The 144179-nt window shown below is 43.3% G+C and overlaps 1 protein-coding gene across 2 annotated transcripts; it reads left to right on the plus strand.

The window, feature by feature from the left end:
• The first annotated feature begins 26707 nt into the window (after positions 1–26707).
• LOC146811726 (perforin-1-like) lies at positions 26708–112131 on the plus strand. 2 transcript variants are annotated; one of them, XM_085618724.1, is made up of 3 exons: positions 26708–26834; positions 96433–96989; positions 109792–112131. In XM_085618724.1, the coding sequence occupies exons 2-3, from the start codon at positions 96442–96444 to the stop codon at positions 110876–110878; spliced, it is 1635 nt and encodes a 544-aa protein (XP_085474850.1). In that variant the 5' UTR covers positions 26708–26834; positions 96433–96441; the 3' UTR covers positions 110879–112131. The 2 variants fall into 2 exon arrangements, with proteins under 2 accessions (XP_085474850.1, XP_085474851.1); XM_085618725.1 differs by lacking the exon at positions 26708–26834 and adding an exon at positions 34994–35070.
• The last annotated feature ends 32048 nt before the right edge of the window (positions 112132–144179 follow it).

A 144179-nucleotide genomic window follows, 5' to 3' on the forward strand; every position in this document is an offset into this window, starting at 1 on the left:
ATTGCGTCTTGCTCTGGTGATTTCACAGTTGCAGTAGATGGAAAAGAGGAGCGAATTTTTGGGGGAAGAAGCAGAGGTTTAGCACACACCCATGTGCTTGCCATGTATAGTCATGCACAGTAATTAGAAGCGAGTGGGGTTTTCAGGTTTAAGTCTGTAATGCAAATACATTCAGCATCACTAAGGCTGGTTGCCCCTGCTGGAGTGTAGGCAGTCACAGAGAATACACACGGTGGTGGTCTGAAAAAAAAACAGCTTGGACATGTGCATTTAAATAAATTTAAAAAAAAGGTTTCAGAATGTGTCAGTCTGTAAAAGTGATTTCAAAGTGTAAAAAGAGATTTTCACTTGGCCCGAAAAAAAAAGAGCAGTAAGTGTGCTTTCAAATTGGCAAAGAAATTTCGTTTTGGCACTAATGTGAAAACATGACTCTGTGTGCATAGAAGAATTATAGGCAGAAATGTATTGCGTCTTGCTCTGGTGATTTCACAGTTGCAGTAGATGGAAAAGAGGAGCGAATTTTTGGGGGAAGAAGCAGAGGTTTAGCACACACCCATGTGCTTGCCATGTATAGTCATGCACAGTAATTAGAAGCGAGTGGGGTTTTCAGGTTTAAGTCTGTAATGCAAATACATTCAGCATCACTAAGGCTGGTTGCCCCTGCTGGAGTGTAGGCAGTCACAGAGAATACACACGGTGGTGGTCTGAAAAAAAAACAGCTTGGACATGTGCATTTAAATAAATTTAAAAAAAAAGGTTTCAGAATGTGTCAGTCTGTAAAAGTGATTTCAAATTGAAAAAAGAGATATACACTTGCCCCCGAAAAAAAAAGAGCAGTAAGTGTGCTTTCAAATTGGCAAAGAAATTTCGTTTTGGGACTAATGTGAAAACATGACTCTGTGTGCATAGAAGAATTATAGGCAGAAATGTATTGCGTCTTGCTCTGGTGATTTCACAGTTGCAGTAGATGGAAAAGAGGAGCGAATTTTTGGGGGAAGAAGCAGAGGTTTAGCACACACCCATGTGCTTGCCATGTATAGTCATGCACAGTAATTAGAAGCGAGTGGGGTTTTCAGGTTTAAGTCTGTAATGCAAATACATTCAGCATCACTAAGGCTGTTTGCCCCTGCTGGAGTGTAGGCAGTCACAGAGAATGCACACGGTGGTGGTCTGAAAAAAAAACTGCTTGGACATGTGCATTTAAATAAATTAAAAAAAAAGGTTTCAGAATGTGTCAGTCTGTAAAAGTGATTTCAAAGTGTAAAAAGAGATTTTCACTTGGCCCCGAAAAAAAAAGAGCAGTAAGTGTGCTTTCAAATTGGCAAAGAAATTTCGTTTTGGCACTAATGTGAAAACATGACTCTGTGTGCATAGAAGAATTATAGGCAGAAATGTATTGCGTCTTGCTCTGGTGATTTCACAGTTGCAGTAGATGGAAAAGAGGAGCGAATTTTTGGGGGAAGAAGCAGAGGTTTAGCACACACCCATGTGCTTGCCATGTATAGTCATGCACAGTAATTAGAAGCGAGTGGGGTTTTCAGGTTTAAGTCTGTAATGCAAATACATTCAGCATCACTAAGGCTGGTTGCCCCTGCTGGAGTGTAGGCAGTCACAGAGAATGCACACGGTGGTGGTCTGAAAAAAAAACTGCTTGGACATGTGCATTTAAATAAATTAAAAAAAAAGGTTTCAGAATGTGTCAGTCTGTAAAAGTGATTTCAAATTGAAAAAAGAGATATACACTTGCCCCCGAAAAAAAAAGAGCAGTAAGTGTGCTTTCAAATTGGCAAAGAAATTTCGTTTTGGCACTAATGTGAAAACATGACTCTGTGTGCATAGAAGAATTATAGGCAGAAATGTATTGCGTCTTGCTCTGGTGATTTCACAGTTGCAGTAGATGGAAAAGAGGAGCGAATTTTTGGGGGAAGAAGCAGAGGTTTAGCACACACCCATGTGCTTGCCATGTATAGTCATGCACAGTAATTAGAAGCGAGTGGGGTTTTCAGGTTTAAGTCTGTAATGCAAATACATTCAGCATCACTAAGGCTGGTTGCCCCTGCTGGAGTGTAGGCAGTCACAGAGAATACACACGGTGGTGGTCTGAAAAAAAAACAGCTTGGACATGTGCATTTAAATAAATTTAAAAAAAAAGGTTTCAGAATGTGTCAGTCTGTAAAAGTGATTTCAAAGTGTAAAAAGAGATTTTCACTTGGCCCGAAAAAAAAAGAGCAGTAAGTGTGCTTTCAAATTGGCAAAGAAATTTCGTTTTGGCACTAATGTGAAAACATGACTCTGTGTGCATAGAAGAATTATAGGCAGAAATGTATTGCGTCTTGCTCTGGTGATTTCACAGTTGCAGTAGATGGAAAAGAGGAGCGAATTTTTGGGGGAAGAAGCAGAGGTTTAGCACACACCCATGTGCTTGCCATGTATAGTCATGCACAGTAATTAGAAGCGAGTGGGGTTTTCAGGTTTAAGTCTGTAATGCAAATACATTCAGCATCACTAAGGCTGGTTGCCCCTGCTGGAGTGTAGGCAGTCACAGAGAATACACACGGTGGTGGTCTGAAAAAAAAACAGCTTGGTTTCATAATGTGACAGTTTGTTATACAGATTTTCACTTGCCCAAAAAAAAAGAGGAGTTTGTGTGCATTCAAATTGGCAAAGAAATTTCGTTTTGTGACTATTGTGAAAAGAAATGTAGTAATATATTTAAATTCAATAAAGAATTTTTTTTTTAGTTTTTTTGCAGGTATTGCTGAAGAACAGTGAACAAAATTTAAGATGCCTACAAAATCTCGAGTTCAAAAAACGCTAAAAAAAAAACTATATTTGAGGACAACTGGAGGACCAAAGTTAGTAGAAGATGCTGATGTTGGGAAAAAGAAAAAATCTTCTGGTAAGCAAAAAAGACAATTCCTAAACAAAATATTGAAAACAAACAAAAATGTACAAAATGTCTGTTCTCGGAAAAATGTAACAAAACCTACAGAACAGCAAAAAATTGAGGATTTAGTTAATGCAAATATACCTTCTGCAATTGAAAAGTTTAACATAAACAGAAAAACAGCATTTAAAGAGATACGTAGAAAAATGTTTCAGAGAAGAGTTATGTCCAATTTGATAAAGGATATAAAGAAATATAAGCAAAAGGCTAAATATTATAAGAGAAAAAAAGAAATTGAAGCCATTGCAGCAAAGGCATTAGAATTAAAAAGGAAACTATTCATATTAATTTTGAATAGGATGCGTACATTAGATAAAATGGTTAATGTACTGAAATCACAAAGCAAAAGCAAAAGAGTAGTGAACAGAACAAATTTTTGTAAAGTGTTTTTAGGAAAGTGGATGCATAGCTCAAGTAGTGAACCTTTTTTTAATGAAGAGAGCTATTTTCAAAGTAATAGTTTGCTGCATGCAGTTGACACCAGAGGTCGTTCATACGAAGTAAAAAATGGTTGCATAATGGAGAAGGAGATAATGGTTCCAAGAGATGAGGTACAAGTGATGGCAGATGAGGCAATGGGGAGACGTCCTAAAGCCCCAGTGTACACTTGGAATTGTAGTAGTATTTGCACTGTGCGTCAGGAATCTATTGACAGATTTCGAGAGTTTCTAAGAGAATATAGTAAAAAAAGTGTAAAACAAAAGATTAAGGTGCTTCAAAGTCTGGATCCATGCAGAGTGAGAGAGAATACTGGTTTGCAGGGTCATTCTCTTGCTTGTCTATCTAGAAAAGTGTGCAATAGTGTTTTCCATCATTTTAGGATGCTGGCTGTTCATCATACTGAAATGAGAAAGTTTGTGAGACGGTTGTATTTTGCCAAAAGTCCAGCAATAAAGTTAAATGAATTGAATAGGGCTCTGTTCCGAGGAACGGTATCAGATGTAGAGAAGGTTGTTGATGAAATTCAGTTTTGTTACTTTGGTCCTGAACAAAACAGTGCAGAGAAGGACACAGTAAATGAGGCAGAAGTGGAAGAGAATGTAGAACCTTGTGTAAGTAAGACATTTAATGATCACATAACAAAATTTGCAATAGTCTCTAATGAAAGACCAAATGTTACTTGTATTTGTTGCCGCAGAACTCATTATAGAAAACAAACTAGGAATGTTGATCTCTACAGAAAGAGTGAAAATGAAGATAATTATAAGTGGATGGATTTTGCAACATATATATTTCTTGAAAATTGTTTTGAATTGGGTGAAGATCAGCGTATTTGTAAATACTGCTACAACAAGTTAGAGGAAAATAGAATGCCGACCAGAGCTGTACATAATAATTTAGAATTGGATGCTATTCCTGCTGAACTTTCTGAATTAAATACATATGAGTCTATACTCATTCAATGTGTTCATCCGTTCCAGACCATAGTACGTATGGAGCCCAAAACTGGTAAATTACCTCCTTCAGATTTAGTGAGAGGTTTAAAAGGTAGAGTGGTGTATTTGCCCTTGGATTTGAAAAAAAATATGGAAACTATTGATGCGGATACTTTGGAAACTGAACCATTAATTATTCTGGTTAATGGTGTACCTACAAAGAATAAGAAGATTTGGCAGGAGCTGGTAGATGTGCGGAAAGTACAAAGAGCAAATTTGTATTTGAAAAAAAATAACAAATGGTATGAATCAATTTATATAGTAGAAGAAGAAGAAGAAGAAGATTTACAAGGAGATACAGAAACACCAAGTGGACAAATTGAAAAAGTGGACAAGTCAAAGGAAGAAGAAATTTATGAACATTTTAGCATACATCCTCTCCATTCGAAAGAAGTTATGGGAGACAATATTGATCTCTTTCAGATGAAGAAAGCAAAAGGAAATCCCGTGAGTGTATGGGAGGAGAGCTTGGAAGCTCGATGTTTTCCCCAGCTGTTTCCTAAAGGAAAAGGAGGACGATACGATGAACGTCCGGAACAGATTCCAGCTTCTGAGTATCGGACTACAAGACTATATGCTGAAGATCCCAGATTTCGACAAAGTATCCCTTATTTGTTCCATCTTTTATTTGAAAGCGACTTGTCTGCACTGTCTTATGCAGTAAATCACATTTTAAAAAGTGGAGTACATTTACAAAATGTGTCTGCTAAGGATTTTATGGAGAAAGTGCAGCACCGAGATGATCATTTGGAAACACAACTGATCAATCTGATGGCTTGTCAGCGTGGGACAAATGAATATTGGTACCGACGCCATGGTGAACTAAAATGCATGTTACGCAATTTAGGAACACCAACATGGTTCCTTACCCTAAGCTGCGCCGAGTACGCTTGGGATGATTTACTGGATTTTCTACGAGAGGCCAATTCAAACATTGAAAACATCGAATACAAGACAGCAGGAGAACTGTGCTCATTGGATCCGGTTAATGTTTGCAGATATTTCAATCATAGATTTGAGGCTATGATGTCCTTCATCTGCAATAAAAAAAATCCACCCCTTGGAGAAGTAGTGGATTTCTTTTGGAGAAAAGAGTACCAGGCAAGAGGTGCTCCTCATATTCATATGCTGCTGTGGATCAAGGATGCCCCAAAGTTTGGAACAGATACTGATGAAGCAGTGTTATCTTACATTGAAGAATATGCAACATGTGCTATACCTAAAAGCACAGAAGAGTACAAGTTAAAGGAGCAAGTTCTACGTTTCCAAAGTCATCGGTGTGGAAAATACTGTCGACGGAAATACAAGAGCAAAGAAAAATACTACACTAAATGTCGATTTGGATTTCCTAGACCTGTTCTTACAAATGGAAGAGTCAACAGTTTTATGTCAGCTGTGAGACATACTATCACAAGAAAATCACCTAAGAATACCTACAACCTTAAAAGAAAAGAAGAATCAAAAAATATAAATGACTACAACCCAGTCATTTTATCCATGTGGAACGCTAACATGGATATACAGTATGTTGCTGACAATTCCATTGCTGTTGCTCGATATGTAACGTCTTACATTACGAAATCAGAAAAAACAGAATTGAAGGAAATGTGGGAAGAGATTTCTCACGAGAAGACTGTCAGTAAGAAGCTGTACAGTTTCAGTTTGAAGATGTTATCGCATCGAGAAATTGGATCCTACGAATGTTCAGATAGATTATCTTCTGCAAGTCTCTACTCGAAGTCAAGAAGAATAATTTGGGCAAGTTTAGGCCTTGCAGCAATGAGAAATCGGGTACTGAAATCTGTTGGAGAAATTGAATATTTGGCACAGTTCGAACCTGAAAGTACAGATATATTGAAAACAAACATGTTGGACACATATTATCCCAAGAGAAGTCATCATCTGGAGAACATGTGTCTCTATGAAGTGCTGCAGAACTACATTTATTCACGGAAAGCTGCAGAAGACATCAATAATGGAAAATATAAAGTCGTTGGTGAAGAAGGATGTTTGGTGAAGCAAACCAAAGGAAGTTTGATAAATCACCGGAAGCTGAGTTGCGACACTACCGACAAGAAAGAATTTTACTACTTGGCTCTTTTACAGTTGTTTAAACCATGGCGTTCAGAGGATGAACTACTGGGAGAATTCCAGAGCTATGAAGATTCTTTTAATGCTTGCAAAGACAGCATACAATGCAGTACATTCTCAACTTATCTGCAAATGTTAAATGAAGAAATTGAACAGGAAACTACAATTGCAGCAGAAATTGCTAGAGACAGTTCTCAGGACAGCCAAAGTTCAGGAACATACAGTCAAGATCCCCTAGGACAACCAATCGTTGAAAATGAAGCATCAATAGCCATGAATGAAGTGGAAACGGCTATGAATCAAGCTCAAGAAGAATTTATAGACTTAGAAAATTTGGAAAGACAACTGAATCAAGAGCAGCAACAAATTTATGAAGAGATCAAAAACAAAATTGAACACGGATTTCTACATGAAAAAAAAGAGTGCTCATGCACATCATTTCATCCAATCAGGATGTATGTAAGCGGACAAGCTGGCACTGGAAAAAGTTTCCTAATTAAAGTCATCAGAAGCTACCTAAAGCAAAAAACAGATTCTACTTTGTCTTGTGTGGTTACTGCTCCAACTGGGTTAGCAGCATATAACATAAAAGGAATCACCTTACATCGTTTGCTAATGTTACCAGTGGAGCATGAGAACAAAATACAATTCAACAAGCTAACTGGAGAAGCATGCTTGGAAGTTTCAAGAGTATTGAAGAAGATGCAAGTTCTCATTATTGATGAGGTGAGCATGGTATCAAACTTAATGCTTGCCTTTGTGCATTTAAGAATGCAGCAAATTTTGAAGACAGACTATGACGTGTTATTTGGTGGAAAACACGTCATCGTTTTTGGGGATCTTTTGCAACTTACTCCGGTTAAAGGACAACCAGTGTTTAATACTGTGACACATGAAGACACGAAGAAGTCATTGGGAAGCATCGGTAATACAAATATTTGGTCCTTCTTTGAGTACAAGGAACTTACAACTAATATGAGGCAAGCAAACGATGAAGAATATGGAAGTATTCTGAAAGATATCAGGATTGGACTACTCACAGAAGCTGGCAAAAAAGCATTACAGACTCGGCTGCTACATAATTTATTTCCAAAGGAAGAAATAGTTGCAGAGAAGATATACAAGAACATTGCAGAAAACAAAAGTGTCATCTGCTTAATGCCAACTCTACGTGAATGCTCAATATTCAATGAGGAGCTTTTGAAATTGGAAAAGGAAGAGATCATGAAATTGGAAGCAGTGGACAAAATTGAGGATGGAAGAATTACTGTCACAGTAACAGGCAAACTGAAAAATAAATTGGACTCACTAGAGAAGAACATCTCCAAAACAGCAGGATTAGAAAAAAATCTATATGTTTGCATGAACTGTAGAGTGTTTTTAAGGAGAAATTTGGATGTTGAAAAAGGCTTAGTAAATGGAGCGATGGGAAGAGTTGTGGGTTTTATTAATTATCAGAAAAAAGATGGAATTGAATGGTTAAAAATAAAATTTGATCAGATAGAGGAAGTTAAAGACATTTGTCGTTGTTCAGTTCGTTTCATGCTTGTGAAAGACTTATATGTACGTAGGAAGCAGTTTCCGTTTTCTCTAGCATATGCTGTAACTATTCACAAGTCTCAAGGATTGACTGTAGATTGTGCATTTGTGAACATTGGATCTAGTGTGTTCAAAGAAGGTATGGCATATGTTGCTTTGTCACGAGTCAAAACATTATCAGGTTTATTCATGATAGACTTCGATGACTCAAAAGTTAGTGCTGATACAAACTGTGTAAAGGAGTATAATAGATTAAGAAGAAGCTATGCTCCTCATTTAGGTCAGTATCCTGTGTTGGAGAAACGTGTAGTTTCTCGTAAAAGGAGAAATGAGAATATCTGTAATGAAGATGTAGAGAAGAGGAAAAAAAAGAGGAGTGATGTAATTGCAAGCAAAAAGAATAAGGAAAATGAAGAACAGGTTGTAGGATGTCATTTTGAAAATAGCTCTGGTGTCAACTGCTACGCAAATGTAGTGCTGAATGTTGCTTTTTATCTGGAAAGTTTGCAAGAGCAGATAATAATAAATCAGGGAAAAAGATTCTGTTCAGAGCTCAGTCTCCTTTTTCAAAAGCTGAGTAAAGATAAAACTCAAATAGAAAGTGCTACTGATATTAGAAAACTTTTAGATGTATGTTCAGGACGAACACAGTTTTCTCAAAATGAACAGCAAGATGCTCACGAATTTTTGATGTATTTTCTTCAGGTAGTGGAAGAAGAAGGAGTTCCCATTGACATTTTTTTTGGTCTCTCTTATAAATGGGAACATAGTTGTGATAATTGTTATAATATAAGTGGTTCTATTGTTGATAATGAAAGGTTTATTTATTTGACATTGCCAGAGAGTAAAACAGTCACTTTTGCAAACTTAGTTAAAGATGCTAATCATAGCATGAAATGTGGTGAGTGTAATTCTGACATGTTATCAACATTAATTTTAAGGGAATACGGACAGTATGTAATTTTAATGATGCAACGATGTAGAGCTGATGGATCAAAATTGGATACTTTAATAAAGAAGTTTACAGGACAGCAATTATCAATTTCAGGAAAAACTTTTGTAACTGTTGCAATAATTTTCCATGATGGACCTACTGTTACTTCTGGACATTACACAGTTTATCTAAAATGTGAAAAAGGATGGACACTGTGTAATGATTCCCAATTGATTTTCAAACAACGTTTGCCTTTTGATTTAGCAAATTCCTATCTAATCTTCCTGAAACCTAAATTTTAGAGAGACTTGGCAAGATCTGGACAAAATAATTTTACCATTTTACAGGATTACCATTGCAATTTTGTAGAAAAAAGATTTTTAAAATTATCATTTGGCCTAAAGGAAAGATAACCAATTGTAATGTGGACTTTTTAAATTTTTAATGCAATTTTGAAAAACCAATAATTTAGAGATTATCGGTAACTTCTGCACATTTTAAATTTTGGAATGTTATTGGACTGCCACTGGAAATTTTTTCAAAAATAATTTCAAAAATTACTATTTGGCCATGTGGAAAAGTAAGCAATTCTATTGTGGACTAAATAAATTATTCAAAAAATTTTCGTGAACCAAAATGTTACAGAGAATCGGTGAGATCTGGACAGATTAAACTTTAGAATTTTAATGGTTTTCCCTTGGAAATTTATTCCAGGGAAAGAATAAAAAATACTATTTGGCCTAAAGGAAATAAAATCAGATGTATTTTGGAGTTATTTGAGATATATTATTGTGAATGTACTTCTGAAACAAAAATATCAGACGGTATTTTAAAGAAAAAAGTATTGTTTTTAGATGACATTTTTTAAGAATAATATGCATTTCTGTAATGATAAGTTTAAGTGAGAAGAGATTCTGGGCTTTTTTAATACAATCTTTGAGATTGTTATTTTTTTTTGCCCGCTGTAAAATGATGAATGCAATTGCTTTCACAATTTATAGTGAAATGCAATATATTCTGAAAACAGCAAAAATAAGGCAAAAATATTTTTTGGGAAAAAATGTAAATATGTGTACTGTATTATAAAATGTTTTAAAAATATTAATACTTTTTTCTTTTTTTTCAGATCGATATAGAAAATTTTCGTAAACTACAACCATTTTAAAAACTATTTTTTAAAAAAACAAATGAATAAATATTTTTTTCAGTGAGTATGGTAAGTCAATAGTAATAATTGTAGTCTTTCAAGGACCTTGTAATGTGAAAAATGATTTTTAGTGTTTTTTTTAAAAAATAAAAAAAAAGGTACGCTTACCGTACGCGTACGGTAAAAAAAAAAAGTTTTTTAAAAAAAATGTAAAAAAAAGATGAAAGATAAGGTTGGCTCTTAAAAGAACCGTTGTGTTCATGCAGGGACAGAGGAAAGGAACCATGGGAAAATCATTCAAAGCTACAAATGTGCTGATCTATTTTGTTATTCACTAGGGAAACACTGGTCTCCCTATAACAAATTAGAGCTTTACAAAATGTGCAATGAATATCAACCTTCCGAAATCGAGGGTTCATTTCCAGAGGGCCAGCAAAAGGAGATTCTCCCCCCACAGATGAAGGGCTCACCTGAGCTGCAGAAGAAGGAGTAAGCTCTGCAGGTGATGGTCCAGGCTGAGCTGCTGTGGATGTACTGGCTCGTCTTTCTGAAGAGTTACCTCCAAAAAGTTGAGCATGTGTCCTTTTGTGTACATCCTTGAGGTGCCTCATCATGGTGTGATTCCCAAAGGAATACTTCCTGTCAGGATTACCTCTAGAAAGTACACGCTGACACAGCTTGCAAGTAACTAAGGGTGCATTCACCTTTTGCTGGCCTTCTGGAAAAGTAAAATAATCCCAAACATAAGAAGGTTTTACTTTCCTCGCTCTCTGCCTCAAGACAGTGCTGCTGGTGCTAGCCTCACTCTCAGAAGAGCTCTGCTGTTCTGCCATCGTATCCCAAAGACAAACCAGCTCCTTCTCCCAAGGGATCACAAGCAGAAATGAGGGGAATGGGTGTGGTGTAGGAGAGTTCTAGAACTGAAAGTAGTTTCAACCAATCAAAAGTTGTGTTTCAAGATCACATGACCTACCGTACGCTTACGGTACGCTTACGGTGCGCTTACGGCAAAAAGTACGCGTGCGCGTAAAAAAGACACGCGCTTGCGCACATGCGCATAACAGTCATTTCCCGGCACTTCCGCGTAACGTGCGCGTGTTGCGTAAGCGCGCACGCGTCCCACGCGCAGTACGCGCGGCTACGCAAAGTGCGTAACTATACGCAAGCAGCGTAGATAGATTACGGACGTTGCGTAAACCGTACGCTTACCGTGAGCTTACGGTACGCGTACTATAAAAAAAAAAAAAAAAAAATCTGGAAATAAATTTTACATGTTTATTTTAAAAAATATATATAAAAAAAATATTTAAGGATTTTAAAAATTAAAGCATAGTCTTTATAAAAGATAAGAAAATTAAAATAAAAATATGTTTGAAAAAAATGAAGAATATAAAAAAAAAATAGCATTTAAAAAACCTTGCAAATTCACTGAAAAAACCATGGGTTTCACACACGTTATAGTTAGGAATTAGCATTTAAAAAACCTTGCAAATTCAATGAAAAAACCATGGGTTTCACACACGTTATAGTTAGGAATTAGCATTTAAAAAACCTTAGAAATTCACTGAAAAAACCATAGGTTTCACACACGTTATAGTTAGGAATTAGCATTTAAAAAACCTTAGAAATTCAGTGAAAAAACCATAGGTTTCACACATGTTATAGTTAGCTGGACATTTTACTCGTAAAAAACCAATGAAATTGCCCCGTTATAGTTAGTTCAGCTAACTATAACTCGCGCGCCCGCAATGCACTGCTGATGACGTCACATATTACATCACTCATGACATGGTCAGTGACATCACTCATGACATCACTGATGACATCTCAAATGACATCACTGATGACATCACTGATGACATCATCTAGTGAATGTGTGTTATTCTGAAAATTAAATATGTTTTATATATGTATATCTCATGGTCGATGGAAGAATAAATGGGTATATAAGTGTCTAAATGGATGATTTGTTTTTGAAAAATTGATTGTGTAACTGACTGATTAAGTGTATCATAGTGAATACATGGCTTAGTGAATAATGTTTAAATATGTAAATATCTGTATCAGTCTCTCACTTTGTGTATAAGTGGCTGCATGGGTTGGTGAGTAGCTACATGGGTGCCTATTTAGGTTATTAGTTGTTTTTTTGAGTATCAGTCTGAGTGTCTGCATGGTTCGGTGGGGGGTATTACGTAGTGCATCGGTGCATGAATGAGTGACTCACTGTTTGTATGTGTTGAACACAGCATGTGTGCAGGACTGTATGGGTGGATGAGTGTGTGTATGGGTGTGTTAGTGAGTGAATGACTGTCTCAATAGTGTCTTCAGGAGTAACTACATACGTTTTAAACTAGTATATGTGACTATTGGTGTATATATGTGAGTATATGTGAAAGTGAGAGATTGAAAGAGTTCCTGTATGAATAAGTATGTGTTTCTATAAGTGATTGTTTAAAAGACTAAGTATGTGTAAGTTTCCGTAGAAGTAAGTGTGGTGGTGTGTGTATAACTGTATATGCAAGTAAATGTATGTTTGATTCTTTATTAGCATGAGTGACTATGTGTGTGAGTAACTCTATGGATGAGTGGCATTGTGTAACAGGATGTATAGATGTATGAGTACATATGATGAGTGAGTACATGTATGAGTGACTGTATAGGACTGTTGGTGAATGAGTGGATGTGTATGTGGATCTTAGAATTACTGAAGAGGTTGTTGTAACTGGTATTGGTATGTCCATTGTTTTGAAATTTTTAGTCTCTATTTTTGAATGTGTGTATCAAAGCTTATATTAAGGTGAGAGGAGGTCTGCCACTCTATCACAAGGATGATGTCATCAGTGATGTCATCAGTGATGTCATTTGAGATGTCATCAGTGATGTCATGAGTGATGTCACTGACCATGTCATGAGTGATGTAATATGTGACGTCATCAGCAGTGCATTGCGGGCGCGCGAGTTATAGTTAGCTGAACTAACTATAACGGGGCAATTTCATTGGTTTTTTACGAGTAAAATGTCCAGCTAACTATAACATGTGTGAAACCTATGGTTTTTTCACTGAATATATAGATAGATATATATATATATACATATATATATATATATATATATATATATATATATATATATATATATATATATATATGTTTCCAAGGAATCGTTGCGAGATCACCGCTCTCCCTCCTCTCGACGCCGGTGCCAGCAGCGGTCGCAACTCCGCTAAAAACGTTTTCTATTGGGATGAAATCCGAGAATTCCCAGACAATAATCCAGCGGCACACCAAAGGACGACACAATAAAGATTTTATAGTGTCGTCCTTTGGTGTGCCGCTGGATTATTGTCTGGGAATTCTCGGATTTCATCCCAATAGAAAACATATATATATATATATATATTACCTACTGGTGATTGCCCGTAGATAGTAATAGTTAGGATACAGTTCCGAGAGGAAAAGCATATTCTGACTGGCCTATAACTTCGCCGTCGTTTGACCAATCTTCATGAAATTTTCCCAAGAAAGTAGGTTCTGTGTGCCATGGAATGTTTGGGGGTGATCTGTGCAGTGGGGACCGAGAACTGGGGGCACAAAATAAGGGTGCATTTTTAATGTTAATTCCCATAGGAGCCCGTTGTCGAACCTTTCAGCCCGAACTGCTGGACAGAATGACACCAAATTTGGCAGAAAGTTAGATATTGTTACACTGATTGTGCTTTTTGTTATTTGGTGCAAATCCGTTCAGTAGTTTTAGAGAATCTTAAGTCGAACATTATAGTGATGTCTCTGGCCATGGATATTTCATGATGATTTTGAGACTACTGCGAATATTTTGTGACCATTTTGCAGCAAGTTGTGAATGCACGCACCAACGGGAATGCTGTGATTGGCTGGGCTCAACCGGAACAGAAAGTTGCGGGTGCCATTTTATCAATTGAGAACATTTCTGTGAAAGCTAACACAAGTGGTCAGGGAGGCACTCTGATCCCATGTTTGAGAAATGGGGGTGCTAGTGACACGAGTTATGTGTTCAATTTTTTTTTTCTTCATCATGCTTGATATTTCCGATGATGCCATGGCTGCCAGTGTTGCCCCTTGTATACCGTCACGGGGATGTCATGACTATTGTGATGTCTTTGCGAAAACATGAATTTACACAATATAGTAATAAATCCCTTGTGTGTAAAATACTGTAATATGTGTGGATATATGTGTTTTTTCACTTTATGAAAAAGGCGCGATCGTGGTGGGTACTGATGGCATCGGGACTTCCGGCATCATCGTGAAACCAGAAAATAGGTTTTAACGATGGTTTTTATAGAATCTCACCAGAAAAACATGACTTTAGAAAATCCGGTGTGTACAATACTGTAATATGTGTGTATATATTTGTTTTGCACTTTATGAAAAAGGCTTGGTCGCGAAATTTTCAAAACTAATGGGCGCACCGCTCAGCTCCTACCCTGAAAGTCTCGGGGGGATTCGTCAAGCAGGGGCCGAGAAAAAAGGGGGGTCCCAAAACGCGTTTTCCCCATGCATTTTCCCATAGGACCTTTAGTCGAAGGTACAGCCCGAACGGCTGAACAGAATTACTTGAAATTTGGCAAAGAGGTAGTCCTCAGGTCAGGGATGTGCCTTTTGCATATTTGGAGTCAATCTGTTCAGTAGTTCCTGAGAAAATTGCAGTTAAAGTACATAAATATCTATAGCCGCGCACCGTGCGCGAGCTTAATTCTGATTGGTGGTTACATGTCAGTCAACGTTCGAATCGGTCGAAATCAGGAAGTGTCGGCCGCCATTTTGTTTGTTTTGAGTGCGATAGTGAAAAAGGAAGGTGGCGAACGTGAAAAGGGGGCAGGGTAGAGAGTTCCTGACCCCCTAGCCTTTTTTAGGGGGTCCCTGAAGGACCCCGAAGGCAGAAAAAAACATTTTAATTTTTTTTTAAAAAACGCGGGGTGCGCGCTCCGTGTGTGCACCGTGCGCGCACTGTGAAAAACCATTAAAAGAAAAAAAAAAAATTTAATACGTAGTTTATTGTAAAATAAATATATAAAAAATATAATAATAAATACATAACTTAGCATTTAAAAAACCGTACAAATTCACTGAAAAAACCATAGGTTTCACACACGTTATAGTTAGGAATTAGCATTTAAAAAACCTTGCAAATTCACTCAAAAAACCATAGGTTTCACACATGTTATAGTTAGATGGACATTTCACTCGCAAAAAACCAATGAAATTCCCCCGTTATAGTTAGTTCAGATAAATATAACTCGCGCGACCGCCACTCTATCAAAAGGATGATGACATCAGTGATGTCATGAGTGATGCCACTGACCATGTCATGAGTGATGTAATATGTGACGTCATGAGCAGTGGATTGCGGGCGCGCGAGTTTTAGTTATCTGAACTAACTATAACGGGGGAATTTCATTGTTTTTTTACGAGTGAAATGTCCACCTAACTTTAACATGTGTGAAACCTATGGTATTTTAAGTGAATATATATATATATATATATATATATATAAAGCTTTATACTTACATGCAAAATACTTACAATTTCGTTGTAAATGCATGCAGGGTAAAGGCATATGTGTGGTAAAATTACACAAGCTAAAGGTATGCGTGGTAAAGGTATATGCTTTGTAATTAAGATGTTGTAAAGGCATGCGTGATAATGGTATGCATGGTTCCGTCATATATCCCCCTGAAGACCCCACCATTAACTCCTTGCTCCAGAATAACCGGAACATGAGTTACGTGCTCTACACCGGGGCACCTAGAAAGAGCCCATAGATGACAAATTCTCTAAAGTTTCCCTATTGCTTTATCATTACTGTTGTTCCTTCACCTCTGTGTCTCGCTTCTTTGGGCTTGCAATCAAAGAAGGGAGTGGCAGTGTGAGGAGTGTCAAAATGGAGATATAAGGCTTTTGTCGACTCAAAGTGTGGAAAGAACTGGAAGGCATGGATCTTGGAACTTGAAAAGTTGCCGCAAGTTACTGATCTGATGGTTCAGAGTGTCTCTCTTCTGTCCTTGGACTACAGAAGATTACATCAATTATTGAAAGGATTTATTCCTCATGATGCAGTGGCTTAATGATAAGGAAGTTATAAAAGCAGTGGCCAGCCTCCTCGCTTTTAAAGTGCCTAATCAAGGCCAGTTCTGACATAAGGGGGAGAGGATGTGGCCTTACGTCCAGAGCTGATGACTTTGGAGCTAGGAAACCAGGTTCGAGCCTCGCCAACTGCTCAGCATCCTGTGATTCTGGGCAAATTGCTTATTCTTCCCTTAGCTACCAAAAAACTGAATGTGGCTTTGTGTAACGTAACTGGTGTTCATGTAAAGCCCTCCAATACCTTTGGATTGAGATCGAGCTATATAAATCATCAAAAAACGTACCCCTATACAGCACAGTATATGGGTGGACCCCTAAAGAGCAGTTTCCTGTTTTGACGGGAGACAACCAATGGCGCCAAATGAAAGAGATGGGGAGCATGTAACAATGAGAGGAAAGCAAGCAATTAAATGGAAGAGTAAGAGAAGAAGGGAAAGAGAGCGATAGAGGGAGAGGTAGGAAGCAAGGTCAGAATCCAGTTTAGGGAAGAGAAAGATGACAAAGGTAACAGAGGTTTGGAGTGAGAAATTCTCCTAGACCTTAAAGCCAGTGTATTGCTTGTGAAGTTGTGGGCTTCCCTTTGAGAAAGCCAATGAGGCCAAGTTAGTGCAGGATCATGACACAAAGGACCAGCATTTACAGGAACCACTAGACGTCTTGTCAAAGGAGAGGTGAGCGTTAATTACCGGTATAGTTTGGGAATTTGTCTGAAAGGTTGGTAGGTCTGTGAAAGTCAGTTTCATGTCAGAAATGCCCCTCAAGGGACTGTGTCTGCCTTTACATTGGTGTGTGTGTTCATATGTGTGTACATGTCTGTGGGAGCGACACGTTTGGTGGCATTGAGACCCCTAAGTTCGTCCAAATGGATTACAGTTCACAACACTGAAGAAAGCGTCCTGTCCTAATAAATTTATGCCACCCCATGATTGACAGTGTAGGTTGATGGTCATATTGTTATTTTTTAAATCTGAAGGCTTTGGGTTAGGAACTGTGAAGTTGGTTGCTGTGTTGAGTTGTCTGGGAGTTGGTCTTGTGGTATTTTGGGCCTTTTGAGCAAAGTATGCCATAGTTTTGGTGATTTATGTAGTTGAAGTACCTGTATTTGTTATTCTCGGTTGATGAACCTGTCATCGGCACAGTACTACAGTTAAGTTCAGAAGTTTATGAATGATGCTGTATATGCGCCACACCACTTGTTGACTGTGTCCATTGTTGCTAGTGGCAGTGACTTGTCAGGAAGTGCTCCAGTGTTTAATTAGTGATGAAACTGCAGAGGCCCAATGGCTTTCTCAGGAGCCTGATGTCAGTGCTACAAATGCTGTGGCTGCCCAATAGCAAGGCTGCTTAGTCTTGATTCTACCTCGTGCCTCTTTCTACTACACCCCTAAACTTCCTGTTTCTTTAATTCCCGCATGTGGTTTTTTTTTTACATTCCTGCTTTCTCTCTTTGTCTCTCTTTTCCTATATTTCGTTTCCTCCATTTTTTCACTTTGTTTGGCTTCCTGGCTCTTAGTCTGAGCTAATGTCTGATGATGAAAAATAAGCGCTGGTACTGGAAAAAAATAAGCAATGATGGTAACGTTTTTGGAATGTTCAGAAACTGCTCTTCCTAAGATTTTCTAACTGGGTTATTGTGCTAGGGAACAGCGGAGAGCCCAGCGGTGGATAAGGTCCAATTTGGTGCCTTATTTTGATCAGTTCGCTAAGTTATAACATGGAATTAAGGAGCCCTGGTGTTGTTATGGGGTTCGTATCTTGGAGTCTAGCATGGTGGTGATTAAAGGTTCTATTGTCAGCATCTGTGTCCTCCCAGGTCAGCAATGAAGGGATGCTGTGCCAGGGCACAGTATCGTAGGATCCTGTTGCTTTTGAGGTCGTTGTCGCACAAATTCATGGGATGTCAACAGCGACCTGCGATCGATAACTAGCTCTTGTGCGAAACATTTTTCATTATTTCTGCATAAGTGAACATTATATCAACACTGCCCTTTATATCTCTCAGAGAAAATATAGTGTATGTAAAACTTACGCACATTTAAGCAAATAGTGTGATCTTTTACTCTGCAATTTCAAATTATATTAACCACATTCTCATCATTTTTAAGTTCACTCTGTGCTCACACTATAGGGCATATAAGTGCAACTCTTATCATCAACAAACAGCTTCACAGAACAAATTACCAGGCAGATCTACTATATACAGTGCAACACAGCACAGCAACCAAAGTTGCTGTATTGCGCAAGAAAAAGAGAGAAGCGCAGAGCCATAGTTACTAACTGCCGCTGCTTTCTTCTTAGCACTGCCACACAAACAAGCTGCCTAGCTCCATGCACTTATTTGCATTATAGCCCAAGGGTGTGAATGTCGGGCTGGGCCTGGCGGCGCAGTGGACTAATGCATCCACTGTAGGGGCCTTCGTTCGACCTCATGGTCACAGATTCAAATCCCGGCGGGTCCACTCAGCCTTTCATCCATCTGAGGTCAATAAAATGAGTACCATTGAGTTGGGTAACAATATACATCTGTTATTCAGCGCCTTGAGACCCTTGGGTGATACGTGCGCTTTACAAATACACGTTATGTGATGTTTAGGTTAGGCTTGGTACTGGACACATTTCTATGTCTAGGCAAACTTTAAAACATTTCACATATTTGATGTGTGCTGTACAGTACAGCACACAGGCACTGTGTGAAATGTTATTAGAAATACAAAGATTTCTCCAACTTTGCACCTGCCTTAAGGAGGTGTTAAGTTACAATATATCATTATACTGTTCAGAAGTATGGCAGCCGCAGATAATTTATCCCTAGCTGGGTGTGGATGCCCAAAGAAGCATAAGCTTGTAGGAACAGTTGCCCTCACTCACCCGAAGGTGACATTCTTCATCATCAGGCAGTGCTACTCGTCAGGCCGGTGCTGCAATGCCTGGCGGGCCTCGTAAGAGGGCACTTTATCGGAGATCTTTTAATTGAAGCCATAGGAGTACCATGAGGTCAAAGGTGGACAACCCAACAAAAAAGTGAAAAGATTGGTGAATGATGTGGAATAAAATCAGCTACCACCCAGTTGTCACCAAACTATTTAATGAAAAATCACTGTGTGGTGTTGAATTAAAAAGGATGGCAGGGAAACATAGGATACAGCGGCGGCTTCTCCACAATGGTGGAGGAGCATGCCCTACTAACTGGCTCGGAGACAACAAATGTAAAATAAAAAGATGTTCTTGCATCGTTTTGTTTTGCATTTGCCAGCTGATAGCCAGCGCTGTAGGGAGGGGCGGGGCCTAGGCATGGGAGGGGGAGGAGGAGTGCTATGTGCAGTCCACTCCCTTAGTGCTCATGTATGTTTGGCTGGCCATCTCAAGCCGACCAAAACACACATGCGCACTTAGGTTTTCTCCAGCCCAGCTGCAGTGAGCTGCCGGGCTGGAGAAACCCCCACAGACTCCTTGGTCTGAGCAAAACGTATTTTCAGCCCGCTCAGACCAATCCGTGTGCTGCTCTGCAGCATGGGGATTGGATTGGAGTCTGTCCCAGGGGCTGCTGAGACCTAGAGAAGAGGAGAGGCATAGGACGCAATGCTGTAGGTGGCCGACGGCTAAAGGTAAGTTTAAAAAAATCTATATATATATATATTATTTCAACCTACCGCCCGTGCAAACCCCCTCTCCAGTGCGACCCTTCCTGAGCTCCCCCTCCCGCGCTCCTCCTCCCACCCTACCACCCTTTATTTGTGGCTGCCGCCACTGACAGCAGTGGATTCTGCATGAGGGCGTAGCGGCTCTGCCCCCCTTAGTTTCTCCCTTGGGTCAGCCATTGTAAAAGTCTAAATATACTGTCATCTGTTTAAAAATATATGTACATTTACCTCTTGCTTGGGGCAATGCTGTTGGGATCATGACTGATGACGACGAGTGTCATGTGACACTGGCAGTGAAGCGAATGCATTCTATTTTTTGTGGGCTGTCCCTCAGTCTACAGTATTTGCCGGGCTGATGAACTCACAGCTCTGAGGTGTGTGCCGTTATCAGCTCGGCAAACATATAGGGCCCGATTCACAGAACTAACTTAAGACAAAATCCTAAACTTACTACTTTTGGTTTTCACAGAAGGCATTTAGTAGTAGTAAAGTTAGGATGCTGTCTTTAGTCTATCGCAAGTCTGTCTTAAGTCTGTCCTAAGTTTGTCTTAAGTTTGTCTTAAGTCTGTCTTAAGTCTGTCCTAAGTTTGTCTTAAGTCTGTCTTAAGTCTGCCTTAAGTCTGTCCTACTACTTTTGGTATTCACAGAAGACATTTAGTAGTAGTAAAGTTAGGATTTTGTCTTAAGACATACTTAAGACAGACTTAAGACAGACTTGAGACAGTCTTAAGACAATCTTAAGACAAACTTAAGACAAACTTAGGACAGACTTAAGACAGACTTAAAACAGACTTAAGACAGACTTAAGACAGACTTAAGAGAAACTTAGGACAGACTTAAGACAAATCCCTAACTTTACTGCTACTAAATGCATTCTGTGAATACCAAAAGTAGTAAGTTTAGGATTTTGTTTTAAGTTAGTTCTGTGAATTGGGCCCATAGCCTTGAGCCCCTAGTCTCCACCCCTTTGTGACGTGGGTGTAAGGTTAGCCCCTAGGCGCTTCAGGCTGAAGCCCTGTAGCACCAAGGGCTTCAGTCAGTCAGGGAGTGGAGCCGATGGTCCCCCACCCATTCCCAACTCATCACAGGGAGGTGGGTCACGCCCTTTGACGAGTTGGGAAAGGGTGGGGTGGAGGCTGCAGGCCGGCAGGAAGCTGACAAAGTGAGTCTGCGCAGGACTTATGAAAATATGCTGGGCAGACTCAAGGTGTCTGCTTCCCACTACTGCTGTTAATTGCAGGATCATGTGGACCTTGGATGCCGTCATCCATTTTCAGCTCCAGCATCGCTCCATTGTCGCAGGTGCCTGTCGACATTACCTACATGCTTCCCTTCCCGGACCTGAAGATGACCCCTGCACAGTGCACAAAGTAATCAGTTATCTACATCAACTCTCCGTGGGTCCCCAGAACCGTGGCCAGTGGCATCAGGCCTGTGTACGTTTATTCTTCTCTTGTTTTAGCAGTGCAGCACTGTCCTTACTTTGATCTCTCTTAACCTTCTCTCTTTAAAGCTTTAGAGAATGTACAATTAAGAGGGGCCCGCACCTGTTTCTGGAAGACAGCAGTGAAATGTTTTGTGCTGACTTGTACACATTCTTATGCAAATGTATGTACACATTCATGATTATATTGAATTACCAGACTGATTTTAAATGATTAATCGAATGCACTATATTTACATGAATATGTTGTGTGTATACCCTTAATAAGGGCTGGGTACAGTGGGCATATGTATGTAATATTTTGCTGCTATGCATTATTATTTTTATTCGAAACTAAATGAAACAATTGCAGAGGAGCATGCACGATAATGATCTATGTAGTGACCTTTTAGTCATGACTGTTGAGCGGGAGAAACATTCACAACTAAAGCGCTGGGTTAAATGAAAGCACACCAGAGAGTCCGACTTAAAGACAGAGTTGAATTGTCTAGATTGTTCCTTGATTGCCACCTGCTGGGAAAATGCACATTTGACGCACACAGTATTTTATATTAAATAAATACAACTCCAGAGGTGTGGCGCAGCGGCCAGGGTGTCTGACTCTGGACCACAGGGTTCACGGTTTGATCCCCGGCGCCAGCACCATGTGACTCTGGTCTATAGCTCGCTTAATTTTCCTGTTGGCCCCCAGCGCCAGGACACCTCTCCGAAGGTAGCTGTGCACTTTACAAATGCTGGTATGTCTAATTATTTCTATATTTCACAACGTATAAGGGGCTACCAAGGTGTACATATTATTACTGCAAGGCATTTTTTGCATATATTGTAGTTCTGACATAATAATATCACATTAGTTGAGTCCTGTAGAGCTCATAAAATAAACACTCAATTTATTGTTTGATTATCCCAACGGCGCTCTCGATGCTGCATTGTGTGCAGAATTTTTCAAACTTGTGTCTCCCCTTGCTGGTTGTAGGGCATTAGCACCAATTTCACCATTGAATAGCTGATGTCACTGGTCGGATGGAAACAGGGACTCACGAGTAGGGGTGGGCGGAATTTGCGAAATTCACTTTCGCAAATTATCGCGAAAATGTTAAAATTCTTCGCAAACACGCGGAAATATCGCGAAGATGTGGAAGTTTTTTTCACGCCCATTCGCGGTATTTTCTGCGTGGTCGCGGCTCACCAACTTACCCATGCGGTTGCTCGCGGGCGCGGCCATCTTGTTTTCACTTGTCTCGCGGAGCATGATCGCGAGAAGAAAGACGTGATCGCGCGATGCATGACGTTACTGCGGGCGCGAACTGTCGCGAGACAGCGCAAATGGCTACCAACAATCCAACATCTCGTGGAGAACGCGACCGGATCGGGAAAACTTGTCGGTGAACGCGGGAATTCAGGTAAGGCGATCGCGCGCACGTGTGAATGTATTATTTTACAGCGCGAGCAAGAAACAAATTATCGCTAAGCTGCGGAATGCGGAAATTTTGACATTTTCGCGCTTTCCGCGGAACGCGAAAATGCCAAATTATCGCAATTTCCGCGAACGGAACGGAATGTTGGCCCAGGCCTACTCACGAGTGCCTGAAGCGTGCAGTCTAGTGTGTATATGAAAGTGAGACTCAATGTGTGAAACACAGCTCACAGAGCTGGGTTTTAATATCTCACACATCCAAGCACACAAAGCCAGACAATCGTTTTTAGCCCCTCTTTGTGCTGCAATTCATCTAGATGCTCAGGGTCAGTTTTGCATCCCTTCTGGTCATTATACAAGTCTAAACATAAGGGACGCCATCTTGATTGAGGTGTGTGCATTATCGTGCTGTGGTAGGGGTGCTGCAGGTGTTTCTTTTATTATTTTTTTCATATTGTTATTTAACAAGGATAACTTGTTTGCAAATATGTGCCTTCTGTTGTTTTATTTATGATGAATGCATGTTTTAGTTTGCATATGTTTCATTCTTAACATTTTTATTTAGTATTCACTGCGTGGGTGTTTATTGCTTATTGGAAATGTCATGAAATTGACTTTTAGGACAATTTTGGATCCTTTCATTTTTGGAGCCTATTTACGGGAATGTGATTTAAGTGGCAATCCACTGGTGTGAGTTAGGCTGGTGATGATTGTCCTTGCTTTATGCCTGGAGTAGTTAGTAGTAGTACTTTTTAGGTAGTCTAGGTGTGTGTGTGGATTTATGAGGAGAGTCTTTGTATATGAGAGCTGTGGCATTGTAGCAGTCTCTAAAGTGAAAATAAAAAAGCGCCCTTGAACATTGTGCGTTTCCCTCTATATCAACATGCGAGTCAAATAATTGCAGGCCGAAGAAGCGGTTGAAATAAATACTACTTAACAAATGCAAATGTTTAAGACAGAGCAATTGAATCATTTCCTTTTAGTACCCTTCTCGGGGTTTGAGCTCCACGTATGGGACATGGAAGTGAATAAAGTCCCATCGTTATCCGGTCAAAAGGCCATAACGGGATGTCCCCAGAGTGTGCTGCAGGCAGAGCTGGACATTCGACTCATGGCAAAGGCCCATGATGGCGCACATAACAAAAGGTGATCTTCAGGATTGGAGGGTTTTGGAGACAGACGATTTGGTGTTCGCACTACAGCTCAGGATGGACATTACGCAAACCTTTTCTTTATCCCTGTTTTCCTATCAGCCACCTCAGTCCTGCGTTCTGCCGCCCGCACACCTATAGGGTTCCAGTAGGGTTCTTCATTAGCTGTTCCCTAAGCTCCCTGCCACAAGAACAGCTTGGGCACATCCTTCTAACGACCAATGGTGTCTATTATAAATGTCTACATGTTTTTCATTCTCCATAACCCTCAAGTGCTCTCAGGTGGTTTACAGTACCATGTAGGCACTACAACAGACCATAAATAAATATGAATGAACAGACTGGTCATTTGATTAAACTCTGAGCAAAGCTAGTCTTTCTGAAATGACCGCGTTATACAAAGCAGAGACACGCACATACACACTTTTCTTTTTAAACTGAATAAAGAGCTACCTACGTCATTATCCTATAAAATCTCAGCATTGATGTAATACCTACAATTTCACAATTGCTTTATTAACCTTTTTGCTTTCTGAAATGTGCTGGAAAATGCACAATTTTTCCACTTTAAAAAAAAGATTACCGGGGGAGAAACCCCCCTGAACCCCCTTGTGACAGTCGGGCTCACTTGCTCGTCACAGCCACTCATCCCAACATTTTACGCCTCACCACTATCAAATGCCACCAGCTGCCACTGCTCTACCAGACATGGTGGGAGATCCACTGCCTGATGCAAAATGGCTGATTTGCCACCATGTCTAGTAGATGTACCACTGTGAAGGACCGCCACTTAAAGGTAGCGGTTTTTCACAATAAGCTGTGTATGGTGTTCTGAACATGCTTGGAACACCTCCACTCTGCATGTTTGTGAGAGTAAATATGTGGATATTGACAATGTATCTTCACTTTGGGGAGGGGGTGGTATATTTCCAGTTGCAATTTGTGCTAGTGGCACTTTCACTTGCAAAGAAGGCCCCGGCCTATTTTCCACAGGATTGTATTCCCTCAATGGGCCTCTTCAATGGCAAATCCATTCCTTTTTGAGGAGTATCATCCACGCACCTGGCAGCTGATTTTCCTCTGCTGTGGAGAAGAAAGTAAATCTGCTGAAATAGCAAAGTAAAATTACACAGCCAAACTCTAAATCGGGCTCCATGCCTTTTCTCATAGTACGCGCACAACGTGCCACTCGTGCCTCCATGAACACCCCTCTCTTTGCTGCAATGCTCAAGAAAAAGATTAGATCCATGTTATTGTTGTACAAGGTGTAGCCTTTTATGTACATCACACAAGGTTATTCATAAGAAAAGATGAGAAAGAGAAGTAATCTTAGTATCCTTGTATTCATTTACAAAACAATAATTCATAGGCATTTAAGGCAATAAGAAAGGAAGATGAGCACATCATTAAAATATCACCTGGCCCTACCTCATCTCCAGATGCATCAAATACCCTACTCGCAGTTGCCCAGGGGACTTACCCGCCCCCGGGATCACTTCCATTTTCCCACTCACCACACCACCCGATTGTCCACTATGTGGCCTTGGTGCCGTAGTGCATGTTTACGTGCTGCAATCCCCCGGGAGACTCCCCTATTCCCAGGTGAATTCATCTTGCAACATGCTGAGAGCAAACCTCTGCCACATGCAGCATATCAAAAACATGCACGAGACTGCCCGGGAGACTCACCCTATCCCGGGCTTACCTTAAACACAAATTTGCACCAAAAACACCACAACATGCTAATCATGCATCACGCCGTGGGACTCACCAGCCTCTGTTGAATTTAAACAGGCTATCCATCATGCAACAAACCCCACACTGGCTACACAATGCTGCCACTTCCTCCCACCTGAAAGCTAGATCCCCGCCACGCAATACCCCCCTGACTCCAATTCCAGCACTGTTACCCGTGTACTTGATGAGGCGTGGCTGTTCAGGCTCTGCTTCCAGGCAGGATCAGAAGGGACAAAGAGGCCGAAGACCCTGGTGCACTGCCTTAAATGACCCCCAAGGTCCTAGCTGCGCCTCCAGATGACGTCACTGCCGCTCCCTAACACCGGCACTTTCTGTGCAAGACAGGGCTCCAGTTCGTGGCATGACGAAGGGCGCCCCACCTCTAGGCAAGGGGGAGCCTGCTCAATCTAAACAAAAACATTGATAGGAGTTGTAGACCACTGGGCCCAACCAGTCTTCATCTTTCACTACCCACTTTTGATATATAGGTCTAGATTATGAATGTCTTCATAATTTTGATGTGGTCAGTAACAGGAGTGACAATGCCAATCGGAATTACGAGGACTGTAAACACCGCAGGCCTAGTATATTTCACCCACAGCCATCAGCAACTGAAATCTGACTCAGTCTTCTTGTGAAAATCAAGTATTCAATAAGGAATAACCAGAACAATTGAGGTCCCCTAGTTTTTCTTCATTTCAAAGAAGCCCACAGGGTGCCACCATTAATTCTGCTCCCCAGAATAAACGGTACAGGAGTAATGTGCACTACACTGGGGTACTCAGGAAGAGACCCACAGATGGCAAATTCTCTAAACTCTGCAATTGCTTTTTCAGTGTTGTTGTTACTCCACCTCTGTGTCGCACTTGTATGGACTTCCAATCACAGGAGTGACAGTGTGAGGATGATCAAAATGGGGTTTACAATATAAGGCTTTTTTCGACTGATCTGCTACTTGAACCTATAAGTTGCACACATTCTTGCTGGTTAGTTCCTGGAACAACAGTGGTAAGAAGTGGAGTATATGGATCTTGGAATTTGAAAAGTTGACACAATTTATTGCTCTGAAGGTTCAGAGTTTCCCTCTACTGTCCTTGGATCACAGAAGATTGCATTAATCATTGAAAGGATTTATTTCTCAGGAAGCTGTGGTTTTATGATAAGTAAGGTATAAAGGCGGTGGTCTGTCACCTCGCTTTTAGAGCACCTAATCAAGATCAGTTCTGAGGTAAGTGTCATCTGTCGTTGATTGTTGCTCATGTACAGCGCTGGTGGTGGACTCCTAAAGAACAGAATTTTGTTTTAATGGGAGACAACCAATGGGGCCCATGAAACATAAAACAGATGAGTAGCCTGCAACAGGGAGAGTAAAGGAAGCAATGAAAAGTAAAAATAGGAGAGGAAGAGAAAAAGAGCAAGCATAAAAGAGAGCACTAGAGAGAGAGAGAGAGACATAGGGAAAGTGGAGGAAGAGAGAGACAGGTCAGAGAACAGTTGAGGGAAGAAAAAGATAACAAAGAAAAAGGAGGCTTGGAGTGGGAAATTGTCCTAGACCTTAAAGCCACTGTAGTGGTCGTGAAGTTGTGGGCTTCCCTTTGAAAGATCCAACGAGGCAAGGTTAGTGCAGGAGCATGACAAAAAGAGACACGCCGACACAAGTCACCAGACGTCTTAGCAAAAAGCAGATACACCTCAATCAGGGGAATATTTTGGGAAATTTTCTGAAAGGTTGATAGGGCTAATACAGTCAGTTTCTTGTCAGAAATGCCCCACATGTGACTGTCTCTACCTCAACCTTCGTGTGTGCATGCAATATGCAGGTTCATGTCTGTAGGAGTGGCACGTTTGGTGGCATTGAGACCCTTGTCACGTCCAAACACTGAAGAAAATGTCCTGTCCTATTCAGTTGTGTGACTGAAGGTGTGGGTGTTTGACTGTCAATTTGCTCTATTGAATCTGGAGGCCTTGGGTTGGAGGCTGTGAAGCCATTTGTTGTGGCGGGTTGCCTGGTTGTCAGTCTTGCAGTATTCTGGGCCTTTTGGGGAAACTATGTCATAATCTTGGTGATATAAATAGTAGAGGTGTGTGTGTATGTGCTATTCTCAGTCGATGAAACTGTCAGTGGCACAGTACTACAGTTAACGTGAGGTGCATATGAGTTAAGGTGGTATGTGCACCACACCTCTCTTTGACTGTGTCCATGGATGCTAGCTGCAGTGAGTTCTTCCCAGGAAGAGGTCTGCTGCTTAATTTGTAAAGATATAACTGCAGAGGTCCAAAGCTTTTCTCATGACCCTTCAACTGCTGGGGCTGCTGAATGCCAATGCTGCCTAGTGTTGATTCTGTGTCGTCTCCTACTACCACCACTCTCCACTTCCTGTCTCTCTATTTCACATTTGCTGATTTAAAAAAAAAATGTTGCTTTCTCTCTTTGTCTCTGTTTCCTATATTTCTCTTCCTCATTTTTTGTTACTCCTTTGCCTATCTTGTTCTTAATCTGAGCCAACATCTGATGATGAAAAATAGGTGCATCCACTGGCACACCTTAAGCCCTGGTGGTAACTTATTTGGAATATTCAAAAGCTGCTGCTCCTCAGATTTACCAATGGGATTTATGTGAAAGGGGTGCAGAGGAGCACACATGAAGTGAATAAGGTCCAATTTGCTGCATACATTTATTTGTTCAGAAAGTTGTGGTCAGAAAGTTGTGGTATGAAATTAAGGTGCCCTTGAGTTGTTGTGGGGTTGGTATAGTGATGTCTGCCATGGTGGCGATGAAGGCTGCCATTGTCTACAGCGGTGTCCTCCTAGGTCAACCATGAAGTGGTCCTCTGTCAGGTAGGGCGTAGAGGGGTTCTCTGTCAAGGCACAGTGGTGTAGGATCCTCTTACTTTTGAAGAAATAGTGTCAGCACCACACACACTCCTACACCATAATACCTAGGTGTGTGCTTGATGTCTACCATAGGTTTTGTATTGAAAACATATTGTTCCTGTACAAAACCCTATACCTAGAGAAACATTAAAACATTTCACTCATGGATGTGCGCTGTACGGTACAGCAGATTTGCAATGTGTGAAATGTTGAATGAAATAAAATGATTTCTCCAATTTTGCACCTGCCTGAAGGTGGTGTTAAGGAAATCCCTATATAATATTTTTTGTTGATTGAGCTATGCATAAAAAACATTATTCCTGCACTTGAAAGTAAATACCCTATCAAGTCTTTGTGCCACTTTGTGTCAGTTTGCCTGACTTTGCGATAGCGCATCATTTTAATAAATTTGTTCCCAACAAATTTAGCCATAGATTTACTAAGATTTTACATCAGCGTTGCGTCACATTTTTGGCACAACCTGATGCAAAATCCATTTTGGTATTTACAAAGCCACACAAAGCATAAGTTGCTTGACTTTGTAAAAACATGTAAAGCAAGGCAGTGCATAGCTCTCTCTTCTGTTACCTTGCGTCGGGAAGGCGTTACATGGGTGGTGCATGCAGAGACGTTTTAATGCATGGGCAAAGTGGGCTCTGGCCCAGGGCCCCAGCCTTTCAGGGGGCCCCCTGACAGAGTCAGCTCTGTTCTCCAGAGTTTTGCCCCAATGGCCTTGAATATTTCTTAAACAAATTGTTTTAAATACTATTTTCCTTTAATTTATTTTTATGTACCTGATGTGTGAGAGTCTAGTACAGCCATTTTGCAGAGAAATGTTGTGTTTATGTTTCATGCAATATACATAAAATAATTTTCTTTAAGATCAAAACAAGGGCGTCACAGAGATTATTTGCAGTAATATTGGTGAGCTGCTGCTGTGTTACAATATTGAAAACACACATAACTATCCCCAGTATTAAATGTAAACACATTTAGGGCCTTATTTATGAGAAGTGATGCATCGCTGTGTGAAAACAGGGATGTGTCACTTCTTAGCGTGTCCTCCTTGCGACATGATGGATGCGTCATATTTACTGCATGACGCATCATGTCGCAAGGAGCTACAGATACAGCAGTATTTCTGACGTATTTGTAGGCGCACAAGTGATGCATTGCTGGGGTGTGTCTGAAAATAGACGCAGCTCCAGTAATGTGTCCTTTCACATGGGGCAAGCCCCATGTGAAAGGCCCTGCATCAGTCTTACACCTGCTGTGAGGCAGGTGTAAGATATTGACACAATGGCGTCCTAGAAGTGGCGCACTGAGTTCTCATAGATTTCAATGCGCCACTTCTACGAGGCTTTTTGCGGGGCAATACCCACCCTGCATACATTATACCTGGCGCAGGTATAATGTGGTGCAGGGGTTTACAAAGTGACGCATCTGCCTAGATGCGTTACTTTGTAAATAGGGCGCAACATGGCACATTTTTTTACGCTGCCGGTGCGTCACAAAACATGACGCACCGGCGGCATAAAAGGCCCTTAGAATTTGAACGAGTGTTCCTTTGCACTGTCAGGGACCTAATGAAATGAAATAGTGTATTTATCAAAGAGCGCAGCTACTCAGACTAGAGTGTCCTGGCACGTGACAGCGGGAGGAAAACGTGTGTAAATGTTCTTCCTAAAAGAGAGTAGGTCTGTGGTTAGTCTCAGAGAGGCTATTCCACAATTTTGCGCCTAGAAAGCAGAGGGATCTGCCTCAAGTGTGGGCAGGGCATATTTTAGGCATGATGGCCAGGTTGGCATTGGAAGATCTTAGGGGTCTAGATGTTGTGTAGCGATTAACTTGCTTATTTAGGTAGCCGGCTTCTAAGCCGTGGAAAGCTTTAAAAAAGATGGTCATCGCTTTGAAGTCGATCCGTTCTTTTATGCGGAGCCAGTGTAGTGACTTACGAATAGGTGTCATACTAGATCTGGGTTTAGGTCTCAGGATGGGTCTGGCCGCCGCGTTTTGTACTACTTGTAGGCGCTGGATAAGGGATTTGGGAAGACCTAAGTACAAGCTGTTGACATAGTCAAGCTTTGATGTCACCAGAGCCTGCACCGCGATCTTTCTGCTCTCAAGCGGTAACAGGGGCTTGAATTTTTTTAGCATCCAGAGTATGCCAAAGCAAGCGCCAGTTAGATTTTGGATTTGAAAGCGTATGCAGAGTGTCTTGTCCATGACAATTCGAACGTTTTTTACTTTCTCCTTTTCCGCGGGTGGGGGCAGAAGATCTTTTGGCCACCAAGTGCTCCTGTCAGGTGTTTCTGGATTACCAAAGAAAACAACTTCAGTTTTGTCCGGATTGCACTTCAGCTGATATATCTTAAGCCAGTTAAAAACCTTTGTGAGGCAAGACCTAATCATTGCCCCGCCAAAGTCGGTTCCCTTTTCACACGTAAAAATCAGCTGAGTGTCATCAGCATAGGAAACAATTTTGGTACCCTCTTCCTCTACCAGAAATGCAAGGGGGATAGATATATAATAAAATGGGTAGGACTGAGAATGGAGCCCTGAGGGACACCTACATTCATGGCCGGAACTGGGGATGAGAAAGGGGGGAGCCAGATGTCCTGAGATCTATTTGCCAAGAAGGATGACATCCATGTTCAGGCAGTCCCCCCATGCCGATGTTAGCAAGTCTCTCCAGGAGCCTCTCATGTGGGACTGTATCGAAGGCAGCCGACAGATCGAGCAGTATCAATACGTCCTTGCCTCCCTGGTCCAGCTTACCCTTGAGAAATTCAGTCACTTCCAGCAGAGATGATTCCGTACTGTAGTTAGCCCTAAAACCGGATTGGGACTCATGAAGGAGCTTCCCATTTTCAATGTGTTTTTGGAGGACCTTGTTTACATGCTTCTCTAATACTTTGGAGAGGGCAGGAAAAAGAGAGATTGGCCTGTAGTTGGCAGGGTCCTTCGGTTTGGCGTTTGCTTTTTTTTATCAGTGGAAGAATCTTAGCATTCTTCCATAATTTCAGCATGTTGCCTGAGGAGAGGGAAACATTAAAGAGCTTGTTTACCATGGGGTTTATGGTGGAAGCTAATAGGTTCAGGATATTCGCTGGAGATGGGACGGTAGGAGAGCCAGACTTAATGCTTTGGAGAAGGATCAGTGACTCTTCAAGCTGAAACTCAGTGAAAGCTAGTAAAGATGGAGGATCCAAGAGGTGAAATTTGCTATTAGAACTAAGGTAGAAGGTCAGTTTTTCCTCTGAGATGTTAGTGAAGGCTTGTTGGATCACGGACATCCTTTTGTGGAAGATTTGTGCTATTTGCTTAGACCATTCTTCCTTGCATGGCCCTTCCTTTGTGCCGACTTTCGGGACATTAAAGGATTTGACTATGCTAAAGATTTCCTTACTCTTATTTTGGGCATTTTTTATCTTGGTTTGAAAGAAGTTTTTCTTGGCTGCCTTCACGAGAATGTAATTAGCTTTTAAGTTATCTTTATACACCTTCCTGTCCTCGGGTAGATAGGATTTACGCCATTTCCATTCCATTTTTCTACAATTTCTTTTTCTGGATCTGAGGGAATCGTTAAATCATGGAGCTGGTGGGGCCAAACTCTTTGAGGAGCGCGAAACAATCAGTATCGCTGCATCAATCTTGGTTCGGAGCCATGAATCTATTGAGATGGCGTCCGAGTCGGGGCAGCCAGGCAGCTCCGGTGAGGAATGACTGAGGGCGTCTGCGAACATCGGGATGGATATTTTATGGAACGCCCTGTAATTAGGGACCCTCTGCCCTGCGTTAGCCCGAGGGGCTGTGGCAGAGTTGGGAATGACGAATTTTAATAGGAGGTGGTCAGAACAGATAATGGGAAGAGGTAGGCTTACTGATATGTCAAAGTTGTGAAAGATTTGATCTAGGGTTTGGCCCTTCTCATGGGTGGCCGAAGAAATAGATGGAAACATGTTGCAGGCCTGCAGAGTTTTCAACAAGCAAATTGTTTGAGGGTCTTTTCCATTGTCCATATGTATATTGAAATCTCCCAGAATAAGGCAGTTGTTGTATTTTAAGGCTAGGAAGGTGGTGGCTGTATTAAGCGTACTAATAAAATGTCCAATGGCACTGGGAGTTCTGTAAATCAGAAAACCAGCTAAGCTATGATGGGGGGATAAAGTACAGCGGAAGCCTAAGGACTCTGCACCCTCGATGTTTTCCATCAGGATGGGAGAGCAGTCTAGTTTTTGATTGTATATTATGGTGACACCACACCCTTCCCACTCGGCCGATTCCCTCCTAAGAATTTTATAACCCATAGGGATGGCCGAGGTGATAGTAGGGTTGGAGGCTTCAGACAGCCAGGTCTCAGTGAGAAATAAAAGATCAGGCTGTTCGTCTAAAAGTAGGCAATAAATGTGTGGTTCATGCTTTTTCATAGAGCAACAATTTAAAGGGTGGCCTTTAAGTCCTCTGTTTTCATATTGTTTTTACACTTATTGTTGCGTGGGAGGATCTTGGGTGTGAGTTTCCTGGACTGGAGGAGAGACAAGTTGCACTTATTGCATCAAAAGTCTACCTTCAAGCGCGGATCAGCTGCTGTACACTGACATAATGGTAGCCGCCTAAGGCTAAGCAGTTTTTCCCTATTGTAATATAGTGGAAGAAACTCACCGGAGGGGAACTGGGCAGCATGGCCGGCGCTGGACGCCTCTGGAACGCCTCCAGGCGCAGACGGGTTTGCCTTTGGTGCACATTCGGCACGCCCGCTGCGCGCGTCCGTTTGCATTGGGAATATATAGGCTAATACCAATGATGCAAACTGGATCGCTAACGCAGCTGAGGAAGTGGAAACTGAGTGGGCAGTAGTGTGGAGCCTGATAGTAGCACCAGCCCTCCGCACAATCGGCGTATCAGCCGCGGGGGACCAGGACTGGAGGAAAAGCAAGATGTGAATCGAAACAGCTAAGGAGGTGTAGGCAAGCAGAATCAAGTAAAGTGCGCGTAGGTAGAAGAAATTGTTAAAAAGCACAGAGTAATTAAGCCACACATATACAATTTAAAAAGTATTAAAAACATCTTAGCATGGCAGGAAACACTAAATCCTACCACTGTCAGCTGCGCGCGTCTGTTTGCATCGGGAATATATAGGCTAATGCCTATGATGAAAACTGGATTACTAACACAGCTGAGGAAGTGGAAACTGCGTGGGAAACAGGGGCTCAAATTGGAACATAAATTCAAAGTTGTTCTGAACAGGGGCCCCCAAAATATGTTTGGCCCAGGGCCCCCAAAATCCTTAAGATGTCCCTGGGTGCATGGGCGTTTCTGTGCATCCACCCATGTATTTTGACACAAACCCATATTCACTAAAGTCAGTTAACTTGGGTTTGCACCAAAATGGTGTGCCAACCCGAGGCTAGGGCAAGGAGGAGAAATATCTCGATAATATCTCTTGGTTAATATGCCCTATTGTACATGGATTTTCCCTGTTAGGTCCTTTAAAAATCAACACAACAGATCTCAAAAGAGATATTTATTTATTTATTTATTTATTTTATGCGTTTTTTTATAGCGTGGACTTTACCCGAAGGTGTTAGAGCGCTTCATAATAGGAACAGTACTGATACATGAGGAGAAAATTACAAGTGAGCATGTTACAAAAGCAAACATTACGTTACATGAGGCAATAGTGACAATTGTGCAAGTATCAAGAGCAAACAAAATACAAGAGGTAGCAAACGATACGTTACAAAAGGAAAAAGGGACATGTGTGCATGTTACAAAAGCGCACAAAGTACAAGTAGAGGTATAATACTGCAATAAATGGCAAACACTCAAAACACATAAACAAACGTTACTTTACATGAGGCAATGGTGGCAGTTGTGCATGTATCAAAATGTATAGAAGGGATTGAGGGGGATGCGGCTCCCGGTTACGGGGGAGGGGGGCTAGTAATGATGATGAAGAGGGGAGGGGGTATTATTATCAAAATTGCTGAATGCAAAATTTTTATTTTATCTATTTAGTGCATTTTTATAAAGTGTGGACTTAACCCGAAGGTGTCAGAGCGCTGTACAATAGAGCTAGTTACGTTACAAGGGAAAAGTGGTACAAAATAGAACATTACAAAGACTAAAAATGAAGGGTACACAAACTTAAAATCCAACACAGCACACAGGGGTGAGGAATGTACTGGAAAAAATACAAATTTACAACGAAGAGCGAACTTCCAAGAGGGGCCTGAGAATGAAGGGTACGCAAACACAAAATCCAACACAGCACGCAGGGGTGAGAAATGTACAGGAAAAAATACAAATTTACAATGAATGAGCGAACTTCCAAGAGGGGCCTGAGTATGAAAGTATTCGTTCTGAAAGTGTCTTTGGAAGAGAAGAGATTTGAGTTCGGCTTTGAAGATCCGGGTAGAGGAGGCGGCACGGAGCAATGGGGGAAGTGAGTTCCAGATTCTCACCGCATTGCCTGAGAAGGATTGCGCCATCAATCTTTCCCTTTTGAAGACGGGGGGCTCAAGCAAAAGCTTTTCCGCATTGCGAGAGGGTTGAGAGCCTCTGGACAATTTCAATTTATTTGCCAGGTAACGAGGGGAGGATGTGTGCAAGGCTTTGTGTGTGATGCAGGCAGTTTTGTAAATAGATCTTGCCTCGATCGGAAGCCATCGAAGAGAGGACAAAGTATTTAACTTTGTCGTTATAACAACTGTTGCTTTGAGATGAGTACTTATCAATTAAACATGAATGTGGATCAATAGTGAAACAAAAACATTTTCGTAGAAAAAGGTTTTCTTCTGTCTACCCTGTATGAAATACATTTGCGGTTTGTGTTTTCTGCTAGAAAGAACAGCTCATTCCTCTTTCCATTAACTGTGCAGTTTAACACCACAGAGGTTCAATCATCACCTCTGTAATGTGTGAATTCTGCGAGCAACAGCTGCAAACTGACCAGTTAAATCATCCACAGTGACTGGGTTGTTGTTGCTTCCAGAATGCATTATTTGAAATAACTTTCAATACCTTTGAGCTAGAAATATTCACTAGCTAAATAATCTACCAAATTCCTCAAAATGTCAAAGTGCAGATGTTTTTGCCCACCAATTTTCTTTCTTATTTTCCCTGTGATTGCTTAAAACGTTTTTCACAAATTTCATTTTTTTTTTTATTGTTTTCCCCGAATTTCAAAAGATGTGCACATACAAAGTCCCACAATTTAACATATTCTCTTTAGGAAGAATGCATACATTAACTATCTGTCATAGACTAATTTTCTTTTTGGAAGCTGGGTCAATATTAATATGCTACGGTTTGTTGCATTGAAGAAGGAATATTTTCCTAAAGTCATCACTGTGTCACTTTATTAAATATAAATATGTCACATTGCAATGCTATATACATAGCATGTCTGCAGATGTGCAGACTAGTATATGCTGTATTACCACTATTAAGTGAGGGGAGAGATCACAACGAAAGACATGGGCCATAGATTCAGGGGAGGGTGTTTGGGCTGTGAACCCTTCAAATAAATACATTCTTGTCTTGGTAGTTGGGTCTAAGGACAGTGAATTGGGTCTGATATGTCTGTGTCGGTTTTCTCGACCGGGGCCAAAGATAAAAGACAAAACAGTGAATTTGGAAGTACGTAAAACAGGAGAGATAGGGCCAAATGGAGGAGAGGGGTGGACTGGTGCGCTGCACAGGAACGGACTCTGTACGCTGCCCGGTGTTGCCCTAAAAAGTTTCGCAAAATATGGGGAAAATGGCTTGGGGGCTTAGTTTAGGAGAGGGATTACTTTGGGTGGGAACGGAGGGGGGGTGGGGGGGAGATCAAGCGACTGATTATCAATGATTATGCGACAGGTCTCATTGATGCCAAGTTACTCAAATTGATGTATGTCCTTTTTGATTTTGCGGCTTATTTGGAAATAAAAATTTGTTTATCAAAAAAAAAAAAACAGGAGAGATAGAGATGGAAATATAAATCCGGTAGCTGAATTTCAAAATGTGAAACCAGAATACCTGGCATTAATACATGCTTCTCTGTTAATCCATATTGTGTGTCCCGAGGAAAACAATATATTACTTTTAAAAACTTGAGTACCGAATGTGCGCCGTACAAGCAACTCTAAGTGTTACATTTAGAAGGCTATAATGTTGCTCCATCTAAAATAAGAATATAGGCCACATTTAAAGGTCCACCTAGGTTATTGACTTGCCTCTTAGTTTATTATTAGCATTGTCATCAAGGCAGTGGTATGAATTTTTCTCAGTTCATGAATAAAAACTGTCACTTTCATTAAATAATATGTCTATATAGTGATATTTTTTGATGTAATAAGGTGAAACACTTCAGCATTCTAAAGAAATAAACTTTTTTGAACTTTGAAGGGAGTGTATCATATTTTTACTTTATGTTTGTTGCACGATATACATGTCAAACATTTTCATTGCTTGGTTTAGGCACAGACTCTTCGAGTCAAACGAGACCAGTGACTCGGCTCTGGCTTGACTTGCCCTATTATTTTGCTGGCGCACCCACCTCTATTTTCGACTCAGGATTAGTAAATGGAGATAAAATGATTTTTTAAAAGGCAAGGACTGGAAACATGGTTTCGTGCCTACATGCACCGATTTGACAATTCTATCATCAAGGCTTCTCGTAGCAGAGACAAAGAAGAGTGCGTGCATTATAAATAAATGATCCCAGGGCAAGTACTTCAGGCCGCTGTGCTGCACATGTCTGTAGTCATGAATTCCCAAGGAGAACTGCCAGGCCCTAGTGGGACGGACATCGGCGTAGCTTTGGGGGGAGGGGGGGTTGGGGCATGACACCCCTCCACATGCCTTCTTGGCTTGGTAGTTGGACCTGGGGGTCCTGGTTTAGGTCTGCTATGTCTGTCTGTTTTTCTTCTTTTTCTCATTTCACTAAGAGCTTTTAACTTGCTAATTTTTTGGGAAAGGAAACTGAAATATATATGGCAATCTCACCACTCCACCCTGCAGCCCACTGCTTTTTCAGTAGAGACATTTGAGATTCACACCTTCTGAATCTCACTGACTAAGCTACGCCCCTGGCAAGGACTCGAGCGAGTTATGATGGCACTACCTCCATCAATAATGGTAACAATTTGCATATTGCTCTTTGTGGATCTTCATCTGTGATTTATGCAACGCCGTTATAGATCTAGCGGAGCCAGGAACTCTTGCTGCACAAAGGTTCTGCTCCATTCTGCTCTTGTTTGCTTTGGATCAGCCACCTTCAGTCATTGCTTTAGAGAAAAGACATTATTACATATAGCATTTTGAGGATGTTTACCTATTTCAGTGGTGATTTGAAAGAACTGTCTTTCTCCAGGATGAGGACAGCCCTCATCCTGTTGGTTGGGTACTGCCATCAAGTGCAACCCTCTTTCTCATTCCGGTGCTATAGGGAAGTGGCAGTGGCAATGTAGATGGACTTGTTTAGTTTTTTTAAATGTTTGTACTAGAACTCGATAGGGATCCTGACTCTAAAGTAGCTGCCATACTGAATTTTTATCACTCAGGTCAATACGGCCTTATCCCTAGATGGCTGCCATGATGTCTTGAGAGATCATCAAGAGCTGTTACTTTGCAAGATTTCATGGTGACCATGTTAGGGCCAGGCAGCCCAGTCTGTAGATATAACCCAATGAAGTGCCAGCCTTGGTTCCCAGAATGTCATCGAACTATTAATTAGTTCTGGACTTAGACTGTGAATGTTGCCAATGACCAAGTACAGGTGAGAGTTGCTGAATGGTGATGAGAGTCCAAAGATATCCACTACAATCATTTATGTACAGGGCCTGATACACAACAGGAGTTTGTGCCCACTTTTCGCACACCGGGTCTCTAAGATATTAGAAAAGGAGCCACAGACAGTTGTGTGCCCCATCTGTAACAGGGCTTTCCTAATTTGCACTGAGATATGGCCCCATGCAAATGAAGGAATGCACTTGCACTCACACTGCATTTCAGATGCAGGCAGAGGGGTAAATAACTGATTGTACACCCTTTCACATCTGGTGCACAATTATTGCACCACATGTGAAGCAGTGGACAATCAGTGCACCCCACAGGTGGACTCGCGGGACAGGGATCCCAGCAACAAACTGGACATTCCTCAACAGGCAGGTGCACTCACTCATTAAACCCGGCTAAAGGGGTGTTCCTGCTACTGTTTAACAATGAGGTCAGTTCTGCTTCTAATGTAAGAAGGAGCTACAGTTTTAAACTACAGCTCCGTCCATCAGTAATTCGTTTGGCCAAGCGCAGGTGCAAAGTGTCAGAGTTTGCACCTGCCTGGGGACAGCACATTTTTTTCTGTAATCAAATAAACTGCCCTAGCCTTTGCCCAGCTTTCCTGCTCTGAGGCGCAAACAGGGACATTGTGTCTGATATGTAATTTGGCATCAGGCGAACCAATCGCTAAATTTGCATTATCCCACAGGACAGCCTCTTTCTGGCCTGTTCCACTGAAGTAGTAGTCTAAGTAAAAAAAAGTGTTTGGAAATTGTGAGGGGGACACAAAGGTGTAGCGGCGGGAAGGGTGATGACTATGTGTCACATTCGGCATGGACAGTGTGAATAGAAAGAGCTATGAGCCCTACTAAGTATTCACCACCAAATAGGTATAACATAAAGAGAAACAAGCATTTGCATAGCCAATAGGTCTCGCCTATAGGACCTTATAAGTATTTAGCCATGCAGCACATTATCCGAAGTGCAAGATCTCCAATGAATGACAAGGTGGTAATGCTCTGATTTAATTTAGTTATTCCTAGTCTTCAGAAGACTGCCAGTATTTAATCTTACTGAAATAACCAGGCATGGGTTCCATGGAACACTACATATATAAGGACACTCAATGTCCAATCACTGAGCCATATCAGAAAGAATGTGTGGCACTTGGAGCCTGGTGAGATGCTAAAAACTACTCTGTAAAGTGTCGATGGTTGCAGAAAAGGAGTGGTCATTCTGAGATTACGTACCAAATTACGAAGCAAATTAAAAAAACATATGCGAAAGGGAGTCTGGGTTGGTGTGGAAAAGAGAAGCTTACCGGTCTCAGCGTATGTGAAGTCTAGCAGGTCGCCCAGAATCTGGATTTAGGTGTTTATGGGCCGCCGCTCCTCCAAATTCGTAATGCGCTTGAGAAGCATCTTGTGATGTCACTGCCCCATGTCTGAGGTGAGGTCTGGAGCTCTTTTACCTCAGCAGCGCCTGAGTGAGCTGGGACCCAGATCCGCGGTGAATGTGAAAGTTAGACCTTATCCATTAAAACATGCATCCTGAAAACTAGACAACATGTGTAATGGTGGTGCTTTCTCTATAGAGGTAGCTGTATGAAGCAGTGAACGGTGATCACAAAGACTTTTGAAAATAAAAACTGCACCATGCAGCTGTTCGTTTGATATAGCGCTTAATATACATTCATCCGGTTTATAATAGCCCTCAATGTCATTGCATGTAGGAGACCGAAGCTCAATGACAAAAGTACATGTTGCCCAGGATTACACAATGTAGTTGGTCAAGTGTGGAAGCTAAGATTAGAAATCAGAGTCAACACCTCATCTCTAGAATATTACTGTCTCGCAATGTTATTCCCGAACCTGGAGGGTGGAATGAGGGCACCTCACAGGAAAGGGGTTGCTGTAATTGATAAAGACGCGTTATAATGGAGCGAGGGTGTACCCTTGAGAGTGCAATCAGGCAATACAAGGGAGAGAGGGGACGAGAAACGAGCCACATTCCGATGCAGATGCGCATCCGTGTTACCGTCCTGCCCAGCATACACCTGGCTGCACAGAACCGGTTTCCTGGGAGAGGACGCTTAGAGCCGTTTCACGTGCAACAGAGACACACCCTGCCTCCACAATTACAGGTAAAAGCAAGACAAGCATCCCCTTCACACTGCAGGCGTGGGGAAAGCCAGCTCTGGGAGGGCGTGAGCACAATGCCACCTTGGCAGGAAGACAGAATACCCTTGAAACGGAGGCGCGCAGAGTGGGTGCGGGAGCTGTGCAGGTAGCCGTGGTTAAAAATAGGGCAGGGGCTGCCGGCAGCGTGGGCTTCACTGGCCAGCTTGTGAGGATCTGTTTTCACGTGTTTAATACACACAGGAATGCAGCATATAGATCAGAAGGGGAGGGGGGTGGGAGGAAAGGGAATAGGACAATGGGAGGGGGGCGGGAGCAAATTGAAACACGAAAGGTAGAAATCAAGAGGAGACAAAAGAAAACACACCCTAAAATAAACAGTTCGGTCTCATCAGTGTGCCTCCCTTTTTCAGTCAACAGCAACGTGCACGCAGGCTATTACTAGGGGAGTGGGGGGTGTTCAATAGCGGGAGAAACCCAGGAGCAATTGTCCTCACACACTCACTATTAAATAACAAGCGCGGTCATGAAAGCCAAGATAACGATTAGGGAGGAATGCAGCTGGCACCATGCGCGCCGCTGCTCGCTCCCGAGACCCCTTGGTCATGGGAGTACACGTTTTGAGGAAAGGCGTGACATGCACCCGTCTTTTGCCATTTGCGTGCTTTCATTATTGAAAGCCACACACAAAGGCCAATGGGATGTGTGGGAGGAGGCAGACCCACACAGAGAAGTCTCAAGTGATTCCAAGAGGCCCTCTCCTTAATGCAGTGCATGCGCGCTGCGCTAGGCTCGACCTAAAAAATAAACAATTTTCAGGACGCAAATCCTTCTGACAGCTTACGTTTAGTTTGCTTGTGAAACAAGCAGTCACAGTTTTTCAATTGGAGAGACCACATTCTTGGATGAAATCAAATGTGATTCAGAGTTGTTGGGAAGATGGCAGGGATGTCATTTCATGTGCAGATTTGCACATCAAAATGCTAATGGTCAAACATCTATACTTATGTTGAACAAAAGGGCTTGCTAACAAATGGAATTGCCAAGCACATAGTGAGGTCATAAGGACTGAGGCCCTAGGATAAGAACTCCTTGCAGTTCCATCCCTTCTGTGATAACGTCTGCAGCAGATGCAGATTGCCAAGGAAGGCACGATCATCTGTGCTGGTGCCCTGGCTTAGGAGGAAATCCACGAGGTGAATTTGTCAGTATCTGCTACCACAGGGGAATATTTTTTTCATGCTGTATAGGAATGGATATGTATGAACGAAAAAGGCACAGGGAAACTGATCCCAGTAGTTCTTATCCACTTTGACCTCTGCAGTGAATAAGGTCCAGAGTCCATGTTATCAGATCTACTATTAGGCAGGTGTTACCAGAACCCACCCCAGGCACTGGCTATATGGGAGCCCAAGCTATAAAATGCTGTATAACAAAAAACAATGTTTTTATAATAGAGGCGGCCCATCAAAGCATGCCCTATCAGCCATGGAGGAGGATAGGGAGATAAACATTCTGGCCCACTGCCCTCTGTCAGAAAGTTCAGGAAGTAGAAGTGTAGCGGAGCGTTGCACAGGCACACAGTGGGCATGCAAGGTTGGGTGGGCAACTTCACTGTCACATCAATTTCACATGCTTCCCATGTGAATGGAAGGCAGTGGTGAGGGCAGGCAGAGACAGACAATGCCAAAAAGCGAACCTTTGCCCACCTTTCTAATAGGAGCTGCAAGACTGTAGGGACTCGCCATCTAAATAGTTTTTTGACCATGACTAGTTGTTCCTGAGGGGTCAGTCTCTGAAGTTTCCTTTGGAGGCGGTGAGAAATTTGTTTGTTGATTGATGAAAGTATCAGCCCTTCTCAGTAAACAACCTCAATACCAGTCAATGTGAAGCACCAAAGTCACTGAATTACATGAGCTTAACCGTCTGGTAGATTGGCAAAGAAGCAGTCATGTTTACCTTAGAGGCTATGTGTAAAGTATTTATTTATGCAGAACACAAACAATAATAAAATGAAAACACAATTCAAGAAAAATCCCACACCAATTTAGAAATATACTGTACATTTTAATAAATTATTTGACACCAAAATGACAAAAATCTAATTCATAGAACCGGAAACATGCAATTTTAAAGGTTTAGGTAAAAATAGTGCTTAAAAGCACAAAGTGCCAACTGTGGTTATGTGGTTTCACTGGGCTGGGACAAAGTCACAAGTTCACGCTGACCGCAATGGAGCGTGGTCCAGATTCAGGGACTATGTTAGGCCCACTGAGAATTGTACCTCTGTCCTTGATGTGGGGCATTGTGCAACGCAGTGGCGGTTCCGAACTGTGATGCAAGGTCCTGCATCGGATTGAGTTGATCTGCATCAGTCCCGATGAAGAGCTGCAAGAGTTTCGAGGCAAGCACCATGTCAAGTTGTGACACATTGCGTTGGTTCCGATGAGGAGCTACGAGGGCCGCAAGGTGAGGTCCTGTTTTGGGTTGCATTGTGCTGTGTCGATTCTGATGGGACCCATAGGTGGGCTGGCAGAGCACCTCTAATCCCACTTTCAAGCATCCAGGACTGGGAAGTAGGCTTGGGTGGAGCTTGTGGAGTTTCTCTCCTCAGAAATCCACAGAGTTGCCGAAAAACTCAGCCAAAGTCCATGGAGTTCCGTGAGCTGGAGGAGTATTGCTTGGCCACCCCTAATGAAGTCCCCTTGGCTGCTGAGGGTCGTTGGGGGCCAAGAACCCCTATTGTTGTCACAAGTAAGTCCCCTATAGTGGGATTGCTGTGACGTCGTCGGAGGCCAGCCCCCTTTCTCAACCACTCTGCAAAGGGGCCTCCTGGTGCACTACTGGTTGGGGGATGAAGTCCCCGTGGCTGCTGAGGGTCGTCGGGGGCGAAGAACCCCTATTGATGCCACAAGTAAGTCCTCCACAGCGGGATTGCTGAGTTGCTGTCGGAGGCCCCGCCCCTTTCTCAACCACTCTGCAAAGGGGCATCCAGGCGCACTGCTAGTTGGGCGATAAAGTCCCCTTGGCTGCTGAGGGTCGTTGGGGACCGAGAACCCTTATTATTTCCACAAGTAAGTCCCCCACAGTGGAATAGCTGAGACATCCTCGGAGGCCCCACCCTTTTCTCAACCACTCTGCAAAGGGGCATCCTGGCACACTACTAGTTGGAGGATGATATCCCCTTGGCTGCTGAGTGTTGCTAGGGGCCAAGAACCCCTATTGTTGCTACAAGTAAGTCCCCCAAAGTGGGATTGCTGGGACTAGGTGTGAGTGCGCCAGTTAACTGCTTCACATGCAGGTTGGAAGAGTTTTTGCCAATCTCTGCATTCCAGGAGGAGCGCAGAGTGGCAAAACTCTGCAAACTCAACCCGCGGAGCAGAGTTTACTACTCACCCCTACTGGGAAGGCACCACATGGGGAGTCAGGACTCACAGTAGGAGAGTCCTGGTGCAAGGTTCAAGATGGCTGGAGTCTTTTCTGTTCCGGGGGTTCTTATGAAGAAGACAGCCAACTAGCCCTTGGAGTCACTTTGGTGGACCAGTGTTCAAGGTGCGGGTACAGTCCTTCTTACTCAGGCAGCAGGGCTTCATACCCGCAGAGCAGCAGGGCAGCAGAATAGTTCTTTTTGCAGCAGAGCAGTCCTTCTTCTGAGTCTTCCACAGTTCCACGAATGATCTGAAGAGTGGGTCTGAGGGTCCAATACTGGTGCCCACTGTGAAGTGGGAGAAGATTCTGGATTTTCCCCCTACAGATGTGTCTGGAATTTCTTGCCTCCTAGCCCTAGTCCCAGTCTGTCTGGGATATAATAGGCTAGTGTGAAGTCCTTTGTGTGTGAGTTGGGACAGTGCCTTTGAAGTGCAAGTGTGAGAGTTGACAGCTCCGTCCCTTCCAAGTCAGAGATGGCCAGTCCTGCCAACACCCACACCCTCTATTGTGTTGTTGTCTAGGAGGAATACACAACGGTCAACTGGTAAGTACACCTAGTCATGTGACCGGCTGCAGGCACCAAATGGTTAGGACACAAAAAGCCATCTTTCTAAAAGTGGCATTTTCAGCATTGTGACTTAAAATCTTATTTTACTATTAAAGAGGATTTTAAATTACAATCATCAGACACCAAACTTGCCTTTCTTACCGGCTCCCAATAAAAAGTTAGCACATATTTATTGTAAATAGTAAACTCATTGTTGTCCTATAGGAGAGGAACGTCTCACAGTAGTGAAAAACAAATGTGTCAGTTTTTCACTACCAAGTTATGTAAAATTTGTAAAGCTTTTCAGTTACAATATACCTTGCCCTATGAGCTGTTTACGGCCTACCTTAGGGGTAACTTGTATGTATTTGTGAGAAAGTGCCTTTTTTGACATGGTTAGCCTTCCACTTTTTGCCTGGATGTGGTTTCGAATGAAAGTGCATAGGGTCCCTGCCAACAAGGTCCCCTGTGCCAATACTCCCTCCCTAAAACTGTACCATGATTGGCACAACTTCCGATCCCATCTGTAAGTCCCTAGTAAATGGTACCCCTGGTACCTAGGGCATTGGGACTGAAGAGGGTCCCCTAGAGACCCCTCACCAAGGCCATGCTGACTACCACTGCAGCCTGCATGCCTTGGTGCAGACAGAATCAACAAAGTCGACATTGCACACTGCCTGTGTGCCATGTCAAAGCAGCACTACCTAGGATATGTGTAAGTCACCCGTCTAGCAGGCTTTACAAGCCCTAAGGCAAGGTGCACTATATCTCAGCTGCGGGCATATCTGCATGAGCAGACATGCCCCTACAATATTGAAATCTATTCTGAAATATTGAAAGTGCCAGGTGAAGCCATAGAGAGTACATGGGTTGGAAACTCGACAACTTAAGTTCCGCAGCACCATGATGGCTTCACTGAACCCAGGAGTGTTTGGTAGCAAACAGCACCTCTTAAAAAATCTACACTGATGCCAGTGTTGGTTTTCTTAAAACATGTACTCAGGGAGCACCTCAAAGGTGCCCCCTAAAAAACCTACCAACCCTGGTGGGGTCTCTGACTGCCTTTAGGCAGCCTGCCACCACCGGACATGTGTCTGGACCCCTGGGTCGAGAGCCGTTGCTCGCTGAGCCCAGAAACAAAGTCCATCCTGGGTGGAGGTGTCTCACCTCCTCCCCTAGGCAGGCGCAGTGCCTGAGAGGGAATCTTTAAAGGCCTTGCCGCCTTTGTAATGCGACCCCAGCCTCTGCTGCTAGCGGCAGATGGCAGCTCCTGGGTCAAACACCCACTTTTGGTGGGAGAACCGGTGTGAAAATTAAGTGAGAATAGAAGGTGTGCCCTCCTTCGCCAGCTCCAACCCTCAGGTGCTGGAGGCAAAGTGAAGCACATTTTTCAGTACCCACCATCTTGAAGATGATGGGACTTATCCAATCAGAGCTAGGAATATGTCCCCCTCTGAGTGTGGTATAATAGAGGGTGTAAACACCCCAGGAAAGGAACCTATTGGTCCCTACCTGTCACTCCCCTGTAACACCCCTAAATATAGTATTTGCATGGCACCCCCAGACCCTGAAATCAGATTCCTGATGACCTACGAAGCCCGGACACCAAAGAGCAACACCAGCAAGGAAGAAGAAGGACCAGTGGCAGATTTGATGCCAGCCCTACCGGCCTGTCTGCTACCTTTCTCCCTTGCTACAAAAGTCGACTTATCCTGCAGGCCCAGCAACCTCCAAAACCCCGGGAGGCTTGCCTACGTCCTATAAAGATCAAGAAACTCCAGTGGATGGCGGACCTATCCAAGAAGAAACAAACTCTAAAACAGAAGAGCTCTGCCCTGAGGAACAGCGAAACTGCCTCCGAACTCACCTCTGCACCCGATGACCACAGCCCGAGTCCAAGTGGCTCACCGGTTCTGCAAAGGTTCCCCATCGATTCTGAGTTCACTGTGGGCTGACCCCTGCCATACTCTATCCCATGCCTGCAGCTCAGTCCGAAGACTGCCCCGGACCACAACCTGCCAGGTAAGCTGTTTCCAATGCAAAAAGACACCCCTGCACCCGATGCCCCCAGTCCTTGGGGAGCTTGACCAACGGTGTCCCTAAGTCCCCTCACATCAGAACTTACCTGGGCAGCTGTGAGTTTTCTTCATTCAGCCTCCTGGGCCGAGACTGCAGCCTTTCTCCAAAACTGATCTCCCCTATTGATTTGCATTGGGCACCCAATGCTGTGTTGGCTCTCTGCACCTGGCCACTCCTGTGCCGCTGACGTTGTAAGTTTGGTTCTGCCTTGTGCACCTCTCCTTTGCTTACCTTAACTCCAGGAGATCGACCACTGACACTGCTTTACTTACCTGTGAGCAGCGCAACTGCGATCACCCCTGGTCTCTATTGGTTAACATTGGGCGCTCGACCCTGAATTTGACTTCTGCACCTGGCCGCCCCTGTGCCTCTGGTGGTGGACTCTTGGTACTAATTTGAACCTTGCCTCGTGTTAACCTGAAACCCCGAGGACTGAATTTGTAAGTTGTGTACTTACCTTCAAAACTACCTTCTTGTTTTCCTCCAATAGGTTAACATTGCTGAACTGAAAAATTGCAGTGTCCACTTTTTAAAATGACAAGTTTTTTTTATTGAAAAACGTACTCAACTTTTAACATGCTTCTTGGTCTTAAAATACACCTAGAAAGAATCTTATTTTTATAATATTTGTGTGGATCTCCTTTTTGAGTTGTGTGCCATTTATTGGTCACTGTGTGTATAACAAATCTGTTACACTCCTCTGTGTTTGGCCTAAGGCTGCTCGACCACACTACCACAAAAAGAGCACTTTGGGTTTACATTGAGCCCTGTACACTTCTGAGGAAATCTCCGGACTCTTTAGATGACATACCCAAGTATTGGTATATCACATAAAGAGCCAGCTTCCGACAGTATTAGAAATGTAATTCTTGGCTTCACAAAGGGATTATTTTGGCAAGTCAAATTAGCAGAATAAAACTGCAGTTAGGCTGCAATGGCAGGCCTGAGACATGTTTTACTTGGCTACTTAAGTGGGTGGCACAATACGTGCTGCAGGCCCACTAGTAGTATTTAATTTACAGGCCCTGGGTATATGGTTTACCACTTTACTGGGGACTTATAAGTACGTTAAATATGGAAATCAGCTTTAAGCCAAAGTTATCATGTTTTAGGGAGGGATCAAAAGCACATTAGCACTGGTTAACAGTGGTAAAGTGCACAGAGTCCTAAGGCCAACAAAAATGAATTCAGCAAAACAGTTGCAGGTGTGAAGGCAAAAGTTTGGGGGTGACCATCGAGATTGGCTACGTCCAACCGAGACCTTACGAATTTCCACAAATCTATTCCAGTATTCTCAGCTACAAGAAATATGACTATGAATGGGCTGGTTGGCTTTACTGAAACGTGAAAACCAAGTACATAATTAACCAAAAATTACAAAAGTGACCTTCCAGTTTGCAGACACTAGTGCATCTTCTAGATCTCCAAAAAAGCATCAAGAGTCAAAGGAGGTTCAGAAACTTCTTACAGCAACATGTACCCAAACATCCAGTGAAAACTGGCCAAAATTCTATGTTTTTTTCCAGTTTGGGGATTGAATTGAACTTCTTCCCAACACTCAGTGTCAGAAAGAAACGTAAGCGAACCGATCTGACTTCACCCAAAGACAAACTGACACTGTTGTGCCAGACCTGACTGACATGTCCTGTGACAATCTAGATTTCCATTGACTGGTTGATGGACAATCAAAGTTTTCACTGATTTTGGCTGTATGGGAACATTCAACAACGTGAGAAATGCTGAGGCATTGTGATGCTTGAGAGCATCTCCCTAGAGGAAATCTTTACCTCATGAATGAATAGCTTCCTCTCACTTCAATCTTGTAAGTCTTGATTTTTTGGGGGCCATAAATCAACCCACTGACTTTTTATATATTTTGAATATTTCTGTTGTGTTTATTTTTAACTGTACTGCTCTCCTAAATGTGTAATAAAGTTGTATTTCTTTATAAAGAATAAGAATTTCCATGAAAAGGACATTGACCAGTGTGTGATTAACAGTGCCATACTGTACTCGAATGCATAATCCTAATCAACTCCAAGAGTCAGCATAGACTGTTGCTTCAGTTACAATTGGCAAGCCCCTTGCAAGCCAAGGATGCTTTGTGAGTGCTTGGTCAACCAATTGCAAGAAAGAGTATTTTATCTAAGGTCCAGGGGACACCACGAAAAACTGCAGCCATGACCTGAAAAAAATGTTTGACATTGCAAACATAGGGATAACACAACTCAACAAGATATCTATATTGTCAAGATTTGCAACTTTCTGCAAAACTTAAGAACTCCATCAATTCCATTGGAACTGAAGATAATGGGTTGCAATTAACATGTGTTAGGTCGTAATGAAAATGGTCTGGTGTGCCTTAATCGCAGATGAATCCACCTGCAGAATTTCCTCTCTCATATTATGCGGTGGAGCAAATTCTGCTGGTAGAGTCTAGACTCGAATTATGCACATCCTCCGCAAACCAGGGATTTTTTTTCTTTCCTCAGTTTGTTTACTCCAATGCAAATCAGCCACTATTCTCGATCTCCAGAAACCTCAATCCTGAGTCGATTGGCTATGTGAGAAGTTGAACGTGTTCACCCTAGATCTGCCTACAGTCGAAAGATTGAAGGGCTTCATTTAGATTTTGGCTGACAGGGTATACAAATGCTGTTGCATCGTGGGCCGTCGTCAGGCGAATCTCCATGATTCCAGCAGTCAAGCATCCGATAGCTCTGCCAGTGGAACCCTTGAACTGGAGGCCCGACTGACATGGGGTTGTTGGGCAAAGTACCGCAGACCATTCCCCCAATTTAGGGCAGATGTTGGGATGTACTATTTTCCAGTTTGGAAGTGCCATGGAAATCATGGTGGTCCCGAAAAGGAAAGGAAAACATGACTCTCTTAACCTGGAAGAAAACTCCCAGCATGTCAGGGTCATTTATTTTCGGTTTTTCAAAACAAACTCCCACATTAAACATGGATACCCCTCAGCAAACTTTCAGTGCCTTCAACTGAGCCTCCACGCAGCACCTCTTTTGAAGGCATAGAGATCTCAAAATATGGAAGTTGGTCTTCCGCAAGGGCAGCACAATAAATCCCTCTGCTGCCCTGTCAAACCCATGGGCCAGCCAAACTGTAAATAGGGCCCTAAATAGGAATTAAGGGCCCTATTTACATGTGCTGAACTCTCCCTTAGATCGCAAGTGGGCGCTGTGATCTCCTCATGCACGTTCCAGCTTCGTAAAATCCGTAAAGTCAGTCACCTTTTACCTCCAGCTGCCCTGGTCCAGGTTGTTATCTCCCTGGTACTCTCCCGCCTGGACTTCTCCAACTCCCTGTACTACGGTCTCCCATAGTCACTGTTGTGCCGCCTCCAGGTCATGCAGAACCAGGCAGCCCGTCTCATCTACAAAACTCCCAAATGGCAGTCGGCCAAACCCTTGCTACACAAACTGCACTGGCTACCCATAGAACAAAGGGCGGCTTTCAAGCTGGGCTGCCTTACGTTTAAATCCCTCCATGGCACCAGCCCAGCGTTCTTGAAAACACTTATCACTCCAGACCACCCCACCCGCAATCTCCGCTCAGCCCACCTACACCTGCTTGTTGTCCCTAAAACTAAAACCAACAAATTCGGCGGCCGCCGGTTTGCCCACCTAGCTCCCAAACTTTGGAACCCTCTCCCCCTGCCCATCAAATCCAGCAGTTCCCTCCTTCACTTCAGAAAACTGTTAAAAACCTTCCTTCCCCCCCCCCCCCCCCCCGGGCTAATCTCCGCCTCCTTACACCCCACACTCACCTCTGCCTTTTAGCGCCAGGAAACCCATGGTGTCAGTGCGCTCTACAAAGTTCAGTTAACATAACATAACATTTACCAACAGGAGCTTCTAAGGCTCAAGGGCACAGCAACATCTGCCAACAATAAAAAGCCACTGCTGCACCACACTGTAGCAATACAACAAAACCCATTCAGTGAAAAACCCTTCCTACTAGAAAGCAGAGCTGAAACACCTTTGAACTATGCTGTAAACTTGTAAGAAGTAAAAGGACAATCCCAACTTTGCAAAATAAGCAGGCTAAAAATAAATGTACTGATAGGAATTGTTGTCATCAGGGAAGAAGTCATAAAACATCAAAGAGAACCATTTTCTGAGCGAGCCTCATAACACTGTCACTCATCCAGAACAGAGAGCCATAAAACATTGTTTCTTTTAAAGAGAGAAAATAAACTACCACAAATACTCAGCAGGAAACCCAATGCAGAAACACTGACAAACTCAATAACTGCAACAAATATGCAACTGTACCGGCCAAGGAGAAAATACTGTTGCAGCTCAGCAAGTTCTGACCTATAAAGACTGCGAATATGTGCAGCTGTAAAGTCTGTGCTAAATTTGGCGGTGGTGGTTGCAGGTGGTGGGCACCTCTATTTATTTTAGGGGCGCAGACTTTGACCCAAGGGTGAGATAGAAAGGCAGAAAAGGGAGAAAGTAGGACGGTGAGAGCTATAGAAAACAAGCATTGGTAAATGCATTAGGTTTCACCTATGTGATTAATAACAAGCTGTTTTTTGTTGGAAGTTGTAGTTTTCTGAGTAGTTGTACAATATAAGTTGCAGAGAGTCTGTTAAAGTTTTATGACTTGTTTATGTACAAGAAGGCAATATATTGTGCTGTTACTAGTGATATAGTGCAGGTAAGTAATAGCAACATTTTGAAAAATGAAAGGAAAGAAATAGAATTAATTGATGCAATAGCAATATTATGTGTTTAGAGGAACTCTGACACATTTTGGGCCCGTTCCCACTGCACCTGCTGCACCATTCAAATCATGACCCTTTTAATGGCAAGATAACTGCACTTGTGTCTGCCTGAATAGTAGTAAAGTATAGCAAGATTTGGTGTTTAGTGGGGTGTCTAGAGCTTTTGGTCCTGGTGCTACTGCACCTGCCGCACCATTCAAATCATGACCCTATTGCCTGCCAGATAAATGCACTTGTGACTTTCTTGTTTAGCAGTAACATTGGCCCCAGTGCCACTGCACCTGTTGCACCATTTAAATCAAATGAAGACACTGGTAACTGCAATTGTGACTGCCTGTTTAGTAGTTAAATATTGCAATAATATGTGTTTAGAGGAGTTCTGAAAACATTTGGGCCTGGTGCTACTGCACCGGCTGCGCCATTCAAATCATGACCCTGTTGTCTGCAAGGTAGCTGCACTTGTGGTTGCCTGTTTATGAATAAAATATAGTAATATTAGGTGTTTAGTGGGGTGCCTAGAGCTTTTGGTCCTGGTGCCACTGCATCTGCTGCATTATTGGAATTATTACCCTAGTGCTTGCTAGATAACTGCACTTACAACTGCCTGTTTAGTTGTAAAATATAGCAATATTAGGTGTTTAGATGAGCTCAGACAACTGTTGGGCCTGGTGCCACTGCACCTGCTGCACCATTTAAATCAAGCCTCTTTCAGCTGCAAGGTAACTGCAATTGTGACTGCCTGTTTAGTAGTAAAATATAGCAATGTTAGGTGTTGAGAGGAGTTGTGACAACTTTTTGGCCTGGTGCCACTGCACCCTCTGCACCATTCAAATCATGGCCCTAGTGCCTGAAAGATAACTGCACTTGTGACTGCTTGTTTAGTTGTAAAATATAGCAATAATTGGTGTTTAGTGGGGTGCCTGGAGCTTTTGTTCCTGGTGCCACTGCACCTGGTGCACTATTGAAATCATGACCCCAGCGCTTGCCAGATAACTGCACTTGTGACTGCCTGTTTAGTTGTAGAATATAGCAATATTAGGTGTTTAGAGAAGTTCTGCTAACTTTTAGGCCCGATGCCACTGCACCTGCTGCACATGCAGCACCATTAAAATAATTTTCCTGTTACCTGCAGGATAGCTGCTTGTTTAGTAGTAAAATATAGAAATATTTGATGTTTAGTGTCAGTCAGTCAGTCAAAATATTTTATTTCGATAAATAAATATCATAAAAAGACATGAAGATACTACAACACAATTTCATACAATCATCATTTCCTAAAAAATTCAAATATTAAAATATTTAAAAAGAGGTCAGTAAAATAAAACATTCTATTAACATCACTTATATATTACATTTATATACATCAATTCCGGGTGAGGCCAATTCCTATGGACAATATTTGCAGTTTAACCATGATAAAACCATATTTGTATGATTATTAAACAACATCCTTTTCTTAATCCTAACAGCCCCCACTAGAAAACAAGCGACATAAAACATAATCCTGGGGGTCTGTAAAAGCTGTAAGTACAGAATTGCAGGTTTAACCTGTATAAACCCTGCCTCTTTTAGAATTGGGATCAAATATTTCTTCCTAGGTGCCGTGTGTAGTGAAGTTATGAAAACTTTTGGCCCCAGTGCCGCTGCACCATTTAAATCAAGCTCCTTTTAACTGCAAGGTAACTACAATTGTGACTGCCTGTATAGTAGTAGAATATAGCAATATTAGGTTTTTAGAGGAGTTCTGACAACTTTGTGGCCCGGGGCCACTGCACCTGCCGCACCATTCAAATCATGACCCTGTTGTCTGCAAGCTGGCTGCACTTGTGACTGCCTGTTTAGTATTAATACATAGCAATTTTAGGTGTTTACTGTGGTGCCTAGAGTTTTTGGTCCTGGTGTCACTGCACCTGCTGCACCATTGAAATCATGACCCTGTTGTCTGCAAGATAGCTGCACTTCTGACTGCCTGTTTAGTTTAACATTTTAGCAATAATCTAGGTTTACTAAGGTGCCTAGAACTTTTGGCATCGGTGCCACTGCACTTGCTGCACCATTCAAATCAAGACACTTTTAACTGCAAGGTAACTGCAATTGTAACTGTCTGTTTAAAAGTCAAATATCACAATAATATATGTTTAGAAGAGTTCAGACAACTTTTCGGCCAGGTGCTACTGCACCATTCAAATCATGACCCTGTTGTCTGCAAGGTAACTGCACTTGTGACTGCCTTCTTAGTAGTAAAATATCGCATAGAACTTGTATATCATTTTTTTTTAACGTGCAGTGTTTATTATAACATTTAGAATTTTGATCATAATGACCAAATAGATTAAGTTGAACAAATCAATCTGATAATGCCTACAAAGTGAAAAGAAATGTACTGAGGCCATAATAGGAAATGCCACAAACATTCTAAGGCTAATGCATCTGCTTTACACAACTAAGCAATAAAAGCAAGCATTCCAGCATACTGTTAGAAGCTGTCTGCCTTTTCCGCGGGAAGAGATCTTATCTTGATAGAAAAAATCTCGTCTTGACAGTAAATGTGGCTTAGACAGTGTGAACAGCTATAGTAGTGGCGGCTCCTCCACATTTTCTCCAAGCAGGCTGTATTACAGCCTGCATGAATACAGAGGGTAAGAAAGAGGCATGAGGTGGAATGAAGACAAGACAGCCTTGATATTATTGATTTGTTCCTTGTATATTTCTGTTGTGTGTGTCACAGGTTGAATGCATTAGGTGCACATGTTTTAAAGAGAGGTAAAGGTCAGTGCAGACATAACAGTAAGACAGATATGACATTTTGTAGACAGTTCCCACTTTCTCAGTTAGGGTTACGATATTGCTCAAATCTTTAGGACACCAAGTATTGATCCCTGACTTTCATTTAATAATTACTGGAAGAAAGACAAAACTACAACTACCAGAACGCTTCAGTTTCTTTAAAAAAAAAAAGAGAAGCAGGCATAGTACAATATGTCCAAATATCTTTTCAGCAAAATCATTCCCTTTGTCAGGAGGATTCCTCCCATTCCTCACAATCAAACCCAAATGATTGCTTTAAATTGTTTGCACATCCATTAACGTAAAAACCTTTTAACAATCGTCTATATTAATTCCTTATCAAATGTCCTAAAGTAGCTATTGTGCTACTTGTGCTACTTGTATCATAAAGTAAAGTTGCAGCCTCTCATAGTATTCTCAAACTCCGTAACTGCAATCACAAAAAAGAAACACCAAGTAAAAAAATGTAAAGTTATCTACCAATTTCACTGTATGCCACACAAGAAATAAAGAAGTAAAAAAACCAAAATTAGAGCATTACTTAATAGCTTTCAAAAACAATAAACACAAGAAAAAATCCAATATTTTTGGGACAAAAACTGTTATTGAAAAACGATAAAAGTATGCCATTGTATTAAAAAAAACAAAAAAACATGAAGTCTAGCACAAACCTAAAGATGATCACATCCTCATCTGTACTCCTGACGGTTACAGCAAGGGCCATATTCTCAAGGAAGTGGTGGAGAGAGGTGTTGGCCTTCTTGGCTTAACGCCTCTCTCCGCCACTACGGAAACGCGAGGCTGCGCCCTGTTCTCAAGGATATGGTGCAGCCTCGCGTTTCCCCCTGCGAGGGCGCTAAGTTTCACAACTTAGCACCAAAGCAGGCACCCTTGTACCAGAGTGCAAGGGTGTCTGCAAGCAGGGAGGTTTGTTTATGTGCAGGAAGGTGTCTCTTCCTGCACATAAACAAACCTTAAATGCCAGTTTGTAACGTATATTTGTGCTGCTTCATGCAGCACACATGTAAGTTACAAAACGGCATTTTAAAAAAAGGTTTGTTTATGTAGAGGAAGGGACACCTTCCTCCACATAAACAAACCATGGCATTTTGCTTTTTCCATGTGTGCTGCACAAAGCTTCACACATCGTTTCGTCACCTTAAGACAAGATTTTTCCTGTTCTTAAGTTTGGCGCTACCTCCTATTTACGCTGCCCTTGTGAATAGGAGGTAGCGTCAAACTCAATGGGTGTTGTGGTGGAACGCCCACCGCAACTCCCACTGCACGCCCCTTTCATGCTAAAAACAGCGTGAACGGGGCCCTATTCACAAGGCAGCGTTAAACTGCGTTAAGCCACTTAAAGTGGCTTAACGCTGCCTTGTGAATAGGGCTAAGCCCCTATCGCCACATGTGGTGGAGAAGGGAGTTTGAGAATATGCCCCTTAGTTTTCCAGCAATCCTGTCTACCGCGAGAATGGAGAACAGTGCCGGTTTCAGACTGCCAGTGCACAATCAGGAAAACAGGGAGATGATTTCCTGGTGGCTTGCCCTTGAAAGTGATGTCATCACATTTAGGGCTTGGTTATGAATGCCCCAGAGGGGTCTTTGGAGTTCAGGAAACCCGATAAAATCTGATACCTCTGGGTTAAAAAAATATATCTGGTATAATAATTTCCATCAATTCGGGTTTTTTTGCCATTAGTGGGGGATAACATCTAGATTTTGGTGCGCTCACACCATAGTCCACATGCATTTGTAATTATTGGGTCTTTTTTGTGCAAGATGTGAAATGCGGAAATATATTGTGTAGGAGAAGAATATTCCTACTTTACTTTACAATGTTAGCATCTCTAATGCTGAACCGCTCCATTGCCTCGGGCAGAGGGCAACATGGTTCTGCTCAAGTCAACATAAGGGATGTAACCTTTAGTTGAGCGCACGGACACCTTTTTCGTCCATTTATCTGTCCTTTCACCAAGACTGCAACTTGGCAAAGATCAGTGCTCCTCTTTGTAGGTGCACTGAAGTATCAGGCACGTATTTGCAATACCTATGCATTAGGAAGAAGGCCACTATTTTCCCAGCCACTTTCCAGATTTCATATGTATGAGAGCGATGCCACGGTGTTTGAGGGCACTGCAGATTGAACATGTTAAGAGCAGGGACGGGCTGGGAACCAAAACTGGCCCTGGCAAAGAGCTCGGCCAGCCCCTCTGGGAGCGGCAGAGTTGTATGCCAGGGCTGATTTCGGCTGATTTTGTTCCAGGGGCTGATTTTGCAGCTATGCTGCAAAAACGGCCCTGTAACAGAAACGGCCCCCAGGGGCCCAAAATCGGCCCCCACCCTGGTGGCCCACCGGGGGAATGCCCGGTGCCCGCAATGGCCAGTCCGGCCCTGGTTAAGAGCGAGGTGGGAGACAGCTGCCTCAGCAGGGAGATGCCAGCTGCGTCTCGACTTGGCATCTACTGGAGTTCCTGACTGACGACACTGTACTATGTTTGTGTGTTTGAGTTGTGGGGCTGGCTAGAGTACAGAAATATCACTCAATCATAAAATCAAATGTTTAAGGTCCATTTGGGCCAGATCTGGATCCACGATAAGGTACTGAGCTCTGCAAAGACCACCCTATACAGCCAGGGTAGCATGGGTCCGAATTTAGGCCCGGGAATAGGGCCAGCCCTAAGTGTCACACATCACTGGCTAGACTAAGCATTTCAGTACCGTTCCCTGTATCATACCGAGGACCAATGACGGTCACTCAATTAAGCAGATTCATGTGTTCTTTCGTGAAATTATCAAAAAGTGTTAGAGAGACTGAGAGAGTCACAGAGAGAGAGAGATTGTTAGAGAATGGTTGAGCGTGGGCACGTGAGTGGGTGTGTGTGTGTGGGTGTGCACGCACCCAGCTGGGACGGTTGACATTGAAACTGTGCTAAGTGCTATCTGTTGCCAGTGGCATACGTCTCATGAGGGCATGATGATGTGAAAATATTAGCTGAGGTGCCAACACTAATTGTACTCACAGGGCCTTATTTAGTAAGTAAGGGCCTTATTTACGAGGAATTTACGCAGTGCGGTGCCGCAAGCCATTTGGCTGCACTGCACTATGCTAATTCCGAAACGAAGGGATGCTTCATATCTACAACGATATGACGGAACCCTTTGCTCTCCCCTGAGCTGATGCACAATTAGCTGCCATGCGCCGATGCAGGCACCCTTGAATCATGGTGCAAGGGTGCCTGCATCACAGGTTTTTGTGCAGGAAGGGACACCTTCCTGCAAAACAAATCACAAGAGGTGATTTCCTCTGTCTATGTGTGCTGCAGAATGCAGCATGCATGGAAAGAGGAAAAAAACAAGGAGAAATGAAAACATTTATCTTCATTGCGCCTCCCTACACCTCCCCTGGAAAGGCGTAGCATTCTGACACATTTCCAGGTTTACGTTTTCTCGTAAATCTGGAAATGCGGCAGAAGCCATGGGTTTTGCGTGAGAACACCCACAGCTACACCCATGGCTCCCTTCTGTCATGCAAAGTGTTGTGTGTAAAGGGGCCATATTAACAAGGAAAGGAAATGGCACTCAGGATGACTTTACGTGTCTTTGTAAATATGGGGCAGCAGGTTGCGCCGTCGGTGCGTCACAAAAAGTGATGCACCAGCGGCGCATTAGGCTTGTAAATATACCTCTTAAATGGTCACTTTGCAGAGATCTGGGCTAGTCTACTCAAAGCCTCCTCCTGGCACTGATCGTGTAAGCATCTTGTATTAACCCCATGTAGACAGCAAAGCCCACATGGACTACCTACCTACTCACCACGGTAAAGGTGTTGAGGCCAGGAGAGCGAAGTGCAATTTGCACCGTCTGCATTACAAAGGATGGCTACCACTCATGAACTATGGAACACAACCATCTAGCCCTTCCTCCATCCACACACAGAAGCCGAACACAGATGCGTGCGCCGGTGCCCAATAGCAGCAGACGATGGATAGCTGTGTCTTGAACATTTAACCTCTAATAGCAAAGGGCACCACTGGAGTTGTAGCCTTGTTTCACTTTATACAAGGCCCCTCCTGCCCATTGACCATTGTGCTTGGGGTCAAGAGGATCTTTTATACCCTTGGGCCTCATCACCACTGCACCTACTGCACACTTTGTTATTAGAGCGGGAAACAGCCAGATTCTTATTCCCACTGCTCTTCTTGAGCCAGAATCAGGTTCAGGTTTGGCCCCAACAAATCATCCCCATGCAGTGTGTGTGCATCAGGACACATGCTGCAGCGCCAGCATACATTAAGCGTGTGAGCCAGACTCAAACCCTGCAGGGCCGGTAGACTTGTTATCCTCTATACCTTGCCACTTGGCTTGATTTGGCTCACTTTACAAACTATCAGCAATTCCTTCTGTTTCAGCTGCGCCTGCGTTGAGTCCACAATGAAAATGGAATTATCCTTCAAAGCAATTTAATCATGGTTCAATACTGTAGATTACATGGCCTTCTCCAGCAAGTGCATTAACAACTCTGACTATGATATTTCTACCATGTCATGACACTTGCTGGATACACATACAGTCTGCCGCATGCGTTTGTAACCAACAAAATAAGCAAGAACATGTTAAGCACATATTTTTCCTCAATGAAATTTCTTCAGGGTCAGAATTTGTAAAGATAGTAGGATTTGATTGACTCGATTGCAGCTCATGAAACTGCCCTTAGTATCTCTGCCCTGGTTACTCTACCCCTAATAACTCCACCCGGCTTCTGCTCCCTCCCTGTACCCAATTGGTAGGTTCCTTAAGATCAATGATCACTTCCTGCCACAATCATCTGGTAGCTTCAGCAATGAGACAGGTATTGCTGTAACCCTGAGATATTCAGTTTCCAACTGCAACTCTCTCGTGATAGTTTACCTTGAGACCAGATCACTTCTGTACCTGAATTGTGCCTGCATGAAAAAGGAGAAATGTTTCTGACACTAAACTTTCTTCCACGTTCATGCAGAGTGTCCGATGAATAGATCAATTACAATGTACAACCACTGAGAGATGGGGGAAGCAAATCTTGACCAAACCGACATGTTCTCATAGGAATAGATCAATTACTTGTTAATTGCAGTTAGCTAAGGAAAGCTCCTGAATATTCTCATTGAATTTCATCATTTAATCATGCTTATATGGTTCTTTTAATCCACAAGTATTCTCGAAGTAATCACAGTTTGCTTTATCAAATATATGGGAAGATGCAAATGGATCAATGCATACAAACAAGACTTGTTATTCTTTTTCCAAAAAGGAGTTCTTGAGGTAATCAGTAAAAGTACCCACTCACATTTCTTAAAGGATATCATAGCTTGTCAGTTATTAATAACACCCTAGTAAGAATCTTTTATTGTTTTCCTCCTTTCATATGGTGGGTTGGCCTTGTAGGGGTGTTGATGCGTTTCGGCCTGGTGTGGGCTTTGAAGGCCTGTTTAGAAAAATCCCAAAGACCTACAATTAAAAACACTTTCATAAAAACTCTTTTGATATACTGAGTGTGTAAAGTGATAATCGATACACATTGTGTACACACACCATATATGTGCAATCAGGTATTTCACATGAACCTACACGAGGTAACCAACCAAGCAAGTGTAACTTGGATGTCTGAAATTGCATCTGGTTCAAAGCCAAAATGCACTGATAAATAGTCAATTTCAGCGACCAGCCCAGGAGGCAGGTTAAGGGAGAGTAAGAGAAACTGTCTGTGTAGGTGAAGAGGGCTTAGCATAAATGGTATGCATGAGTGTCACAGTGGCAGGCGCCTCTGGTGCGGCAGGCTACATGGTGGTATTTCCCAGTTTAAAAATGTATCATATATCCTCCTTTCTTAAAAAACAGGGTAAATCACACCTTGTGAGGCCACGTTGGAACATGTGGTAGGGTTTAATAGAGGTCACATTGGAGGTTACAAAAAGGTATTTGCACATTACATACCAAAGAGACAAAACTTAGGGAAAGAGGGCTTATACCTTGAATGGACAAGTTGGAAGGTGCTTTTTATTTTGGTATTTGAACCAACGAGGGCATTACATGTACAAACTCATGTTTATTTAGTCATATAAATGTGGTTGGTTTACTAAGAGAACAAACAGATTCGTTATCCATTGAGTTACTTACTAATTGTTGTAGAAAAACTCATCCTCCAGGAAAGAAAAGGTGCTCGACTTTCTAAGCGAAACCTCATGCTGTAAAGAAATAGACCAGCCTCTCCCACCAAGCTGCAGAGATTAGAAATTAAACATTGCGTGGATTGAATGTTGAAACAAAAACTATTGTGAAAATGCTAAACTCAGAAACATATGAACATATCTGCAAGGAGTTATGAATTCTTTATTGTATGCTTTAAATCGTCACAATAATGTCACAAAGAAGAACATTTCAGTTCGACCTCACACAGCAAGAAATTATTAAAAAGCCAGCTCATTAAAAGAAAAATCTAAAAAGGCAACATCAAATTCATTTAATCAGTGATACAAAGTGAAAGCAAATGTAGAGAAAAAGTGCAGCAGGGAGTGTAAGCGATGCCTTCAAGGGGCAAAGCTCCAAGCGGCCGTTAAACATTCTCTCAGCATCATGATTTCAGGGCAACCCAATATAGCCGGTTGTTTTAAAAAATCAGCTAATTAAAAACAGAATCCAGAAAAACAACTGAAAATTATTTTAATGGGTCAAAAGTTAGTGAGAAAAAGGTAGAAAGTCCTAGAGAGAAAAACTACCTTACTCAGTTAAAGTGAACTTGCATCAAAGTAACAGTCCTTTCAAGGTCAAGAGTCCAGGGTTACAGGATATAATCTTCCGGTGGTTACAAAGCATTTGGCAATTGTTGCTAGCTCCATAGGGACCTCACACGCATTGACATGAATTGCTGCATCTTTACAGTGTCTCTGATTATACTGCAAAAGTATTGGCCTTAACAAAAGCTTTTGCAGCAACAGTCCTGGGCAACCACACGATAAATTGTTCACATATTTCGAAGTATAGCACAAAGTCTGCACTACTGTTCTAAAATCCCATATTGGTAGTGCAGGAGTCTAGTAAGTAGGATGTTCTTTAGGGATTGCCTCCCCATTGGAGCCTTCAAGTATGGCTGGCAGGCGACATCCTTGTGTAATTTACAAAGTCCCAAGGCACCCAGTATATGCTTACTTAGATTAAAATCTAGTTCTTTCAACAGTTGATTTCCATGTTTTTTTATGATATTCTCTGTAGATCGACCTTTGCCGGGACTGGCTCTTTCAAGGTTTTCATGATAAGGTTTATTGTAATGGAAGCATTATGGAAATATTGTACCCAAGGGCTTCTTACGTCATTGAACATCACCTTCAAAGCGCCTTTCATGGAGCCTTCTTTGGCCTTGGTAACTGCATGATATTTTGTTAGGGTCATTTTTCATTCAATGTCCATGTTCACCAACCCAAATTTCAAGCGTAATAAAATGTTTCATAGTTATTGGGAGTCCAAAGCTTTTTCGATGGGCTGGAGTGTGGCAATGCTCTAGTGTATTTGTAAGCATTTAAGCAAGGTGCCCTTAGTTTATGGTTGGTAACAGTTTGGCCCAGGTTGCTATTTGTATCCCTTCGTATGTTTGACTCTGTAGGTTATGGTGAAGTTTTGCTAGAGCAAGTTATGTCTTAGCAGTCTTTTCCTCAATTGCCCTTGCAGTCTGGCAAAATGGCCGCCATGCTGGAGCTCTCCCAAGAAGCTTCGGGGCTTGGGATCACTTTATTGTGAATATCCCTGCTTATGCCCCCCTGCCACCCCTCTACTCAACACCCCCGCATTCATAAACGCCCCTGCAATGCAACTATCTGCTCTACACCCCTGCAACTAAGAATTTGGAAGAAAAACATACCTGGGGGCCTTCCGCAACGATGATGCTCCCAGGAGACCGCCTTTGACTCAAAAGGTGTATGGATGCTCCTGAGTCCAGGCTGGAGTCTCATCGCCTCTGGCTGCTGGGTGAGACTCGACGTTGCTTCTCACCTTACCCTGAGCTCTCGCTATGGTGACGGGGATCTCCGGTCAAAGCAAGGAGAACACCTCCCTGACCGTAATGATCCTGGATGCGGGGCTGGTTTGAGGGTTCGATCTGCCCCTCCGGCACTGCCTCCTGCCACCGCACTGTTGGATTGGGAACACCCCCCACTCACTGCCGTGATCCTGGATGTGGGGCTGGTTTGAAGATTCGATCTGCCCCTGCGGTGCCGTCTCTTGCCACCGCACGATGGAGCGGAGTTACCGGGCCTCATGAGTTGTGGTCTGAGGTGCCGGCTTTGAATTCCAAGGGTTGCTCCGGTCCTGTGGGGCTGGTTCGAGGGGTTGAAACTCCCAGATTCGACTTCCTGTCTCCGCACGGGGGTGTTGAGTACCAGAGTGCCCGTCCCAACGGAGGTATCTCAGCCCAGATGGTAAGGGGGACACAACGAGGCCCAGTGGATCCCATACAGCCAGTGAAGGCTGCTGGGTGATGTGCGTTCTCAGGACGCAATTCCTAGGGTCCCTGATGCTCCCGCATGTTTCTACTTCATTCTCCCGGAGTAAGGGAGGGGAGAGGAGGGTGCGGGGGCTGCCAAGCTACCGCTGCACCTCAGTGCTAGTCGCTAAGGATCTGACCTGCATGCAGGCCGCGCCTTCACTTCCTGCTTTTCCTGTCATTGATTGTGGGTTACACGCAACCCTGATCGGTTCTGAAGATTATCTATGGACTGTTGTGGATCGGCTGGCTCGTTGGGTCGTCCCTGAGCCACAATTTTTACATTGATGGGCACCCATTTTGTTTGCCGTTTGATGTCGTTGTGGGGCACCCATTTTGTCCTCCTGTCATAAAATCTAAGCGGGGCATTCTTTTCCCTGGTCTCGATGCTAGGCTGGCTATGGAAAGAGAAAGAGGCCTGTGCCACTTGCATTCCTATGGTGGCCATCTTGGAGTGGTCATTTCACCTACATCCCACACTTCTGGCCCAAAAGCTCTCCTTCTAGCTCTCCTCTAACATCATCCATGCCCTATTGTTCAGATATTCCCTTAGGCTAATATGATAAAGAGATCCTTTTAGTGGCCCACCCGTGATATCGAACACTTCTGGCTTCAGAACCTAGCCCTGCAAATTTAGCAGTTTTTCCGATCTCTATCAGCTAAAATTATCCATACCACCATGCCTGACCCCCAGGCGGAAACCTTAATTGTCTGTACGTACCGCGGTGCCCGAGCAACCTTGGTGGATGCCCGGTGGAGCTGTCCTATGCAGCTATAGAGGAGTTTGGCTCTGGTTCACCCCTCGGCCGGCACCTACCCAGCCGGACTTCGGACATTGTTTTCCTCGTCTCCCCGTTGTGTCTCTTTTTGCCTCCCCTGCCTCCTCCCGCCGTGATTCTTTGTCTGCCTCCCCTTTTCTAGCCTGACCTTTTTGTGTCCCCTGAAGTACTTTATGTTATGCTATGCTTTAATAATTCTCATGTAACTATGTTATAATGTTTTCCCTTTCTCTGTTATGCGACGCTGCAGAAACTGATGTAACTATGTAACAATGTTCTGAAACAATGTCCTACCTCATGTAAAGTGCTCTGATGCCTCCAGGTCTAGCCAGCGCTATATTAAACTTTTCAAATAAAAAAAATAAAATGTAGACAGGCTTTACTAATGTCTGACAGCCAGACAGCAAGTTAATTTATTTACAGGTTGTGAATATATTTAGGGGCCCCAAGATATTTTTTCACTCACTGTCCAAAGATTAAGACCTTGGTCTTTGAGGTGTTCACTTTTAGGCAGCTCTCAATGGTATAATTGTGTAGTATGCTCAATGCCCTCTGCATGCCAATGCAAGTCTGATCTAAGATTACTAAGTCATCTGCATACTGTATAATTGGTAAATTGAGGGACCCAACTCTGGAAGGAAAAAGATTCCCTCTCGACAATGCCAGTCCTAGGTCTGCAGTATACAAGTTGAAAAGTATTGTTTTATGCTTTATCCATTTTTATTTTGGGGTGACAAGGGCCTGAGTTAATTTATAAATATAAATGTAGGTCGTACTGGCACTCATATATTATTATTATTTGCTGTTATAGACTTTATCAGTATTCTAGTAATTATAATGGTATAATTATGTCTGGGTTGTAGAAACCCTCTCAAGCGTTCAACAGTTAACTATTTACTGTACTTTTATGCTTTTTAATTGATGCGAATTAAAATGTTTTGTGACTGACTAAGTTAACTTAATTTGGACCCAAGTATTTGTGTAGAAAACTATTATCGCAGTAGATATTTTGGGATACCCCATACAGCAAGCTTAGCCCATAGGATTCTCTGATCAATGCCATTAATAGCCGCTCTATGGTCTAAGAAGCACGCACAGAGCAGACTCAAGCTCTTTTTTACTGCCTTATCCAGCAAAAATAAAAGGGCGGTCATATTATCCATTGTTGATGTCTTTGGGCCGCGCCCCATTTGATAATGTGGGATGATGGTATTGTCTGTAACCCAGGCCTCCAGTTCACGCTGCAGTACTTTAGCAAAGGCTTTACCCTCCACATCCATTAATGCGATTAATCTGTAATTCTAAGGTTTTGCATTATGGTCCTCATTCTTGGAAGAGGATGTGCACAAAGGGTGTTCACAGATCCACGTTTTCCCTGAAGATGCTTTACAGCAGGCCATTGATTGCAGCTTGATTGAAGGGATTTTTTTTGTTTCCTCCTCAGTTAAGTCAATTGCTTTCTCTCCGTGTTCTTCTGCAGTGTGGCCAGATGAGGCATCTAGGATGGCTGTTATTTTCTCATTGTGAACATATATGCGAGATATGTGATGTATCCATTTTTCTGCACAAACAGCATTCTCTTTGAGGGTAGTTTTGTTAAGCAGGCCATTTATATATTTCCAAAATTTTCGTGACTTGCATGGCACAAGTAGGGAATTTATATCTAATTGGATTTTAGAGCTCAAGTGGATTTTAATTGTAAGGGGGTGGTGGTCACTTTCCGCTTTGACCTTGTTTTCTGTGCAAAAGAAACAATTGATGGACGGAACGCTGGACAATGCAAACATTCACCCCCCGTCACAAGGATCTGGGTTAAACCCATCATTCTTTTGCTCACCACACCTCCCCAGTATGGAACCAGCCATCTGCAAATCAGTCTTGACCCTGTTCCTTGTGGGAACAGATCAACAACAGAAGAGTGTGTCCATCAGATGTGAACAAGTGCAGAGCGATTAAGAAAAGTGAATCACTATGTTTTTAAAAGAACCCTCACTCACCAACCTAGTTGGTGACATGCTTCATCATTGGGTTCCCACCGGAGAGACCGAATGTCTCCCCGGTGTGCTGCGACGCCTGAATTACAGCGGAGCTGGTTTTTTGTGTGTGGATGCAGTGCAAAGGGTGATAGTGTAAGTTAAAATATGCCACAGTTTCAACCAATAAGGAATTTTAATAGTGGTAAACCGGACACAATTAAAAATGGTGTGGCGGACGTTAGAAACTGGTGATAATTAGGCCAGCTACGTCCTAAATCAAGTGCAAAGTGATAAAAGTGGTCAACATGTTTCTGCTTCTGGCGTCAATACACGAAGCATTCGTCAGGACCTAATGTGAGACCACCACGGCGGTATACGCGCGCTAAGGCGTACCCTAACCTGTGGGGTCAGATACCGCTTGAGACTTACGGTCAAGATTACCCTTCAGCAATTTCTGAGAGCTTTAGTTCTGTTGAGGCAAAGTAAAAAGAAACAACACAGAACAAACACACAATGATTCACATAATACATATATATTTTCACAAGAAAACAGGCTTGGGCTAATCACACAAGTGTTGTGAAAGTATTTCATGCACACACATGGTGGGAATTTCCCATTGCTCTGAACCTACGGGAAAAATTCACTAGTATTAACCCGTGTTCAAAAGGTAAAATCATGTGGTGCTCATTAGCGCTATAACTGATTGTGCCGGAAAAGTGCTACACCCTGTTTTTGGGGGTGATACGGCAAAGCGGCATAAGTGTATCGCCTTCACACTGATGGTCAGCACTGCACTCTGGCCGACTTATAGGAGGCGAAAGGAGAATAAAATGCTTGGTTTGTGATGGAGATTCGAAGGGTTATCATGTCGTATGGATTTGTGAACATCGAGAAAGCTGATCACGGTGCTTACGTGATGTTCAATTCAGTTTCGCTACATGAGTCCGGGTGGGAGGCGGGACTTGTAGTCACACTCTGGACGGGGAGCGAAAAGAATAAAAAGAGTTAAAAACTTACACGGTTGGAGTAAAGGTATGGGAATCCGTACTGCAGAACCTTTACTTACTACTCCAAAGTCACCAGCCCTCTGCCACACCTATTCGGCCCTCCTGCGGACTCGGATATTGACGTCCGGGGCAGCCGAGAGGAAAAAATAGTAGGCGTTTACCAATCAGAAGGCGTAACGTCATCACGTTTGTCACGTGAGACGTTAACGTGGGAGGAAACAGCTAGACTGCTGCCTGTCAGGGAATACAGTAAGCTTGGCCGACTTCCGGGAAAGTCGCACAACTCTTAGAGGTTTTGGTGCCAAAAAGGGGGGTCTCAATGTGGCGGAAGGGAGGCTTATCACCTTATGCGTGTTATGCGTACCGCCTGCTAAGCAGGTGTACGTGACAACTTTATCGGCGGAAAAGCTTTTTCCGAGGGATTTTTTGGTGTTATTCCGGGTTTTACGATATTTTAATATTTTAATACTCTCGAACAAGGCAATGACAGGAGTATCGGAATCGATGCCTAATGAGTGTTCAGTAGAGTAAAGACTTTTTGAAGACATGTTCCATTGCTCAGTTCCTATTGCTCTAAGCCCGTGATATTATAACACTTTAGAATAAAGGCAATGGCGAGAGTGTAAGGAATATTGCCTAATGGGTGTTCAGTAGAGCCAAGACTTGTTCATTTTGAAGAGCAAAGAACACAGTATCATGGTGTCATGAAAATGCAGGTAGTAAACCACAGAGTGACTGGTTAGATGTTTTGTCTTCCAACAAATTATTTCATTGGCATGTTATCTTTTTAACTATTTATCTTTTTAGCACTGTGCCCCATGGGATGTTATCGTTGAAACCCGTAGTATGAGTAGACAGGCGATAAATCCAACGTTGTTCCTTTTCGAACAGAATGTTGGTCGCTCTGATCCCTGGATTAATTTGTTCAATTATAGTCCAGGTCAGGTCGTCAGGGGTGTGTTTGAGGGCTGCGTAGTGTTCTGTCATTTTGGTGATGCTTTTCCCACAGCGGATTGTACTTCTGTGTTCGACAATGCGTTGTTTGATTTTACGTGTGGTCATTCCAACGTATCTGATCCCACACGGACATGTGAGTAGGTAGATGACATTGGATGAGTTACAGTTCGTGTGAGTACGTTGACTCCACACTTTGTCTTGTTCCAGATTCAGAGTCTTGCTTGCTTTTGTGAGGTGGCACACACTGCACTGCCCACAAGGAAAATGCCCTGTTACTTTGGGAAGTCCCCAGGATTGTAGGACAGACGGGATGTTGTCAGGTGATGGTATTCGTGGTCTCGTGTGTACTAGAGCATCTTTTATGCTTCTTGCCTTCCTGAAAGAAAACAGGGGTTTTTCCCATTTTAAGTTGTTACTCATAAGGATGCCCCAATTTTTACGGATGGACTTGGTAACAGCATTAGAAGCCGTGCTGTAAGTCGTCACACATGTCAGAGGGATATCTTCTGCTGCTTTTACTGAATCGTCCAGTAACGCCTCTCTGTGTTGATTCTTAGCCCTCTTGTAGCTGCGTTTTAGAATTTTCTCTGGGTAACCTCTACTTTTCAGTTTTGTGGATAGGTTATCGGATTGGATGCGGAAGTCTTCCATACGATCGTAAGATCCAGAACGATTATTTCATTCTGGTCATACGTGTTGGTGAACTTCAGACTGGGGTCGCAGGTGTTAATCCATTCAAAAAACTTTACAAGTTGGGTTTCAGGTCCTTTCCAGATCACCAAAATGTCATCTATATATCTTTTCCAAAAAGATATATAGAGTGAGAAAGGATTGTTGGGGGTCAGTATGTACTTTTGCTCGAAAGGTCCCTTTGTATTCAAAGAAATTCTTTTCTAAGGCTAGGGTGGCACAGACTGTGCCACCCTAGCCTTAGAAAAGAATTTCTTTGAATACAAAGGGACCCTCTTTCTCCAAGCCACCGGTACTTCCATGGGGAGTACCTTTGCTCCTAGTGTGGCAGGCCTTTACGTGTATGATTTCGAGCAAAAGTACATACTGACCACCAAACGGGAAGGCAAGCTACTCACAAAAACCTATTATAAACCGACCTCAAAAAACAATCTCTTAGCCTTCTCCAGTTTCCACCCACGACCACTTAGAGAAAACCTCCCTTTTGGTCAATTTTTGCGTATCAGACGCAACTGTAGTCGTATGGAAGACTTCCGCATCCAATCCGATAACCTATCCACAAAACTGAAAAGAAGAGGTTACCCAGAGAAAATTCTAAAACGCAGCTACAAGAGGGCTAAGAATCAACACAGAGAGGCGTTACTGGAGGATTCAGTAAAAGCAGCAGAAGATATCCCTCTGACATGTGTGACGACTTACAGCACGGCTTCTAATGCTGTTACCAAGTCCATCCGTAAAAATTGGGGCATCCTTATGAGTAACAACTTAAAATGGGAAAAACCCCTGTTTTCTTTCAGGAAGGCAAGAAGCATAAAAGATGCTCTAGTACACACGAGACCACGAATACCATCACCTGACAACATCCCGTCTGTCCTACAATCCTGGGGACTTCCCAAAGTAACAGGGCATTTTCCTTGTGGGCAGTGCAGTGTGTGCCACCTCACAAAAGCAAGCAAGACTCTGAATCTGGAACAAGACAAAGTGTGGAGTCAACGTACTCACACGAACTGTAACTCATCCAATGTCATCTACCTACTTACATGTCCGTGTGGGATCAGATACGTTGGAATGACCACACGTAAAATCAAACAACGCATTGTCGAACACAGAAGTACAATCCGCTGTGGGAAAAGCATCACCAAAATGACAGAACACTACGCAGCCCTCAAACACACCCCTGACGACCTGACCTGGACTATAATTGAACAAATTAATCCAGGGATCAGAGCGACCAACATTCTGTTCGAAAAGGAACAACGTTGGATTTATCGCCTGTCTACTCATACTACGGGTTTCAACGATAACATCCCATGGGGCACAGTGCTAAAAAGATAAATAGTTAAAAAGATAACATGCCAATGAAATAATTTGTTGGAAGACAAAACATCTAACCAGTCACTCTGTGGTTTACTACCTGCATTTTCATGACACCATGATACTGTGTTCTTTGCTCTTCAAAATGAACAAGTCTTGGCTCTACTGAACACCCATTAGGCAATATTCCTTACACTCTCGCCATTGCCTTTATTCTAAAGTGTTATAATATCACGGGCTTAGAGCAATAGGAACTGAGCAATGGAACATGTCTTCAAAAAGTCTTTACTCTACTGAACACTCATTAGGCATCGATTCCGATACTCCTGTCATTGCCTTGTTCGAGAGTATTAAAATATTAAAATATCGTAAAACCCGGAATAACACCAAAAAATCCGTCGGAAAAAGCTTTTCCGCCGATAAAGTTGTCACCTACACCTGCTTAGCAGGCGGTACGCATAACACGCATAAGGTGATAAGCCTCCCTTCCGCCACATTGAGACCCCCCTTTTTGGCACCAAAACCTCTAAGAGTTGTGCGACTTTCCCGGAAGTCGACCAAGCTTACTGTATTCCCTGACAGGCAGCAGTCTAGCTGTTTCCTCCCACGTTAACGTCTCACGTGATAAACGTGATGACGTTACGCCTTCTGATTGGTAAACGCCTACTATTTTTTCCTCTCGGCTGCCCCGGACGTCAATATCCGAGTCCGCAGGAGGGCCGAATAGGTGTTGCAGAGGGCTGGTGACTTTGGAGTAGTAAGTAAAGGTTCTGCAGTACGGATTCCCATACCTTTACTCCAACCGTGTAAGTTTTTAACTCTTTTTATTCTTTTCGCTCCCCGTCCAGTGTGTGACTACAAGTCCCGCCTCCCACCCGGACTCATGTAGCGAAACTGAATTGAACATCACGTAAGCACCGTGATCAGCTTTCTCGATGTTCACAAATCCATACGACATGATAACCCTTCGAATCTCCATCACAAACCAAGCATTTTATTCTCCTTTCGCCTCCTATAAGTCGGCCAGAGTGCAGTGCTGACCATCAGTGTGAAGGCGATACACTTATGCCGCTTTGCCGTATCACCCCCAAAAACAGGGTGTAGCACTTTTCCGGCACGATCAGTTATAGCGCTAATGAGCACCACATGATTTTACCTTTTGAACACGGGTTAATACTAGTGAATTTTTCCCGTAGGTTCAGAGCAATGGGAAATTCCCACCATGTGTGTGCATGAAATACTTTCACAACACTTGTGTGATTAGCCCAAGCCTGTTTTCTTGTGAAAATATATATGTATTATGTGAATCATTGTGTGTTTGTTCTGTGTTGTTTCTTTTTACTTTGCCTCAACAGAACTAAAGCTCTCAGAAATTGCTGAAGGGTAATCTTGACCGTAAGTCTCAAGCGGTATCTGACCCCACAGGTTAGGGTACGCCTTAGCGCGCGTATACCGCCGTGGTGGTCTCACATTAGGTCCTGACGAATGCTTCGTGTATTGACGCCAGAAGCAGAAACATGTTGACCACTTTTATCACTTTGCACTTGATTTAGGACGTAGCTGGCCTAATTATCACCAGTTTCTAACGTCCGCCACACCATTTTTAATTGTGTCCGGTTTACCACTATTAAAATTCCTTATTGGTTGAAACTGTGGCATATTTTAACTTACACTATCACCCTTTGCACTGCATCCACACACAAAAAAACAGCTCCGCTGTAATTCAGGCGTCGCAGCACACCGGGGAGACATTCGGTCTCTCCGGTGGGAACCCAATGATGAAGCATGTCACCAACTAGGTTGGTGAGTGAGGGTTCTTTTAAAAACATAGTAATTCACTTTTCTTAATCGCTCTGCACTTGTTCACATCTGATGGACACACTCTTCTGTTGTTGATCTATACTAGCCCTGGGGGACTAAGAGTGGCTCCAAAAAACTCCCTCTCTCTCCTGTTGTTAATTTATACCTTGTGGGAACAGTCCAGCCGGAACTGCCGAGCCAAGTCCTCCCTGTACCGGAAACAAGCATCTTGGGACCAGTTTCAGGCATTACCCTTCATCAGTGTAGTGAGCACGGGACCCACGTCTGGGCATACCCTTCCCAATTAAAGCAACCTATGCAAAAGAAATAATTGATGGGCGGAATGCTGGACAATACAAACATTCACCCCCAGTCACAAGGATCTGGGATTAATCCACCATTCATTTGCTCACCACACCACCCCAGTTTGGACCCAGCCATATGCAAATCAGTCTTTACCCTGTTCCTTGTGGGAACAGTCCAACCCAAACTGCCAAGCCAGGTCCTCCCTGGACCAGAAACAAGCATTGGCGGATGGGATACTTCATCACAAACCTGACAGATATTCCGTCTGCCATATTACAAGTCCCATAGAATGTAATGTAATTGTCATTTGGTGGCCAGGATATCCATCCCGTTTGTGATGAAGTAACCCTGTCTGCCAAGATCGTTATCAGGCCCATAGTCTAATGTGGAGATGTTTCTAAAGGTGGGCTGTCGTGTGCACTCTGGGTTTCCCTGCTGATCCCATGTACACAAATCAAATTCTTTGATGCAGGCCTCTAGGCTGTGTTGATTAGCACCCCTCTGAGCTCCTCCTCGTAGACCTAGGTTTTGTGTGTTAAAGTCACCTGCAAAAATTACTCAATGACCTGGATGTTGGTAACAGAGCACCCAAATCTAGTCACAGGTGTCTATAATAACCTTTTTTCTCCCTTCTTCTCGTGGTTCAATATAGATATTGAGAGAATGATAGATTTAAGTTGTCCATCCAAATGTAAACCTGATAGTTCGTGTGCCTACAGATCATGATTAGATGTTTTTATTTCTTTTATTTTTAGCTGAAGGTCCAGCTTTACAAAGGTGGAGAGGCCCCCGGAGGTCTTCCAAAGAGGTTCTTCCACTGTGCTGTCTTATGTATTGCATGGTAACCTGGGATTGATAAAGGTGCAGTAGCTCAGGTGTCCTGCAGACACAGCAGATCCCCAGTGCTCAGGAAGTCAAGAGCCTCTGTTTACTCCACAACAGTAGTCAGCCCTGCTACATTCCTTCTTATTATGCTTATGCTGTGAATGGCTGTGTTTTTCATTTCTTCCGATGTACTAGGAGCTCTGTTGATCTTCAAATGTTAAGGTGGCCGATAGCTATCCCCAGCTAGCTTGTTGGCTGTATGAAGCGTCAACAATAGTATGGTCCCTTTGGTTTTTGTCACCCTGTTTCTTTGGTAGTTGCCCTGTTATTTTTTCCTCCCACACTGGGATGTTAATTTGCTTTGTGGCTTTCAATTTGCTTCTGGTGCCTTTTGGTTCTGTTGGTGTAGCACTGTATGTGTTGGTTAGTACAGAAGGATATTTGTAAACCACAGGCTCATGATGGAAATACCCCACTCCTCTAATTGTTTACCTTCCTTTATTATTTTTGGACATCACCAATGTCTGTCCACTCTGTTACTGTTGATTCCTTATGGCTGATACAGGGAATAGTGTTAAAGTGTATTGCCTTAAGGTGCTCAGAGGTGAGGTATGCTAGCGATGGCATATTTTTTAGCAGATGTAAAATGTTCGATCTATTTAGAATGTCCCAAGATACTCCTGAGTTAAACTCTGGAGTGAAAATCAATGTACTGGGCATAGGTGTTAAGCAATGACTAATCTCCTTCAAAATCACTATGTACCGAACACATTTGTGGTGCATTTGACTTTCACCATCCATGCTATGTGACTCACTTGCTGATCAGGGGCATTTCTAAACTCCTGTTCTGCTTCTCTTCCCTTTATGGTTACGCGTAGTGCCTTTCCTTTGTCCTCCTTGTTTTGTGCCATCCAGTCATTGGCACTTGAGGGATCTGGTTGAACATTTCTACCTCCTGAGGCGTTGGGACTAACTTCCTCTACAAACTGGGAGTGTTAGTAAATCCTCAGGACTATCTTGTGTATTACTTTTCTTTGCCTGCACCTTCGCATGAAAAATTGGGTACATGTGTGTGTTTACCAGGATGCGATTTTGATCCCGCTTCACGACAGATACTATCACGATTGCCCCCTGGGTTATACTACTCATTATTTTCTGAGAACTGTTTTCTGTTTTTAATTGCTAGTGTTTCTTTTCATGATTTTCTGAAGCCTTTTCTTTTCCCATCGTGATAATGGTCTTGGCATGTTTTCTGCTTCTTTGGAGGATTCGGGATTCAATGTATTCTGATGGTTTCCCATCTGCGTATTGCCTGAATAGGCCTGGGAGGGGGATTACTCCGGTTTGTTCCAGCTCACGATTGGCCTTTTGCATTTCTTTCTCATTTAGTTTCCTCCCTCAAAGGCTTTTCCTTGACCTCAAACTTTAGGCTGCTTTGCTTGCCTGATTTTGAATTAATGTGGCTCCCTGTTGAGCCTTCAATACGTTTGTTTTCTACCAATTAGTACGCTCTATTGTTTGATTATTTTGCGAGTGGGTATCCAACCCAGGCTCTATAGATTTTAGATGGTTCACTAGGGTTGTTAGAAGATCAGGTAAGGTAGATAATGTATCTACTATGGCATCGCAGCCACAGTTGACAGTCCTCCTTGGTTCAGTGCTTGTTTCCAGGTTTTCCTGTTTAGCCTTTTTTCCTTCCGTGTTGTCTACATTATTAGAGGCCATGTATTTACACACACAAGTATTGTGGCATTCTATTAGCTAGAGTTTGTATAAGATCCACGTGTGCCTCAAATTTTTGCGACTGCTATGATAAGGCTTTAATGGCTGTTAATAAGGTGGAATTTATAAGGTTGAGAATCGTATCAGGAGCGATGGTGTTTCCTTTCTGTTTACCTTTGATTGTTTGAGAAGGGGTATCTCTCAATGAACTAGTCTCCATCCCTCCTCCTATGAAAAAGACCACACCTTCTTTTACTCTTGTGGCTTTGCCATCATTGACTGAGCACTGATTAACCAGTTCTTCTATGAGCTTCACAAAGGCTCCAGGGCTTAATGACTGAAAAACCCCTTTGGGAGACTGGTCATTTGAGTTGCATGATGGCCACCGCATCCCCTTAGAATTGCCTATGGGAGTTGGGCATTCCAGTTTACTACTGCCCATGGCCAGGAGCAATGATTACTCATTATCGGTTTAGTGAATTTGGATGCCAACCTAAGTGTAGAGATGGGTGATGAACTGCCTTGTTTCACCTGACATATGCGGCTAGTTAATGAAGTCCGGCAATTTGCCCTTGTTAAATACTTATACATCCTGCTCCTTGAGGAAGAGATGATTTGGTCCTGTTTTCCAATAACTAGCCCGGGGTTATTTCCTCCCCCTGCCTGTGCTGTCTCTTGTATTTTAAATGACTGATGCATCGTGACCGTATTGTGTGAAGTACGTTTGCTAAAATATGTGGGCAGCTGGCCCTGATCACCCTCTTGTCTGCCGAGTTGCAGATAGAAAAGGCCCATAAAAAACCTGCCCTGCAATAGCTAATAAAGCAGGGGGTTCACAACACCCGTGGGCTCAACCTTGTAGATAAGCTCATTCTATTACAAGAACTCTCTTATATGCTAAGTTATTTACAAATCCACTGTATTGATAACATTGAATCATATCAAACACAGGTACAGGCATAAATGGATAGAGGAGCCCAGTAAGTATCTTGCGACTAACACACACAAGGTGATGAATGCTAGCATGAAATGGAAGAAATAAACACCCATAACATAAACAAGTTAAATATTTAATCTATAACATTCAGACCTGAGTTTACTGTATCAAAACGTTGAATCAGTCTAGCTTCCAGCAACGATAATTGTCTTTCACTGGTACTGCCATATTAATCCCTTTCAATTTAAGCTAAGGTGGTTCATTTTAAATCTGTGGCTGTGTAGCCCATTTCCTTGACATAACCGTTTATGGGGCAGCCAGAAGTTCACATTAAATTTCAGACTTGTGTTTTACAATTTAATTTCTAATTTGTTCTAGTCTAATGCGTGTTTATGTCTTCAGGGCTTTGCTATAAAATACTGTATATCAGATTCTTGCTCTGGCAATCAGTGAAAACATTTTGATGAAGTATTTGACCATAAATTATTATGTCTTTAGTGTTAGATGTGGAACCATAAACAGAGCAATCCCCACATCAGTAATAGAAGGGGGATGGGAGCACACTGCTACCTCCCAGCACAGTTCGCCCCTTTGCATCCCGGTACATGCAGTTCAATTTAAATGCTTACTTGAAATTTTGCAGAGTGTCTCACCAAAGTTGGTGCAGGTTAGTGCTGTTAATCTCTAGACACATGTGTTTCTGGATTTCATCCTTCTTCAGTAGAGATAACACAAAATTCTTCTGGGGTTTGCTGAGAAAGCTGCCACAGTCCTCTCAGGTCTCTGTACCTCTCGCTGGCGCACAGGTGCCTCCCATGAGCTCGTTAGCCCAGTGGCTCAAGGGAGCCTTTTTGAAACAGAAGGGGGATGGGAGCACACTGCTACCTCCCAGCACAGTTCGCCCCTATGCATCCTGGTACATGCAGTTCAATTTAAATGCTTACTTGAAATTTTGCAGAGTGTCTCACCAAAGTTGGTGCAGGTTAGTGCTGTTAATCAACTTTGGTGAGACACTCTGCAAAATTTCAAGTAAGCATTTAAATTGAACTGCATGTACCAGGATGCAAAGGGGCGAACTGTGCTGGGAGGTAGCAGTGTGCTCCCATCCCCCTTCCCCCACATCAGTAATGCTCAACAACCTCCGATAGACCCCAAAGTGAGGACAATGTTTGTTTCTTCTATGCTACAAAAGCCCTTACCGGGATCCCCTTACATGCCCTCCTTTTCTTAAAGGAGAAATAGGATTCATTAATACCCAAAGGTTCCATTATATTCCAGAGTCTCTTAATGGAACTTGAGATCTAGTTGGCAACAAGATCGTATGTAATGATGCACGCCATAGTTGATGCTTGAGAATGTTATTTCGGTGCTAGTAGGGCTTCTAGTTTTTTGTGGTTAACATTTACAGTGAGTTTTGACATTGATTGTGGGCATCATCAAAATAATCTTGTTGTCTGGAACAGTCCATCTGATGCACAGCAACTGCCCACATGAAAGACTCCCCTTTTATGTACAGGATGAAATATTTAGTGATGTGTGTCTTATCATCAATGATTACTATTAAGTCCAAGAAGTTGATTTGTTGCTGGCTTACGGACATGGTGAAACTCATGTGTAGGGCTCTGTTAAGCCAGGCAGCAAACTCCTGTTTGTGGACCCCTCCAAATCAGTAATATGCCCTCTATACACTTTAACCAGAATGGGATACTTTCTATGTGGGGATTAGAATCAATGTAAATGAACCTTTCTTCAAAGTATGACAGAAATGAATTTGCTAGCTCAGAGTTGGTTGCACAACCAATTTCTACTTCCTTTACATGAATGTTAAAAAATGAAATAATTCCTTGACAGAGCAATGTTGGCTAAAGTGACTATAAAAACAATAGAAATCTGTTCAATGTCTTCTCTTATGTGGCGGTTATCTCTCCTAACCTCCAGTACCTCAACATGCGGTACATTTGAATATAGGGATTCCTCATCAAAACTAACAAGCCAATCACTTGTTAGATTAAAGAGCATGCTTTCCACTAAGTAGACTCTCTCACAAAGGATTTAGTGTTTTTTACTAAAGATTTTCGAAAGAAAGTCTATGTATTCGGATATAGGTCAGAGTAATTAACTGCTGCTGGATACAATAGGTTTCTGGTGGCTTCTCAGTGTTCTTGTGCATTTTCAGGAGTAGATATAAGACTGGAGTACTCACACCTTTTTATTTAAAAAAAAGACATCCAATTCCTTTGGAGAAAGCCAACTATTTTCAAAACCTTCATTATTTATTTTGTCAATTTGTTCCTTGATTTCATTACTGGGATTTGTATGTAATCTTCTATAGTACTTGACAATTTTCAGTTGTTTCACCACTTTATTATTATAATTTTCAGTATTCATAAAGGCTATATCTTTGTTAGGTATTTTTTGTGAGTCGTGTGTGCTGCCTTGTCATTGGTGAGGCATCGAGGTCAAGCCCCATTTCTCCACCCCAACCTATCAATGCTTCAACATCCCTGGTGTGCAGTATGAACTTCAGGCAAACAGCCATTATTAGCTGTTGGGGGCATGGGCCTGATGTCACTTTTACAACATGTGCCCTTTATTTGCAGGAAGGTTCTTACCCCTTGGTCAGATTGGAAGATTCTTCTTCTTAGGTAGAGAGCAGTGGAGACACAAGTAGATCTCATGGAGCTGCCTGCATGAGTGTGATGTCTATATCCGTTGTGCTTGTCACGGAGCACTATCGAAGTGGAGATCATGTCCATAGTAACCAAGAGCCAATTCCAGGCATGGGAAAGTGGGAACCAGCTTCCGAGGGTGCCCCTATTACAGTGATCAGGACAATCAGAAATCCCGCAATAATAACTGTGTGCTTAGAAAATTTATTGTTTTTAGTTTGACAGCTTGCCATTCACACTTCACAAAAGCTTAGTATGCATGCCTGGCCTGCTCAACTTTAACACTAATATTTAAAGGCAATTGATGGCAATTCAATTAATATCTTTTTGTCTCATGTCTCTCTCCTTGATTTTATTCACCTCATCGCTTTGAACCCTCCTCTCTGTTTTTAGCTCTATCTCTCAACCTCTATGTACCTACCACGCCTCCACATAACAACTTTCTCCACCTCACCTATGTCTACCTCATTTCTTCCAATACACCCCTTTCTATCTCTCTTTCATGACTTCACTTCACTTTACCACTCTTTGCCCATCTCTCCCTCTCTACTCTTCCTCTCGATATCAACTCTCTCTACCTCGTCGCTCTCTGCATTTCACTTCTCTATTTCCTTCTCGTCTCTGTAGCTCTCCTCCATCTACTTCACCTCTCCTCCAACCACAGCTCTTGCTTTACCCCACCTCTCTCTACCTCTCTCGCAGCCCTCTATATACCTCACATTTTAAAATTAATTTCGTCTCTACCTCATTTCTCTCTCTCTACCTGGCATGTTTTAGTCTCACTATCTTATCTATTTATACTCCATTTATATCCCACCACACTCTTTCTTACTACCCTAACCTTTCAATGTACTTCAGTATATGCTTGCAACCTCACCTCTTCACCTCCCTTCTTTTTCTTCCCACCACTCTTCCTATATCTCATTTCTCTCACAGCATTGTTCCTTTATCACTATCCCTCGTTTGCTACCACTGCCTCTATTACTCTGTCTATCATTACTTCCTCTCTCTCATCTCTATTTTCACCCTCTCTCTATTTTAACTCACTCTCTCTACTTTCCCCCTTGCTCTCTACCTCCCTTTATTCATCTCTATTGTTCATCTCTGTCTCCACCTCACAACTTTCTCTATTTCACTGTCAGATTAATACCAAATCTATTTGCTCAGGGTATAACACGAGCAATGCTTAGCTCTAACACTCACCAATTATAATGTATATAGAAATGTGATAGACGGTGGTAGAGGCTGGAGAAGGAAGAATGGGATAGGAGAGAAAGACCAACACAGGACTCCACTACTTCTGCCTTGTGGCTCAGCTGCTGAAGATGAATTATTGACTCTGCTTGAGTACTGTACACTGGAAAGATAGCCAATACCATTAATCTCCTGTTGTTTCTAAATTCAACAATGACTTTCTTTGTGAAATCATGAATATGTGAAAATATATATATATGTGTATATATATGTAAAAAAGAAGCTGAGAACCCCGGGAAGCTCCCACATTTAGTTGGGGAGCAGCTCCTGTATGGCACACCCTACAACACTAGCAATACTCTGAATTTGCTCACCTGAAATGTCTGTTTTTCAAGCAAAGTTTTTAAGCATAGGATTAGCAAAGTGCCATCCATGCTGAGTTAGAAAGGGACAACGTTTTTCCCATTTTTACAGCAATGTCTTTAAACATAGGATTAGCAAAATGCCATCCATGCCAAGCAGTAAAATGACAAAAGCCTTTCACCACTCCAGGCACAGTATTGCAGCTTTGGAATGGTAAAATACCAGTCAAGCCAACCTGGAATTAATAAACACAACTCCTGACATGGATTTTGCTATCATTATGGCTCTTCAGAGAGGTTTAGCTTTGTCCAGACACAAGGGAGCACCCGGTAGGCTTAGAGTGCTGCATAAATTATGTAAAAAAGAAGCAGAGATCCATTGGTAGTTCCCAAGTTTAGGTGGAGAGCAGCTCTTGAATAGAGCACCCTAAAATACCAGCGACACTCTGAATTTGCTCACCCGAAATTTCTGTTTTTCTAGCAAAGTTTTTAAGCCTAGGATTAGCACAATGAAAACCACATTGATTTAGAAAGGGACAACGATATTTGCCATTTCTATAGCAAAGTCTTTAAGCATACGATTAGCACAGTGCCATCCAGGCCAAACTGTAAAATGACAAACGACTTTTACTACTCCAGGCACAGCAATGCAGCTTTGGATTGGTAAACTACCAGCCAAGCCAACCTGGAATGAAGAAAAACAACTCTTGCCACGTGTTTTGCTATCATTATAGCTCTTCAGAGAGGTTTAGATTTGTCCAGACATGAGGGAGCACTCAGTAGGCCTAGAGTGCTGCATAAATTATGTAAAAAGGTAGCAGAGAATCCTAGTTACTTCCCAAGTTTAGGTGAAAAGCAGCTCTTGTATACAGCACCCTACAATACCAGCGACACTCTGAATTTGCTCACTTCAAATGTCTTTTTTTTTAGCAAAGTTTTTAAGCATAGGATTAGCACACTGCCACCCACGCCAAGCTGTAAAATGATAAAAGCCTTTTACCACTCCAGACACAGTATCACAGCTTTAGAGTAGTCAAATAAAAGCAACCCTGACACGTGTTTCACTATCATTATAGCTCTTCAGAGAGGTTTAGCTTTGTCCAGACACAAGGCAGTTCCCATTATAGGTCAAAATAATACCCTTTCAGGCTTAGAGTGATATATATATATATATACTGAAAAAACAAAGGTTACAGGGACGTTATAGTTAGGCTCAGAATTCAGCCTTACAAAACCATTACAAGTTATAGTTACCTTAAGGCATGAGTTATAGTTACTTGACATAACTATAACTATAACTGCTGAATTTCAATGGTTTTGTACAAGTGAAATTTGAGCCTAACTATAACATCCCTGTAACCTTTGTTTTTTTCAGTGAATTTCTAAGGTTTTTTAAATTTTATTTCCTATCTAGAATGTCCCTGTAACCTTTGTTTTATAAGTGAATTTATATGGTTATTTAATGCTATTAGCTAACTATAATCTCCCTGCAAGGTGGGTGTGTGAGTGGTTGTGTGGATATGCAAGTGGGTGTGTGAGTGTGTGGTAGGTATGTGAGTGCCTGTGTGGGTCTGTGAGTGGGTGTGGGAATGGCTGTGTAGGTGTGTGAGTAGATGTATTGGTGGTTTTGTGGGTGTGTGAGTGGGTGTGTGAGTAGTTGGGTGAAAGCTGTGTGGGTATGTGAATGGTTTTGAGGGTCTGTGAGTAGGTGTGTGAGTTGCTGTATGGGTATGTGAGTGGGTGTGTGAGTGGTTGTGATGAAATGTAAGTGGGTGTGTGAAAGCTGTGTGAGTCTGTGAGTGGGTATGTGAGTTGCTGTATGGGTGTGTGAGTGGGTGTTTGAGTGGTTGTATGGGTTTGTAAGTAAGTGTATAAAAGCTATCTGGGTCTGTGAGTAATTTTGAAGGTCTGTGAGTGGGTGTGTGAGGGGCTGCATGGGTGTGTGAGTGAGTATGTGAGTGGCTCTATGGGTGTGTGAAAGTAGTTGTTTGAGTGTCTGAGTGGGTGTGTGAATGGCTGTGTGAGTCTGTGAGTGGGTATGTGAGTGGTGTTGTGGGTATGTGAGTAGCTGTATGGGTATGTGAGTAGGTGTGTGGGTGGGTCTATAAGTGGGTGTGTGAGTGAGTGTGGGAATAGGTATGTGGATCTGTGAGTAAGTGTGTTTTTAATGGGGTCTGGTTCTCTGGATCCTCCCCAAATCCACTTGAATCTGGAAGGATCCAGGTAGAATCCAGGGAGGGTCCAAGGAGGATCCAGGGAGGATCCGAGACCCCTGGTGTGGTCAATAAAAAAAGGCTTTTGATCAATTTCTTACCCATGAGGGTCCTTCACAGAGCCCTCCATTTGTCCCATTGGGTCAGGGTACCTCTACCTTGACCCCTTCTATCATTTTTTAACATTATTTTCCCTGCAGGGAACAAAACAAACAACAAAATGGTGGGCACAACTGTGCTCTCAAGTTGCAGCCAGTGAATCACAGCATTGCTGTTGGCACTTGGTTCTCGAATCCGAAAAGGATCCAAGGAGGATTCATGTCGCCATATATACAATTGAAAATGTATTTTAATATGTCCGTAACTACTGATCAGATTGACACCAAATTACAATAAGGCACTTCCCTGACCCATATATCTACCTTTCTGCCAAATTTGGGGTAATTCCCTTCAGCAGTTTGGGCTGTAGCCGTGTCTAAAGGACATATAGGAAATTAACATGGTAAACGCATGTTTTTTGACACCCCCCTTTTTCTTGGGCCCCCGCTTGATGGATCCTCCCCAAAAATTTCATGCGCAACAAGAATCACTGGGGCACTTTTTCGGGGGAAATTTCGTGAAGATTCATCAAACTACAACAAAGTTTTAGGCAAGTCAAAAAACGCTTTTCCTATGGAGACTAAGTCATAACTATAACTACATACTGATGACTGCCAGTAGATTTTTTTTATATATATATATTTATTTATATATATATTATCTACTGGCGGTCGCCAGTAGATAGTTATAGTTAGGACCGTGTTTCCATAGGAAATCTGAAAATTCTATTTTGAATAACTTTGGCGCCGGTTGACGGATCCTCGCGAAATTTTCAAAACTAATGGGGCGCTCCGCTCAGCTCCTACCCTGAAAGTCTCGGGGTGATTCATCAAGCGGAGGCTGAGAAAAAAGGGGGGTCCCAAAACGCGTTTTCCCCATGCATTTTCCCATAGGACCTTTAGTCGAAGGTACAGCCCGAACGGCTGAACAGAATTACTTGAAATTTGGCAAAGAGGTAGTCCTCAGGTCAGGGATGTGCCTTTTGCATATATGGTGTCAATCTGTTCAGTAGTTCCTGAGCAAATTGCAGTTAAAAGTACATAAATATCTATAAGCGCGCACCGTGCGCGCACCTTAAGGTGCGTGAGCGTAATTGTGATTGGTGGTTACATGTCAGTCAACATTCGAATCGGTCGAAATCAGGAAGTGTCGTCCGCCATTTTGTGTGTGACAGTGAAAAAGAAAGGTGGAGAACGTGAAAAGGGGGCAGGGTACAGAGTTCCTGACCCCCTAGCTTTTGTCAGGGGGTCCCTGAAGGACCCCGAAGGGTGAAAAAAACATTTTCTTTTTTTAAAAAAAATCGCGAGGTGCGCGCACCATCGCGAGGTGCGCGCACGGTGGAAAAAAATCATTAAAAAAATAGAATTAAAAATCAAATTTAAGTGTTTAAATGTTAGAGGGCTCTAAAAAAGAGCCGTTGTGTTAATTGAGGAACAGAGGAACAAAAAAATGCAAAAAATTATGGGGTGCCGCATGTGTGCTGCTGTATCTTGCTCTCTATTAGGGGAATGCTGGTGTCACCATAAGAGAGAAGAGCATTGCACGCATTGCACCGTATATGCACCCTCTTGAACAGAGGGTGCATATCCAGAGGAACAGAAGCAGGTGAAGCTGCCGCCGCAAATGTAGTGCTCGGCTGAGCTGCCGATGATGTGCTCGGCTGAGCTGCTGCGGATGTGCTCGGCTGAGCTGCTGGAGGGTTGTCTCTAGCAGCTTGAGCAAAAGCCACAGGATGTACTCCTTTAACGTGCCTGATCATAGTGAAAATACTAAAAGACTATTTCTTTTTAGGATCTCCTCTTGATAAGACAACACCACAAATAGTGCAGGTGACTTTTGGAGCATTCACCTTCTTCTGCCCCTCTGGAAATGTAAAAAATTGCCATATAAAAGAGTCTTTCTGTTTCCACTGTCTCTCTAGCACAAGGGTCTCCTGCTCACTCCCAGAAGATGACTGCTGCTCTGCCATTCTCAAGTACTGCAGTACTGGAAAAGCTGCTCAGCTCCTTCTCCCAGGGAATCAGAAGAAATTTAGGGGAGTGGGTGTGGTGTTGGAAGTTTCTGGAACTGAAACTGCTATAAACCAATGAAAAGTGTTGTTTCTTAATCACATGACCTGAAACTACTATAAACCAATGAAAAGTGTTGTTTCTTAATCACATGACTTGCCGTGCGCGCACCGTGTGCGCACGGTGCGCGTATGGAGCACGCGCGCATGCGTGTACGGAGCACGCGCGTACGGAGCACGCACGACGTACGCATGTGCACGTGGAGCACGTACGCATGCGCACACGGAGCATGTACGCATGCGCACACGGAGCACGTACGCATGCGCGCACCGCGCGCACGGTGCACACACGATCAAAAACCCTTTCAAATTTTGTTTTTTTAAGTGTTTATAAGTTTATAGAAGATATTACCTATGCTGTTCAACTTTATCCAAATTAAAACAAAAAAAGAGCTGAGCCATTCCATATTACAGGATACAGTCAATCTATAACTATATACATAGGTAGCTTATTGTAAAATAAATATTTAAAAAATATAATAATACATTCATAAATTAGCATTTAAAAAACCTTGCAAATTCACTTAAAAAACCATAGGTTTCACACACGTTATAGCATTTAAAAAACCTTGCAAATTCACTGAAATGTCATCAGTGATGTCATTTGAGATGTCATCAGTGATGTCATGAGTGATGTCACTGACCATGTCATGAGTGATGTAATATGTGACGTCATCAGCAGTGGATTGCGGGCGCGCGAGTTATAGTTAGCCGAACTAACTATAACGGGGGAATTTCAATGGTTTAGTACGAGTGAAATGTCCAGCTAACTAGAACATGTGTGAAACCTATGGTTTTTTCAGTGAATTTGCAAGGTTTTTTAAATGCTAATTCCTAACTATAACGTGTGAGAAACCTATGGTTTTTTCAGTGAATATATATCTATATAACGTGGTGTTGTGGCCCATTGAAATGTACAATCGAGAAGCTTTGTCACAACTCTTGGACAAAAATTGTTATACTCGAATAACAGCCACAAATATAATCAGTATCAAGGAAAGATACCATGGCTGTTTATATGACTGGAGAGGCAAAGGTCTAATTTCAAAATCAGAACTTGATTACTTAAAGAACGATTATCCCATCACTCCGCAACTTTACCTACTTCCTAAAGTCCACAAGAATGCAGAATGCCCACCGGGCAGGCCCATCATATCTGCCATTGGAAGCCTTTTCGAAAACACCAGCAAATACATAGATTATTTTCTTCAACCGTTTGTGCAAACATTACCTGCATACTTAAAGGACCCTGGGGATTTTTTGAGGAAGATTTTCGATTGTAATTGGCAAAATGAATTTGTTTTCATGACATTAGACGTTCAAAGTCTTTATACAAGTATTAGACACAGAGACGGCTTGAATGCAGTGAAACACTACCTTAGCACGAGAAACATCGGCCTCCATCAACACACTTACATGTTGTTAAATATGATTGAATGGTGTCTAGAAAATAATATTTTTTTGTTTGACAGACTTCTGTACAAACAACTACAAGGCACAGCGATGGGTACTTGCTTCGCCCCCAGCTATGCTAATTTGCATATGGGCTGGTGGGAGGAGCAAGTACTCATGCAAGAATTCTCTACAGTAATGTCACAAAATGTAGTGCTATACCAGCGCTACATAGATGACATTTTTATTTTATGGAGAGGTGCTGAACAGGAAGCTATTGATTTTGCCACTAGACTTAATGTAAATGATTTGAACTTGAAATTTACTTGTACTACTAGTACTACATCCATAGTATTTCTTGATCTAGAGCTTTACATCAGTGCAAACAAAGTTCAGTCTCGCACATTCAGGAAAGCTACATCGGGGAATGCGATTTTACACTCCCAGAGTTTTCATCCAACTAAACTTATAGAAAGCATTCCCTATGCTGAATGTCTACGTATGAAACGTAATTGCAGTACAACAGAGAGCTTACACGTTTCTACACATAACCTATGCACGAGACTTAGTAAGAGAGGCTACAAAGCACAAACCTTGAACAAAGCCAAACAAAAATGTACAAATACCACTAGAGAAAATTTGATCTTCAAAAAGTCAGAAGCAAAGTTGGTTCAGGAAGTTCAAACCCCTAGATTAGTCACAGGGTACAACCTGTATCATAACAATCTAAGAAGAATCTTGTATAGACACTGGCCGTTAGTCCAATGTGAGCCCGTCATAGGCCCCTCATGTACCAAGCTCCCTCAATTAACATTCAGGCGGGCTAAGTCTATGAAAAGTGAATTGGTTGTCAATGCCCCTGTAAGTGATAAAGGTAGCAGTTGGCTTAAAGCAAAAAAGGGATTTTTTAAGTGTACAAAATGCAAAGCCTGTAAACACGGGGAAAACACCACATCAGTCTCCACCCCCCTTAGGAAAACTCCGTTTGTAATTCGTGACCACTACACTTGCAAGACAGAGTTTGCGGTGTATGTGCTACGATGTACATGCAACAAAATGTACGTGGGTAGCACAATTCACCCCGTGAATGTAAGGATACTACAACACCTGAGGGCAATTAATAACGATGACCCGTCATATCCAGTGGCCCGACATATAAATACAATACACGAGGGTAGATCAGAAGATCTCAAATACTTTGTCATTGACAGTGTGAAAAAGAACGTCAGGGGAGGTAACAGGCAAATGTTGTTACGGAAATTAGAATCCAGATATATAATTTCGTTGGATTGTAAAATTCCAAATGGCATGAACGCCGATGAAGCATTGAGTACACATTTGTAATCCCCTAGTGCAGCACAAATTTATACTTGTCTTATTAATCGCTTTATGATGTAAAGTCGCTGTTCGCTTTGAGATCCCTGTGAGAATTCTCAGGAAATGTAATGCGTTTCATTTGTTCCAAACCTCCCCCCCTTTTTCTTTATTCTACTGACTATAGCCTTTGAGTCTAGTTTCAGTTTTCTGTAATTTTTCGTTTGTTAGAATATCAGATTCACGTAATCAGGCCAACTGTTCTCATTTTTTTATCGGTAATATTTTGTTTTAACTATTTCTATTGATCACTGCCCACTTGGGCTCAACGGTTTGAAATGTTCTGAAGGTAATACACCGAATTTAATTATTTTCTTGAAAACAATTCAACAATTATTTGCAGTTGACCGTGTTTAACACATGATAGTAATGTGTATCTAATTTTTCATTTCATCTCTGCTTTTTACGTGAGTCAACCATTAGTGTTTCACTTACCTTAAGAACTCTTCTATGTCCTTTACTAACCTTATGTCACCAAGGCAATCACTTGAGTTTGATATAAATGTTGAAAACTGAGATAGGACTGTAATTGAGAGAAAAAATTGGGAAAGTGAGCAAGGCGGTCTCGTCCGCCGAAACGCGTCTTGGTTTTGGATCGTTGTTGATGGAATAAACATCTTTGGAATCATCCCACGGTGTCAGTGCCTGTTCGTAATGTGTTAAGCGGGATTGGACTTAATATATATATATATATATATATATATATATCAGTTTCACAAGTGTCCACACTTCAGGATGCACTCCCCATTGGCAACTTCCGTTAATCGAGGCAGCAGCACAGACGATAAAACCATAGGTTCAATCAAAAAAGCCTTACGCGTTTCAGATACTTCACATATCCTTGTTCACAGGCAACGTGCAGCAGTGAAATAAAAGGCACAAAGACTGCTGTTGGAATCACTCCAATTCCTTTATTGGCCTCAGGTGAGGCCTCAATACCCCAATGTCTCATGGGAACAGTAGTCTTTGCATCAAGCCCTGATTCCTGGTACAATGCCATCTGTTGCTCGAACACAATTTTTAATAATTTCGCCATTAGTGGGCCTTCTATGGAAAGCGTACCACACTGCCAAACATCCTCGCCATGCCAAAGGTCCGATATCAGCTTGGATTTCACCATGCCACCGGCCCGCTTCTCCCGCGGTGGTGCATCCCCACGGCTGGACTGCCGTGTTAATATTACAGTTTCACAAGTGTCCACACTTCAGGATGCACTCCCCATTGGCAACTTCTGTTAATCCAGGCAGCAGCGCAGACGATAAAACCATAGGTTCAATCAAAAAAGCCTTACGTGTTTCAGATACTTCACATATCCTTGTGCACAGGCAACGTGCAGCAGTGAAATAAAAGGCACAAAGACTGCTGTTAGAATCGCTCCAATACCTTTATTGGCCTCAGGTGAGGCCTCAATACCCCAATGTCTCATGGGAACAGTAGTCTTTGCGTCAAGCCCTGATTCCTGGTACAATGCCATATGCTGCTCGAACACAATTTTTAATAATTTCGCCATTAGTGGGCCTTCTATGGAAAGCGTACCACACTGCCAAACATCCTCGCCATGCCAAAGGTTCGATATCAGCTTGGATTTCACCATGCCACCGGCCCGCTTCTCCCGCGGTGGGGCATCCCCACGGCTGGACTGCCGTGTTAATATTACAGTTTCACAAGTGTCCACACTTCAGGATGCACTCCCCATTGGCAACTTCCGTTAATCCAGGCAGCAGCGCAGATGATAAAACCATAGGTTCAATAAAAAAAGCCTTACGCGTTTCAGATACTTCACATATCCTTGTTCATAGGCAACGTGCAGCAGTGAAATAAAAGGCACAAAGACTGCTGTTAGAATCACTCCAATACCTTTATTGGCCTCAGGTGAGGACTCAATACCCCAATGTCTCATGGGAACAGTAGTCTTTGCATCAAGCCCTGATTCCTGGTACAATGCCATCTGCTGCTCGAACACAATTTTTAATAATTTTGTCATTAGTGGGCCTCTATGGAAAGCGTACCACACTGCCAAACATCCTCGCCATGCCAAAGGTCCAATATCAGCTTGGATTTCACCATGCCACCAGCCCGCTTCTCCCGCGGTGGTGCATCCCCACGGCTGGACTGCTGTGTTAATATTACAGTTTCACAAGTGTCCACACTTCAGGATGCACTCCCCATTGGCAACTTCCGTTAATCCAGGCAGCAGCGCAGACGATAAAACCATAGGTTCAATCAAAAAAGCCTTACACGTTTCAGATACTTCACATATCCTTGTTCACAGGCAACGTGCAGCAGTGAAATAAAAGGCACAAAGACTGCTGTCAGAATCACTTCAATACCTTTATTAGCCTCAGGTGAGGCCTCAATACCCCAATGTCTCATGGGAACAGTAGTCTTTGCATCAAGCCCAAGTCTTTGTGCCTTTTATTTCACTGCTGCACGTTGCTATAGAATCTTTTATACACCCACTACCACTCCTACACAAGCATTCACAAACCCATTCACAGAGCCATACCAGTACTACCACTCATAGACCTACGCACTCACTAATACAGCCATTGTTTCTACACTGCCCCCTTTTCTTAATTTTTTTAATTTTTTGACCTTTTTTCTTGTGACTCAGTTCAACCGTGTCACAAGATGGCTGCTACACCTCCTGGATTGAAGTGTTGGCAGCCAATCAGATAGTAGGCTCGAGATCGGGAGGGTTCGCAGATCATCCGTGCCCATATTTGTATATCTGAGAAATGTTTAAATTTCTCAGGAACTACTGAATGGATTTATGCCGTTTAACAAAAAGAGTGCACTCTGAACCAAGAGCCATCTTTCCGCCGAATTTTGTGTAATTCCGTTCAGCAGTTCAGGCTGTAGCTGCATCAACAGTTTCCTATGGAAATTAAATGGTGAAAAAGCGTTTTGCCCCCACTTTTTCTCGGCCCTCACTTGACGAATCAACTTTCAACACAGCAGCTGAAGTGAGTGGGCTATTAGTTTTGAAAATTTCATGAAGATTCGTTAAATGGCTCCAAAGATATTGGTAAAAGAAAAAACGCTTTTTGAATAGCAACAAGGTCCTAACTATAACTACCTACTGGTGACTGCAATACATATATATATATATATACAAACCAAACTTAAAAACACAAACAGTAAAATGTATTGAATTATAGTTATACCTTAAATTTATAACTTAAGTACCATCTTTCAATTCCACATACACGTTTTCACCTGGACCTTATGTATACAGTAATTGATAAGGAAGACCTCTCTGAATTCTGAGGAACTCCATAGGAGACTGTGCTTTATCCAGGTGGTTGGCACAAAGAGTAAGAGTATGATTTGTCCATGTACTTGGCCTTGCGTCACTGCAATTGGGTATTAAACTGGAGAGTAGTGGCACTGATTCCTGAGAATAAGAGACTATGGTGTGCCCATGCACTTGACTCTGTGCCATTGCAATGGTGTATTCCGTTGGAGACTAGTGGGACTGATTTCCGAGAATAAGAGACTGTGCTTTATTATGTACTTGACACTGGGTCACCACCAGAGATATTCTATTGGAGAGTAGTGTCACTGAATTCCAAGAAATATAGACTGTGCTTTACCCACAAACGTGGTACTGTATCACTGTAATGGCGTGTTCCATTGGAGCGTAGTGGCCTTGATTTCGATAACAGATAGTGCTTTGCCCATGTACTTAGCCCTTTGTCACTGCAATGAAGTATTCCATTGGAGAGTAGTGACACTGATTCCTGAGACACACTTTTAGACATAAGGAGGCAAAAACCTCACATGTGATACTTAGTTCTCATGGAGTTGAGCCTTTCTTGAACATCAAAATGATCCCTGATAAATTCCCTTTTAGACAACAGAGCTACACCTCATGGGGCACAGGACACATAGACTAGAGAAGGCAGCAATCAGAAGAGTTATTTCGTGAGTATGTGGGTCTGAAGGCTCAGATCTCAGACAGCGGGACTGTCAGCCATTTTACATGGATCTCACTGATTTAGATAGCAGAGCTAGCTGTTCCTCAAGTGACTTGAAGGATGCATGGGTCTTGCAGGCTCGGGCCTTAAAGAACAAGTTACTTACCTTCGGTAACGATGTATCTGTAAGAAACATTAGTTAGTTAGATTCCTCACCTTAGAATATCCCCAGGCGTCAGACTGGATCCGGAAGATTTTTCGTCAGCAATACCCCTTGCGCGTCGCTAGGCGTCGTCTGCGGCTCCGCGTCCGTCGTCGGCGTCGTGCGCCGGAATGACGTCGTCGGAGTACTTAGACGCCGCCCTCGCGCGCTGACGTCAGTTCTTGTACATAGCTTACCGCGCCAGGAACGCAGAGCCATGCAAAGACCGACACTGGTGCCAAAAATAAAATCTAGGGGCCTGAAAAGGATAACCTTAACCCTAGATGTCAGTTCGCAGAACGGGGAGGATGGGTGGGTCGGTGAGGAATCTAACTAACTAATGTTTCTTACAGATACATCGTTACCGAAGGTAAGTAACTTGTTCATCTGAAAGAAACACGTTAGTTAGATTCCTCACCTTAGAATAGATACCCAAGCAATACCATCCCCGGTGGTGGGTCTGCGAACCAAGATCACACCAGAAAGTCCTGGAGGACAGAACGGCCAAAGAAGCCATCCCTCCGGACTTGGCTGTCAAGGCAATAATGTCTGGCAAACGTGTGTAGCGAAGCCCACGTCGCCGCCTGACAGATGTCCTGCAAAGGGACACCCCGTCCCAAAGCAGTAGTAGCCGCTGTGGCCCGAGTAGAATGGGCGCGCAGCCCAACAGGAGGGTCCTTTTTTGCCAAGGAGTAACAAATTTTGATGCACAAAACGACCCACCGAGAGATGGTCCGTTTGTGCACACCTTTTCCCTTCTTAGCACCCACGTATCCAACGAAAAGTTGGTCGTCCACCCGGAACTGCTTTGTGCGGTCCAAATAAAAGGAGAGCGCACGTTTTGGGTCCAGACGGTGGAGCCTCTCTTCCTCTTTGGAAGGATGCGGAGGCGGAAAGAAGGTGGGCAAGGTGACAGACTGCCCAAGATGAAATGGAGTCACCACTTTCGTAAGAAAGGAGGGACGAGGCCGAAGGACAACTTTGTCCGGATGAACAGAGAGAAAAGGAGGCTTTGAAGATAAAGCCTGGAGCTCACTCACCCGTCTAGCCGAGGTGATGGCTACCAGAAAAGCAGTCTTAAGCGTCAGCAGACGAAGAGGACAATTATGAAGAGGCTCAAAGGGAGCACACATTAGAAATGTGAGAACAAGATTCAAGTCCCACTGAGGCATTACAAAAGGGACAGGAGGGAACGTGTGAGTAATGCCTTTTAGAAAGCGTGTAACTACAGGGGACTTGAAAAGAGAAGGCTGATCAGGAAGCCACAAGAAGGCAGAGATGGCAGCAAGATAACCTTTCAGGGTGCCCAGGGCAGAGCCCTGCCGGGCCAAAGAAAGAAGAAACAGTAGAACCTCAGAAAGAGGGTCGGAAAGGGGATCCACAGCCTTTGCTGTGCACCATGCCACAAATTTGTTCCACCGGCAGGCGTATACCGTCTTTGTGGAGGGACGCCTGGCTGCCAGAATGATATCACAGACTTCAGGAGGCAAGTCAAATGGCATCAACTGCCGCCGCTCAATCTCCACGCATGGAGGTGGAGGCTGGACAGGTTCGGGTGGAGGACCGTCCCCTGCTGCTGCGACAGAAGATCCTCCCGAAGGGGCAGACGTATCGGAGGATCTGTCAACATACTGAGTAGCTCGGGATACCAGTACCTTCGTGCCCAATCCGGAGCCACCAAGATGACTTGGGCCCGGTCGTGCCTGATCTTCTTCAGCACTCTGGGCAGAAGTGGTATAGGCGAAAAGGCGTACAACAGACCGCAACTCCACTCTTGACGAAAAGCGTCGCCGAGCGAGTGCCGCCTTGGAAATTCCAACGCGCAGAACTGCTGACATTGCGCGTTCTCTTCGGTGGCGAATAGATCTAACCAAGGCTCTCCCCACTGCTGAAAGAGACCTTGCGCCACTTCGGAGTTCAGACGCCATTCGTGATCCATCATGCACCGGCGGCTGAGTTCGTCTGCTCTGGCGTTCAGAGAGCCCGCCAGATGTTGAACCACTAGGGTGACGCCCTGGAGTTCCAGCCACGTCCAGAGGCGCAGAGCCTCCTGACAAAAGGTCCACGACCCCACCCCGCCCTGTTTGTTGCAATACCACATGGCGGTGGTGTTGTCCGTGAACACCTGCACGACACTTCCCCTGACAGAGGGAAGGAAGGCTTTCAGTGCAAGTCGGATCGCTCTCAACTCCAACAGGTTGATGTGGAGACGAGACTCCGCCGGAGACCAGAGGCCTCTGATCTCCGCCTCTCCCATATGGCCACCCCATCCCAGGAGGGACGCATCCGTCACTACGACATGCTCCGGTTGGGGAAGGGAGAGGCTCTTGCCCTTGACCCAATCGCGGTCCGTGAGCCACCACTGCAACTGCTGTGCAGTGCCCTCCGAGATCAAGACATGGTCGGACAGGTTGCCGTGATGCTGGGCCCACTGAAACTTCAGGTCCCACTGCAGAGCCCGCATGCGCCGCCTGGCGTGATGCACTAGTAGGATGCAGGAGGCCTCAGCCCCAGAAAGCCGCAACACTAGCCTGACCGAAACCTAGGATAGAGGCCGAAAGATGGGAATCAGGGCCTGTATATCCCGGACCCGCTGTTCCGGCGGATAGACCCGGAACTGCGCCGAATCGAGAACCGCTCCGATGAAGAGGAGCTTCTGAGAGGGACTCAAGTGTGACTTCGGCACGTTGATGGAAAATCCCAGCAAATGCAGGAGATCCGCCGTAGTCTGGAGGTGGGAGACGACTGTCTGGGGCGAGCCCGCCTTCAACAACCAGTCGTCGAGATAGGGGAAGACTGGAACCCCTGATCTGCGTAGATGAGCTGCGACCACCGCCATCACTTTCGTGAACACCCGAGGGGCACTGGTGAGGCCGAAGGGGAGCATGGTAAACTGAAAGTGCTCTTGGCCCACCGTGAACCGCAGGTAACGCCGGTGGGCCGGCAGGACAGGGATGTGGAAATATGCGTCCTGCAAGTCCAACGCTACCATCCAGTCTCCAGGGTCTAGGGCAGCTAGAACCTGAGCCAAAGTTAACATTTTGAACCTTTGCTTCCGGAGGAAGGCATTGACGTTCCAGAGGTCCAAGATAGGGCGTAGGCCTCCTTTGCCCTTCTTGGGAACCAGAAAGTAGTGGGAATAACAACCACGACCTACTTCTGGGCTCGGAATGCGCTCGACGGCCCCCTTGGCCAAGAGGGCCGAAACTTCCTCGTGGAGAAGATTCAAATGATCTCCCGAGATACGGTGGTGCTGCAGTGGCATGGCTGGAGGGGTCGTCTCGAAGGGGAGGGAGTAGCCCCTTCGGACGATTTGCAGCACCCACCTGTCCGATGTGATGGACCGCCAGTGGAGCAGGTGATGGCGAACTCTGCCGCCCACTGGCGTGGAATGGGCCTGAAAGCTCGGACTAGGAAGGCTTTGAGGCGGATGCTGCCGGGGTGGATGTGGGCTGACCTCGTCGTCCTCCAGAACCGCCTCGGCGGAAACCACGTCCGCGCGCAGGTTGGTTCTGCGGCTGGTGGCTAGGCGTACGTGAGGAGGCACCCCTTCCTTGGCCACGAAAGGGGCGAAAAGCGGAAGTTTGCGACCGCTGGGCCGAGAGGCCCAAGGACTTGGCCGTAGCCCGGGAGCCCTTAAAGCGATTCAGCGCACTGTCCGCTTTCTCACCAAAAAGGCGAGTGCCATCAAAGGGCATGTCCATGAGAGTGCTCTGGACATCACCCGAAAAGGACGTGGACCGCAGCCAGGCGTGACGTCTAAGCGCCACCGTGGTAGAAATCGCCCTACCCAGCGAGTCCGTAGTGTCAAGCCCACAGCGGATAGCATGCGGTGCTGCATCCCTCCCATCGGCCAGAGCCTGGGTAAGTCGTGTCTGGACCTCCTCCGGACACAGGGGAGCACGTCCTCCACCGTATCCCACAGAGAGTGGGAATAACGGTCCAAGAGACAGGCGGTGTTCAAAGACCGCAGGCCCAAACTAAGGGAGGAGAACAGCTTTTTGCCAAACTGTTCCAGTCTCTTGGAATCCCGGTCCGGCGGAGCGGTCGGGAAGGAGGATTGGGAGGTAGAGGCCTGGATAACCAGGCTCTCGGGGGTAGGGTGTTGTGACAGAAAACTGGGGTCGCCCGGAGCAGGGCGGTGGCGCCTGGCGATGTTCCTGTCCACAGGAGGAACTGTGGAGGGCTTGGACCAGGTGCCCTGCAGAACGTCAATGAGGGCCTCATTGAATTGCAGCAGAGGCTTAGTGGAGCTTGCTGCAGACTGAAGCACCTCAGTGAGGACGTTAGTCCTCACAGCCACGGCAGGTAGCTCGAGCCCAAGGGCTGCGGCCGCCTTGCGCAGCACCACAGAGAAAGCAGCACCCTCCTCCGAAGCCACAGTCGGAGGAGAGATAAATCCATTGTCCGGAGAGGTATCCAGGCCACTGGCCTCCCCCAGTTCATCTGCCCAGTCCTGTGTACAGTTGAGCCTGAGCGGCCATAGGATCCTCGGATCCCTCCCAGTTGTCCCCATCATCCGATTCCTGGTATGCAGGAGGAAGGATCGGAGCCGGGCGATAGACAAAATGTGTCTCCAGCGGCGCCGAACGCGGCGTCCATTGACGCCGTATCGGCGCCGGGCCCGGAGTGGGGCTGAACCGGGGCTCGACGCCGAGCGGAGTCGGCGTCGGAGGTGGTACCGGTGTCGATGCCGGCGGAGGAGGCGTGACGAGGTCGACCGGCGTCGGCGGGGACTCGGGAACTGGTCCCTCGGGCGCTTGCGGCGTCGAGGCCGGAGCCGTCAACGGCGCCGGGGCCGGAGCCGCCGGCAGGCAAGGTTGCCCAGTCGGGTCCGCGGGGCCTGAAGGCGCGCCAGCGGGCGTCGACGGCGGATACAGGTTCCTCATGGCCGAGAGGAAGGCACTGACTTCCGCCGGCGTCTTGTCAGTCCCAGGGACCGGTGGGTATGGGGACTTGCGCGGTGCCTGCGGCTCCGCTGGAGCCGCGGGGGTGGAACCACCCTGACCCTCGGCCGAGTCGCGCGACCGGCGAGGGGAGTCCGAAGAGCGGTGTCGCCTCTTGGACTTCTTGGAGTGCTTCGACTTACCCGAAGACTTGGATCCCGACGACCGATGATGACGTCGGCTGCGGCTCCGCGACCGATCCTTGGACCTCCTCCTGGACCGGGATCGAGAGGGGCGCGGAGTCGAGTGGCGAATCTCGAGAAGCTTACGGGACCGCTCCCGTCTAGCCTTCGAGGTCAGGGCCTTGCAGTCCGAACACGACTCCGCGTCGTGGTCGAGGCCCAAGCAGTAAAGACACCGGCGGTGATGGTCCGTAACCGACATCAAGCGGCTACAGTCAGCACAGGCTTTAAAACCAGGCATCCTACCGGCACCGGAGTCGAGACAAGATCAAAAAAGGATCGAAAAAGTTAGTCAAAAAGTGACTAAAGGGGTAGCTCTCCCGGATCTGCGCTTACTGGCGCGGAAAAAAGAAGAACTGACGTCAGCGCGCGAGGGCGGCGTCTAAGTACTCCGACGACGTCATTCCGGCGCACGACGCCGACGACGGACGCGGAGCCGCAGAAGACGCCTAGCGACGCGCAAGGGGTATTGCTGACGAAAAATCTTCCGGATCCAGTCTGACGCCTGGGGATATTCTAAGGTGAGGAATGTAACTAACGTGTTTCTTTCAGATACTATGCTGCAGGTGAAAACAGATTGGACAGGCTCAGGCCTCACAATATAGAGCTATCTCTCAGATTACAACAATTTTACAGATACTCATATATGAACCACCTATTAGCTCCTACATATCTGAGGCCTGGGGGAGCAGTGCTATGTCTTGAGTGATACAGATCTTAGAGAAATATTCATTGGAGAGCTGAATCATCCTTCAGGTTTCACAGATCTTTCTTGCTCAGTGCTCAATTAGATGATCACCCCCTAAAGATGTACAGATGTAAATCAATTGTATTACAGAAAGTAGGACCACCCTTTAGTTACAAAGGAGCTGGCTGCATGTGCGCCTTGCAAACAAAACCTTTCCCTCACCTACACAGGTCTGTGTTTCATCAAGTTTTGATGGGAGATCTGAAACTGATGACACACTAAATACGCAATTCTCACTGTCCTTGTTTTTATATTATAGGTGGAAGCCATGATGTTTTTCAGAGGGATCTTCCTTCCCTGGGCTTGCAGCCTCATTCCTGTTCTCCTCATCCCACCGGTCCATGCCCAGTGCACCACAGGCACCACAGCTCAGTGCAGTATTGCAAATTTCATTCCGGGCCACAATTTGGGTGGAGAAGGCTTTGATGTCATAACGTTGCAGAGGAAAGGTGCATATGTCATTGATATGGAGAGTTATTTGACAAAAAATGACACTTGCACCCTCTGCAAGAACTCACAACTCAAAAACCAACTGCAGAAGGTGCCACTGAATGTCCAGGACTGGCGCGTGGATGTCAGGTGCTCCCTCGCAGTCACCAGCACAGTCCATGAGTCCAGCCTGTCATTTGCCAACTCCACCAGCCGCAAAATTGAGAATGACTGGCGCATCGGACTGGACGTCATGCCCGTACCAGGAGTTTCTGTTGGTTTGGTGACAGCAGGCTCTCACTCAAAGCTTTCAGAGTTTGCGATGCAACATTCCGAAAAAGACAAGTACAGTTACTCCACCCAAGAAACGTCCTGCAATGTGTACAGGTGAATTTCTGATGAAGAACCATGATTTTGAACCAAACTTGCAGCCAGCCATTGTGCTGAGTGAGAGTTAGCCTATGTTTTACATTCTGTGGGGCTTATTTACAAGCCCCTAGTGCCACCAGTACATCATTTTCTCCATTTTAAAAGTGACACACCGTTGGCGCAAGGGACTTGTAAATAAGCCCAGTGTATCTTCAAGGGCCGTGTGTGGGTTGAAAACCCCCCTCCTCCCTACTAAAGGCATTGTCGAATTGGCAGTGATTTTTGGGGACTCTGAACTGAATGTGGCTATGTGTGTTTTTTAATCCGATAAATAATTTTTTTTATTGATGGATTCCAAAAGGTTAGTACAAACAAAAATAATTATTACACATAGATATACATCGAAAGATGAGGTCACCAAGCAGTAGATGTTTTTGGAACACTGATTGCTTTGTCAGCCCATCTTCATTTTGTGCTGTGATGAATACACAACACTGTTACAGTGCAAAATGCCCATTCAGTAGGATTCACAAAATCTAGCCTCATTTAAATTAATGAGACAAAAATTCTGTTTTGCGAATTACATTGAATGTCCGTGAATGCAGGGTTGGGGGCAGGTTTCAGAAAAAAATTAAAGGCATTCCCCGTGGGGACATTGAAGTTAGCATGCAGTGACTACTCTACAAGATAATTACGCAGCGCTGCAAGCCATCTTGCTGCGCCGAGCTGCGTCTTCAGGAAAGCGCAGAGATGCATCGTATTTACAACAATACGCCGCATCCCTGTGCTTTCCTCTGTGCTGGTGCACAATAGGCTGTCTAGCTCCAATGTAGGCACCCTTGCACCATGGTGCAAAGGAGCCTGTATTGCAGAGATGATTGTTTTTGTGCAGGAAGGGACTACCTACAAAAAACCAATCATTGATGGTGTTTTCCTCCTTCTATGCGTGCTGCAGAATGAAGGAGGAAAAACCAAAGAGAAATAAAAGTATTTCTCCTCTTTGCGCCACTTTAATGCCTCTACTAAGGAGGCATTAGAATCTGAAGCATTCCCAGGTTTACGAAACCTTGTCAATCTGGGAATGCATCAGGATTTATGGGTGCTGCATGGGAACATCCACAGCAACACCCATGGAACACCCCTTTCACGCAGAATAATGCATGAAAGAGGGACATATTTACAAGGCCATGAAAAGCTTTGCAAACTTGCTTTGCATGGCCTTGTAAATATCGCCCAGCAAACTGCACCACCGGAGCGTCAAAAAAGGTGACGCTCCAGTGGTGCAAGAGACTTGTAAATATGCCCCTTTGTTTCGCCCAATGCCTTCAGGTGTCACGTCTGCTTTGATGATTGGTTTGCGACTGAAAATTGCGTAAACAAATCACTGATACAATGAAATGTGATTCAGAAAGAGACAGGAGTCACCTCTTCCATACCCCTTCTACCTTCCGAACGGTAATGAATTACAAAGTGTACTCAGTGAGTCGGATACATCTTCAACTTCTGGTGTGAAAAGGCTGTTTAAACTGCTCAGGTGCAAGTCACAACCATAAAGACCTTGACACATAGCCTTACAAGTATCTGAGAGTCTCACTTTACAATAAAATAACCTGCAACCCTCCCACAGCCCTCAACTCACAGACTATTGCATCTCTCTTCCCTAGTCCCTGCAAACATAACTGTATTCAATTACCTAATGTCTAAAACCTTCCAGTTCTTGGCTGCTTAAACGTCAGCTCTCTGACTCCTCCGTCTTCTCCCCCTCCCATCTATTTTCTGCCCCAACCAAATGGAATGAATGTCTTTCTTGTTGTCAAACATACTGTCAAATGGCCACTAGGAAAAACCTTTTATGAGTTGTTTTCAGCCCCCCTCAGCTAATGCCCATACTAAGGTTTACAACATCTTTACATCTTTACTTATACCTACCACTTTCCCCATCGCTTCTCCCATCACCATCAAATACAATTCTATACCCATTGGGGACAAATGGACACCAGCATCCCTGAAAAATTGACACTTCTTGTATCTCAACACTGGACTTGTAACCCTGCCTAGCCCCTAATCCCTGCAAAACATTTCATTCCTCTTTGAAACTTCTTTCTAGCTTTATATAAAGCTGCAAGCCTTACTGCCTCCTTCCGTTCTCTTCGGGGTATCAACTCAGTCCATAGCCTTAATCAAAGCTCGGTCTTCACCAGGTAGTTTTCATCTAAAAGTGAACAACTAGTACATCGGGGCAGCCTTCTCTCCCCAGTATACTAATTAAGTAATTAAGATGGGCAGCAAGTCTATCCATTTCATGCACTCCTTCCCGCTCTACCTTACACTTATGATCATATCTTCGAAGCCCAACTGCTTCCCATGTCTCCTCATTGCTACCTTTTTCTCTGCCCAGTTGATAAAGGAGTGCCTGCAAATCCATATTGTCATCATGCCCCTAGTGGGATCAGGAATTGAACTTAAAACAAATAAAAACAGTTCGAACCATCCTTTCAGCAATTCCCTGCCCCTTCCGCATATATCGCCTGTAAAAGTTCGATAACACCTGTCAAACTCTGAATGCTGTCCCATGACCTACTGTGTTTCCCTGCCTCAGTTGCCATCCCTTTTCTGAACAAATGCATCCCATATTCCTCTTCTAACATATCCAACACCATTAGTGTTCTCAGTACTGTCAGCAATTGAAAACTTGTCACCCTCGACCTGTCCTGGTGTCTGAACACATCCTCACTATGCCCTCTAGCCTCCCCCAACACGTGTTACCTTTAATGCACTTAAGAAAACTGGAAAACTGGGTAAGTCTTCACTTAAAACCGATATTTTCTGTGCTCTCTGATCTGTCTTTGATTTTCACAACAGTATCAATAATCCTTCAGACATAAACTCAATGTTCTCGGTCCTAACTACTCTTTCTCAACAGCTCAGAAACTTCAAAATGAACATCCAAAACATAACAGCTGAAAAAAAGCACCATCTTGCCTTCCCTTCTGCACACCTTTGGCAGTGTAGCCATCAACCTACAAATCGTCGTCCAAGTCAAAGGTCTCCGCACCCTCCCCCCAATTCTCAACTCACTACTCCATCCAGCCAGTATCCTAGACCCCAATTTGCCCACCAGAAGCACATATCCCAACAGCAACTTACCAAAAATTGCAGCACTGACCAACTTATCCGCTATCGTTATGAGAGTCAAACCTTCCTCAATCATTGACATAGCGAACTTTACCACATCTGCTGTTCTCTTTTGCCTGTCCAGTCAGGCACCATCTCTTCTCTGTGCTCCTAATTGCAAGAACTCCTTACAAGACAGAACCTAGACTTTCCTGGTTGACAGGGCCAAAACCACAAGCCCAATTCCAATATCCTCAGTCACCTATTAGCCAGAGACTCTGCAACATCTGTGTCATCTCCTTGTCCGCTCACCAGCCAAGCAGATGGAATCTCCTCCGCTGTGAACGAGACAAAGTATCCTCAATTGCATTGTCAATTCCCGGGACGTGCTTCTCTCTGAAAATAATGTAATGTTTTGGTCAGCCCAGCACAAACAAATGCAGCAATTGCAAGACTTTCAATGCCCCATGCCAATTTCCTGTTTATTGCATTGACCACTGACTTATTCTTGACATTGAAAAACACTTTGTAGTTTGCAAAGCTGCCACCCCAGAAAACCAACGCTACCACTCACAGAAAGAACTCCAAAAACGCAATGCTTCCACTGCCCCTTTCCATACTTCCTGCCACTGCTTGGCGCACCACTTCTCCTGCTATAAAAGTCAAAATTCTGCTATCAGTGTATCCGTAAAAATGCATATGCTCTACTGTGTTTCTTTGCGCATCCCATGCAGTACTATCCTGCTAAAATGTTTCAAAAACGTGTTCCACATCCTCAAATCTACCCTGACGCCTGCTGAAAGATACACCCTGTAATGAGGCATAGAACCCGGATAGTGCCAACTCCAAAGACCTGCTAAACGTTTTACCTGTGCTGTCTACTCTGCACGCAATGTTCAAATATCCTAGCAAAACCTTCACTTCCAACAAATGCACCTTCTTTTTAGCTAATTTATTGGTTCGGATCACCAGCATTGACTCCTTTTTCTCCTCCAGAAACCTCCAATATCCGCCATTAGCTCTCTAAAACTTACCAGTATCTGCTAGCAGTCTGCTGAGCCACCTACTCCCATAAAAAAGAAATTGTCAAATAGTGTGTCTCTGCTGTCCTGCCTGTTGCCCATGGAAACATCCACTGCAAGAAAGAACTACACTTTTTAAACAATGCACAAGAAACAGAGCAGACCATTGGCAGGGCTTTATCCACATACCACTGGCCCTCAGACTGCATCACCAATATGTGAAGGTCATCAGGGTGCATTGGTAACCGTATGAATGCAGATTTAGTGTCGTTTTTCGCAATATCTGCCCGACCCTTACTCCCTAGATCAACTCAATTGTCTCATCCGCCAAAGAATATTTCACCGTTGTCAACTGTTTACAAATAAAGCCATATTGCGTACAACACCGATTGGCAAAACAATCAAATTGTCATTAGGACTATCATTAAAAGGGCCCACTATCCTCACTTCACCAATCTCTTTCCTAAATTTATTTTTAACTACTTCCAGTTACACCTTTTCAGATTTTAAGTTCTCTGCCCACCTCCTAAACCATGGACCTGTATAGCCCCGTCTAAAGCCCTTGTCAAAACTATCTTGCAATATTTCCATGTCTGCCCTCTTGCCATACTGCTGCAACTAGAACTCCAGCCTGTCCTTCTTAACATGCATATTGGCTCTTTCCCATAGGTCTGTGATTAAAGTTTTAATCCCATGGGGGCACTCCTCTCTTTATGTCTAGCATCCAACCTGAAAGCATACACGGAGGACCCTTCTCCTTCTCCTCACTGCTCCTCTCCAACTGTGCTGTGAAGAGGGCCGGCGCTCCTCCCTTCGGGGCACCAACCGATAAGGAATGGAGTTCTACTTCCCTTTCTTTCTTGCTGACGACCTGCCCACGCACTGACACCACTCTTAGGGTGACCAGGCGTCCCGGATTTGCCAGGACTGTTCTGGATTTTCACCAACTGTCCCAGTAGATCTGGGCAATTTTGGCTCATGGGTTTTGGTTTTTAGAGGGGGTCGACTGAAACCAGTGAGGGCATTTTTTTGGATGTTCTATAAAGCAGTGCTATTAAGCAGCTGTTATAAGTGACTAATTTAATTATCAGGTAGGATACTGGTTTTAGAAATTACATTTTATTAATTTTCTTAGTGCCGCTTTTGTGTTTCTTTGCTGATAACAGTTGTCATTCTGTGTCCCTCCATTGATGTAAAATTGTAGTCCTTCTTCTATTTTTGCAAAATGTCCCGGTTTTTGGTTCTCAAGATTTGGTCACCCTAACCACCCTCCTCTACGTGACATGTACAACTGTTGCCTCTGTGCCTTGCCTAGAACCCCTCATGGGCTGTAGATGCCACCCCAGCCTTCTGATTGCCCCTCCCCTACCTCTCACAAACACTTTGGCCCCTTTCCCACTCTCTCCCACGGGGCCGTATGTCAAACTTTAATTGATTTTACATCAGACCACAATTCACTAATTCTGTTGTGTTTCACTTATATGTGGATAAACAAATCAATTTTACTTTTCGCAATGTAAACATACATTAGAATCCTGAGGAGTATGTTTTCATAGTTCACAACAATCATCTTCTGCATGTCTATTATTTGGAGGTGAGAACAATATTTAAAGTTGCATTCATTAATTATTATCTTTATATTTTTTCTATTAAACCATATGGATAAAACAATACACATTCAATCAATGAAACACATATTTAAAAGTATAAAATACTAATTAGATGACATATTAAAAAGGTAAGGAATTCCTGACATTAAAATCTCTCTCAAGGAAACTAGCAATTGCGTTTGTCTAAAATGCCTATCCTTTAACACAGGTAATAGATAACGTTTGTAAAGATTTTTAAACAACTACAAAACATAATAGAGTGCAAAGTTTATTGCACAGACATCAAATCACAAAAACAAGGGGGTAAATATATCTTTTGGCACTCAACCTTTAGCGGAATATAACAAACAATGCACAATATTCAAATTAAAACATAATAATAAAAATCTATACCTTTCCTTTTGCATAAAAGTAATATAAGGTTCATTGAAGGAGACTGTTTTCAACAGAGCATATGAACGCCTCTGCCACAAAAATGGCACCTACTAGCTCTGTGATCACAGAAAGAAATTACATCTTTCAAGTCACACACAAAAAAAAACAGGACTATCCTGACATATTTTTAAAAAACACACAAATGAGAATCTGAAATTTTGTATTACCTCATCAGTACCCTACTCAGTTAGATAGTAACAAAGAGATTAGAGAAGACATATTAGGACCTTAATTAGAGTTTGGCCAATGGGATACTTCCTCAAAATGTCACAGATATCCCATTCGGCCTATTACAAGCGCCTTATGCTGTAAAGCACTTCTCATACAGCAGATGTGACATCCGCTACAACTCTTTCGCCAAACTCTACATAAGGCACTAAGTCACTTTGCCTGAAGTCACTAACAACTATGGGGAAAAAATAGCGAGTCTGACCATCTTTTGAGAAGTTGCTTGCAATTTATGCCTTGCACCTCCCCGTAGCAGGGCCGGACTGGCCGTAGTGGGCACCGGGCCTTTCCCCGGTGGGCCGGAAGGATGGGGGCCGGTTTTGTGGCCGCAGGGGGCAACTTTTCTTACAGGGTGCCGGTTTTCAAGCAGTGCTGCAAAATCTGCCCTCTTTAAGAAAAGCGGAAGCAGTGCTCAGCGGCTAACAACCCCCTCCTCTCCCATTCCCAGCCTGTGGAGAAGCAACCTGCCAGGGCTGGTTGCTGTTCCCAGTCCGGGCCCTGTCCCGTAGTCCTTGACAATCCTAAACCGCTTTCCTCTGTCATGTCCCCTTGGCAGTCATCCTCCTGCTCAATCACCTCCCAGTCAGTTGATAGCTCTGCCCCATGACCATTTGCTCTCTATGCCACTTGTTATTCCTACTCCTCGCTCCATCTGAGCCACCTTAGATCAATAAGTGTTTATGTGCTGTTTCTGTTAATCTACTGTCCTCTATTGTACTGTATTACAGCATTTATATAGAGCTTTTTACCCCTATGTGGGATGCTCAAGCACCTACCTATAGGGATAGTTGCTACACTTTGTAGGGTGTATGGATGTGAGAGTGTTGTTTTTGTTTTTAGTCTATATTGAAAGCATTTTCATGTCATGAGTGATGCCCACTGAGGTGCAGTTATCTGTTATGGGACACAGCGCCTGACCTTGCGGTGACTTGAGAGATAGAGGTGCAAAATGTAATAATATTAGGGACTACCAGCTTAACCATTGAGGCAGCCGGGTGCTGTGTGCCTGTACCCTAGCAAGGAGGATAATCAGAGAAGACCCAGTAATACATACAGTGACAAGCACCAGGCAGAGATGCTGTCAAATGCGTAAAAGAATACAAAAAGAGCACAAATGGGAGAATGGTGACATAAGCAAAAGCCATGGCCATTTCGTTTTGTTTCTTTCTTTATTTTAATGGCAGAAACACTGTTTACTACTGAGCAAAAAGGCCCAGTGAAGGTGAAACGATGTGGACAAGCAATCAAGTCTGGCAACCTGAGCAGAAAATACACAAACTTTAAAAGGCTCAGAACCCACCCACTCTTGCTATGCTGAAGGAAGTCAAAATATTGAGCAGAGGTTGAAGCTTAGGCTAAGGAAAGTGGATGAGCCTCAGTCGAATGAACCATAGTTAGGTCGTAGCTCAGACCCTAACTAGGTGGTCATCCATCACAAGTGAGGGTGGGAGACGAAGCGTGTGGTAGGTTGCTGCCCTGACGTTGCAAGAGCAAATTGGCTTCCCTCAAGTTACCATGATGTCCATGCCCAATACATTTCTTGGATCCCAGAAACCCTTGTTCTTTCTACTTTACATAATGAGGCATCCCCATGACCTTCTAAAATTTCCCCCCAGAACAACCCCCACTTCCATTATTAGAGGGGAATAACATTTCAGGGTAAAAAAAGAGAAGATTAATGAAGACTTAACCTACTTCGATTATTCTGGCTGGAACAGCAGCATGGCACCAATTAAGTAGTTCTTGGTTTGTTTAATTATATTTGCGCTTTTCTCTGACCTGTGAGTCCCAGGAAAAACACATTTTATATATACCTCCACAAGTTAACTTCCCTTTTGAGCTCCTTTCTCTGGTTCATTCCCATGCTCCATCTCCTCATTAGCACTCGCCTATTAACTCTGCTCTCACTTTAGGCCAGAGGCCTTTGAACTAACACAATAGTAGTCAATATGTGTTAATTCCTGTCCAGGACAGTTCAAAATTCAACCCCTGTGACTGCCAGCTAGAGCCAGCAGAGTGTGTTGATTCAGTCTACTGGATACTGCAGCCTCAGTCTGAAATGAAGAGCAGAGCCTTTGCCTGCCTTGTTCATTGAAGAACTCTGGGTTCGGCCATCTCATGATCCCACCCACAATGACTCTTAGTTCTTCTTACCTTTCTTCTCTCAGCACACACTGCCCCTGTTGTGGGCAACTTTAAGCTCCAGAGAACCACCACATTCAAGTTCAACCAGGTTCACCGCGCCTTTCATGTCAGTCTTGGGCAGAAAAATGAGTAATAGTTTTGATGTCCTCAAATGTCAGCTGGGAGTCCCTTAGTGTGCAGGTCCCAATTTCAGAAATGTACATTGGCAGTGCCACCACAGTCTTTGCAGGTCTAATTACAGTGCTTCCCCCCATTCTAAATGGAGCGTGGAAACCAAGAGCTTGTCAGGTCAGAAAAGCTGGCAATTTATGGGGTTGGTCCTGCCCTGCCACCACATTGCCCAATAAATGTATTAATTCACTGATGAGCAAAGACATGCTTGAGTCCATATTTAGTGTGCCACATCAGTGTTGAATAAACTTTCTGCACACCTCTCTGACTGCAAACAATTTCACTTTATTAAACATGAAAAAACACATAACAGTATGGCAGGTTTGGTCATAGACTCTGCTTGCCCTTCCCTAAATTTACAATCTGCTCTCATAAGTTCAAGAGCTATTAAATAACCGTTTTGCTTGTAAATTCAGTTCCTCCATTCAAACAACACTTAATTCCCAGTTTGGGAAAATAGCAACTTTTGTCACCCTTAAGCGAAAACTATGACATTTCTAATGTGAACACCATCTAACTCCTTGTGAGCATCCATCACTGGCAAAGAATATTTTCTTTGGCCTTAGGGCTTGAGTGAAACTTAAATGTGACCAGAATAAAACATGTTCTTGGGTGTCAGCCCTTTCTTTGTCAAACCACACTGCCCAATATAATGAGGGGTACTAAACACTTTCCTGATTCTCAGCAAACATCCCATATGCCCCAGCCATTCTTCTAGCTGCCTCACTTCCTTTCGCTCTGTCTCTGTCAGTCCTACCCTCAAGTTTTCTTTAAAAGTCAGGACTACTAAAATGTGGACACCTCATGGCTCACAGGACATGATATTTACCACAGGGCCTACCTCTCAACCTATGCTTTGCTACTCATGTAGAGAATTGTCTCCTTAACACGTCCATAGTCGTCAGAAGCCTTGGACATCTTTCAGGATTAGCTTGAGAGGATCTACTGGTAACTAGAGGTGGGTGAACCAAGAAATAAATGCAAAGATGGGGGTCACTGTTCCTAGAGAGGTAGGAAAGAAGGAGTATCTAAGAGTTGGGCAGACTGTGAGGGACAGTCAAAGAGACTGTTTCATGTGGCTCCCACACATCCCGAAGGATGTCATGCTTCATCATAGGCCAGTTGCTCCTTGTCGGGCCAGCGCTGCAATGCCCTATGGGTCCCCGAAGGGTCACTTTAGCGGAGATCTTTTGTTTATGCCTTTTGATGAGTGCAAGGGATGTCTTGGTGGGGTGGGGTGAAGTGTTGGTGGGGAGTGAGCAAAACACTGATTAGGGATATTGCTTAAACCTTTAATATATGGATTCCCATGTCAGGTTAAAAACCCTCATAGGTTAGTGCTTCTTCAGAGGCTATAATGTGCCCTGGAAGTCTGGTTTTGTTTTTCTTCTTAGGCTCAAATTTTGGTCAACATGTTTTGTGCCCCTGGTGGTCAAAAATTATCCATGGCGCTTCTTCAAGACCTTAAATATGGGTAAGTTTCCTACCCCACACTTGTGTAAAAAAAGTAGTACCCTTATAGTGGTACCTACTTGTCTTGTTGTTGAATGTCCAGCGTAAATTGAGGTACAACCCCTGGCACTGACTTTGCGACCCCTGGCCTCAGAGGTGGCAGAATCAGTGCCAGGAACTCAGTGGCAACTCCCTCATATGGCTGTCAGGTGGGGCTCCGCTCTCTTTGTTTTCTGCCATTTTTATATTACACTAATTGTGAGTAATACTGTGTTATTCACTATCCGTGCAATAAAAATTGGAGTACAGTTAATTGCAATGAGACCTTTCCTGGGGGCTGTGGTACGTAGCACAATAATTTAAAATATATCTTGTGTGCTTGTTTACATGTGAGAGTGTTTATATGAGAGAAAGCGTGTGCACGTGTGAGTGGGTGTATGTTTAAGCATGTGTGTGTGAGGGAAAGTGAGTCAGTGATAGGTAGTGAGTGATGTGTGAGATTGAGTGTCAGTTACTGAGTATGAGCGAGTCAGAGTGATTGAGCCTGAGTTAGAGTAAGAGTGACTGAATGTGTGTGAGTGAGAATTAATGAATGTAAGTGAGTATGAGAATTACTGTGAGTGAGAATAAGTAAGAGGGACAGTGAGTGGTAAAAGAGTTAAAATAAGAGGAGTGCAGGTGAAAATGTGTGTCAAAGTATGATTGCATGAGAGTAAGAGTGAATTTGAGGGAGCGTGGGTATGTCTTAGTCACTTTGAGTGATAAGTGATAGTGAGTGAGAATTATGGAGTGAGTAAGAGTGAGTGAAAGTGATTGAGCAAATGTAAGTTAGTGAAAATGAAAAGGTGAGAGTGAGTGACAAAGAGTGTTGAGTTAGTGAATGTAAATGTTCTTGAATGGGAATGCAGTAAATACTATGCTTGTGACTCTGCCACTTGCACTGGCATAGTGGACACAATTCCTGAGGCACTGATAACAAGATACTGGTGCTGGCAATCCTTAGCATGACAGGCACTTATGACAAACTGCTGGCAGTTTAGAGATAATTCTTGGCCTAATGGTTAATACTGGTACTGACAACTAGAGGCAATTTGCACTGTAGGCAGTTCTTGGGATAATGGTAAAATTCTGATACTGGAATACTAGAGGTAATTCTTCGTACATAGGGCACCCGTGGAAAAATGCTGGCGCTGGCATACATGAGGAAATTCTTAGCATGGGGCTCCAATGGCAAAATACTGCCACTACCACATTGTAGGAAATTAGGGACAGATGTACGACGTGATTTTGCATGCGCAAACGGGTTTGTGAACCCGTTTGCGCATGCAAAATCACTGTTGGCCATGTACAATTCCTAAATAGCAAGTCGCAATTTATTTGCGACTCACTATTTAGGAATTGCAAATCACAATTAGGAAGGGGCGTTTCCTTCCTAATTGCGTCCTCAATGCTATGTGTGAATGTTTTGCGACCGCAATTGCGGTCGCAAACACTCGCAAATTACCACCCTCTTCAAGAGGGTGGTAATGCAGTTGCAATTTGGAAGGGGTCCCCAGGGGACCCATTCCACTTTGTGACTGTGTCAAAAATATGTTTTAAGGGCAGGCAGTGGTCCCAGTGACAAAAACGTTTCATTTTATTTTCATTAAATGCATCCCATTTTCCTTTAAGGAAAATTGGCTGCATTAAAAAAAAAAAATGCTTTATTAAAAAGCAGTCCCAGACATGGTGGTCTGCTGAGCCCAGCAGGCCACCATCCCTGGGAGGGCTGGCATTCCCAATGGGCTTGCAAATTGTGAGAGGCTCATTAATATGAATGAGCCTCACAATTTGCGATCCCATTGAGAATCGCAAAACAGTGTACTAACACTGTTGTACATTTCATTTAGCGCCTCGCAATGTGCGACTCGCAATGAGTCGCAAATTGCGAGGCGCTAAATGAAAGGGTCGTACATCTGGCCCTTGGTGTCGTGAGGAAGGCCAACCATGGGATGTAAGATGGGGGCAAACATGATGAAATGATCTTTATGGCCTAAGAGGCACCTATGACAAAATGCTGGCCCTGGCACAATGGAAGGAATTTGGGGCATATGGGGGTATCCATAGCACATTTTAAAAAAATGGGGCCAACTCTTGGGGAATTTGGGGTTTTATTGGTTTGACACACTATGAAAAGACTTGAACATTTAAGGAGTGTCACTTCGGAACCTATGGCTTTTTAACAATTTGTTTTAAAATTGTCCTCTAAAATGCAGTATTTGATCCCATTATTTTTTAACATTTTCTTTATGGCAGAATCCCCTGAATCCTCTTAGAAGAGGCCTGGCTCACTTGCTTCATTCACTTGCTACAATTCAGGTCAAATATAACCCCCTGGAACTTTCAAAAGCATGCCTCCAGCTTAATGTAGATGGTGTCTAAAATATACATATGTTGTGTTATGTCGTTATATTAATCATGCAGTTATTATGGAACTTCAGTGAAGCGATGACACTTATTGCGATGTCATCAGGGTTAAGGTCATGTGATATGACCTCCTGAGGAACTTCCAGGTCAAAGAGCATGTGATGTCACAAGTTATCTTTGTTCTGCATGCTGTTGCAAAGTGTTAGATAATGGCAGTATTCTTCTTTTCTTTTACAGATATCGTGTGCACGATTTTCCAAAGCTATCGCAAACATTCTCTGATCAACTGAAACTGCTCCCGAAAGTATACAACTCCACGACCCTCAGTCCATTCCGAAAGCTTATTGACATCTATGGCACCCATTACATCAAGCAAGTGCGGCTAGGGGGCAGTGTCAGTGAGGTCACAGCCCTGAGAACCTGTGAGGTGACCCAGGATGAACTCAGCACTGAGTTGGTGAAGGATTGCCTGGGGGTAGAGGCCTCAATGTCAATCAAGGCCGTATCAGCTAAGTCGTTAATCAACAAATGCAAGACTCTTCGAGATCAGAAGCTGTCCAATCTGAAGTTCTCAGAAAAATACATCGACAGGAGATCTGAAATTGTTGGAGGAAGTTTGGACGCACATATTGATCTCTTGTTCCCCAGAGACAACCAGGTCAGCCCATATGAGGACTGGATAATGTCCCTCAAGGGAACACCAGATGTCACAACTTACTCCTTAGCCGCACTCCATGAACTAGTGCCCTACGGGGACTCCAGGAAGCAACTTCTGAGGAAGGCCATCACCGACTACATTATTGAGAAGTCTCTCACGAAAGCCTGCGCTGCCTGCCCCAGCGGGGCCTCCCCCGATCCACGGGTGAAATGCAACTGTGTCTGCCCATCCAGCAGTCTCCTTTCTACTGGCTGCTGCGCTAAGAGGAGGGGCCTGGCAACCATGACCGTGGTGGTGGTGGGAGCCAATGGTCTAAAAGGGGACGCTGCAGGGAACCCACCCGATCCATACGTGAAGGTCTTCTATGATGGAAAAGAGTATCGCACAAAATGGGTGAAAGATAACGCAAACCCTCGTTGGAATGCAGTCTTCTCGATGGGTACGGTGACACTTTCTCCAAGCAAGCAGCTGGTACTTGAAGCCTGGGATAAGGATGTCACCTACGATGACAACTTGGGAAGCTGTCGGGTGGCGGCTGATGCTGCCCCCGGTGAGCGGCCAGTGACATGCTATCTAAAGAAAGGAAATTTTCAGTTCACATATAGGATCGAGTGTGGGCCGCACCTCACTGGGTCTTATTGCACCGACTACCAGCCTTCTGTGTAGGAAGATTCTGGGGGCACTATTAAAAATCAGTCCTCTCTTCAATAAATGTAACCTGTAATGTAACCTTTAGGTAATCAAAACAGTCCCTCCTTCAAGACATAAAACCCGCTTTTACCTTCTGTCTTGATCTATGCTAGGGTGCCTTCAAGCAGAAAGATTATTAGCAGTATCAGGTGCATGGGATATGCTGAAAATCCTACTTTTGGAGTCTGTGCCATCTATCAATAGCTGGGGAAAATTGTCAATGCTGTTCCCCATTGAATAATTCAGTGCATTGACTGTCTTTCATAGAAATTATGGAATGCGAATTTCAAACTCCTGATAATTGGCATTACCAAGGAAACGATTAGACAGACGTGTGTCTCTAGTTCCTGGACTACTAAAGTAAATTTCAACTAAATGATATACTTGTATAAACAGGGAAGTTTGAATTATTTGCGATTTAAAGACCAAAAGATAACAAACGATTAAAAATTTCGTGAAGGCACCGAAGAGTAAAATCTCACAAGACCAATCATTGTATTAATCAGAGACCATCGGAATTCATGACAAATTCATAAAAGCCAGCTTTAGAGATGTCTACTTTACTAGAATTTTGGCAAAAGACTATGAAGTGAGAGAGAGAGAGAGAGAGAGAGAGACCAGGAAGGACTTGTGTGAGCATTACTGCCAGAGCGGCTTTGGTTCCGAGTCTGGCTCTATTCTTGATTCTGCTCTTCTGTGCTGATTAGTGAAATCTTTGTTAAATTGGGCCCCGAATGCAGAATACTCAAACTCATGCCCTAAATATGATATTTTCTTTTTAGTAATAAATTGGGGCCTGGTAATTCTGAACACTGAGTCACTTTTCCCTCTGCAAGGCAGTAGATTCTAAAGGGTGACGTTTTGGGCAGGTTTTTCACCATTTGCACGTCACATTTTAAGGCCCTGCCCCCATACCTTTCCAAGTCCTTCGAATTTCGGAAATTTCAGATCCCAGTTTCTGACCTCAGTGCATCAGGGTCCGCACTTTGCATTTTCATTGTTTGCGCCCTGCGCACCTTATAAAAGATGCGCACTGTGCAAACCATGACAATATCCCCTGATTAGTAGCACCTTGAAACTGCAATGGGTGATTTGAAAGGCTTAATAAAGCAGAAAGATAACATAACATCCCTGTATGCAGAAAGTGTGCCACATATCTGCTTTGGATATGCCCCATATAATTCATTTTTGTCAAATCAAGAAATCAATAAAAAGACTCTTTATAGAAAGAACTTCAGTTGTGTGAATTTGTTTTCATCAAGCACAAGGAGGTGTAGCTAGCTAATGTTTTGTGAGAGGTTCATGGGTTTGTAAGGCGAGAACTTCTCTGATGATACATGATTTTACTGTCAAGGAGAGTGAGGGCTGTCATAGTGATAATTTGCATTTATATAAGAACTTACCAGGGGCCCGTTACACAAATACATTTTATGGTACATAAAGTAGTAATACTCATGTACTACAAAATGCAATTCATAAACCAACAATCTTACCTCGCCTCGCTTATCTGTACAAAGATCTCTGCCACGGAGGGGGTGACCTGCGCGTATATAGGTATACAAATTATTAGTACACATGGGAGTACCAGGGATGTAACTTTCTGAAGAGCCAGAACGATAGCGAAACACTTGTCAGGGGTTGTTTTTATTAATTCCATTTTGGCTTGGATAGGGTTTTACACACCCAAAGCTGTAATACTGTGCCTGGAGTGGTAAATGGCTTTTGTCACTTTACACCCCTGCGGGGATGACACTGTGCTAATCCTATCCTTAAAGACTTTGCTGTAGAAATGGCCAAGGACTTTAAATATACCAATTAGAAGTATGCCAATTAGACTATGATTAAAGAGAGCATAGGAACTTTACTACTGGTTAGCAGGGGCAAAGTGCAGAGTTCTAAAGCCAGAAAAACAGACAGGGCAAAGATTAATGTGTGGTATCATACTACAGAGAAGAAGGAAGAGAAGAGGAAGAACAAGAAGTAGTAATGCAGTAGGATTTCATGTCATCAGAGGGATGACCTTTTGATTCTCAGTTTACCATTCAACCAGCTGGGCCAATGACTGCATCACTGAGATTGTCCATGTTGGTTGCATATATTCTTAATAGTTAACTTCAGGATCTGAGGATTCCTCTGTCATAGACAACTCACATGGATCACCTTGCACAGTACAAAAATACAAGTAGGTGTATGTCATGGCGATGCAGTCTCACCATGCAGTGACAATAGATGCCTTGATGTCTGTGGCCAGATAGGGCTGCTGTTGGAAGTTCAAATGCTTCTCTTTGACACAGACAAAAAGGTTGAGCTCACCATAGTTTGTTGGCATATAATCTTATTGTTTTCTTTCTGGCTGAATCATGAGGCCATGCTTTCAGATGTAGTTGTGCATTGGCTCCTCTGTGAAGTCGGTTATCCTGGTTCTGTCCATGGGTGTCCCCAGAAACCTTTCCAGGGGGCAGCGCCGACTACTAAACTCCTACAAGGCCGAACCTCTTAGGAAGTCATTTGTCTTCAGCCAGACCAAAAATTGGGAGCAAAACACACATTGTATTGTGCAGTAGGAAACACAAACTTCTGGCTTAGCATCACACACATTGCCTTATACTGCCCTTTATTGAGGATGTTTCATCCGAGAAATAAAGCGTTACTTTTGGGTTTCACTTGTCCCAAGTATAAACTGAGAATAATGAAATAATCTCGAAGGGCACGATTAAAATATTTGTTTATTTAGCGATATGCAAACCTCTTTAAAAATGTTTAACAGGCACAGATTGCGTTTACGACTCGACTCGCCCATTTGTTGTCGATTTTCAAAATCAGCAGGGTTTTACAATTAGTAGGTTTGTGGGGTGTAGATGTTCATGTAGAATCGTTCTATTCTGTTGCACCTCACAGGACTTATTTCTCAGCTTTTGTGCACATAAACATCAAGTTCATTGACCCTTTGTTCAGCCCAAAAGCCCTGGTCTATACTATTCCTTAACCATGACTTGAGCTGTATTTATTTGACTGACAGGGCTTTTTTACGGGGTGTTTGCAGTACAAAAAAAAATTACTCAATAAATCATTATGGAGTGAATGTGCAATGATTTATTTAGTTATTTATTTTTCACATTTTGCACCTATTTTTCTATTGGTCCTGAGGCTGCACTTTGTAACAGAAAAATGTAATAGAAAGAGGACATTTCCAGCAAAAAGTGTTTATTTCATCTTTGGATCCATTTCACAGGGGAAGGAATGAAGGAAAGTAGAAGAAACAGAGGGTAAGAGACGTTTATTGAAGTACGGTTTTCAGCAAGTGAGGAGCTGCGAGAGAGACAGAAAGGGAGGGAATAAGAGGAAGAAAGAGAGAGGGGGCAGCTGACAGCAGCAGAGCAGGAAAAGTGAACACTTCGACCACTAATCTTACCTTAATACACCTGCTGGCACCTAAGGACTCCCACGCGCAACAGAACACAGACACAGGCTGTAGGGTCGGCCAACCAGCCCTTGCCTTGACGTTCCTGACTCCGCCTCTCGAGCTCCAGACCACAGCACTCAGAGTCTACTGCGCGCCCGCGCCAAAAGAGGCAAATGCAGGGATTCAAAAGTGAAGAAAAAAAATGATGACAGGCCTGCCCCTCATGAGATCATTGGTCCATTTTCTCTGGGGGAAGGCCAGAAACAAGAAACAGGGCTGTCATAGGTAGCGCGTTCGCGCTATGAATGATTGACGGCCGCTCAGGGTGGCTGTTGAGACCCACCCCACGGCTAGGAGCAGTCCGATGTCATTGCAGGTTCTAAAGGGATTCGTAGTGCGATTTAGGTAATTACGTACTGCTGATTGGCTGCTCAGCTCAATACGACTGGATCTCTGGTTGTTTTAATCTCAAGTCCTCCACTGATTAGAGGGGGACTGAAAAATAATTTCATTAAAACACATTAATTCCTATCTGACTGCACTCCCTTCCATTGTACCATGATCCGGAGCGCGCTGCATGATTAACCTGGCACAGCCTCTGCACAATGGCGCCTGCACCGCCCAACAGTAGCCCGTACTAGACACTCTAGTTACGGCCCGTGGTGTGGAAGGGAGCCATTCTTTTTTGTGACATCGCTTGCACTCCAGCATCCCAGTGAATCACTCACTGGGACGCTGAAGTGCCAGCATTACATAAAAGAATGGCACCTGCACCACGGCACTACGACCCACACTGGAGATCGTGGAGGGGGGACAAGTGCCTCCCCCCCCTTTGCCCTTCCCTGTAGAAGGGACTAGACTACAATCATTAATGGCACCAGTAAACAAAGAGGAAAAAGATGACCGTATGCCCACACTACTGAAAGTCTTTCCTATTCTGCTGCCAAGTAACAAGTGAACCAAGAGGGTAGGGAGGCCCGGCTGTTGAACTTTGCCTCCTAGTTATCCTCTACACCTGGTACTAAAACAAACAATTTCAGACTGCAAGGACCCCGGGAAATGGGCCCAAAAAGGGAGTATTTTGGGTAGTCAGATGTGGGCCACTGTAGGAGGAGAGCTATATTAAAGGTAAAGATAGTGGATTACAAAATGCAGGCATTGCTTAGGTAACCTTTTCAGTATACTCAGTATTTTTTAAAAACAGCAGTGCAATAACCTCTCCTCTTCAGTCAATAGGCAAAAAAGCAGGCAAATAATATCTCCATCTTGGGGCTGGACACAAGTGGATGCAGGTGATAAAGAAAAAAGCAAGAAATACACAAGCACAGGAGAAACCAAAGAGGGAGATGGGCCAAAATCGAGAAAGGTAGCCAGCAGATGATGACTGGGTACAAACTGGGCAAGACTTTGGTAAACCAAGCCACATGCAGTGTTTCTAAGCGCCGATTGAAAGGAGCCCTCGCCTCTAATACTGCTACTGCCACCCATGCTGTGGCAGAATGAGTAAAAGCAAATTGCGACAATATTGTAATTGAATAATGTTTTATGTTAAGTGTTCAAAAATGTTAGTTACTTAATTAGACTTGTATTCATATGTGTAATCCTTTTGAAGTCAAACTGTTCCCTACTTTTGTTTAGATTGGAGTGGAACTAGTAAATCTAACCCCTCCGAAGTCCAACACTGTGCCTACTGTTACTTAGACTGGAGTGGGTTAATACATCTAATTCTACCAAAGTCCAATGCTTTCCCTACTTTTGCTTAGACTGCCATGGAAATAGTAAATGTACCCCTTTGAGGTCCAAAACATTCCCTAGTGATGCCTAGACTGGAGTTGGAATAGTAAATGTATGCCCTCCAAAGTCCAACATTTTCCCTACTGTTGCTTAGACTGGAGATGGAATAGTAAATGTAATCCCTCCGAAGTTCAACACTTTCCCTACTGTTGCCTAGACTTGAGTAGGCATAGTAAATCTAGCCCCTTCCAAGTCAAACGTTTTCCCTACTGTTGGTTAGACTGGAGTGGGAATAGTAAACCTAAAACCTATGAAATCCAACACTTGTCCTATTGTTGCTTAGACTGGAGTGGGAAAAGTTAATCCTCTGAATCTTCCGAAGTCCAACACTATCCTTACTGTTGATTAGACTGGAGTAGAAATAGTATATTTAATTCCTCCGAAGTCCAACATTTTCCCTACTGTTTCTTAAACTGGAGTGGGAATGGAATATCGAATGTTTTGGGAGCCCAACACTTTTCCTAATATTGGTGAAAGAGAATATAGATTCTCCAGGTTTGTGTAGAGAGAATCTGGATTTCATTAAAGACACGGAGGCTATCATTATGCATATATACTTTTATTGCCACTCCTTGCAGCACTTCAAAGTAATACTGCCTTCATCAGTTACTCTAGGTGCACCCACATCTCCTCATCATTGTTCAGCCCTATTGGAGCTTTAGTTTGGAGGTCTATGATGTATTTTAACTCCAAAGTCCGAAGTTTACGCACCCTATCTCCTCCTCTTTCTTATTTTTCCATCTGATCTATACAATAGAATTTGAGGAGATCCCTGTTGCTCTGGTGGAATTTTTCAAAATGACGAGCAACAGGGTAAGTCGCATATTTGTTAGCAATGGCACACTTGTGTTCAAGGATGCGTTTCTTTGTTGGATGGATCGTGCTAGCGATATATCGCTTTTGACATGGGCATATCAGGCAGTAAACCGTGAATTCGGAATTGCAATTCAGGAATCTTTTGATCGTACGGACAGGCCTAGGAATCCCTGGTCTGCCCTGATAGGTGGTGATTTTACTACTGGATTTACAGGCCTTACATCGTTTGCACAGAAAGGAACCAGCTATGTTTAAAAGATTTTTGACTTTGGGGGTTACATTGAAGTGACTATGGATCAGATGGTCCTCCACTGAGGGACATCGTTTATATGTTATCAGTGGGCGTACCGGAAGCTTTTTCTTTAGGATATTGTCTGTCTGCAGAGTATGCCAATTCTTTTTACGAATCTTTAGAATACTGCTTGATTTCTCATTGTAGCTTGTTATCATTCTTAGTGGACCATCTTGTGTGGATTTACTTGGTCCTTTAGCTACCAGTAATTCTACTCTGTTGATTTTTTCTACCCTGTTTTCTGTCTGCTGTAAATCTGCCTTGGTATAGCCGCTCTCTTTAAACCATTTCAGAGCTTCTTCCTTGGCTTCTTTGTAGCTCTGCATCGTGGTGCAATTGCATCTAAGACGCAATAGCTCTCCGAATGGTATATTTTTTATGAGGTTTAATGGGTGATGGGTACCTGCTACCTGCGTGTAAGACGGCATTGCCCGCTGTCGGTTTCCTATACAGTCGGGTCAATAAAGTGTTATTTTCAATGTATACTTCTAGGTCTAGATAGGTCACAGAGATGTCACTGATGTTACTCGTGAAAAAGGTCATCTATGTACCTTGCCCACAAAGTTATCCTGTCCATCCAAAAGTCATTTAAAAGTAATTCACCTCCCCCCAGGCCACGTGCTTCTCCCACCAGCCCACGAATAAATTTGCGTAGCTGGGGCGAAGCACGTGCCCATCGCAGTACCACGCTGCTGTTGGTATAGTTGACCTGCAAAGGTAAAAAATGTATTGTTCAAACAGAAAGTAATCATATCTAGAAGCATCTTATTGTGCTCCCAAAATTTCAATTGTCTCTTATTCAGAAACCATTCTACAGCTTTGAGTCCATCTGTGTGTTTGATTCACGTGTATAAACTTGTTATGTCCAAAAGTTATGAGGAGCATATCTTTGTCCCACGTGATGCCTTCAATCTGTCTCAAGAAGTCCTGGGTATCTCGGATGTATGAAGCTAGGTCCCAGACTAGGGGTGCTAAAAAAGTGTCAATATATATTGCTATATTTTCTAAAAGACTGCCGATGGAAGCCACAATTGGCCTTCCTGGTGGATTATTTCGGTCTTTATGTATTTTGGACAGATGGTAAAAAGTGGGTAAAATTGGTGTTTCACAATGTAAAAAAAAAAATATATATATATATATATATAAATATATTCCCGCCTTCTCCTCGAGTATTTCCTGCCACTCCTGAACAAGAGTTGTGTCGTCGTTTTGTGACTCCTCGGGGTGAGTCATGTAGATATTTCAGGAAATGATGACGACGCCGTGTGTGGTTTCTTAAGCGTTTATTCTTCTACCGCTACCAAACGCGTTTCGACTGCCAAGCAGTCTTGCTCACTGGTACAAGTTAAACAAACGCAGCCATATTTTTAAAGTGCAACACGTGCAAATCAGTACTACAACTCCAAATGACATAAAAAACAGACTTGTAGTTTTTTAGTAAAACGCTCGTACATGATGTTAACTTGGGCATTATTCTTGATTATTTAAATGATTTCTTACAACTCATGCGTTTGCAATATTGTCAATGTAGTCTTTTATGTTATCGTGAAACATTTTTCGATGCTTTATTTTTTGATGCGTTTTTTTGAATCCAGTTCAAGTGAACTTTATCAATACCACATGTGGAACAAATATATACCATTCAACTGAGAAAAGCATGTGTTAGCTTCTTTTATGTTATCTCAAATGCATCACATATTAATGCTCTAGTGAGCATACTCGATACCAGCATGTTATTTACGCTCAAGTGAACTCAAACTTTACTTTGTGATTATGTATATCTTAGTTCCACATGTCGAATACACGTTACACGCTATACACGTTACACGCTATTATTTCCCACAATCATGCCCATGTGGGCTAATATCATAAAAAAATCAGGAAGCCATTAAACAATCTAAAAATGACATCAAAGAAAGGCTAAAAAAATTAGAAATTTCAATAAAGGAACGCAAAGCGCAGAAGTTTCTGCGAGACAAACAAGATTACAATCGAGGCCAAATTTACACTTTCGCAAGAAAATTCGACAGCATAAGGAAACAAAAACTAGGAAAAGCAAGTAAGACGGGCCCAGAACCACAGTCCGAGCAAAGTAGTCTCCAAAGTTCTGAAATCGACACAGACCTAGAAGAAGAAGCCAATGCCCAAAGAGCAGTACCCACAATAATTGACGAGTTTGATTTTTTACGCGAAGAGAGGAAATACAATCTGCGTCAAAGGCCACCAACACAGGGTACAACGATGCAAAGAGGAAGAGGCAGAGGTCGAAGAGGCGCAAGGGGGCAGCATGCAGGAGGCAGAGAGCCGAGAAAGCAAACAATGAAGTAATGGAAGATAGCAAAGAAACAACGATCATTAATTTGACAGACACCACTCTCACCAAGGATGAACAAGAAATTCTGAAATTGGGACTATCTTTTTGTCCAGAAGCAGAGTTGCACTATGTACAAACACGCATTGACCTATTCAAATTCATCAGAATGCTAAAGCTAAAGAAACATTTTTTATCGAACCCATCACTAAAATACAAGCTAGTGGAACAATCACCAGAACATACAAGCAGTCTAGCAGTAGGAGACATGAACCTGCTAATGGAAATGAGAGCCTTGGAGGCAGAAAATTACAATGAAGCTATACGCAGAGAGTCAGAAATCGCACAAGAAGAGAACATTGACATTAATAAAGATGCACCAACAGGATTCAAAAAGAGCTCGAAATTTACCCCAATGACTCCAAGAGATGTAACTGATGTATATAGTGATTTGGTTTTGAATGAATTGAAGAACCTGGGTAAACACTCATATCACAATGTGAATAAATCAAACAAGAAACAGAAAGCCTACCATGCATTAATTAAGAAATTGTCTTCTTCTGACAATTGCATAATACGTAATGCAGATAAAGGAGGCAATATTGTTCTATGGGGGAAAAAGCAATACCTCGCAGAAGCATACAAACAGTTAAACAACAAAAGTTGCTATGTGAAGGTTGAAGAGCAAGCTATGTTGTTCAGTAACGATCATTTTAACGACGAGCTAAAGAATTGGTACGACCAAACCCTCATAAATCATGATGAGCTGGTGTTTTTGAAAATAGATCACCCAGTTACTCCGGTACTTTATTTAATTCCGAAAGTACACAAAGATCTGAAAAACCCTCCAGGCCGCCCGATAATATCAGCTATGGGCAGTGCATTAGAAAATACATCCAAGTTTGTTGATTCATTCCTTAACCCTTTGGCCAGAACACTCCCTTCATACATACAAGATACTGGAGATTTCCTGAGGAGGATCTATGATCTTCCCTGGGAAGATGATTATTTTCTAGTAACCATAGACGTGTCAACACTATACACAAGCATTAGACACAAAGATGGCCTAAGAGCAGTGGGGCACTTTCTTAATACTAGATCCATTAAACACTGGGCTCATACCCAGATGTTAATCAGGATGGTCGAAAAATGTCTGATCAGCAATTTTTTTCTTTTTGAAGGGCAACTGTACCACCAAATATGCGGTACCGCAATGGGCACCTGCTTCGCCCCCAGCTATGCTAATTTGCATATGGGCTGGTGGGAGGAGCAGGTGATCCGAGTACAATATCACAATGAATGGGACAACCACATAATGCATTGGAGTCGATTCTTTGATGATCTTTTTCTAGTATGGAGGGGCTCTGAGGAAGAAATCAAACTGTTTCTAGCTCAGATTCAAAACAATGAACTCAATTTGAAATTTACAAGTGAAATTAGCAAAGTAAGTGTCAATTTCCTTGATCTAACAGTCTATATTTCAAATGGTAAAATGGAAACAAAACTGTTCAGAAAACCTACCTCCGGTAACACTCTATTACATGCCCACAGCTTCCATCCTGTAAATCTAAAGAGAAGCATTCCTTATGGAGAAAGCTTAAGAGTGAGGCGTAATTGCAGTGCACCTGATGAATGCATGAGAGAATTGGACACCCTGACCAAGAGATTCAAAAGTAGGGGTTATCCTGAGACTTGGATAGATAATGGAATAAATAAATCATCAAAAAAGAAAAGAGAGGAAATTCTGTTTGATTCAAATAAGAAATCAGCTAAGAGTGATGAGAACCAATGTAGGTTCATTACTACTTTTAGCAAGCAGCATGATGAAGTGAGAAAAATTATGAATAAACATTGGCACATAATTAAAAATGACCCAGTGCTTGGGAAACGAGTTGCTAGGAGACCACAGATTACTTTTCGCAAGGCAAAATCTTTCAAACAGGCACTAGTGAGTAATGTTATGAAAAAACAACCAGCAAAGACGACCTGGTTAAATAAGAAACAAGGTTTTACTAAGTGTGCTAAATGCAAGGCGTGTTTACATGGAACAAACACGTCACAATACAGAGTAGGGCTCACAAAAGAGATGAGGAAGATCAAAGGCCGATATACATGCAAGACAGATTATGCAATCTACGTACTGCAGTGCCCTTGTGGCCTGCGCTACGTGGGTAGCACAATTCTGGAAGTACACAAACGAGTGCTACAACATCTAAGGGCGATAAAAAATGGGGACAGGTTATACCCAGTAGCTCGGCACTTTGAACAAGTCCACAACCAAGATATAAAAGGACTAACCTACTATGTAATTGATTCAGTAAAAGCAGATGTAAGGAGAGGCAACAGAGTCAAAAAATTGCGTAGACTTGAGTCTCGATACATCATAGAATTAAATTGTAAACAACCAGAAGGCCTGAATATGAAAGAAGACCTACATACTCATTTGTAGCTGGTAATAGTCAAGTGCTGTCTCAGAGAAATAGTTTTAATTAGAAATGAATTATAGAAATTTAACAGACTCAGAATAACAGCTAGATATGAGTAGGTGAAGCAACTGTCATAGGTTGGTCTAAGCCCACTAGGGCGTGATGGTTTATTTATGATATTAGCCCACATGGGCATGATTGTGGGAAATAATAGCGTGTAACGTGTATAGCGTGTAACGTGTATTCAACATGTGGAACTAAGATATACATAATCACAAAGTAAAGTTTGAGTTCACTTGAGCGTAAATAACGTGCTGGTATCGAGTATGCTCACTAGAGCATTAATATGTGATGCATTTGAGATAACATAAAAGAAGCTAACACATGCTTTTCTCAGTTGAATGGTATATATTTGTTCCACATGTGGTATTGATAAAGTTCACTTGAACTGTATTCAAAAAAACGCATCAAAAAATAAAGCATCGAAAAATGATTCACGATAACATAAAAGACTACATTGACAATATTGCAAACGCATGAGTTGTAAGAAATCATTTAAATAATCAAGAATAATGCCCAAGTAAACATCATGTACGAGCGTTTTACTAAAAAACTACGAGTCTGTTTTTTATGTCATTTGGAGTTGTAGTACTGATTTGCACGTGTTGCACTTTAAAAATATGGCCGCGTTTGTTTAACTTGTACCAGTGAGCAAGACTGCTTGGCAGTCGAAACGCGTTTGGTAGCGGTAGAAGAATAAACGCTTAAGAAACCACACACGGCGTCGTCATCATTTCCTGAAATATATGAATATATATATATATATATATATATATATGAATATATATATATAGATATGTATATAGATAATATTTATGCTTTAGACGTGCTAAATTTAAAACATAATAAATGAAAATTAATAGAATATAGAATAAATATTTTTCAATAATGATGTCATTATATATATATTATATATATATATATATATATATATATATATATATATATATATATTCCAGCGTCGTTTCCACCAGAGCTTGCCGAACACACGGCGGGTGCATCCAAAATTACAGGGGATGGAGACCTGTTATGTTACACAACAACTACAGAAGAGGAGGTGCACTCACGAGGTATTGTGAAGAGGCTTTTAATATTCGCATACGCGTTTCAGCATTCGCCTTCGTCAGTGCGTTTAAAAGCCATCCTTTTTGCCACAGCGAGAGACCTTTTAAACCAATGTATGGCCTGATTGGTTGGATTTTTGCCAATGGGAGGACTCCTTTTCACGTGGTATTATACCATATTTCAATGCAATTTAGGTACTAATTAACCTTTTCGACCAATGTCAGATTATGTGAAACAATGTCCCGGTTAATGCCACTCATGTCCTGCCACATAGTTATTTTAGGAAATTATTCTCACTCTCGCTGTGTCACATCGCCTCTCGCCTGCCGCTGGATCTTGACTGTTGGCTTGCTGCGGGTGTCCGTCATATGGCGAGGCACTCCTGGCTTTGAATAAGTCACGACCTTTTTGATCGGCAGAGCCTCAAAGCGGCGATTCTGGCAGCCCAATTATATTCCAGCGTCGTTTCCACCAGAGCTTGCCGAACACACGGCGGGTGCATCCAAAATTACAGGGGGTATAATACCACGTGAAAAGGAGTCCTCCCATTGGCCAAAATCCAACCAATCAGGCCATACATATAACTTTATCACTCATTTAGTAGCTTACAAAAGTAATGCGCAATTGCGCTACACAGGAGCTCTCACCCTAAAACAATATAATAATTTTTATGGTGATTTGATTGATTCCACAAAAGTTATCATGGTTACCAATGAATTTATAGTTTATTTTGTTTTGAATGCAATTTGCAATGTATTTGTTAAACAAGATTGAGGTATTTTGTCTATCTCTATGATTCACAAACAGACGCATTTATGACGATGACGTACAAATACGGGTTAAATAGGATTCTGATTTGACCCGTTCTTTATACATATTTTCTTACTTTGCACAATTATCATTGATCAATATTGTTTATGTCAACAGATAATTCAATTGCTATGAGATACGATATCATAGTCTTTTGTCTATGTTTATGAATCACGTGCACGTATTTCTATGCCAGATTGAGATGCAGGAAGTTACTTGACAAAGGCTCACGCCGAAACGCGTCGTCCTTGAATAAGCTAGAGCACAAATAAAGTTCTTTTGTGCTGTTTCCTGGTGTGCTGTACCTTCATTCCTGGAATGGTGTTTTTGGAGTTAAGGAATCCAATATATATATATATGGCAAAACAAAACCGCCCCTCTCCTTCGCTCTCTGCAGTGTGGGTGCGCCGATTGCGCGGGCGATAGCGCAACCAATAAATCCACAAACTTCACGTCTCCATATATATATATACATTCACTGAAAAAAATATAGGTTTCAGAGACATTATAGTTAGTTCGACATTTCACTCATATAAAACCAAAGAAATTCACCCGTTATAGTTAGTTGAGCTAAGTATAACTTGCGCCCCAGCAATGCACTGCTGATGACGTCACATATTACATAACTCATGACATGCTCAGTGACATCACTGATGACATCAGTGATAACATCTCAAATGACATCACTGATGACATCATCCACAGGCTGTATTTTTTAAAAAAAGTTTTAGAATGTTTTATGTTTATATGCTAATGTATATTCAAGAATGATTTGTTGCGTTAGAACCTGTTTATGTGCTAAAGTGTCTGTATGTGTGGGTGGGTGTGTGACTTTTTGCATGGATATGTGACTGTATAATTCTGTGCATGTACACATTTATGAGTGTATGAGCTAAGGACTATATTGGTGACTGAACGTATGTATAGCTTTGTTGGTAAAAGGAACAATGTGCTACCGATATATGAGTAAACAATTACGTATTAAGTATTTTACAGAATTAGAGTATATCAGTGTGTATATGTGACAGCAAGTGATTGTGACAGTGGGTCCATGGATAAGTATGTAGTTATGTCACTAATTGTTAAACACAGTACATATGTGCATGAATAAGTGATGTGCTGTGTGTATAACTGTGTAAAATAAGTAAATGGCAATGGAAAGAATTCTTTGGGTGACTTACTATGTTTTAGATTAACTTTTATGGTATGTAGCAGTGTGTGAGTATTTATATAAGTGGATATATTAGTGGTGGTATTGATGAATGACTGTGTGTATAACACACTGTATAAATGTGTGGGTGTATGTGTATGTAGACCTATAAATCAGTAAGCAGCTATGTAGTAACTACTATTGGAATGAGCATGGTTTCCATATTAGTGGTATGTACTTTTGAGTGAGTGTATGACAGGTATTTTTTGGTTGTGAAGAGCTGCATCAGATGATCAGTAAGCAGCTATGTAGTAACTGCTATTGGTATCAGCATGGTTTCTATATTGGTGGTTGTACTTGTGAGTGGGTGTATGAAAGGTGTTATTTGGTTCTAAAGAACGGCATCAAATGATCACGTAAATGATGTCATCATTGATGTCATCAGCGATGTCATTTGAGATGTTATCAGTGATGTCATCAGTGATGTCACTGAGCATGTCATGAGTGATGTAATATGTAACGTCATCAGCAGTGCATTGCGGGGGCGCAAGTTATACTTAGCTCAACTAACTATTACGGGTGAATTTCTCTGGTTTTATATGAAATGTCGAACTAATTATAAAGTCTCTGAAACCTACTGTAACTGTAACGTTCCTAAAACCTATGGTTTTTTCAGTGAATTTCTTTGTTTTTTTAAATACCAATTTCTAACTATAACGTTTGTAAAACCTATGTTTTTTTCAGTGAAAAAAAAAATTTATATAGGCATATTTATAAAAACTATGCTTACAAGCTATTACAAGCTATGGCAGTTCCTCCACCTTGCACCCCATCGCCCTCTTTCCCACTCTCTTTCTGCTGGGAGTGGGGAGGGGACCTGCTTCTGTGCTGCCTATCAGAAACAAATAAATGACTTAAATTGTTTCAGATTTGGATGCACCTGTGAAAGGAGAGCATACCTTTTAATTGTGCTTTGGAGGATGACTGGGCCTTTGTTCTAAATTTTATCATTATGCTGGGATCGTAATACTGAGAAGGACTGAGAAGGGTAGTGGAGGGATAGAAGAGGGAAAAAGGTTTGCATTATATAGCGCTTGCTACCCTGATGAGGTGTTTTAACGCTTTTTCGTTGAGTAGCATGCTACTCCGGAACCCAGAAAGGATTAGTAGTGAATTAGTATAGTGAAATATGAAATAAATTTGAGAGGTGGATATGTTGGTCTGGTATTTGGATTGAAAAGGATAGTGGAGGGATGTTTTGGGGCTTATAGCAGTAGGAGGAGTCTTGGGATGAGTAAGAGGTGGTGTGATATATGCATTATTGGGCACACTGTATTTTAGCCCGTTTGACCCGGTCACCCACAGCTAAGGTAAAGGGTGAATGAGTTAGTCACTTCCCCAACCTGACCCTGATTCTAGCCTGCAGTGATAATAAAAAGAGATATTGCGCTTTTATGCGGGCTCGCGGCTGCATTGAGCAACCACAACAGGCTCGCAACTGCATTGAGCAACCACAACAGAGCTGCGTCTTCAAACACCACAAAGTCCTTGTGTGAGTGGTGATCAGACACCGGGAAAGTCTTCAAAACTGCTGATGTGTTTTCTGTGAACCGCGTTTTCTGCACCCACTTACTATATTTTCCCCTATTTAGTACAACACTCCATAACTTTTAAGTGAAGATCATATAGCAGAATTGCCCTGCATACCTATATACAAATTTGTTTGCATAAGATAAGCTTACACCTTTTTTTTTTTAAAACATCCACTTTAACACATCCTAGTCAGAAAGAAAAAAAATGAAACAGAAAAGTAATATAAAGTTAAAAAAGTGTTGGGATAAATAAATATTCAATTGAGTATATGAAGGGCTTGGTAACTCTGTAAACAACAGTAGGCGCTGCAGCAGGTTCACGACCTTGAGGGCCAATGAGCTGTGAATGTATAGCTACAACACATGACCTATATATCCTTATAAAGTGTACAGGAAAAAGGTGCCCAAGGCCAGGAACCCTGCATCTGGGTGCAGCAGCCATTCTGCAGCCACACATGCGATCATTTATGGCACCTTTAAAAGGCCCCTCGGAGCCGAACCTTCTTGGAAAACCATAACACCACAATAACCTGTTAGATTATATAAAAACGTTTGGAGAGTAAGTGCAGCTTCAGTTTACATTGTTAGCAAGTGCTTATGGCTTAGGCCATACACATCTGTGTAAGACGTACAGGGCCTGGACATGTGTTTTGGAATCGAGATTTTTTGGGGGGGTAGTTTTATATAGCGCAACTAGACCCGAAGCTATGAGAGCGCTTTATATGAACACCAGTTACGTTACAGAAAGGCAAATTTGTTTTTAGGGACAGGGACATTATTTGGTGATTTGGCCAGAATGACAGGATTTTGAACATCCCTGCCATGACTCGAACCCTGCCGAGACTCGAACCCTGTTCCCCAGCTTCGAGGTTGGCCACTGTAGCCGTTAGGCCACATCCCTTTCCCTGTCTAGATCGATGCTTCCTTTTACATTAGTACATGACATAAAAACTCCATGCATTATTTTTACTTCTTATGATGTGTAATTAATGTGCCTGTAGGAACATTAGCTACTCGCAGGCTGTATGTAGTACTCTATAGCACACACAGTACCCTTTGGTCCAATAGCTCCCCCCGCCCCCCCACCTCCAGTGGAACAACAAATGGTGCTCATGTACCTTTCCTTTTAAGCTTCGCCCCTGTTTTTTAAATAATGGGACTGAGCCAGGACTTCCGAGCACTGCTCCTTTGCTACCGCTTCTGAGCAGGGCTGCTGCACTTCCATTGGAGAAAACCGGGCAATACCCACCGTGCTAATACACTCTGAAACTGGCACTTCCCAGGAGGGTGGGCAGCCAACAAACAGTGAAGCATCGGAATAGGCTGCCCGAATCATTGGACGGAGGCCAACACTGACTGCAGTTATACTGGGTTTATTATTAATGGTGGCTGTGGGCTGGCGGCTGCTCAGCAGAGAGGCCATACTGTGAATGGGACTGAGCCAGGACTTCTGAGCACTGCTCCTTTGCTACCGCTTCTGAGGAGGGCTGCTGTGGGCAGCCGACAAACACTGAAGCAGTGGAATAGACTGCCCTAATCTTCGGACGGAGGCCAGCACTGACTGCCGTTATATTGGGTCTATTATTAATGGTGGATGTGGGCCGGCGGCTGTGGTGGCGCTGCTCAGCAGAGAGGCCATACTGTGAATGGGACTTCTGAGCACTGCTCCTTTGCTATCGCTTCTGAACAGGGCTGCAGGCACTTCCATTGGAGCAAAGCAGGCAATATCCATTGTGCTGCTACACTCTGAAAGTGGCACTTTGCAAGAGGGTGGGCAGCCAACAAACACTCAAGCAGCGGAACAGGGTGCCCTAATCGTTGGACGGAGGCTAGCACTGACTGCTATTATGCTGAGTCCATTATTAATGGTGGCTGTGGGCCGGCGGCTGTGGTGCAGAGACTGATTTTGGAGCTGGGAATGGAGCAGTGGGCTAACTCGCCCGGTCCTGTTTGGTATTGGGTCCTGCCGGAAGAATAGTGGCAAATGGGTATGTTTTTTAGTTTGCTTCTGTTGGCGTCACCACTGATGTCATCAGTGATGTCATTTGAGATGTCATCAGTGATGTCATCAGTGATGTCACTGACCATGTCATGAGTGATGTAATATGTGACGTCATCAGCAGTGCATTGCGGGGGCGCAAGTTATAGTTAGCTGAACTAACTATAACAGAGGAATTTCAAGGGTTTTGTACAAGGGAAATGTCCAGCTAACTATAACACCCCTGAAGCCTATGGCTTTTCAATGAATTTCTAAGGTTTTTTAAATGCCAATTCCTAACTATAACGCCCCTGAAACCTATGTTTTTTTCAGTGAATTTCCAAGGTTTTTTAAATGCTAATTCCTAGCTTTAACATAGATCTGAAGATATCATGTTTAATGATTTTGATTGGATTTGTATATTTTTCAAATTCAGTGTGTCAATTTCATTAGTTATATTTTTTTTTATTATTTTTTTTATCACCATTTTTTAAACTTATTTTTTCAATTAATTCTTTTAAAAATTAAAAAATATTATTTGAATTTAATGGGTTTTCAAACATATTTTTTTATATTTTTCAAAATATTTTTTAAACTATATGTTCAAAACTTTATTTTATATATATTTTTCCATGTTTTTGGATCCGCGCATCCTATGCGCACCGTTCTCGATCCCTACGCGATAGCATCCGCGCATGGTATGCGTCGGGTACGTGTTTAGTGCGCGATTCCTATGCGACTGATACGCGACCCCCTGCCTATACACGACACGTTCGATGTACGTAATGCAACGTTTACACGCTTACGCCATGCGTCATATGCGTCTATAACGCGGTAGGTGCGCGGATCCCGCAAAATATTTAACATTTAAAAAAACATATATGCATTTCATGTGAATATTAATTGAAGACAAACTCTAAACTAGTCTTCAAACTAATATATTTTTACATCTAATCCTATAATTCTTTTTCATTCAATGTCGCGGATGCGCGCTGGGTGCGTGCTGCGTATGCGCAGGGTGCACGGATCCCATGTGACCTGCAAAAAAAGAGATTTGATTGGTTCATTACACTTCCTGTTCTAACTATTGAAAGACCCCACCCAATTCAATCATTCTTCTTTGACCTTTGGAGGAGCATCTCTTTGCAGAGAAGAAGATTTTTTAGACTAAGTTTACACTTAGCTCTAACTTTTTTCAACTAAAAATGGCTTCAGGGCAGCAGGCATCACCTGCATCTCCTCATACATCTGAGGAGGAATTTTTGGAGGAGGCACCATGCAAAGAACGTTTTTCTTCAGTGGTGTGGACATTTTTTACTTTTCCCGAGGGGCAGAATAAGACCAATCCCACCTTGGTCACGTGCAAGATTTGCAAAAGAGTGCTGTCGCGAGAGGATCCTAACAAGAAATACTCGTGCGGCACGGCTAGTATGATGAAGCACCTAAGGACCCTTCATCCAAACAATCTTGCACGAGAAGAGTGTAAACGGATGAGAAACACTCCTGCTCCTGCGCCTTCCACCTCATCGCAGCCGAGCACTCCAAGAGTGCATCCATCAGCCCAACACTTGGACATCCGTCCTCAATTTCAATTTTTAAGTGCAATGCGACTTTGTGCTACGGTGAGCAGTCGATCGATCTGATCTGCCGCCGGCAAGAAAGTCACATTTGCTAGTTTTTTGGGTTTTTTTTTTGTTCCCTGAAGTTCATTGTTTGGTTCCACCTGTTTTGTTTTTTGTTTTTTTTTTCCAAAAAATCCCAAAAAATCACAAAATTGTTGGAAAAACCAAAAAAAAAAAAATAAAAGAAGAAAAAAAAAAGTTCTTGTAAGAACTAACTTTCCTGGTTTCAAAAAAGAGCTAAATTTCTTTGTTAGTGTGTGAAAGTTTAGATGAATGTATGTGTAGTATGTAATTGACTGAATTAATGCATTAGTAGCGTATGGTGAATGTATAAGTGCAGAACTATGAGGAAGTGCTGCAGCATCACATTGTAACCTCTTTAACTGCAGTGTGCTGTAGTACTTCCAAAGCACAGGGAGCAGCATATGTACAAAAATATGTTGCAAATCTATGCTTCTCTCTGCACGGCTGCTTAAACTGCAGCCATGTGGTGACACAGGCACCCTTGCACCATAGTGCAAGGATATCTGTGTCATGTGCTGCTTGTTTTTGTGCAGGAAGACACACCTTCCTGCACAAAAACAATCAGTAAAGGCATGTTTCTCTTTCAATGTATGCTGAGCATTGTAGCATGCATTGAAGATATAAAAATGTGGAGAAATGAAAACAATTCTCCTTGTTGTGCTTTCCTACACCAATTTTAGAATGGTGCAGCATTCACACACATATCGAGACTTATGATTTATGATAATCAGTGCAATCATGCACAACAACACTTATAGAACACCCTTTCAACGCAAAGTGGTGTGCATAATGAGGTTGTATTTACATGGAGTATAAAAAGTGCACAGAGTGCCTTTTCCTCTCTTTGTAAATATGAAAGAGTGTCTTGCACAATAACTATGTTACAAAAAGTGACATATTTCCGCTTTTAAAATTCCTTGCGAATGATAGAAGGTAAGCACAGAGTTTTGTCTGCAAAGATGTTCAAAGAAGAATGATTGAAATGATTGTGGTCCTTCAATAGGTACAATGGAAAATATTATGAACCCCTCAAATCTCTTTTTTTGCAGGTCACATGATATCTGATTATGGTCAGATTTCAAAACTACATAGGTATAAACAGAGTGTTTTTAGAAACGTGTTTCAACTTTGTAGCTTCTTGCAGACCTCCTCATTCTGCATATTGAGACTTATTTAAACTTACCTTCACAGTAATAGGAATAAAAAATGGTATAAATTTTTTTCAGATTTTCATTGCAATCTAAATTCATATAAATTGCTTATTTTAAAATTTGGATCTGTGAAAGAAAAGGAAAAAAAAGGATAACATGTTATAATACATTTTTTACAACACAGCATCATTTCCACAAAGTAATTTGTTTGCCTTTTTTGCTGTTCTCAGAATATATTGAATTTCACAAAAAATAGTGATTTCAATCGTACTCATCACTTAACAGCGGGCAAAAAAAAAAACAATCAGAAAGATTGTTAAAAAAAGAACCAACATGCTATTCTCAGCAAAATAGCACAAGAAACAAATCACAGATATATAAAATGCTTACGGCTAACAAAATTTTATACGTTTAACTTACAAAAAAAAAAAAAACAAATTCTTCAGTGATGTGGACATTTTTTACTTTTCCCGAGGGGCAAACAAAGACCAATGCCCCCTTGGTCACGTGCAAGATTTGCAAAATAGTTCTGTCGCGAGGGGATCCTAACAAGAAATACTCGTATGGCACGGCAAGTATGATGAAACACCTAAGGACCCTTCATCCGAACAATCTTGTACGAGAAGAGTGCAAACGGATGAGAAACACTCCTGCTCCTGCGCCTTTCTGAGTTTCTTTTCTTTTTCTTTTTTTTCTGGCATGATTTCTCTATTTTTACGTTGAAAAACAGTATCTGTAAAAAAGAATCACAAATAAATGTATATTAATAACTTTCAAATTTATACTATTCCATTACTGTACAAACACATTTTATATAAAAACTGACTAAGAAACTATAGTCCTGAACCACAAGTGTGATGATGGTTAAAACACTACATGCATAGTGCATACTACTTTGAAGCAGTTCATGCCCAAAAGCCTACCTCACTAAAAGACTACATGCTAACTGACTAAATGATTACAGTACTATAAGGAGACACACTGGGTGAGTGACAGGGTGTTTGCTAGAAGTGTATGAATACTGATTGGGGAATTGAAGGTTTGAAAGACAACTGTGTAGGTGATTAGAGGACTGCATCCATAGTGAATAGGCATTTGAAGCAGTCTATATGCTAAGGCCTGGCTCACTGCATGAGTACTTGGGTACTGACGGAATGATTAGAGTACAGCAAGGAGAGTGCCGGGGTGAATTTATAAGTGGTTGGCTTTTGACACAGTGAATGGATTAGTACTTGGTACCGAATGGGTCACTAGAGGAGTGCAAAGGGAGTGACAGGATGTTTGCTGGACTGTATGGATACTGACTAGGGAATTGAAGGTGTGAAAGACAAGTGTATAGTATGTTAGAAGACTGCATGCATACTGCATAGACATTTGAAGCAGTCTATGTGGTAATGTATGGTTCACAACATGAGTACTTGGAAACTGACTAAATCATCAGACTACTGCTAGAACAGTGCCTGGGTAAAACTTTTAAATTTTCAGTTCTGGCACAGTGAAGAGAATAGTACATGGTACTGCACTTTAGTGTCAAACCCTGACTCATTTTATCAATGCATAAGCAAAGAATAGCTTCTAAAGCTACTAAAACTTGACAACATGACCGGTTTTAAAACAGTTATCTGTCAGCAAATACACGATGTTACCAAATGCTTCTATCACAATCCTTACCCAAATGCACACAGACTCACAGTGTGATTTTAGACAAGCAACACTATCCTAGGAGTTTACCAAAACTCATTCACTAGTCTAGAAGAGGTAAGGGTACTGCGCACAATCTACATATTTAAGTACAGCACATTAGTGTCAAAGCATGACTCATTTAATCAACGCATAAGCAAAGACTGGCTTCTAATGCTACTAAAACTTGACAACATGACAGGTTTTTAAAGAGTTATCTGCCAGAAAATACATGATGTTACCAAATGCTTCTCTCACATTGGTTCCCAAATGCACACAGACTCACAGTGTGATTCTAGACAACAATCACGATACCTAGGAGTTTACCAAAAATCATTCACTACTGTGGAAGTGGTAAGGGAACTGCACACAATCTACATATTTCAGGACTGCACTTTTGTGTCAAAGCCTAACTCATTTAATCAACGCATAAGCAAAGACTGGCTTCTAATGCTACTAAAACTTGACAACATGACAGGTTTTAAAAAAGTTATCTGTCAGAAAATACACAATGTTACCAAATGCTTCTCTCACAGTGGTTTCCAAATGCACACAGACTCACAGTGTGATTCTAGACAAGCACCACTATCCCTAGGAGTTTACCAAAACTCATTCACTACAGTGGAAGTGATAAGGGAACTGCACACATTCTACATATTAAAGTACAGCACATTAGTGTCAAAGCATGACTTATTTTATCAATGCATAAGCAAAGACTGGCTCCTAATGCTACTAAAACTTGACAACATGACAGGTTTTAAAACAGTTATCTGTCAGCAAATACACGATGTTACCAAATGCTTCTCTCACAGTGGTTCCCAAATGCACACATACTCTCTGTGTGATTCTAGACAAACAACACTATCCCTTGCACTATACCAAAACACATTTATTCATCTAGAAGGAGTACTACATTTTAGTATAGAAACATAACTCATTTCACAAATTCATAAACAATGACTGGTTTCTAATTCTACCAAAATATAAAAACAGCACAGTTATCTGTCTGCAAACACATGAAAAACACAAATGCTTATCACAGAATGGTTTCTACATGCACACACACTGTCAATAAGATTGTAGAGAAAAAAGGTACTCCCTACACTTTAGCAGGAGAACTACATTAGTCTGATTAAAATCAAAATAGTCTACATACTTCCCCTCACAATTAAATAACTCACCTTTCAAGTTGTTTTGTAGATTAAGAAGTATATCAGTCACACACCAGATATCAGTCACACACCAGATTTTCTTATACAGAATCTCTGCACTGTGCACCTCTCAGCAAAAACAAAGAATGGCAAAGTTTCCCTTTCATTTTCCACACATATACATGTAAACATCAAATCACAATCCTTCACACATAAATTCAAAAGCAAACACACATTTCTATTGGTTAAACATTTCAACCCTTTCCAAATGAAATACATTTCAACCCTTCCCCCAATCTGCCTTCTGCCTGTTACCATAGAAACAGGTCATGGAACACTGTACTGAGCACACAGGTCACAAGTTCAGCACACAATGTTGCTAAACAAGACAGCAAGTGTGCTTGACTTTTCAACATATCAGCTTATCATATATTATGTTCCTTACAATCAGTTTTTGTTAACCAATAGGAATCAAAACAGAAATATACACCCTACCTTTCAGTGTAGAAAGTTGTCATACAACCAATGATTTCTTGTCTTTTTTCAATTTATTTTTCATTGGATCCGCGCACCCAACGCGAGAGGATCCGTGCACCAAACGCGATAGGATGCTGGCACCCTACGTGCATTTCGCCGGTTTTGTTTTTTTAAAAAGGGGCCCCAGGGGGTCCTTCTGGGACTCCCTAAGCACCTCTAGAGGGTCCGAGTATTTCCACTCTGCCCCCTTTATATGTTTTACACACTTCTTCCCCTTGCTTCTTCAGCCTCGCTTCTACCGAGGCAGAAAATGGCCACCAACAGTTTCTGGTTTTGAATGTAGACAGACACTCGACAGCCAATTAGCATTCAGCGCGCGATCGGGAGGGTGCGCGTTCGAGTCGGGGAGGGTGCGCTTACAGTGCGGGCAGGGTCCGCGGATCCTCCCCGGCCATAGATATCACTAACATGTTTACCCTAATTTTCTCAGGAACTAATGAACAGATTCACACCATTTATGCAAAAGGCACGAGTCTGAACTGAGGACTACCTCTTTGCCAAATTTGGTGTCATTCCGTTCAGCGGTTCGGGCTGTAGCTGCGACAACAGATCCTATGGGAAATTGTGTGCGGAAAACGCGTTTTGGGACCCCCCTTTTTTCTCAGCCCCCGCTTTACGACTCACCATGAAACATTCAGGGTAGGAGTGGAGCTGGCCAAAAGTTTGGAAAATCTGCGAGGATTCATCAACCGGTGCCAGACTTATTGGAATAGAATGTTGCGGATTTCCTATGGAAAATAGGTCCTAACTATAACTATCTACTGGTGACCGCCAGTAGATAATATATATATATATTCCATATGCAAGAACCCAACACTTGGAGACCCGCTCACAGCATGTTTGAAAACTTTATTCTGCAAGGCGGCATTGATCAGCAGCACGGTAGGTACAGCAGGGATTAAGCCATCACTTTCCCAACGTGTTTCGGGCTTCATCACGCCCTTGTTCACGGGATGGCAAGAAGGGGAGCAGCTGGCAAGTTCTTACTTTGTAGCATGAAGTCCCGCCCATTGGGCATGTGCACTCGCTGCACTCTGGTAGTCGAAGTCTTTGGCGAGTTTGTAGACCTAAAGTAGATGCCGCCGCCAATCTCCTAATTTCGTTTTCTAAGCCACAGTGGGATGTTGTGTCCACTCAATACCGCTGCCATGCCACTTAGTTACTTCACAGGACAACACAGTGTTCCTTAATGCTCTCAGCTCGTGGCGGTGCAAGACCGATCGCCTACAGGGAGGGGCTCTCCGCGAACTGGGCGGTCGCTAAATATTCCATATGCAAGAACCCAACACTTGGAGACCCGCTCACAGCGTGTTTGCAAACTTTATTCTGCAAGGCAGCATTGATCAACAGCACGGTAGGTACAGCAGAGATTAAGCCATCACTTTCCCAACGCGTTTCGGGCTTCATCATGCCCTTGGTCACTGTGTTGTCCTGTGAGGTAACTAAGTGGCATGGCAGCGGTTCTGGAGCCTCCGAGGCACCCCCAAGTCCCGGGGATCGCCACCCTCAGGGGCTTTAATCAAATATGCAGGGACCACCTCTTCCCTGCGGCTTTGAAAATAGAGGGAGGGGAGCCGTGCGGTCCCCCTCCTGGAGCTTTTGATGGCCCTGGGGATTGCCACCCCCCAGGGCCTGCTCCTGCAATGTCCCGGGGAGTGCACCCACGGGACATTGCCATTTGCTATGATGCGGGAACATGGCTTACACCCTGTGATAGCAAACCGTGGTTTGCTTTGTTGAAGTGAGAGGAGGAAAACATCGTCTTGCTTCAAAAAAGGAAGCATAATTGCTTTTGGGCAAGGGAAGCTGCACGTTAGCAGCTACCATTGCCCAAAAGCAATGCCGGCTTCCGCAGGAGTCGGGGAGCTGGCAGGACCGTGGGGACATTGGGGCTCCCCCCACGGTCCCCAACAGAGAGGCTAGGCCCTGGGGGATGGGGTCCCAGGGGTCAGAAGTGGCCTGTGAGGGGGGTCACGCAGCCCCCTTCCCCTTTAAAAAAAATTAATGAAAATGACATTTTTTTTTTTTAAGTTTGGAGTCGCGACCCCCCCGTCCACCCCCACAAACAAATGTGATAGCAACCTTCCGAAATCTGGAACGTAACAAATTGGCTGATGTCGCACAATTATAAAAATCATGATGCATGTGAGTTTGGACAAATGAGAATCAGTCCTCTATTGATTTACATATATAAAACATTTTATTTAAAAAACAAAAACAAAATAAAAGTAGGTACAGCCATGGCATGTCATTCCTCAATTCTCTGTGAATCACAGCCTGCAAGACAAAAACTAAGATAAGATTGTGCGTCATGCGCCCATCAAAGGAGAGAGAGAGCGAGAGAGAGAGAGAGAGACAGAGAGAGAGAAAGAGAGAGAGAGAGAGAGAGGAAGAGAGAGAGAAAGAGAGAAAGAGTGAGAGAGGAAGAGAAAGAGTGAGAGAGAGAGGAAGAGAGAGAAAAAAAGAGAAAGAGTGTGAGAGAGAGAAAGGAAGAGATGGAGAGGGAGAGTGAGTGCCGACACTGAGGCCAAAATCCACACAGCTCACCTTTCCGCCACCGGTGTGTCTCTAACCACGTGCCAGGACATACTCTAGCCCTCAAGTTCACTCATCTGAAACATATATAGAATCAGTAATGGCAGAATACATACAACTGCACATGTCTTCATCGCTGTGCCGCCCCTGCGCATTCAGGTTGCTGCATCCATTCTTCTCCCGCCGCCCAGAGGTGTCTGCTTGCCCCTGCACATCCAGGCTGTTGCACATCATGCACTCCCAATGACCAGAGGTGTCTGCCCGCCCGCGCACCCAGGCTACTGCACACCATCTACTTCCACCGCCCAGAGGTGTCTGCCTCCCCCGCGCAACCAGGCTGCTGCACACCATCCACACCCACCACCCAAAGGTGACTGCCCGCCGCTGCACAAACAAGCCTCTCTGCTCACCTTCCGCCACTGGCGTGTGTCCAAGAGCGCCCATGACATGAAGGTCGCACATTTGATTCTGGGTCTTGATATCGCAATGGCCGAGAACATATCAATGCACCGCGCCGAGGAGTGTGTGGCTTACATACCGTCCAGCCGAGCTCACAATTCAAATCGGGTCAATTGCCAGGATGGTGTAGCGAGGCCACGCATCATCGCAGGCTGCATACCTGCTCAGCTCTGGTGGCACTAACTCAGTGGAACTCAAGTCATCGCCACATGGCGGGAGGCCCGTGTTCGGGGGGGTCAACAATCTGTGAACAACAGCCTGCAAGACAAAAAGCAAGATACGGTTGTGCATCATGCGCCCATCAAAGGAGAAAGAGTGAGAGAGAAAGGAAGAAAGAGTGAGAGAGAGAAAGGAAAGGATGGAGAGGAAGAGTGAGTGCCGACACCGCGGACAAAACCCTCACAGCCAGCCTTTCCACCACCGGTGTGTGTTGTGTGTCCAACCACATGCCGGGACATTCTGCAGCCCTCAAGCTCACCTTCATGGCTGTCTCGCCCCTGCGCACCCAGGCTGCTGCACACTATCCACTCACGCCGCCGAGAGGTGTCTTCCCGCCCCTGCGCACCCAGGCTGCTCTACCCTATCCACTCCCATCTTCCAGAGGTGTCTGCCTGTCCCTGCGCACCCAGGCTGCTGCACACCATCCACTCCCACTGCCGAGAGGTGTCTGCCCGCCCCTGCGTACCCAGGTCTCACTGCTCACCTTTCCGCCACCGGTGTGTCTACAACCATGTGCCGGGACATACTGCAGCCCTCAATGTCACTCATGTGAAACATAGGATAGAACCAGTAATGACAGAGTACATACAACTGCACACACCTTCATCGCTGTCCCACCCCTGCGCACCCAGGCTGCTGCACACCATCCACTACCACCGCCCAGCGGTGCCTGCCCATCCCTGCACACCCAGGCCTCACTACTCACCTTTCGCTACCTGCATGTAGAAAAGAGGGCTGACCACGTGCCGCTGCAAGCCCCCAGCCCGGGGTCTGCAGAAAGGGCACCCTTCACATCATGCTGCCCCGCTCCGCAGGCCACCAGGTCTCACATTTGGTGTTGCGTCTTGATTTTACCATGGCAGAGGACATACCAGTGCACCCGTCATCATCACAGGTTGCTCACCCACTCAGCTCTTGCAGTGCCACTAACTGTATGACCAGCAAGGCCATGCCACGTGGTAGTAGGCCCCCGCTCTTCGATGGCTGAGGCCTAAACTGTGGTCCAGCAGGGCACACAAAACCTGAGCTGTCTGGACCGCCGGGACAGGGCATCATCGCAGGCTGCCCACCGCTCAGCACTTATAGTGTACGTACCTCAGTACACCTAAAGTCATGGTTCTGTGGTTGTGTGCCTGTGCTGGCCGCAGTGCATCCGGTGTCAGCATGTCTGAAATGGAAATGACGTAGAGCACGTGGGCCCAGTCTTTTTTATTGGTATGGTCACGTGTCCTGTAATGCCTGTGGTTGATGGGTGTGGTGTGGGTGTAAACCAACCGTGAGGGAGTGGCTGTGGCGAACTGACAACTAGACCTGTGACCAGCAGATCACTGCAATGAAACCCTGGGCCATGTAGTGTTGTCCTCTCTCCCTGTAAGTGGAAGGGGAGTGGGCTGGCCTGGTATATGCCAGTCCTGCATGAGGCTGTGAAGAATGACTCCAGAACTATTGGCGTGGTTCCGTTCTGGGCTGTAGGAGGAACCAACTGATGCAGGTGTCTCTGTTGTAGTGCTGCCACCACCCGGGCCGCAAGTGCCAATGTGTCACCAGGTGACCCAAGTCCCAGAACATGGCCAACATGGAGGGTAGGGGGAATCACTGACCCTACAATCAGCCATACTTCCACACATGAAAGATCGTAGACATGACACATCTGTGTGGTTATAAATGTTTATTGCATATTCATTGGAGTGTTGCAGCTGTAGTAATACAGGGCCATACAAAGTCCGAATTTCAGTTTTTGGCACATGGAGGGCAGACAATTAGAGCCAAGCTTGTGTTCGGGGGGTTAGGATGCGCCAACATATGTACTCATCCAATCAATCCGCAAATCCCCAAGCACTTATAAATTCACTATATACTCTCCTTGCAGTACTCTAATGATCCAGTCTATACACATGTACTTATATAATGACCGAGACAAAGTTACATAACCAAAGTTTTCCCCACTGCCATGAGTTAACATGGTTGCGTGCGCTGTCCACAGCACAATGTAATGTGGTAGGGTCCAGGGGGATTATGCATACATAATGAACACACGGACACAGTTACATAGATAGTGCAACTGGGTACGGGCATGCTCGGCCCCTTTTTATTACCAGGGTCACATGTCCAGTGATGCCTGTGCTGGATGCATGTGGGGTGAGAGTAAGCCAGCCCTCAGGGAATGGTTGGTGCTGGCAACAAGTACAACAGTAATCATCGAGTCACACACAGAGATTCTATCATAAAGGGTCCATGACTTATGCTGCACTAAGGTAGGGGCACCAGATGTGAGATAACACACAAAACATTCTATCATAAAGGGTCCTTGACTTGTGGTGCACTGAGGTAGGGGCAGCAGATCTGAAATCATACACAAAAGATTCTCTCATAAAGGGTCTATGAGTTATGATGCACTGAGGTAGGAGCATCAGAAGCATTCAGCGTGTGTGTAGGCAGCGATGATGCATGGTGCGGGCAGGCTGCACTGGGAGCAATGTCTGTTGCCTACTGGACTGCGTCATCTGCAATCGCGACTCGATCTGAATTGTGAGCCCTGGTGTCCGCAGAGTAGATCGAAGGCCGTAGTCAGCACAGACATCGAGGAATGATTTTTGTCACTTCCTCTTGACAAACTCCAAGGACATAGAGTACAATTCTGTCTGCAATTATTAAATCAAGACTGAATTCAAATTGTGAGCTCTGCTGACCGCAGTGTAGGGATATGGAACAAAAGATGAAATATGTATGGACTACATTGTCGAAATATGTAGGTTTCAGGGATGTTATAGTTAGTTGCCTACTGGACTCTGAAATGAATGAATCAAGACTGAATTTGAATTGTGAGTCCTGCTGACCACAGTGTAGGCCGGAGGCAGTGGTCAGCAAAGGCCCACAGCCATGTGGCATTGACTTGAGCTGCACAGATTGGGAGCCTTTGGTCTTCTTAACCAATTATAGTCTCTTACACAATTTGCATCGGTACTAATCTTGAATTGTGAGCCCTGCTGACCGCAGTGTAGGCCGGAGGCAGCAGTCAGAAAGGGCCCACAGCCACGTGACGTTGACTTGAGCTGCACAGAGTTAGTGGTACCTAAAGCACTCAGCGTGTGCACAGCCAGTGATGATGCGTGGTCCGGGCGGGCTCCATTGGCAGCAATGTCTGTTGCCTACTGGACTGCATCATCTGCAATCGCCACTCTATCTGAACTGTCAGCATGCTGACCACAGTGTAGGCTGGAGGCAGCGGTGAGCAAGGGCCAACAGTCACGTGGCGTTCACTTGAGCTGCACAATTAGTGGCACCTGAAGCACTCAGCGTGTGTGTAGCCAGCGAAGATGCGTGGTCTGGGCGGGTCGTACTGGGAGCAATATCTGTTGCCTACTGGACTGCCTCATCTGCAATCGTGACTCGATCTGAATTGTGAGCCCTGCTGTCCGCAGTGTAGATCGAAGGCAGTAGTCAGCAAAGACATCGAGGAATGCTTTTTGTCACTTACTCTTGATAAAATGCGAGGACATAGAGTACAGTTCACTCAGCAATTAATAAAGCAAAACTGAATTCGAACTGTGACCTCTGCTGTGCGCAGTGTAGACTGCCATTCAGTGTTCCTTTGGACTTGCAAGATGAATTTGGTCATTGTACTAAAGCTATAACTGATGTAAAACAAGTTCTTGAAGCAAGGATACTAAAAGGATTTTATGTATGTTTTAGGGACGTTATAGTTAGTTGTGTACTGGACTCTGCAATTAACGAATCAAGACTCAATTTTATTTGTGAGCCCTGATGACCGCAGTGTAGGCCAGAGGCAGCGGTCAGCAAGGGCCCACAGCCACATGGCGTTGTGTTGAGCTGCACAGTTAGTGGCACCAGAAGCATTCTGCGTGTGCGCAACCTGCGATGATGTGTGGTCTGGGCGTGCCGCACTGGGAGCAATGTCTTTTGTCTAATGAATTCTGCCTTAATAAGGCTACATGGCAATGACTTATGGTGCACAGAATTAGTGGTACCTGAAGCACTCAGCGTGTGCGCAACCTGCAATGATGTGTGGTCTGGGTGGGCCGCACTGGGAGAAATGTGTTTTGCCTACAGGACTGCGTCATCTGCAATTGCGAGTCAATCTGAATTGTGAGCCCTGTTGTCCGCAGTGTAGATGGAAGGCAGTAGTCAGCGGAGACATCAGGGAATGCTTTTTGTCACTTCCTCTTGACAAAATCCAAGGACATAAAGTACAATTCTCTCTGCAATTAATAGATCATGTCTCAATGTAAATTGTGAGTTCTGCTGCCCGCAGTGTAGGTAACAAAAGATGAAATATTAATGGAACACATTGTCGAAATGTGTAGGTTTCGGGGACGTTAGAGTTAATTGCCTACTGGACTCTCAAATTAATGAATCAAGACTGAATTTGAGTTGTGAGCACCGCTCACCGCAGTGTAGGCCGGAGGAAGCGGTCAGGAAGGGCCCACAAGCACGTGGCATAGAGTTGAGCTGCACAGTTAGTAGCACAGGAAGAATTCAGCGTGTGCGCAGCCTTTGATGATGCGTTGTCCGGGCAGGCCTCACTAGTAGCAATGTCTTTTGCCTAATGAATTCTGCGTCAATAAGGCCACGTGGAAGTGACTTATGGTGCACTGAGTTAGTGGTACCTGAAGCACTCAGCGTGTGCGCAGTCTGTGATGGTGCGAGGTCTGGGTGGGCCACACTGGGAGCAATGTCTTTTGCCTATTGGACTGCGTCATCTGCAATCGCGAATCAATCTGAATTGTGAGCCCTGCTGTTCGCAGTGTACATCAAAGGCAGCAGTCTGTATAGACATAACTCTGGGGTGCTGTGCCGCTGGGTTCGCATGGGGCCTGTGTCATAGAGGCCCGTGATCACGTCAGCGGCCTCGTGGCAGGGTGAGGGCTGCCACTCTGGCAGACGCGTTGGCCTTCCCAGAACTGAACCACGCCCAGAGCCCCAGCCTATTTATTCACACTTCTATGCTGGAGTGACGTACGTTGGACCAGCCCACTCCACTTCCAGTTCCGCTTACAGGGGGGGACAACACACCTACATGACTGAGATCTTCCCCACTGCCTGAGGTAACATGGTTGTGTCCACTATCCACAACAGTACAAGCACCAGCAGTATATGTACACATGGAGAGGTCTGTGCTCTGCATAGTAAGGTCTGTCCAGCACATTACCGCTACACTTGGCATAGTGTGCATTGTTATTGATGGGTGACTTGCATCCTTCACACATACTTCGTTCCCACGTCTACCAACATTCAGCTATTGAGTGGCTGTGGGGCCATGCCATGTTTTTTAGGAAGGTTTGCTGTTCTGTTCTGCGCTACCTTGGTGGTAGTAGGGGGGAGTCAGAGGGGGAGGTCCTAGGGGTGGTGGCGGTGGGTGTTGTGGCCTTCTTGGGTGTCGAAGCTGTATGATCAGTAGCTCTATGACATGTGTTGGTCTTCATATGTGGTTCTGGGCTGGGCTCCCTTTTACACTGTAGGTAGTCGTCCTGCTTTACACCAGTAAAAGGCAAATGTTAAATTCCTACTGCTAATGCGGCTGATCGCCTGTTTTTGGATCGCATCAAAGATTTCGCTGGTAGTTGACAATATCGGGAGGTGGTGTTTTCATGCTATTTTCGCACGGGAACGCCTATTCGCATATCATTAGTGTTAGTTTTCGCTCTCATTTGTGGCGATGTTTTTTTTGCGGAAGCTATCGCTGGAAAACTGGCAATATCTGCTGTTTTCACCAGGTTGAGAATGGGACGATAATTTGAATAAACTGAAAAAAACCATAGGTTTAATAAACATTATAACTAGAAATTAGCATTTTAAAAACCTTTGAAATTCACTGAAAAAAACCATAGGTTTCAGGGACGTTATAGTTAGAAATTAACATTTAAAAAACCTTAGAAATTCACAGAAAAAAACATAGGTTTCATTGACGTTATAGTTAGTTGGACATTTTGCTCATACAAAACCAGAGAAATTCGGCCGTTATAGTTAGTAGAGCTAACTATAACTTGCGCCCCCGCAATGCACTGCTGATGACGTCACATATTGCATCACTCATGACATGGTCAGTGACATCACTCATGACATCTCAAATGACATCACTGATGACATCACTGATAACATCATCCAGTGAATGTGTGTTTCTGTAAATTTTAAATATGTTTTATATATGTTAATGCCAAGGTGTATTGAAGAATTAGTTGGT

This window comes from Triturus cristatus, chromosome 7 (assembly GCF_964204655.1).
Source record: "Triturus cristatus chromosome 7, aTriCri1.1, whole genome shotgun sequence".
Taxonomy (NCBI): domain Eukaryota; kingdom Metazoa; phylum Chordata; class Amphibia; order Caudata; family Salamandridae; genus Triturus; species Triturus cristatus.

Bases quoted from the DNA above. Each gene is read 5' to 3' on its own strand.
- LOC146811726 (XM_085618724.1), top strand. From the start codon at position 96,442: ATGATGTTTTTCAGAGGGATCTTCCTTCCCTGGGCTTGCAGCCTCATT. The intron at 96,990-109,791 runs GTGAATTTCTGA...TTTCTTTTACAG, and splicing joins ACGTCCTGCAATGTGTACAG to ATATCGTGTGCACGATTTTC.